At 38.1% G+C, this 118,259-nt stretch overlaps 1 protein-coding gene and 3 pseudogenes across 7 annotated transcripts; 2 read left to right on the top strand and 2 right to left on the bottom strand.

Moving 5' to 3' along the window:
• The first annotated feature begins 8,893 nt into the window (after positions 1 to 8,893).
• On the top strand, positions 8,894 to 110,307 carry RAB27A (RAB27A, member RAS oncogene family). 7 transcript variants are annotated; one of them, XM_077127961.1, is made up of 8 exons: positions 9,273 to 9,404; positions 31,866 to 31,985; positions 39,666 to 39,752; positions 67,748 to 67,922; positions 86,287 to 86,372; positions 87,703 to 87,806; positions 96,853 to 96,976; positions 109,953 to 110,307. In XM_077127961.1, exons 4-8 carry the CDS (start codon positions 67,770 to 67,772, stop codon positions 110,149 to 110,151), a joined length of 666 nt encoding a protein of 221 aa, XP_076984076.1. In that variant the 5' UTR covers positions 9,273 to 9,404; positions 31,866 to 31,985; positions 39,666 to 39,752; positions 67,748 to 67,769; the 3' UTR covers positions 110,152 to 110,307. The 7 variants fall into 7 exon arrangements, with proteins under 7 accessions (XP_076984078.1, XP_076984076.1, XP_076984075.1 ...); XM_077127960.1 differs by having other exon boundaries at positions 39,666 to 39,791; XM_077127962.1 differs by lacking the exon at positions 39,666 to 39,752 and adding an exon at positions 15,136 to 15,198 and having other exon boundaries at positions 9,283 to 9,404.
• LOC143655166 (POU domain, class 5, transcription factor 1 pseudogene) lies at positions 27,115 to 27,718 on the bottom strand (annotated as a pseudogene).
• On the bottom strand, positions 61,138 to 61,569 carry LOC143655465 (NADH dehydrogenase [ubiquinone] iron-sulfur protein 4, mitochondrial pseudogene; annotated as a pseudogene).
• LOC143656142 (proline-rich nuclear receptor coactivator 2-like) lies at positions 64,474 to 67,741 on the top strand (annotated as a pseudogene).
• Positions 110,308 to 118,259: the final 7,952 nt, after the last annotated feature.

Below are 118,259 nucleotides of genomic sequence, written 5' to 3'. Positions count from 1 at the left end.
ACACTGCGAAAGCTATATCGTTATACATTCATCTTCAAGAGACATGGCTATGGGAACATAGGTCTACATTTTCTGGCACTTCCTTCCAGCCTCTCCAATATACCTTAGCTAAAAAGATGATATCTATATAATGCATAAGAATAACCTACAGGATAACCTCGCAACTCTGTTTGAAATCTCTCAGCCACTGACACTTTATTTTGTCTCATTTCTCTCTTATCCCTTTTGGTCAAGAATGTTTTCTCAAACCCTTGATGCTGAGTCCCAGCTCATTCTAGGATTTCTGTCCCATGTTCAGGAAGGTTTACACCCCTGGGAGTCATGTCCCATGTAGAGAAGGGGAGGGCAGTGAGTTTGCTTGTCATATTGGCTGAGAGAGAGAGGCCGTATCTGAGCAACAAAAGAAGTTCTCTGGAAATGAGCCCCCAGGCCTCATCCCTCTATCATTTTCACATTCAGCTTCATTCAGTCTACTAACATTATTGTGCTACAGTTAGGTAGTATTGTGCTATCCATTTCTGAATTTTTATAAATCAGTCCTGTTGCACAATCTGTATCCCTTCAGCTTCAGTTACCCAAAATTTTACCCTATTTCTATCTCTTGATGGCCTCTGTTCTTAACTGAAATTCTCCAAGTTCATTCATTAATGTTAGTTCATATCAGTCAGACCATACAGTATTTGCTGTTTTGTTTCTGGCTAGTCTCACTCAGCATAATGTCCTTAAGGTCCATCCATGTTGTTACATGCTTCATAACTTTATTCTATCTTACAGCTGCATAATATTCCATTGTATGTATATACCACAGGTTGTTTAGCCACTCCTCTGTTGATAGATATTTGGGCTGTTTCCATCTCTTGGCAGTTGTAAATAATGCTGCTATAAACATTGATGTGCAAATGTCTGTTTGTGTCCTTGCCCTCATTTCCTCTGAGTAGATACATCGCAAGGGTATTGCCGGATCATATGGCAGTTCTATACTTAGCCTCCTGAGGAACTGCCAAACTGCCTTCCACAGTGGTTGTACCATTTTACATTCCCACCAACAGTTGATAAGTGTGCCTCTTTCTCTACATTCTCTCCAGCACTTGTCATTTTCTGTTTTATTGATAATGGCCATTCTGGTGGGTGTGAGATGATATCTCAGTGTGGTTTTGATTTGCATTTCCCTAATAGCCAGGGAAACTGAGCATCTTTTCATGTGCCTTTTGGCCATTTGTATTTCCTCTTCTGAGAAGTATCTGTTCATGTCTTTTGCCCATTTTGTAATCGGGTTGTTTGTCTTTTTGTTGTTGCGTTGAACAATCTCTTCATATATTGTGGATACTAGACTTTTATCTGATATATCATTTCTTAATATTGTCTCCCATTGTGTAGGCTGTCTTTTTACTTTCTTGACAAAGTTCTTTGATGCACAAAAGTGTTTAATTCTGAGGAGTTCCCATTTCTTTCTTTCTTCAATGCTCATGCTTTGGGTGTAAGATCTAGGAAACTGCCTCTTAGTATAAAATTTATAACATATTTCCCCACATTTTCTTCTAAAGGTTTTATGGTCTTAGATCTAATGTTTAGGTCTTTAATCCATTTTGAGTTAATTTTTGTATAGGGTGTGAGATATGGATCCTCTTTCATTCTTTTGCATGTGGATATCCAGTTCTCTAGGCACCATTTATTGAAGAGACTGTTTTGTCCCAGGTGAGTTGGCTTGACTGCCTTATCAAAAATCAGTTGTCCATAGATGAGAGGGTCTATATCTAAACACTTTATTCCATTCCATTGGTCAGTATATCTATCTTTATGCCAGTACCATGCTGTTTTGACCACTGTAGCTTTGCAATACGCCTCTAAGTCAGGTAGTATGAGACCTCTGACTTCATTTTTCTTTCTCAGGATATTTTTAGCTATTTGGTGCACCTTGTCCTTCCAGATAAATTTGGTTATTGGTTTTTCTATTTCTGAAAAGTAAGTTTTCGGGATTTTAATTGGTATTGCATTGAATCTGTAAATCAATTTAGGTAGAATTGATACCTTAACTACATTTAGTTTTCCAATCCATGAACATGGTATGCCTTTCCATTTATTTAGGTATTCTGTGATTTCTTTATATAGGTCTTTTGTATCCTTGGTTAAATTTACTCCTAAATATTTTATTCTTTTGGTTGCAATTGTAAATGGAATTTTTTTTCTTGCTTTCCCCCTCAGATTGTTCATTATTAGTGTATAGAAACACTACAGGTTTTTGAGTGTTGATCTTGTAACCTGCCACTTTGCTGTACTCATTTATTAGCTCTAGTAGCTTTGCTGTGGATTTTTCTGGGGTTTCACCATATAGTATCATATCATCTGCAAACAGTGAGAGTTTTACTTTTTCCTTTCCTATTTTGATGCCCTGTATTTCTTTTTCTTGTCAAATTGCTCTGGCTAGAACTTCCAACACAATGTCGAATAACAATGGTGATAGTGGACATCCTTGTCTTGTTTCTGATCTTAGGGGGGCAGTTTTCAGTTTTTCCCGATTGAAGATGATGTTAGCTGTGGGTTTTTCATATATTCCCTTTATCATGTTGAGGAAGTTCCCTTCTATTCCTATCCTTTGAAGTGTTTTCAACAGGAAAGGGTGTTGAATTTTGTCAAATGCCCTTTCTGCATCAATCGAGATGATCATGTGGTTTTTCTGCTTTGATTTGTTGATATGGTGTATTACATTAATTGATTTTCTTACATTGAACCATCCTTGCATACCTGGGATGAATCCTACCTGGTCAGGGTATAAAATTCTTTTAATGTGGTGCTCGATTCAATTTGCAAGAGTTTTGTTGAGGATTTTGCATCTATATTCATTAGAGAAATTGGCCTGTAATTTTCTTTTCTTTCATCCTCTCTCTTCTTTTTGTCAACCTTGCTAAGGGCCCTTCAATCTTATTGATTTTCTCACAGAACCAACTTCTGGTTTTGCAGATTTTCTCAATTGTTTTCATGTTCTCAGTTTCATTTATTTCTGTTCTATTTCCTTTTGAGTGCTTGGGGGTTAGTTTGCTGTTCATTCTCTAGTTCTTCCAAGTGGAGAATTAATTCCTTGATTTTTGCTCTTTCTTCTTTTCTGATATAGGCATTTAGGGCAATAAATTTCCCCTTATCACTGCCTTTACTGCATCCCATAAATTTTGATATGTTGTGTTTTCATTTTCATTTGACTCAAGATATTTACTGATTTCTGTTGTAATTTCTTCCTTGATGAACTGGCTGTTTAAGATTGTGTTGTTGAGCCTCCATATATTTATGAATTTTCTGGCCTTCTGCCTGTTATTGATTTCCAACTTCATTCCTTTATGATCTGAGACAGTGTTTTATAGGATTTTAATCTTTCTCAATTTGAGGATTTGCTTTTTAATCCAGCATATGGTCTGTCCTTGAGAATGATCCATGAGCACTTGAGAAGGAGGTGTAACCTACTGTTGTGGGGTGTAATGTTCTATAAATGTCTGTTAAGTCTAGCTCATTTACTGTATTATTCAAATTCTCTATTTCTTTATTTATCCTCTTTCTAAATGTTCTGTGCTTTGATGAGAGTGGGGAATTGAAGTCTCAACTATTATGTTCGAAGTGTCTATTTCTCTCTTCAGTGTTTGCCTCATGTATTTTGGAGCACTCTGGCTTGGTGGATAAATATTTATGATTATTATGTCTTCTTGTTGAATTGTTCCTTTTATTAATACATAACGTCCTTCTTTGTCTCTTTAATTGTTTTACATTTGAAGTCTAATTTGTTGGATATTAGTATAGCTACTCCTGCTCTTTCCTGATTGTTGGTTGCATGAAATATCTTTTCCCAAACTTTCACTTTCAACCTATGTTTATTCTTGGGTTTAAGATGTGTCTCTTGCAGATAGCATATAGTTGGGTCCTGTTTTTTTTTTTTTTTAATCCATTCTGCCCATCCATGTCTTTTGATTGGGGGGCCAATTAATGTTAATCCATTAACATTTAGTGTTATTACTGTACAGGCAGTACTTTCTTCTACCATTTTGCCTTTTGGATTTTATATGTTATGCCTAATTTTTCTTCTTCTTACCTTTCCTGATAGTCTTCATTTCTATACTCTTCTCCACACCTCTCTCTCCTGTCTTTTCCTATCTGTCTCTAATGCTCCCTCTAGTATTTCTTGCAGAGCCAGTCTCTTGGTCACAAATTCTATCAGTGATTTTTTTTTGTCTGAAAATCTTTTAATTTCCCCCTCATTTTTGAAGGACAGAATTTTTGGTTGGCAGTTTTTCTCTTTTAGTATCTTAAACATATCATTCCACTGTCTTTTCTCCATGTTTCTGCTGAGAAACCCATACATAGTCTTATTGGGCTTCCCTTGTATGTGATGGATTGCTTTTCTCTTAATGCTTTCAAAATTCTCTCTATCTCTTTGACATCTGACATTCTGATTAGTAAGTGTCTTGGAGTATGTCTATTTGGATCTATTCTCTTTGGGTATGCTGCACTTCTTGGATCTGTAATTTTAAGTCTTTCATAAGAGTTGGGAAATTTTCAGTGATGATTTCCTCCATTAGTTTTTCCCCTCCTTTTCCCTTCTCTCCTCCTTCTAGGAGTCCCACAACACATATATTCGTGTGCTTCATGTTGTCATTCAATTCCCTGAATCCCTGCTCATATATTCTCATTCTTTTCTCTATATTTTCTTTTGCTTGTCTGATTTCAGAGGTCCCATCCTTCAGTTCACTAATCCTATCTTCTGCCTCTTTGTATCTAACATTGTAGGTTTCTAATGTTTTTTTTCATCTCTTCTACTTTGCCTTTCATTCCCATAAGTTCTGTGATTTGTTTTCTCAGACTTTCGATTTCTTCTTTTTTTCGATTCCTTGCCTTTATATCCTCTCTCAATTCATGGATTTTGATTTTTAATGAAAATTTTCCATGTCTGTCCAAACATCCTGAATTAATTGTTTCAACTCCTGTATCTCATTTGAATTGTTGGTTTGTTCCTTTGATTGGCCACATCTTCAATTTTCCTAGTATGATTCACCATTTTTTGCTGGTGTCTAGACATTTAATTTCCTTAATTAATTTATTCTGGAGATTGTTTTCACTTTTTTTTACCTACGATTTTCTTGTTGCATGACTTCGTTGTCTATCTGTTCTTTGACATTCAGTTCAGCTTATTCTAGACCTCTAACTTAGGTTTTAACAGATCAGAATTTTTCAGATCTTGTTTCTTGCCCTATCTGTTTAGTGCCTTTTTTTCCCTTAGGAGGTTCTACTTAGGTATTATAGACCCCAGTCAGATTTTCCCAGCCCAGACTGGCCACCTCTCAGGAGGAAAGAGTCACCTCTATCAGTTTTCCCTGAGGGTGAGACCCAGCAGATTGAAAGGCTTTCCTGTGAAACCTCTGGACTCTGCATTTTTCCTATCCTGCCCAGTATGTGACACTTTTCTGTCTGCAGGTCCCACCAGCATAAAGTGATGGAGTGCCTTTAATTTCAGCAGTTTCTCCCTGCTGAGGGCGTGGTTGAGGCAGAGGAGAGTTTATAGGCTGGCTTTAATTGCTTCAGTTTTCCAGACCCGGGGGTCTGAATTCCTTCAGGGAGGGATTCCACCTGAGCTGGCCCCACCCGTTTCCAGGGGAAGGCACAGGCTCCAGGGAATTAACTCCTTTCATCTGATCAGCCACTTTGCTGCTCAGATAAGCTTAATTTTGCCCTGGTCTTGGGCAGTTGGAGCCTGAGAAGCCTTGCAGTTGTATGTAAGGAGCAATCAAGCCAAAGAAACACAGCCACAAAAAAGAACAGTAAAAAAATCCTTTTCAGTACAGGCCCCTGTTCTTCGGGTTTGTCAATCAAGAACTTAAGTTGGTATGCTGCTCTGTGTATCTCCAGGTCCTATGTGTGCCTCCTTTCCTTCAGGACCCAGGCCCTTACAAGTACTTTGTACTGTCTGATCCAAAAAAACCTTTTTTTTTTTTTTCTTTTCTTTTTCTGTCAGCCCTGCCCCCTCTGTGTGGGGGCAAAACCCAGCAACCTCAGCTTTTACTTGAGGTTCAGTTGAGCTGGGGGCCTATTTTTAGTAGTCAGTATTTGTTAATTAATTCCACAATTGGAGCTTGGTTGAGCTCAGCTCCTGCTGTTAGTAAAGTCTCTTTCCTTTCCCCTCTGGGAAGCAGCCTGTGGGGGAGGGGTGCCGGCCACTGTGGTTTGGGGCACTCATGGTTCTGGGGAGGCTCGCAGCCAGTCCAGCTGTTCCAGACTGGGGTATGCTGTGTGTCTGGTCAGTGATGTGGCCCCAGCAGTTGTTCTGTACTGTTCCTGGCTATTTACTAGCTGCTCTGAAGGATGAACTAAATTCCACACCTCACTAAGCTGCCATCTTGGACCTCATTTACTTTTTTTTTTTTTGGATTGGCAGGCACCAGGAAATGAACCCGGGTCTCCCGCATGTCACGTGAGAACTCTGCCTGGTGTTCCACTGTGGCCTGCCCTCATTTATTTTTTCATATAACCATTGGGATTTAAAGAAAATTTTATTTATTTGTTAAACATGACAACATACAAACATAAACATTCTTATCATATGATCATTCCATTCTTGATATATAATAAATAACTCAAAATATCATCACATAATTGTATATTCATCATCATGATCATTTCTTAGAACATTTGCATCAATTCAGAAAAAGAAATAAAAAGGAAACAGAAAAAAATTCATACATATTATACCCCTTACCCCTCCCTTTCATTGATCACTAGCATTTCAATCTACTAAATTTATTTTAACATTTGTCCCCCCTATTATTTATTTTTAATCTGTATATTTTACTCATCTGTTGATAAGGTAGATAAAATAACCACTGGGATTTCGATAGTGATTGTGTCAAATCTGCAGATTGCTTATTGGATATCTTCCCATTTGTTTGAGTCTTGTTTAATTTCTTTGAGAAATGTTTTGTAGTTTTCATTCATAAATCCTTCACTTCTGTGGTTAAATTTATTCCTAGGTATTTCATCCTTTTGGATGCTATTGGTGTAAATAGCAACTAAGAAAACGGGTTCTTAGTTCAAGTCCTGGCTCTGCCACTCATTAGCTGTATGACCTTGGTCAGGTTGCTCAGTCACTACAAGACTCAGTTTACGTATATGTAATACAAGGATGGGAATGGTATCTACTTCATAGGGCAGTTGTGAGAAATAAATGAGAGGATCCATGTAAAGTTCTTATCATATTGTCAGGCTCATAGTATTAAATAATCAATAAATGTTAGCTATTATCATTATCAGTATTCCAGGGAGCTTCATAATACAGCCTCCATTTATTTCTCTTGTTTCTTCTCTGATTGCTTCCTTCCACTCAGTATGTTAGGTTCTCAGACCTTCTTTCAGTTGTTCCAATATCTCATGCTTTCATTCTCCTCTGGGCCATTCCTCCAATCTCTGTTCCTACAATTCACCCTCATCCTTCCACCATATCCCTCCTTCTTAATTTTGACATCATTTTTTTCTGGAATGGCTTAATTATGTGTTACTTATCTGTGTTCCAGTTATACTCTTTCACTTCTCTTATTAGGGCCCTTATCTCAGTACTGGTGTTGGCTGCTTATTATTGGTCTCCTACTCTATGACTACAAGTTCCCTCAGAATAGGGCCAATTTACTTTCCTTGTTCACTTATTGCAGCCCTAATACAGTGTCTGACTTGTTAAATAAATGAATACGCCGTGAATGGGCCACAGGACCACTGTCCATTTTCTGATCCCCTGCCTGATAAACTCCTGTCCATAACCATGTTGGTTATGTGGGGGAGTAAAAATGGGGGTTCCTTTCCCTGTATCAGATTAGCCATTAGCAGTTCCTGCATTGTTGTTTCCCCAGAACTTAGGTGATCGGTGGTTCCCAGAACTGTTCCTGAAGACATAAACATGGGGCTACTTTTCCTTTCTTAACCCCCCAACAGTATGGTGGTCTTTGTGAAACCATCCCTCTGTGATGAATCCCAAGATCACTGCCACTATTTGGCAATTTCATATGGTTTATCCTATACATGATTTTGTAAATTGGACACATATACGAGAAACTGTATTATCATGCAAACTGTCAGTAACTACAGACTGGAAGAATGACGGTGTTAGATAGGAGTGCTGGGGCAGATGGAATTTGTGGTGGAAGTAGACACACGAATAATGAGATGGACAGGCAAAAGAAGCTGGACGAGGACTTCCAACCACTAAGCCACACCTAGATGTGGAATCATTTGGCTCAGAGTTGCTTTGCCTGAGAAACCACAGGGTAGGTCCATAGTCTACTTTTCACATCTCGGGGCTGCGTCCGGGTGAGAACCAGAGGACCTGACTTTGCCTCAGAGCCGCAGAAGGCGCTGCGGCTCACACAGAATGGCTGGCGCTGAGAGAAGAAACCTCTGGGTGGCAGCAAAGGATAGCAGATTCCTCCCGCCAGCTGCCGTTCTTCAAAGAATTCGTCTACTGCGTTCTTAGAAATTCAGAGTGATTTTTATAATCCGAATGAGAACGTGCGAGGAGAGATCTCTTTGGTCATTTCCCCCCAGAATCATATAAATAGTCACTTCCATGAATCCCAGCGCTTTCTCCTCACCTCGGGAAGGCCATGTCCAGGCTAATCCGAGTGAGGAGCTGGGAGCGCCGGATGGACGGTGAACAGAGCCGGATGGACGGTGAACAGAGCCGGACGCCCGGCGCGGATCCGGCCCCCGCAGGCTGGGACAGGGGGCGCCAAGGGCGGGAGCCCCCCCCGGGCCTCGGGAGCCAGGGGCGATGTGCAGCCTTTCAGCGCATCTGGCCACTACGGTGGAGTCACCGATCTGATGCCCTGGGGAACACCTTTGGAAAATGGCTTTGGGGGAGGAGATTTGGCGAGTCAACCAAACCACACCTCGCAGCGCGACGATCCTGGAGCAATTTGTAAATGTCACCCCCGTGTCTCAAAACGAAAACAACCCCTGCCCACCGCTAAGCTTTCGCGCCTTCCAGGAAAGGACAGTGGAGACCTGGCCTGGGAGAAATGAGACACACGGAGCCCTTTGGGACTCACGAGAGAACCCCGAGGTGGGGTCCGTCCCCGGCTCCCTCGGCAGGTACGGCGCGCCCGGGAGCCGCGCGGGAGAAGGGCGCCCGCAAAGCTCCCCACCAGGCGGCCCCGCGGCCCGCACTCCCGTCCCCAGAATAGGGCGGGGGGTGCGCTCTGAGGTGACAGGAGGAAGAGGGAGGTGGAGGGGAAGAGAGGAGGTCCCGCCCCACCTCGCTCTCCTTTACGGGAAGTGATGTGGGGCCAGACGGAAAATACCGCCAACCACCCCCCAAAACGCCGGCCGCGGGTGGAGGCGGCGCGCGGGGAGAGCTCGCAGCGGTGGGAACAGCCAGGCCGAGCCAGGTGAGGGCGGGCAGCTGCCGCAGGCCCGGGGTGCGCCCTCCGGCTCGGGGCGCTTTCAAAGCAGGTGGCAGTTCATCCCGGAGGGCTGGGCAGGCTGCCGGCACGTGGCACTTCGGGCTCTGGGTTGGGGGTGCGTGGCTGCAGCTCGGTTTCTCCCCACCTCTGCGCGCCTGACCCCGCCAGAAAAGTTGCTTTGTGTATCCCAGGCCCTCAGAACAGTGGCCAGCGATGACAGCCACTGGGGCAGCGGGTCAGCCCGGGCGAGGATCACATCCCGCGCAGCCCGAGCTCGGGCGGGGGTCCGAGGTCACCTCGGGATGGGCTCCAGGTGCGAAGGATCCCGTGAGGGAATGAGGAAACTTCACTGGTGGAGAGCACGAAGGTCCTGGATCTCCCAGATCTCTCCATTCCTCTCTTCTTGTTGGCTTCCCTCCTGTTTTGTTTTGTTTCATTTTACTTTTTTTTTTTTTAACCTCTTTACAGTCTTTCTGGTAAGGATCCGGACTGCAAACTAGCTGGAGTGGGGTGGGGATGGAGGTCTCCCTTTTTCTGTCAAACAAAAAACCCCACCAGACAGGAAGCCAGACCCTCGGGCCAGCCGATGTGTTGACAGGTTTTGGTAACTATTGCCAAAGCTTTCTCTTTCCTAATAGATCACCGATTAAGCAGAGTCAGACCTGAAGTGAAGGAAATCTTGTGAGTCCTTGACTTGACTTAGCTTTCACCGTCTTTGGCTCCTGCTGGCCAGTTGGGCCACCTGGTCTCTGAATCTTCTGCCACAGGGTCCTTTTCCTTACCTGATGTTGGCAGACGGTTTTTCCCTAATGGCTGGCTGATCAGTCAGATGTGCTGGTGCGGGATGGGGAGTGAAGTATTATGCCATGTAAGTTTTCACTAATTATAACTAATTTATTTTATTGGTACTCCACTGCTCCTGTTGCTTCTTTCTAGGTCTCCTAAGAGCTTGATTTAGGGAGAAATACTGAAATTAACCTTAACACGTCTGGAAAACAGGGTTTCTGCAGAAGGTTAAAAGTGAAGGAAGGTTGTTAATACAATGCTGAGGTGACAAGATCATTCTTTTCTATATTTCTATGTAGAAATATTTCTTGTATTTCCATATTTTATGTTATGTATCTTTATTCTTTTTTTTTTTTTGCATCTTTCAATTTCTATGGCATGCCTTGGTTTTCAATTTTGATGAAGCCCAGTTTTGCTATTTTTCTTCTTTTGTTGCTTGTGCTTTTGGCAGCATATTTAAGAAACCATTCCCTCTTCCAAGAATTTGAAGATACATAACTATGTTTTTTTCCTAATAGTTGTTATAATTTTAGCTCTTATATTTGGGCCATTGATCCATTGTAAGTTAATTTTTGGATATGGTAGGAGGTAAGAGTTCAACTTCATTGTTTTGCATGTGATGTATAGTTGTTGCAGCACCATTTTGTTGAAAAGGCTTTCTGCATTGAATGGTGTTGTGCCCTTGTAAAAAATCAATTAACTGTAAATGTGAGGGTTTATTTCTGGATTCTTGGTTTTATTCTATTGATCTATATATTTCTGTCTTCATTCCGGTACCATACTGTCTTGATTACTGTAGCTTTGTAGTAAGTTTTGAAATTGGGGAGTGAGTTCCCAACTTTGTTCTTTTTCAGGATTGTTTTATCTATTTTTGGGTCCCTTGAATTGCTATATGAATTTTAGGATCAGCTAGTTAATTTCTGTCATCTTGGCTTTAGAGTAGATGGAGAGGTTTGAAGTGGGCAGCAATCTCTAGGAACCAGACTTGATTTTCTCCTCCTGGAATTCTCTAGTAAATGGCAACTTCATTCCAGCTCTGGCTAAAAATCCTGGAATCATCCTTGATTCTCTTCTTTTTTGTATACCCGACATGTGACCCCGAGAAAATTCCATTGATTCTGCCTTGAGAACACGTCTAGGATATAACTGTTTTTCACCATCTCCACTGCGTTTATCAAGCTCCTCTCATCTCTGTCACCATCTACCTTTTATAGAAGCCTCCTAATTGACCTCCCTGCTTATACCCTCACTACTCTACAGTTTATTCTCAACGTAGCAGCCAAAATGATTCTTTCAAAACTTAAGTCAATCATGTCATTTGCTCCTCTGCTTAAAAGTCTAATGACTTAAGAAACTTTTTATTTTGAAATATTTTCAAACTTACAAGACAGTTGCAAAAAATAATACACAACCTATACGGTAAACTCCAATACACCTCCCACGCAGATACCTATATCCACCAACTTTTAACATTTTCACACATTTGTGTTACCATATCATTCTACCCATCATCTATATCCATCTATCATCTATTTCCTAAACATTTGAATACAGATTGTATATATCGTGCTCCTTGAACACTTAATACTGCCATGTACACATCCTAAGAACAGGTCTCCAATGGCTTTTTATCTCAGAAGAAAAAACAAATTCCTCATTGTTGCCTCCAAAGCCCTTATATTGTGTGTGGCTACCTCTGACTTCATCTATCACTCTTGCCTTTATTTCCTCCGTTCTAGTCACGCTGGCTTCCTTGCTGTTCCAGGATGTGCACCCACCTCAGAACTTTGCACTTGCTGTTCCCTCTGCCTGGAATGTTTCCCCCCTAAATGTATGCTTGGCTTTCTCATTCATTTCATTCAGGTCAATTATCATTTCTTTAGAGAGCCTCATTTTGACCACCCCATCTAAAATACATCCCTTATCTCTCCCATCACTTTCTACCCCCCTTACTGTGCCTTATTTTTCAAGTATTTGAAGTACTAACTGTCATGAAGCACATAGATAGATAGATAGATAGATAGATAGGTAGATAGATAGATAGATAGATAGAGAGAGTAGATTCTGTGTGCCACTGTTAGAACATAAGTTCCATGAGGGCCAGGAATTTGTCATATTCACTGTGGTTTCCCTAGCACTTAGACACATATGTTTTTATTTCTGGCACATATTAAGCACTCAACAAATATGTGTAGAAAAGGGAAAGGAATGCTATTTCTTTGTCACTTGTCATTCTCACTCTAAGAGAGAAAAGGTCACAGATAAACCAACATCTCCTAAATTTCTCTTCTGCTGTCCTCCTTTTTCTCCCAAGATAATGGCCTTACTTTTCTTAGAAAGGGAAAAGTCAAATAAGTAGAAAGGTTAGGGCTTTTTGGTCCTTTCCACGGTGGCAAAGGGAGTGCTCTGCTCTGCAGCCTAGGCAGAATTGGGCAGGTGCATTGGGTACCTGTCTCCAGTATTTGGGGCTCTTGTGCTGAACTTGGGATAGAGTGAAGTGCTTTGGAAATTCATTTCTTGATGAATAATTTGCACTACAGTGAATTAATCTTTCTCTTGCTTCTAACAGAAATTGCCGACTCTGAAGCTCATTTTGGCATTTAATTATACAACTACTTTAGATAGTAAAACAGTTATGTATATGTATCATGCTGGAGGCAGAACATGACTTCAAGTTATTACAATTATTTATTTTTTTTCAAGTTATTTTTTATTCTTTTCTTGCAAGGTATCTTAGACAAAATAAGTGATCAATAAACTCTTGTTGAATGTATTAGTAAGTTAATAGATAGATCTGGATTTATTTTCATCATTAGCCCATGTGCTTAATTTCTCCTGGTCAATAGCTCTAAGTATTTTGTTGTAGTCCACCTCATCCTGCTGTTGATGATAGAACCGTATTGGCTACAGGTGAGTGAAGTTTCCTGCTGCTTTTTCTGCTTGTCCTGTAGAATGTGGTAATTAACTTTCTATGTTTCTTTTAAAATTGAATCTGCCTCCCACTGTTCTTTAGGCTTATATTGGAATATGCCCTATCTTCACTGCAAAATATGAAAAGAAGACAAAACAGGGCTTGAAGGTTAAAAATCAGAGCTCCTAAGAAGCAAAATTTTTGTCATTTTGAAAACAAGATTGGACTCTGAAGAGAGTGATTTTTCTCTTCCACAGCCCTTGCTTTTTATGCCTAGTGTAGGTTTTGCTTGAACCGTATTTATTCTTCTGCTTCTTGGTCTGGAAGTTTGAGTTTATGACCTGGTTTCTCTTAAACTGATTACGATGGGAGCAGCCATGAGCGCTGAGATAGAGGATTTTTAATTAACTTTAAATAGGGCGAGGTGTAGGAGTAGTGAGCATTCAGCTTGCTTGGCTACCTGTCTGGCTGAGTGTACTTGGATGGACACCTCACATCCTTTTTCATGTATGATTGTGGTCCGATAGCACCCATATTTTATTTATTGTCAAGTAAAATTAGCTGCCCAGCTTACTAAAGGAAGTATGACAATTTTATTCCTTCTTTCCTTTTTTTTTTTTTTTCTTTTTGCTTCTGCATGATGTTTCCCTTGGAAGGTCTTCTATTTAGTGCCTCAGCAGCTCTTAGAACCACCCAAGTGTATAAAATCAGATTTTTTACTCTTAAAATTGAACTGTTGTAGTAGGGTTGAAGGGAGGGTTACCAGATTTAGAAATTTTTTTTTAAAAGTTAAATTTGAATTTCAGCTAAACAACAAATAGCTATTAACTATAACTATGTCCTATGCAATGTTTGGGACATTATTTATACTAAGAAAATTATGCCATATTTAAGTCATACTTATACTAGAAAAGTAATTTGTTGTTTTTCTGAAATGCAGATTTGACTTGCATCCTGCATTTTATCTGACAACCCTAGTTGGAGGTCATGTCTAGGCATAGGAAATGCATTGATCTTGCTAATGTCCAAAGGATGAATGAGGTTTGGCTCGTTCTGGTGACTATACATATATCTGTCTTAAGGGAGGAGAGGATTTGTAAACTCAAAGAGTGCGGTGACTAGAAGGAAGTTAGAGAACATTGGTTGTCTGTATAGTGAAGGAAATTCACATGTAGGGAAGTTAATTGCTTCATTAGGGTCACACAGAGTTTGTGACAGGATCAGAAATGGAACTCTGGGTTCCCAGGGTGGCCTGCTGCATGATCTCTCTCCTTAAGACACCATGTATAAGTTGCTTACATTCTGGCATTAATCCTTAGCTCTCTGTTGTCATCCAGTCACGATCACTCCTTTGTCACCACGTTCTTCCTGTCCTCAGAGCCATCATGTGGTCCCCAAAACCATGAGCATGAGACCCCCCTCTTGACTTTCCTCTGAGGGCCACATGACTATTGAGAACCATCATTTGGTGGTATTCTGTGTTCTGGTGCCAGAAAGTCTATAGTTCAATGTGCTTTTATTCCTTTTAAGCTCTTGTTAATGTTTTTGTCCCTTTTGAGTCTTTATTATAAGATGTGTTGATTAAGGTGGAACTTAACCAAAAGTAATTCCATGACAACCAAGTGTTGTCTTATGGAAAACTTGCTTTTCTTGACTGGCCCACTCCCACAAAACTCTTCATCCCTTTGTATTTTCATAGGATAAGTATGGAAGCTATAGATCAAGAAGTATAGGTGGATAGTGACATGGGACTTGCCTTTTAGATTTATGTCTTTTTTAAAATGCTGGGTGGTTTATTATTTTTTAAAAATTATTTGTACCTATTTAAGAAAGTGGAATTGAAAACAAATGGGCTGCATCTAACTGCCGACTGGAATACCATATTTCAGAGCCTCTAATCTTGTTTCTTCATAGCTTTGTTGGTTAATTCATTAAAGCCTCACCAGCTGCCAGGTCAAAGCATAATAATAAAATTGGTTGCCAAGAGACTGAAGGATATGTTTGTTCTTTTTACTGCAGCTCATCTCCCCTGCCCTCAGAGTGTGATCCCACCACATGGGAGGCTGGTCGAGCCCTTTCTGGGTATGACTATATACTTATCTGCTATGTATTTGTATCGTTAAAAACAAAGTCAAGGTCTCAATCTGCTAGTTGAACATATTTTTATTCTTTCTGTCCTAGCCTTTATATGGGGGTTAATGAGACATACAGAAACAGACCATGACCTAAATATTCATTTGAGACACTTCAGAATTTTTAAAAATAATCCACGGTTGTGGTCAGGATTTCTTTGCTTCTTGCTCTGGGTGAGTCATTTTTGTAATGAATCTTACTACTGCAAAGAAACGATCCCAAGAACAAGTGTAGAGGCTTGGCAGCCCTTGAAAAGATAAGGTACTGTCGTTCTGGTCAGATACTGAAGATCAGATGGGGCCAAAATAAGCTGCTGGCTGTCCTTGGCTCAGCGTCTCTTGTTAGGGTCAAGGCTAGGTATCCGCGGTCCCCTCCCATAGGCACAGAGGGCCACAAAGTAGGTTGTGGTAGTTCCTCAGGGAATGACTCACCCTTGGGTTCGTTCTCAAGCTCCTGTGTTTGAATGTGAAAGAATCAATGCAGCTGGGAATCTGTAGACTGGCTTTTAGTCTTAATATTGCAGATAATTAACTATGTGATATTACACCAGTGGTTCTCAATGGGGGTGGTTTTGCCACACACACCCCCCGCCCCGGGGACGTTTAGCAATGGCTGCAGACTTTTTAGCCTCCAGACATCATAACTGGGGCGTTAACCACTGGCATTTAGTGGATAAGGGCAAGGGAAGCTGCTAAACATTCTACAATGCGAAGGACAGCCCCGATAGCAAAGAATGACCTGGCCTAAAATGTCAATACTGCTGCGGTAGAGAAACCCTGCATTAGACAAATCGCAGAATTCTTTGGCCTGCAGTTTCTTGAGTTGTATACTATTTTTGTTCATCAAGTAAGATTTTCTGAGCCAAACTCCATCCCTGCCCTCAGGGATCCCGTGGGAATGAGGTCCTTCTAGAGGTGCCAGGTTGGCCATATGAGAGGAGTGGACTCTGGAGACACTTCCGTAGGAAGTGAGAGCCCGGTCTGCAGTGGCCATCTGCTGTGTGATTCCACATGGGCAGAAGCCTGTCAGAGACCAGAAAACATTTTTACTGAAGGGTTGGCCCCTAAATTCCTCGGCGCCCCTGCTCTCAGTGCCTCTGCATGATTGCACCTGACTCCAGGAGCATTTGTTTCCCAAAGTTCCCATGGGCTACCCTACCTTTGTGCCAAGGGGACCTCTGACACCAGGGTCACCCAAGGAAATGGTAAGACGGGCATTCTCTTCTTCAATACCCCTGTTTCCTGCTTAACTAGCAGCTCTTTTGGAGATTAAAAGTCAACAAAAAACCCCAACCTGAGTCATCAGCCCATTTTTTGCCACCCAGATAAAAGAAACCTTATTTGTTACACTTGCAGAATTGTGTGATTTAAGAGGTGGAAGGGACCTTAGAAACCGTGTAGCCCAGCCTCCCCTCCCTTCTGAGAGGTTTAGAGCGGTGCCCAAGGTCACATGACTAACCGATGGCAGAGAAGCTTCTGAAAAACAAGCCTGCTAATTCCCTTTTGTGTTCTTTTTATGCCCCTGTGCTAATATTTCTTAATTGTAGCCAACTATAAGAGGGGCAATCCAAATTTTGTTATTTGGTTGTTCAAAGGGAGGGACTGTCAGATGGCTCTTTACTAATAAACAGGGTCTCATCCTTGAATCCTTCTGAAATATCACAGGAAGTGAAACAACTATATTATGATTCTCAACTACGTTAAAGCAGTCCGGAAATATCTGAGTGGCTTCTCTGTGCCAGCTGCCAGTTAAAGACACCATCATTTCTCCCCTATGCTGCTGCTTTTCTGTTCCCATTCTTAGCTCCATCCTCACTTTCCCAGCCCCATCCGTACCCCATTCTTCCCACGCCAGTGATCCTTGAAGAGTAGAGATCAGATCGTGTCCCTCTTCTGTTTAAAACTCCCCAATGGCTTCCTGTTGCAGCTGGTATAAGATCCAAATGCCCAACCTCAGTCTATGAAGTTGACCTGATCTGGGTGCTGCTGGCCCCCCTCCCGGCAGCTCATCCCTGTGCCTCTATCCCCCAGCCTCACCTACTTCCTTTCTGTTCCTTGGAAGTGCCAGGCTCATTCCCACCTCAGGGCCTTCGCATTTGCTCTTAAGTCTTCCTCAAGGGTTTTTTTCCCAGATCTTCGTCTGACTAGTACCTTGGCATCATTCAGATTTAATTTCAAATGTCACCCCCTCAAATAGGCCTTCCTTGAGCACCCTAATGAAAGGAGCCTCCAGCCACTCTCTCTTATTGTGTTATTTTATTTTATGTTCATTTGTTTATTGACTGCCTCTTCCTGCTAAAATATACTCTCTGTGAGGGTAGGGATGTTGTTATATATATCATTATATCCTCTGCACCTAGAATAAAGCCTGGCACATGATAGCATGGATCTTCAGTGTTTGTGCCCTCAGACCTTGGGCACTGGGGTGGGGAGGGGGCAGGAAGTGGCAGGAGAAATATGAGTATGGGAAGACGTTGCTTTAGAGAAGTACGGAGAAGTTAATCATGTGTCTCTCATATTCTGGCTGGTTCTGCTCTCTCTGCTGTCTCTTACAGGGTCCCCAGGATATGTTTTGGCTTTGAGTAACTTGCAATCTTTTCCGTTATCTACCCCAAATTGCACAACTTTTCTTATAGCAACTTTGTCCTTGTGTTGGTGGGGTACACGGATGCAAGCAACTTCCTCTAGGGTATAATTAATATCTATGAAGTAGTGAATTACTTCAACTTTTGGGGTAAAAAATGGTGTTTCCTCTGGCGATAAGATCTCTTATGTTTCTCAAACATTTAGTGCAGAGCACTGACATATTTGGGAAATGATGTGCTAATCCATTGGGAGACTGAATGGTTTTGTGCCATTACGAAGGAAAAATGTGAGATGCAATTTAAAAAAAGAATTTCAGGTATGATGCCTGATGCTCTTCTTTATGAGGTAGTGTGCTGATTTCTTTCCATATGTTTTGAAGCAGCTACTGACATAAATACCCCAGGTCCCCACAGTGCGAAGCAGACATGTGTGTATCCAAAGGCCTCTGCCCAGTCTAAAAGTCAGCAAGCTTGAAATATTACATTAAAAAAATATATCTTAGTCCTTATAACAAGTTGTACAGGAAAAGGTTGGAAGGAAATGCACAAAAAGAAACCTTTTAGATTCCTGGGATCTGCTGTGTATAGGGCTAACTATTTTTCAAGTTACCAGTTCGGATTCCAAGATTCCTTTTGCCACTTTATATTAGAGTTGATAATGACAATGTTCACTGACTACAGAAGCTACAGTTACCATTTATTAAGAGTTTACTGTATGTCAGGAATTATACAAACATTCTCTTATTTAATCTGCAACAGCTTTCCAAAGTAGATTTTATCCTTCATTTTACAAATGGTGAAACAGGCTCCAATATATTAAGTAATTTGCCTGGTGCTGAGACTGGGGTTTCCTGGGATGTGGGATTTTCAGTGCTAAAACCAGGACAGTCTCTGGTCAGCTAGGAGGTTTAATGTCACCCAGCTCACTGACCCACAGTTGATAGTAAGTAAGTAAGCCCAAAGGGTTCTGAACCATCAGAATATTTTCATATACTGAAACTTGCTGATTTGCCTCACAGAGACACCTTTAGAACATGTCTTGGTGCTCATTTCTCTCTATTTTCTATATAGTTCCAATAAGCTTAGTTATTTGATTTCCAGGTGCCTTGTCAATTAGAAACTGCATGTTAGGAAGGGTAAAGGGTTGCTTTAGGAAGGTATGGTGAAAGCAGCAGAAAAGAGGATGAAACATAAACTAATAAGACATGAAATCAATATGGTAGTTTGGGACCATTTACTATAGGGGCAAACATACCCTAGTAAAAATGGCTTTTGCTATTGGAGCTAAACATTCTCCTAAGTACTTTATATGTACTACATGACTTAATTCTTACAAAATAATCCTATTATTAACCCTGTTCTACAGATGAAGAACCTGAGGCACAGAGAGGTCAAGAGAATTGCTTAAGGTCGCACAGCCAGTGAGTGGTCAAGTTGAGCTTCAAAGCTAGCCTGTCAGAATAAAGTTTCAGTGGCTGAGAGATTTCAGAGTCAAGAGGTTATCCTGGAGGTTATTCTTATGCATTATGTAGATATCCCTTTTTAGTTTATGGTGCATTGGAGTGTCTGGAGAGACGTACCTGAAACTGTTGCGCTGTGTCCTATTAGTCTTGATTCTTTTATTTATTTATTTATGTATTATTTATGATATATAACCATGTACAAACACAAACATTCTTATCATATGATCATTCTGTTCTTGTTATATAGTCAATAACTCACACTATCATCACATAGTTGTATATTCATCATCATGATCATTTCTTAGAACAGCTGCATCAATTCAGAAAAAGCAATACAAAGAAAACAAAAAAATTCATACAAACCATACCCCTTACCCCTTCCCTTCACTGATCACCAGCATTTCAATCTACTAAATTTATTTTAACATTTGTTCCCCCTATTATTTACTTACTTTTAATCCATATGTTTTACTTGTCCATCGAAAGGTAGACAAAAAGAGCATCAGACACAAGGCTCTAACAACCACACAATCACACTGCGACAGCCGTATCATCATACAATCATCTTCAAGAAGCACGGCCACCGGAGCACAGCTCCACATTTTCAGGCAGTTCCCTCCAGCCTCTCCATTACAACTTAACTGAACAGGTGATATGTATTTAAGTTTCATATGAACAAACCCCAAAGACTTGAAGTAGCTTTGATTCTTAAAGACCATTGTATAATGATACAGTGTGACCATGTGATTGTGAAGACCTTGGGTCTGATGTTCCTTTTATCCAGGGTATGGACAGATGCGCAAAAAAAAAAAAAAAAAAAAAAAATAAGGATAATAAATAAATAAATAATAGGGGAGGATAAAGGATAAAAAATTGGGTAACTTGACATACCAATGCTCAGTGAGAGGGAGGGGTAAGGGGAATGGGATGTACCCGTTTTTTCTTTTTATTTCTTTTTCTGGAGTGATACAAATGTTTAAAAATCATTATGGTGATGAATACACAACTATGGGATGATATTTTGAGCTATTGATTGCATACCATGTATGGATTGTATGTGTGTGAAGATTATCAATAAACAAAACAAAACAAACAAACAAACAAACTAGACTGTCTGTCTCCAGAGCCTAGGTTCTTGACATCCTGCTTCGGTGTCAGTCCTAGGTCCTGAGAACACAGCACTGTAAGTTAATGATGTTTATTGTGATGACTGAAATCATCCAAGGAAAAAAATAGCATGGGCATCACATATTACTATGTATTAATTAATTAAAAAGTATTTATCAGAGTTATAGGTGGACATATAAAGAGTCAAGTCAAGTACTTTCTACAAAGTTTATTACCCCCCCCAAAAAAAGATAGAAAAAAGTAGCCTCCCCTCCCCCAGCTCATTTCCTGCTCCTCAGAGTCATGCATTTTCAATTCTTGCAGCTGGCTGACTCTTTTTTTGGGGGGTGGGGGTGGACAGGGGAGAAGGGATAATGGATATTTAAAATATTTTATTTTTTATTACAGCAGTTGTAGGTTTACAAACATATAAAGCAGATACTATGAGTCCCCATATACAACCTACATCCACAGTTTTACCTATTTTTAACATTTTGCCTTAGTGTTATAAATTTGTTACAACTAATGAACTGCTATTATTGTAATTGTACTATAACTATAGTCCCAAGGTTTGCATTAGGGCTCACTGCGCTGTACAGTCTGTTTTTTTAAAAAAACTTTTATTTTAGAACATATACACAACTTAAAATTTTCCCTTCAAGCCACATTCAATTATATAATTCAGTGCTGATAATTATATTCATTCACAATGTTGTGCTATGGTTCCATCATCCATGGCCAAAACTTTTCCATTATCCCAAACAGAAACTCCATACCATTTAACCATTAACTTCCCATTTCCCTTCCAGACCCAGTTCCTGGTAACCTATATTCTAGTTTCTGACTTTATGAATATGCATATTCTGCTTATCTCATATAATGAGATCATACAGTACTTGTCCTTTGGTGTCTGGCTTATTTCACTCAATATGTCTTCAAGGTTCATCCATGTTGTCACATGCATCAGAACTTCATTCCTTTTACAGTCAAATAATATTCCATCGTATGTATCCCACATTAGGTTTATCCATTTATCTGTCAACGGACACATGGTTGCTTCACCCTTTCGGCAATTGTGATGCCCCTTTGAACACTGGTATGCAAGTACCTGTTCGAGTCCCTGCTTTCAAGTCTTTTGGGCATATCTAAAAGTGGAATTTATTGGTCATATGGTACTTCTATGGTTAACTTTCTGAGAAATTGCCAAACTGTTTTCCACAATGGCTGCACAATTTTATTTTCTCACCAACAATGTATGAGTGTTCCTATTTCTCTACATCCTCTCCAACACTTGTTTTCCATTTTTTAATAATAACATTTGAATGGGTGTGAAATGGTATCATATTGTGGTTCTCATTTTCATTTCCCGGATGGCTAATGACTTTGAGCATCTTTTTATGTGTTAATTGTTCATTTGTACACCTTTGGGAAAATGTCTATTCAAGTCTTTTGCCCATTTTCAAGTTGGGTCATGTGTCTTTTTATTGTTGAATTGTAGAATTCTTTATATATTTTGGATATTAAACCCTTTTCAGACCTCTTTCCAATTATTTTCTCCCATTCTGTAGGTTGTCTTTTTACTTTCTTCATAAAGTCCTTTAATGCACAAAAGTCTTTAATTTTAATGAAGTCCCATTTATCTATTTTTTCTTTTGCTATTTGTGCTTTTGGTATAAAATCTAAGAAACCATTCCATAATACCAGGTCCTTAAGATGTCTGCCTATTTTTCTTTTAGAAGTTTGATAGTTTTATTTCTTATATATAGGTCCTTGATCCATTTTGAGTTAATTTTTATGTAGAGTATGAGGTAGGTGCCCAACTTTAATCTTTTGCTTATGGCTATCCAGTTTTCCCACCACCATTTGTTGAAGAGACCATTTTTCCTCACTGAATGGACTTGACACCTTTATCAAAGACCCATCTTGAATTGGGTGGGTCACATCTCCCTGGAAATAATTTAATCTAAAGTTCCCACCCACAGGTGGGCACAGCTTCATGGAAACAACCTAATCAAGAGATCCCACCCCTACACAATAGGTCTGCCCCCACATGATTGGATTAGAAGAACGTGTTTTTTCTGGGGTTACATAACAGTTTTAAACCAGCACACCATCTTAATCATCTTTAGTCTTCTAATCCATGAGAATGGAATGTTCTTCCATTTATTTAGGTCTTCTTTAACTTCTTTTAGCAGTATTTTATAGTTTTCTGAATACAAGTCTTCTACATCCTTGATTAAATTTATTCCTAGATATTTGATTCTTTTAGTTGCTATTGTGAATACAATTTTTTTCTTGATTTCCTCTTCATATTCTTCATTACTAGTGTATAGAAACACCATTGTTTCCTTTCCCCCATGATTTTTTTTTAACTTTTTAAAAATTATATAATATATATACAAAGCAAAGAAAGAAAAAAGCAATAGTTTACAAAGCACTCCTCAAGAAGTAGTTACAGGACAGATCCCAGAATTTGTCATGGGCTACCATACCATCCTTTCATATTTTTCTTTCTAGCTGCTCCAGAATGTAGGAGGCTAGAAAGAATATATACATATATATATTTATTTATCACAATCTACATTTTTTTTTCATGAAAAATAACATTTATACAAAAGGGATAAATTTCAAAGCACAGCACGACAATTAGTTGTAAAACAGATTTCAGAGTTTGGTATAGGTTACAATTCCACACTTTTAGGTTTTTACTTCTAAGATACTGGAGACTGAAAGAAATATCTATTTAATGATTCAGCATTCACATTCATTTGTTAAAGCCTACCTTCACTATATAACTCCATCATCACCTTTGATCTTTCTATCCCTCTCTTTAGGGGTATTTGGGCTATGGCCATTCTAACTTTTTTCATGTTGGAAGGGGCTGTCAGTAATATGGGGTAGGGAAATGGAACTAGCTGATGTTCTGGAAAGGCTGGGCCCTCTAGGTTTCAGGACTTATCTGGACCAGGAACCCATCTGGAGATTGTAGATCCTAGTGCATGGAACCTTTGTAGAATCTTATATATTGCCCTGGGTGTTCTTTATGATTGGCTGGAATGGTCCGGGTTGGCGGTTTGCAAGTATGATAGGTAGCAAGGTCTAATTGAAGCTTGCATAAGGGTGACTTCCAGAGTAGCCTCTCAACTCTATTTGAACTCTCCCAGCCACTGATACTTTATTAGTTACACTTCTTTTCCCCCTTTTGGTCAGGATGGAATTGATGATCCCATGGGACCAGGGCCAGACTTAACCATGGGGGTCCTCTCCCACACTGCCAGGGAGACTTTCACCCCTGATGTCATGTCCCACATAGGGGGGAGGGCAATGATTTCACTTGCAGAGTTGGGTTTAGAGAAGTGAGCCCATATCTGAGCAACAAAAGAGGTCCTCCAGAGGTAACTCTTAGGCATACCTATAGGTAGGCTAAGCTTCTCTGCTACCTACATAAGGTCCACAAGAGAAAGCCTCAAGATCAAGGGCTTGGTCTATTGATTTGGGTATCCCTAATGTTTGACACAGTATCAGGGGATTCCCTATGGTAAAGTTTAATAGTTCCATAATTTTTCTCCCATTCCTCAAGGGACTTTGCCAATATATTTTGATTATCTGCTTAATACTCTGGGATGTATCCAGGCATTACATTAAGCTGTACAGGATCAAAGGCCCTCATTCTTATTCTGGGCTCCCTGTGTTTCAGTTGTTCAAATGAGCTATCCAGGGAGGTTGAATTAGATTCTGTACTACAGAAAATCTAGGTTCTAGACAAAATAAACCTTTCTTCCTTTGCTATCAAAGAGTATGTGTGGTTCTAAAACAGAAAATGTCTTCCTTACCCCTTTATTCCAAACCACTTTAATCCTGACCTGATTGGCTTTACCCCATCTCCAAATACCAGGCTACAGATATATAAAACAGCCACTTAAAATTCAGAAATAACAATTGTCACTCTGGACTAAATGTGTCTGCTATAAGAGCTTACAATCTAGGCCCCTGTTTTCTTATAAGCATTTTCTAAAGAAGATCTAAAGAATAATTGTTCTTTCATTTCTGGCTTATTTTGCCTCACCAAATGTCCCACAGGTTCATTCGCATCATTGCGTGCCTCATGACTTCTTTCCTTTTTGTAGCAGCACAATATTCAATCATATGTATCCACCACTGTTCACCAATCTACTTCTCAATCAGTGCATCCTTCGGCCACCTGAATTCATTAGGCATCGTGCATAATGCACAAAGTCCACAGTCCATCATCACTCTCAATTTTAGATGAATTCATTGTTCCAAGAGAAAGATAACCAATAAACACACCCTCACCAAACAGGAAATCTAAACTTCCCCTTAACTCTTGTCCCTCTCCCCATTATTTACCTCTGCTGTTGCTGTGGTAGTGCTGATATTTTCCTATTAAACATAGCCCATAGCATGCAGTAGCAGTTTTCTCCCTGTACCCTGGATACTCTTTGTACATGAATCATATCTTTGAAGTAGTTCTTGCATGAACCAATTTATATTTCTAGTGTTGATCAGTGGGACACACAGGTCTACACAATGCCTTTCAAACTTGTTCACCTTCAATATGGTAATATTACTTTATTGTAATATTATATTTGTAGACACACACTAGAGAACCACCTTCACTTCTATCTATTCTCTTACAATGGAGTTCAAGCTCATTAGCTAATGGTTCACCCATCTCTAGCTTCTATGTATCTCTAAGTCTCCTATATTCTGTATTATAAGCCTCTGATTTTACCTTTACCATGGTCATAAAAGAGGAGCGCTACAGTGTCTATCCTTTTGTGTCTGGCTTATTTCACTCAGGATTATGTCCTCAAGGCTCATCTATCTTGTCATGTGTTTCAGGATGTCATTTTTTCTTACTGCTGTATAATATTCCATCGTATGTGCATACCACATTTTGTTAATCCATTGTCTGCTGATAGGCATTTGGATTGCTTCCATCTTTTGACAATTGTGAATAATGCAGCTATGAACATTAGTGTGCAAATGTCTGTTTGTGTCACTCCTTTCAAGTCTTCTGGGTATATACCAAGTAGCGCTATGGCTGGGTCACAGGGTAACTCAATATTTAGTTTCCTATGGAACTGCTAAACTGTCTTCTATAGTGGCTGCACCATTATATAATCCCACTCGCCATGCATAAGTGTCCCAGTTTCTCCACATCCTCTCCAACTTTTGTAGTTTCCTGTTTGTTTAATAGCATCCATTCTTATATGTGTGAGATGGTGTCTCATTGTAGTCTTGATCTGCATTTCCCTTATACCTAATGAAAATGAGCATCTCTTCATGTGCTTTTGAGCCATCTGTATTTGCTCTTCAGAAAAATGTCTGTTCTTATCTTTAGCCCATTTTATAATTGGGTTATTTATTCTTTTGTTGTTCAGTTGTATGGCTTTATGTATATAGGATATCAACCTTTAGCTGATGTGTGCTGTCCAAATATTTTCTCCCATTGAATTGGCTGCCTCTTCACCTTTTTGACAAAGTCTGTTGAGGTGCATTTAATTTTGTTTTTTCATCCCTGGGTGTTTATCCTTGAGGTCTGATACTCCTGGTTTCCCAATGCTTGAGAGCATGGATTCTGGGTAAAGGTCTGGAAACAGATTCAGGAAGTGGAGGAGATGTAAGAATGAACTGAAATAGGGAACAGATAAGATGAATAGAGATAATTAAGATTTCTACCATTAAGGTAAGGTAGGTGGGATCTGCTCAAGTTTCACAAGGGTGGTGGAACTTTTTAAAGCCTTTAGCAGTACCACCAGGCAAGCTACAGCAGATGCTGCCTTGGTCCAGTAAGCATCAACTTTTTTAACCCATGAGCCATAATATTATCAAAATACCATACCAGCCAAAATATTATCAAAATATCACTTTCTATACTTCCTATTAAGATTCCTGAATATTCTTTTACAACCTGCCCATTCAATCCCCTTCTTTCCCTACTGAAAGATACCTATTTAGCAAGTGGGAGCACCAGGACTAAAACGTGGAGATTCGGGGAGTCACTTGGACAGGGCTGACAAAAACCTTAGGTGGAAAAAAATGTACTCTTGCATCAAGGTGAAGTTTCTGGTTGGAGTGATCATCAGATAATAAGCACCCAAAGACGTCTTAGAATAAAGAAGCTGAGGATTGTACAGTGAGGAGGGCAAAAAGCCAGCTCCTAATAGGTAATGGCTGTTGTGGGGCCTGCTTCTGTGGGTGTAAGTATTCAACTCGTCAATTTCCCAGGGTCTCCATGTCTAAGAACCCTCTGCAAATAAGTGGGTTCTAATGCCAGTTCTCCCACTGATATTGTGTGACCTTGAGCAACTAATGTGGCACCTTGATTTCGAAGGACTTGAGTATGAGAGCAGTTAATACCTAGCATTGGATATCCCCATCACCTCCCTTCAGTGACTGGATGAGAATAAACCAAAATCAAGTGTCTATCTACTGCATCCTATGCGTCTTTAAGAACAAAGTGCTGAGAGATGTGGGATTAAAATCAAGAGCATCATTGAATTTCACCTTTCCTCCAATCAGTTTTCCCCAAATTTCCCTGCCCCCACCCGTTGTGTTCCCAATTCCTTCCTTAGCGAATTTAGGACTTAATCTTCAAAGCCCTGGTTAACAACCCCAGGGCCCCATTTCCCCAGCTTCTCCCCTTTCCTCTGCCCCCCCCCCCGCCCCCCGGGAAGGTCAGGCACCTCAGTTTGAAGACGTGGGAGAGCCCAGACTGGCAACCCGAACAGAGGGGGAAAGGTTTCACCCTCGAGAAAGGAACAGAGGAGTACAGAGTAGTGAAGTAAGGAGCCCCATAACCTGTGTTCCGAAATGAAGTCCTGGTGCCAGAGGAAATGGCACGGGTCCCCCTGGGAAAGGAGACCCAGCAGCCTCAAAATCCTCCCATTGGGAATAGTCACTGCTTGATCGCTTGCCCTTCTGGCGCCGGTTACAGAACCTCGCTCGGACCACGTCCTTCTCCAGCCCGAGCCGCTGGGCGATGTGGCTCGTCCGCTGCAGCGTGGGTTGTGGAACATGTTCTCTGGGTTGTCTCTCTCTCGGTTCTCAATACTCCCTCACTTTCTCTTTCTGGTCTGCTGCAGGAGGGTCTCTGTTTTGCATATCTCCTGAAGATTTTCATTGCTGTCTGCTTCCTCCACCCACTTCTGTAGCAGGGGCTGCAGCTTACGCATGTTCTAGAAACTCCCTGGCAGAGCCTCAAACGGTGGATGGTTGTCTGGCCGAACCCCTTCCCAGAGACAACCCCCAGGGTGAGCCCCACACTGGCCTGGGTGCACCCCAGGGTGGTCCTCTTCTGAGAAGCATTTGATTTTGAGGAGTTCCCATTTACGTATTTTTTTCTTTTGTTGCTTGTGCTTTGGGTATAAGTTTAGGAAGCAACCTTCTATTACTAGGTCTTGAAGATGTTTCCCTACATTTTCTTCTAGAAGCTTTGTGGTAGTAGTTCTTATATTTAGGGGTATGATCCACTTTGGGTTAATTTTTGTATAGGGTGTAAGATAGGGGAGTCCTCTTTCATTCTTTTGGCTATTCATATCCAATTCTCCCATGTCCATTTATTGAAAAGACTATTTTGTCCCCGTTCAGTGGCTTTGGGGGCCTTGTCAAAACCAGTTGACCATAGATTTGGTGGTCTATTTCTGCACTCTCGATTCGATTCCATTGGGTAATGCTTCTGTCTTTGTGCCAGTACCATGCTGTTTTGACTACCATGACTTCATAGTAAGTTTTAAAGTCAGGAAGAGTTAATCCTCCCACTTTGTTCTTCTCTTTTTAGGATGCTTTTAGATATTTGGGGTCTCTTTTCCTTCCAGATGAATTTTGTAACTAGCTTTTCCAAGGCTTCAAAGTAGATTGTGAAACACTGTTGATTTTTACATGTTGGGCTTTTATTCCACTATTTGGTAAATTCATTTATTAGCTCTGGTAGTTTTGTTGTGGATTTTTTTAGTATTTTCTGTTTATAGGCTCATATCATCCGAAAATAGTGAAAATTTTACTTCCTCTTCAATTTGAATGTCTTTTATTTCTTTTTCTTGCCTGATTTCTGTGGTTAGAACTTCTAGTACAATGTTGAATAACAAGGTGACAGTGAACGTCCTTGTCTTGTTCCTGATCCTAGAGGGAAAGTTTTCAGTCTTTCACCATTGAGTATGTTAGCTATGGATTTTTATATTTGCCCTTTATCATGTTCAGGCTGTTTCCTTGTACTTTTAGTTTTCTGAGTGTTTTTATCAGAAAGGCGTGCAGAAATTTACAAAATGCCTTTTCTGCATCGATTGTATCCCCCCCCTTTGTTCTATTAATGTGGTTTGTTACTTTAATTGATTTTCTTATGTTGAACTGCTAGCTGACTCTTGGTGATAGTGATATGCCTTGTCTCTAAATGAGATGCTTATATATTTACTATTGATTTCAGTCTTAGGCATTATCTATTGAAACTTTATCGTGGCAGAGGAGAACTGAGTCCTTTCCTTCACCTGCTCCCACTATACATGCATACCATTTCCATCCCCTCCTTCTCTCAGGTTAGATACATCATAATTTTAGTTGGTTTCATGGACTCCTTGTTTTATCTGTAAGCCTTCCCTCCTGGGCTGGACAGATGCCCCAGATAAGACCATTTTAACCCCCTGCCTGTGGGATATGCATAATTACCAGAATTTTGGAAGTTGACTCTTTGGGGTAAGGGTGTCTTGAAATTTGTTACATGATTTCTTGCTGCCTCTCCCTGCCTTCACTGAACTTGGTGTGCACTGAGACCTTCTGGTTCACTTTCTCTAGAGAATAAATCTTCAGCTTCTGCTGGAGCTGGAGAGGGAGCGTCTCCAGGTGAGCACAGGTAGAGCTCGGGATCTAGGGCTCGAACTGCTTTGTAAGCAGACTTGTGCACTTCCATCTGCTTTTAGCACCAACTTGATGCTCCTCAACTTCCACAGGTATTTGTGATTTTGAATCTCAGAGCCTTTTTGGAAATTCTGTGATGAGTTGCTTCCGGGTTTTCCTTACTGCCAGATAAGGAGTCAGCTTTCTTTAGTCTGCTAATTCGTTGCCTCTGTCAGTCCGCTTTTTGGCTTCCAAAATTTTATTTTTTCTGCTCACATTCCCTTTGTTCTTGTAAGTTTATGGCTAAAAGAAACAAAGGTCTCTTTATTGTTGTATTAGTGAGACTTGGGGAGGTAGTAGAAAATATCTATTTGTTCAGTATGCCATCTTTGACTGAAAGTCTGAAACACATTTTAGAATGCTTTCAGAAAGGTTTTGTTTCTTTAAGAGGATGACTGACAGCTCTTGAAGAATGGTATAATCTAAATTTTACTTGATATTCAAAGTGCAGTTCTAGAACTAGGAGCATCGATAGCATCTGGGCATTAGCACTTGTTAGAAATACAGACTCCTAGACCCCCACCAGGAGATTCCTATACATTCTGAAGATTGAAAAGCACTGAGAGAAAACTTGACTCAACTTCTTCCATACTTAGAATAAGTTAACATTAATGAATTCTAATCTGGGATTTCAAAATCTTGGTACATTCCTTATTAAATTATTCTACAGATTCTAGAGGTTGCTGTGAGATAATAAGAGTTTATAAGTTTTCATAAAATGAATCTTTTCTCTCTTCATCAGCCATGTCTGAACTTTTGTGTCCGCGTCAGATGAACCAAGAATTCCATGTCTTTGGGTGGGCCACAGTGCTTCAGCAGATAGAGTTCTCACCTGCTGTGCTGGAGACCTGGGTTCGATTCCTGATGCCTGCCCATGCAAAAAAAAAAAAAAGATTCCATGTCTTTTACCATGAGTGACGTCAGACTGGTTATGTTTGGGCTTTTTTAGTTGCCCATGGTTCTTGAGGTTGGTGATGGGCTTTTATAAATTAGACAAATTGAGATTTCAGTCATGGAATTCAGGGTTTTCAGTGTGAGACGAGGTTTCCCCTGGAGGCGAGGAAAAGGTTGGTTAGTTATCTGCCCAGTGACTTTACTAGGGTGCTCAGTAAGTGATTATGGGATGAATGAATGAAAGATGAATATAATACAATCCCTGCCTCGAAGACATTCACAACTAACAAATAAGACCAAGAAATATATTGGACAATTATCAGACTGAGAAAATAAGTGCTAGGAAAGAATAAGCACAGAGAATGGGCATCTTACTCAGCATTACTGGCAGGAGGAGGAGTTAAAGGGCTAAGTCTCTTGGTGAACAGTGCTTGGTGATTTAGAGCAGCTAAATCAAGTGATTCTGATACACACACCAAAGTGTGTGTATCAGAATCACCTGATGGACTTGTTAAAACACAGCCTGCTGTTCCATCCTCAGAATTTCTGGTTTATTAGAGCTGGGGTGGACCCACCTATGTGCATTTCTAACAAGTTCTGCCAGATGATACTGGTGATGCTGGTCCCGGGGCCACATCTTGAGAACTACATTAGAGAATTACAAATAATTCTAGTGGCTGGACTCCAGAGGAGCACATTAGGAGGCAAGGAATTACTTACAGGTAATGCTGTAAGCAGAGGCCAAAGCCGTAGTGGTTTCATTGTGAAGGAACGATTTACAGTTTTTAAATAGCTAAGTGATGAGTTCCCAAACGTCTTTTGGAAAGGTCACTTTGGGTGCAGTGTGGAGGATAGATCAGAGGTGGGGCTAGATCGGTAGGCCAGAAAACCAAATAAGTAGTTAATCGTAGCCATCCAGATAAGGAATTATAAGAACTTGGAATAAGGATTTGGTGGCCAATTGGCAATGGGAGGGGAAGAGAGGGAGGAGTCTATAAGGACCATCAGATTTCTGGCTTGGTGTCTGTTGGGATTGTGTTATTCAAGATAAGAAGAGAAGTGGGTCTGAACAAGCTTGGGGGAGAAGCATGAAGGAGGTAGGTTGAGTGCAAGGACATGTTGCATTTGAGATGCCAGCAAAACATCTGGTGGGACTCCTTAGTATACAGTTTTATTTATGGGTTTGGAGGCCAGGTACCTGGTAAGTAATCTAGCATCATCCCTTCTGCCACTGCCATTTGATTTCCCATATTGTTTGGAACTGATATTGTATTTGTAAAGAAACAATATTAATATAACCTTTAAGAGCCTTAAGAACATGATACTTTTCCATATGTTTTCTCAAGAAAATAAATGTTCTACTTTTTTATTGGGGAGAAACAGTGAAGTGCTAGGCTTCTAACCCTAGAAGAGGGTTAATGAAACCTTCTGTCTGAAAGGCCAAATAGGATCTTAGTAAGATTGAAAGGAGCAAAATCACTTGACTGGCCTGCAGGGACATATGATGAACAGCTGAGATTAATTAGCTGGGTTGTGGTTTTTCACAGAGATGTCTGATTTTGAAAGTTGGTGAAGTGAACCACTTCTGAAGAGAGTCTTTTGAACTTCTTATCGCTACTAGGTGATTCTGACTTTAACATTTCTGTTTTTCTTAGACAAAGAGTAACTTTTCTTGAAGAGGACATGTTATTGGAAGTTGTCTAATTGTTGAAGTGTTGGGAACTCCAGTTTCTAAAGTTTTAGAAAGACAAGAAACGATTTTTTACCTTGTCAAGGTATGGTTTTACATTTATCTTTCCTTTTTCTTGTAGAGATTTCAAGCTCTGCTATGCCCAATTTTCAGGTTCTTAAATGATGTGGAATTTAATGTAAAATACCACTGCATGTGCTCATATGTTTTTTTAACCAAAGACTTCAAGACATTTGCTAAATTTCTTGGGATTAGTGTGAAAAGTGCATTTTCAATTACCAAAGAGTGGGTATGAATGCTGGCTGCATTCTTCCTTTCTTTTCTGTTCTTTGATAAAGTAAAATCGATTTTTATTCTCAAATAATATATTGAATAAGTTACTAGACTAAGAAATTGAGTTATTCTGAATCTTGCTCATCCTCTAAGGGCTTTATCCGCAAAATGTCTTACTGTTTCAAAAATTCAAACGTACTGGGGTTCCGTTTCTAATATCATTACTAGTTTCAATGGAGGAAAGCTTTATGTATGTATTTTAGTATAAGTTGCATTACTTCTGTGAATTAGATTTGTCTTCAAATTGCTGCTAATTTTGTTGGGTTTGATAAGTGTATTGTGGTTATGGGGGAAAAAGTTCTTATATTTTACAGATTCATGCTGAAGTAGGCAGGGATGAAAAATCTGTTGATGCGTATGATGGAGGGTTCCTTATACAATTTTCTCTTCTTTTGGATATGTTTGAAAAAAATCTCGTAATATGACATTTTAAAGAACTACCTCCAAGTGCATGCAGTAAACATTTAAGCCAGCTGCCTGGTTTTGTTCTGGAAATTGAGCATGTAAAGAAGAATAAGACATGGTCCCTGTCCACTAACCCATTGTTTAATCATATGTGTGGACATTTCTTCATGAGTGTTTACTTATCTCTTTCATTGAGTTGTGGCCAGTGTCATCGTTGGGTGAACCTGGAGACACAATCAGATTTCTGGCACATATATTTGGAGAGGGGCTTCCCTGCCCCCAGACATTCCCCAAGCATAGGGCAAGAGAGTGGAAGGATCCTTAAAGGTCATCTAATCCAAATTCCTCATTTTACAAATGGAGAAACCGAGGCTTAGAAGTACTAGGGTCATTTGGTTGATGGGTATCAGTGCCAAGTCATCCTGCCCGGTGTCCTGGTTTGCACTCCAGTGTGCTGACCAAAACGTAATTTTGCTTTCCTAACTACAAGTTCATTCTTTTCACCCATAAGTGAATCAGAGCCCCATTATCAGAAATCTCTGTGGAAAAAAGAGCCTTGACTAAAACTGACATTCTTTGTCAAGATTTTTGGATGGGAAGTACCCCTTTCCCCACCAAAAAATGTTTTGGGAAATAAGTGCTTTTTCATGAGGCATCTTAGCCATAGAACATCCAAGTTGGATTTGCTACATTCCAAAGAAGTTTACCACTCACCATAGTTGCTTTCTCAGTCTTTTACCACTTTCTCCTTTATCCCTTCCAGACCTAGCTTCAGTGGCCCTGCAGCCTTTAGAATGCAAACAACATTTTCCCTTTTTTTTTTTTTTTTCCCTGCTGCTACTGCTGTCCACCAGACAGGAAACTGGTGGAAAGGGAACGCTGCTGAAGCCGTGCCCTCCAGCAGGATGGCTCCATGGCAACCCGGGCCTCCCACGTTAGCAGGAGCCTCAGGCTGCCTCTGCCACAGTTTCAGCTGCACTTCTGCCTTCTCCAGGTTCTCCGTACCTGAGTACTCAAGGAAGAAATGGTCACGACTTCTGTTTCTATTTTCTTTCTTCATTTAGATAGGGATTAAGATTAAAGCCTCTTGGAATATCTATCCATCATTTGTCCTTATTCCTGTTTTTCTCCCTCCAAACTTGGTTGATTTAGAGCCAGGGCTCAGGATATACCATATGTGATAGCTGATGAGTCATATAAAGCCCATTGAAAACATAAGTGATGATCGGAGGAGCCATCATTCATTTGCACTGTCTCTGCAAGAGGATGCCTTGCTGCTTTCCACTGTACTCCTGGTAGTGCAGCTACATGGCTGAAGTCCTGACCTCTCCCCAGAGCAGATGTCCTGTGGCAGAGCCTGGGTTTCCCAGGGTGGAGGGTGGTGGGCGGGGAGGGCTGGGGATGAAGTGATACATCAGATGGTGGGGGCAGGTTTTAGAGCTGAGCTGGCATTGCTGCTGCTTCTCTGGAGGCAGTAGCCACTTTGCTCAAACACGATATAAATCATCCTTCCAAGAGCTGACAGCATTGATTTTTTTTTTCTTCTTTTGTTCCCCATTCCATACTTTACCAGGCTTCTCTTCTTCCTGATATAATCTGATCACGTATCCTTTAGCTATGGGTTTTAGCATCACCCAGAAAATAGTGAATGGATTCCCTGTTTTCACAAGGAGAAAATGCAGGCTGCTTTCAGCTCCCACTTTTGTTCTGGGGTGATTGAACCAGACTGTGGACTACTGAAGTTTGAAAAGTCTTCTTCCCATTGGCTGTTTGGGATCTTTCTGCTTTTCACTCTAAATGGCCATCTCATCTCTCACCATACAACAGTGATATTAACCCTTACTTTTCTTTATTTCTTTTTTATTAGAGAGGTTGTGGGCTTATAGAGAAGTCATGCATAAAATAACAAGATTTTCCATATACCTCCCTGTTATTAACACCTCTCATTAGCATGGTACATTTGTTACAGTTGATGAAAGCACACTTTTAGAATTCTATTATTAACCACAGTCCATGGCTTATTTTTCTTTTGAGCCTTAGTTCCTGTTTTCCAAATGCCAGTTAAACACAACTCTCCGGATGCCCTTCAGACACCTTTAATTGGTCGTGTCCCTTATGGTGCAACGTGGTAGTTGTCTCTGTAATTAACTGGCTGTGTGACCTGGGGCAAGTTAATTAACCTTCTTTTATTTATTTATTTAAGTTTTTTTTTTTAAATACCAAAAAACGCCAAACAAACTCAAACATTCATAACTTTTGATCATTCCATTCTACATATATAATCGGTAATTCACAATATCATCACATAGTTGCATATTCATCATCATGACCATTTCTTGGAACGTTTGCATCTATTCAGAAAAAGAAATAAAAAGAAAACAGAAAAAAAGTCATACATACCTCACCCCCATGCCTCCCCCTCACCGATCACCAACATTTCACTCTAAATTTATTTCAACATTTGTTCCCCCTATTATTCACCTTTATTCCATATGTTCTACTCATCTGAATTAACCTTCTTTTGCATCAGTTTTCTATTCTATAAATTAGGGACCTTCCTAGGGTTGTTGGGAGGATTACATGGGTTAATAGTTTAAGGGTTTAGAAAAGTACTCACTAGATATTAGTTATAATCTTTTCATCTCTCAGTTGGTGGTAATACTGCTCATTCAATTATCTAGAGTAAAAGTTTTGGTTATCTTTATCTCCTCAGCTAAGAATGGATTTCTACCCCCTAAATATATCTTGAATTGAACCCCTCTTCTTCATCCCTACTATCACTGACTCAGTTCAGACCTTTACCATCTCATCTCATAACCTCCTGATGTCCTGCATATTCCCGGCCTCCATGTGGCCGATGGGGAGAGCTTTCTAAGGCACAAATCAGCTTGGGTTCCTCTCCTACATAAAAGCCTGTGACAGCTTTCTATTACCCAGGTGATGGAGGATGCTAAAAAGTGTGTGTTTTAAGAGTCCTTTTAAACCTAGCTCTCAAATTCTCTCCCTTCTTTTTAGCCTCTGTTCTGGACATGCCCTCCCTCACTGCCGTGCACCTCTTGAGCCACACACATCTGCTGGAAGCTGCCCGAATGCACCTCTTCCTTCTCATAACTTTTTCAAGTGCCATTTCTCCACCTGGCATGTCCTCACCCTTATCCCCATCCTTCTAATCGGCCAGCTCAGGGTGGACGCCCTCCTTAAATGGCCTTAAGCCTGGTGTGTCTTTTGTATGTCAGACAACGTTTATTAAATTTCAACAAAAATCATTTTCACCTTTCCAATTATCATCAGAAGTAATTTTGTTTATAGTTTCTGTTATTTTTTTTAAAGGATTATGGTTATTTGGCATATGAGGTATAGTCCTTTCCCAGATCAACCTGCATGGTATGTAATTTTTGTTCATTCACATTTGCCACTTGTCCCTCTGTGTACCTGAAAACTCACACTCCAATTTCATGCTCATCTTACCTATCCCCTCTGTGAAATTTTCTGATTCTATCCCCATGCAATGTAACTACGTGCAATATAAGTATACACAATGTAATGTGAAATATTTGAAGATTGGTTTGGGGTCAGATCACCTCAAGGGTTTCTTAGGTGTTTATTTTTCATTTGTTCAAGTATTTATGAATGACCCTGAGAACTGCCACCCAGAGAATGGATGAGGAGGAAACAGAATGACTTTGAAAGAGAACTCTTATAGAGTATAAATCAAGAGCAGATGCTAGGAAGATGAGAGAAAAAACTAGAACAAAGGAAAAATAAAGGTAAAAGGCAGACTAAATGTAAAAGTTGATAAATTAACAGATTAAAGGACAAGAATCACAAAATTTTCTTAATGCAGAAATGAAATTTGATTAAACTGACTCCCATTCATGACGGTCATTCTTAGCAAACTAGGAGTAGATGGAGAACTACCTTGATATCTACAGCAAATGTTATTCTTAACAGTGAAATATTAGACTTAAGACAAGATTGCCTGTATCACGATGTCTAGTCAACATTTTTGGAGATTCTAACTATCACATTGACAGGAAATATAAATAAAAGATATAAAGATTAGAAAGAAATAAACAAATCTGAGTTATTTTCAGCTAATATATCTAACAAATTGTTAGAACTGATGTGGTTGAGAAGCAAATATGAGATATATATATATTTAAATGACAAAAATATAAAGTGCCTTTTAATAAGTCTAAAGATGTACAAGATCTTTATAGAAGTAATTTATTGGAAACATTTTAAGGCATTTAAGAAGACATAAATAGATGGAGAGGTACATGTACTTGGATGGGTTGACTTAATATCACGAACATGTCAATCTTCCTGCATTTGATGTATAGATTTAATGCAATGCCAATCGTAATCCTCATAGTAACTTTGAGGAACTTAGATGGGAGTGTGAAAAGTCAGGAATATCCACAGTAAAGACACAGAACTATCCCCTCAGATATGAAATTGTGTTATAAAGTCCTAGTAATTAAAGCACTGTGGCACTGGCCCAGGGATTGTCAAATTGACCAATGGAACAGGATAGAGACCCCTAAAACAGATCTGCATATATGGCAAATCACTGGAAAAAGCATAGTTTTTTTCAATAAATGATGCTATGACAATTGGGTATCATTAAAAAAAAACAAAAAACAAAAAACTAATGAAACTGGATCCTTACATATACCTTAAAAAATTCCCAGTGGATTAAAGGCTTAAATGTGAAAGGTGATACCTTTAGGAAAATAACATAGAGGAATATCTTTATTACTTTAGGTAAAGAAGATTTCTTTAACATGATATAAGGAGAACTAGCAATAAGAGAAAATATTGTTTTATCTTTTACCTTCCGCGAAGGACTTAGTTCTATCCAAGGTGCGATGAAAGAATTGATAGTCTCAGAGAGCGGGAGGCACATGGGGGAGAGCACTCAGGTGGAGTGAAGTCTGGATCCCATCCCTGGTGCTTTTTCTTGCCCTTCATATTTACTTTCATCCATATGCTACCAAGGAATGAGGAGGTGGAGGTGTAATGGAATGAGCTTTGGAGTCAGACAAACATGGGTTTGAACCCTGTCTCTGCCTCTACCATGTAGCTGTGCTTCTTTGAGCATATCAGATTACATTCTGGAGCTTGAGCTTTCTTAGACCCAAAATGGGGGTCCTTCTCCTGTTTCATCAGGCTGGTGAGGATTGAATACACCTCGCTCAGGACCTGCCCACAGGAGGTGCTCGATACGTATGAAGGAGACGAGAGAAACAAGATGGTGTCCTAGGCTGATATCTAGACCGTTTCACTTCTGTCTGTTGGGGAGTGAAGAGGAGGGAACTTGTGGCACAAGCATCCGTGGGGGTGGCATTTTCATCACAATGAAGACCAAATCCACAGTAGCTTCCACCCTAGCTTTGTGATAGTCATGTTTTAAGTCTGTTTCAGGAAATGGCCAGTAACGTTTAAGTGTGTGTGTGTGTTTCTGTTAAAAGAAAAATTCAGTTCATATGAGAAAGAGAGGTAGATAGCGTATTCATGGACCAAAACATCTTATGTGTGCTATCTGGCTGATTTAGGGATTATGATAGAGAGAAAGAAAAACAAAACAATAGTTCATGAGGGAGTCAAGTCCCTTAACTCTCTCTTAAGTAGTCCAGAGGAGTAATAGATTATCCTAGTCAGAAGAAAGAAGCTTAAGATAGTTTTGTGATGAGAACAAAGTAACTAAAATAACTAGTGGATATGGTTTGGTTGAGCTGATTCCCCTCCTCTGAAAACCCGCAGACATTAAGTAATTAGGGAAGCGTTTTGGCATGGTGTTTCTTAACATCAGTGATAAAAGTGGCAGCTATTTCAATGAGAATGAGAGAAGTGGAGAAGGAAGCTGGAGGAAAATGATATTATGCCTGGTTGTTATGTGTTTTCACTAATTTATAATCAGAGGGCTGGTCTGTGTTGATGGGTGAGAGCTAAGTTCTATATCTGAGGAGATGTCCCAAGGCAGGTACTGAGAGGAGAGAGTGCTGTGAAGGCCAAGGAACATCTAGCTGTCTTCCCTGACATTTTCATTTTACTTACTGTTGGATAAAGGACCTTACATCAGAGGAATGCTGCTCGGGAACAAAGTTTAATCAGAACAGCAGGGACTGCCCATTATGTCCCGGGTTTGGCTGAGAGAGACTGCTGTTCTTCTTAGGCTCGCTCACGTTGCGCTAACAGCGTGTTCCTCTTCCGTGGTTTGTACAGTCATGGCCTTCTTTTTAGACCTTTCTCTCTTGGCCACTTTGCCTTTGTCCCAAGGACAGGGATAAACATGAGACCACTGGAGATGGGGAGACTTTCAAACATCTCTCAGAGATGTAGCTTTGCTAACCTCTAAACATTCAACAACCTGTCCCGGTACAACCTTGTCATCTCCACCCACTCCTGCCCAAAACTTACCCATGAAAATCTTGTACTCTTCCCAACTCTCTCTCTTCCCTCATTTCAAGCATCCTGTGTCTGTCTGAACACCATTTTGCTCTCCTAGCCATTCAGGCTTGTTTCTTTGGAGTTTTCTTTATCACCTTCTTTTCCACCCAATATGACATTGTGTTCTACTATTTCTTAATGTCTCTTGGATTCCCTTTATTTCCATTTCTGCCGCCCTAGTCTAGGTTCTCATCTTCAAGGTCCTGGAGAGAGAGAGGTTGTACAAGGGACAGCTGCTATCATGGCCCTATTTAAATATTCGTTGGTTCCAAATAGCCACACATCATCATTTAGATGTCCTTGCTTATGCAGATACTGGCATTTTCTGCTCAAGTGCTTGGAGGACAAATTCCCTTTTTGGTGGGGTGGTGGTGATGGAACTGTGAAACTAAGAGCCTTATTTTCATACAAAATCTGCCTCAGGACATCCGGTTAGGGATTTTTTACTTTCTAACTATACCCGATAGGGGTTTCTGACTTGTGCCTGCTGCCATCTTTGCAGCAGTACCTGGTCCAGGAAGTTTGTGGTGGGAATAGACCACTGGATTTTAAAACCCCTTATTTCATGTTTTAGGAAGCAAGGCCTAGAAAGGGTTGGTGACTTCTTCTGGATCACACACAGACAGCAGCAGAGTGGAAACTAGAACCCTGCACACCACGGGTTAGTCATCCAGCCTTCTTCAGTTTGCCGCACTGCCTTGTAAGCATTCCTTTGAGTGTACAGCCAGTTTGATAATCATTTGTGTATTTGCCTTAGCTCTATGTGACTGTAAAGTAGGCATTTGAAGTAATTACGGGGTTCCTTAATACTTGTTAATTTGAACTCAAACATGCCCTTGTACCAAACATGCTTTCTTTCCTATTCCTCATCATGTAGCTAAATTCTGCCAACCTCTGAAGGTGCTGAGCTCAGGTGCTGGTTCCCGCTTGAAGCCTGGAGCTGCTTGTTCTTTCCTTTCTGACCTACCAAGGAACTACTTGTCCTGTGAAACCACCACCTCACAAGTTCATGGCAGTTTACAGTTTGTAAAATGCATTCACATAAAATATATCCTTTAATCCTCCCAATAATCCTGCTGGATAAATATTCCCATATTGAGGAAACACACTGGGAGAAGCCACGTGACTTGTGATAGGTCACCCATCTAGGAAGTAGCAGAGTTCAGATATTCTGATTTCACATCCATTTTGCTTTTGACATCCCATGTGAGGCAGTCTGTGTGATGTACCAGACATTTTGCTCCCTGATTATATTTTTTAAAATGCATGTGTTTTGCTCCTTACTCTGGCTGCCAACTGCTTGAAGGGAGTGGCTGGGTCAAATTTCTCTTTCATGTCATTTACAGTTGCTAACACAGTGCTGGGCACATAGCAGTTGCTTATTAAATACTGTTGAATTGAATGCAAATAAAATGTCCTTTAATTTAAAAGAGAGTGGCTAATGGTGGAACCCCAGGACACTTTTTGGGTCACTCTTGGATAAAATCATCAGGGAATGGAGTAAACCAGGAGAAAGAAGATGCTGAGGAGGAGAAAGCCAGATGGCAGACACTCTTAACAACTGAGTGACAGCTGTTGTCAGTCCAGTGGTGAGAGGTAGTACAGAAGCAATACACGAGAGGACTCTGTCTTCAGGAAATAAGCACATTTACTGGAGAGATGGGACACACTCATGAGATGTGGGCAGTACAATTGGAGGTAGCATAACACGTATGCAAATTAACAAAGGTAAAGCGTTCAAACATATTGAAAAAACCTCCGTTAAAGAAATATCCATTGTCGGATGTGGTTTGAGGAGAGGCTTTCAGAGTGAGAGTAGAGTAGGTAGAAAAGCATTTTGCTCAGTTTGTGATCATTCTGTTTATTCTTGGGGCCATGAGGAAGGGAACATAAATAAGTGGAGATGTTTCCGTTGAAACAACTTCCCTTTCCTTTTCTCTGCTAGGAAAATCAATACGGCCTCAGCCCTGACCCCTGGTGGTCAGAAGTGGAGGGAACCCAAACAATAACTTGAGCCATCTATGGGCCAAGGTGTGTCTGGATGACCGGACTCCCTGGGTTTTCTGATACTGCCTCATTTCACATATTCTTTTGCATTTTACCATACATCAGCAAAATGCTTCCGAAAATCTCATACTTTGACAACTAAATTGTATTTCCAATTCTGCCTTTTCCCAAAAGAATCACAAAAGCCCACTGGAAGACTGCAAGCCCAGATTTTGGTTCGGAATATCATGCTGCATTTTATCTTTATGTCTGGGCTGCTTATGAGTTCATAAACATTTTGCATCTGTACAAAATGTAGTGCCTCTTCTGCTCTAAGGGATGTGAAAAGTGTCCAATTTCCAAACAGTAGACATCTACACATTTTCTTTTATGAACTTATTTCCTACAGAGAACATAAAAACAAGGCTTTTTAGATAAGAAATAGTAAAATTTTAATATATACTCTTTCTGCTTCAGAAATTTTCACAGTTCAGAACTATGTAATCAGAGCTAAAGGTATGTGTATCTCCACTGCTTACAGGCACCAGTAATTATAGGAAATTATTTCAAAATTTAAAAATGTAATTTCTATGCAGAGTAATTTTCCTTAACATGTTCTGGACAGTAGATTCCGTAATGTAAACACTATTACTTGGGCATTCAAATATGAACTTTAAGGTGATGTCTCATTTCTAGGAAAATCAATTCATACCACTGGGGTCTTGTTAAAAGTTTTGGCTCATTTTCGATGGTGGATAACTGTATAGCAATCGTAATTTTTATGTGATATGCAAATGCATATAGCAAAGTCCTAACTTAAAAACGATACTGTTTTGGTTTGCTAATTGCTGCCAAAATGCAATATACAAGAAATGTGTTGGCTTTTATGATAGGGATTTATTAGCTTGCAAGTTTACAATTCTAAGGCTGTAAATGTCCAGCTCAAGACATCAACAGGATGATACCTGGACTCTGAGGACAGGCTGCTGGCATCTGGGACACCTCTGCCACATGGGAAGTCACAAGGCGATGTCTGCTGATCTGTGGCTCCTGGTTTTCATTGCTTTCAGCTTCTGGTTCCAGTGACTTCCTCTCTGAGCTTCTGTGAGTCCTCTCTTAGCTTCTTCAAGGATTTTCTCTATGAGTGTCTCTTAATTTCATCTTTTAGCTTCTCTGAGCTCTCTGGACTTTTTCTGTCTTTTATCCCCTCAAAATGACTCCATTAAAGGGATTAAGAACCACCTTTAGTGGGGTGGGTCACAATCGAAAGGGCCAATCTACAATAGGTCTGTACCCACAGGAATAGATTAAAAGAACATGGCCTTTTCTGGGGCACATAAAAGTGTCAAACTACCACAGATACCATTTATAACATCTTTTTGTATGGGAAAATTTTTCTTGAGGTCAAAATGTTCAACTTGTAAACTTTTGCAATCAAATTTGTTGGTATATGGAGACTAACATTATGCTTTAAAAAGTATACATGATGATTATGTATAATTAGGAGAGTAATTTAAATGTGTAGCTTATAAAGCTTTTTTCCACTATTTTATAGATGTTCTTCATACACATAGAATCTCACATTATCCTTGTTTTTTAAAGTTAAGTATAAAATTTCTTCAATTTCCTTGTAACACAAACAAAAGTTCTAAAGATGCTTGTCAATATCTTACAACTTGTGGATACTTAAGTTTTCATCTCACATGCTTTTATGCTCCTTGTGTGTCGTATCTTGGCTTGTTCTCTTGCTGATTCATAGTCTCTTTGCTAAGGCAATTTTTAAATTTCAGTTTTAGCAAATCTATATCGAGGTTTCTTTTTCCACTCCTTTTTACACAAGGCTCAATTAATCCTTTCCAAGTTCCTGTCTTGTCCACTCACTTTCGCTACTGTAATCTTGACCTGTGGACTGCAAAAATCTCTCTCTGAGGTGCATTCAGGAGTTTGGTTCTCATAGGTGTCCTTACCCCAGGCTTGGCAGATGACAAGGAACAGCCCTGGGGGACCGAGTTCTAACCTTGAATGCTTGGCTTTCCATCTGTTCACGGCAGAAGAAGGAAACTAGTTGGAGCAAATAGGAACCTTTGAAATTAGATGAGATAAGCAGGGGAGACCAAATGGACCTAATAAATTGTCCTGGTTTAGAAGGTAAAATAATCTCTCTGTTTTTTGATAAAGCAACTGCTCTGGACCTTTTCTAATTAGCTGTTGTTACCACTGGCTCTGACAAGCTTTGCAGTGTTCGTCTCTCCAGCTTGTGTATGCGTGTGTTCGCCTGAATTCTTGGAAAGCTTTTCCTATGATTCCCAGGTTCCTAAACTGCATCTCCTCTTTTTTCACCTGGTCCTCAGTTTCTTGGAATTTGACTTTGATGTGACTTTGTCTACTTAACCCCTGTGGCCTGTACTCCTAAATTGAATCTGTTGCCACGCTCACATTAGGCTGCCTGCTCCATAGAGGACACTGGGGTTTCCTCTGTCCTTTCTTCCCCATTCCCTTTTCAACTTCCTTGGAATTTTCTGAAGTTTCTATGTAGCAATCCTTTCATATAAAAACTCTTCCTGTCATAGCCATTAGCTGGGCTAAGGGTTTCGTGTACAAAATACAATAATGACAATTTCTTCTGAATTCATAGAAAGAAAAACTCAAGTTAGTAGAGAGAATATTAAGTTTTTCTCCTAGCAGTATTTTTAAAAAACTCTGTCCCTGTTTATGCTTTCTGTGCTGTAATGTAGTATAAAGTGGTTACTGATAGTAGCACAAAATAATATATTCTGAATTATTTTAATTTTGGTGTATTAATCTTTCATTGTGTTCTGTAAGGCATAGCTTGAGTTTTGAGTGTCCCCTTTACCTATAGATTCTTGATCTCATGAAGACTAATCAGGGCACATTTTTAGATGGCTTCAATGTGTATATTTAGATATAGGAAAGTATTACCAATGTGACTGGTTACAAATGTCTTTCCAACTGTTCCCTTTACGGTCTCTTTCAAGGATTTGGTTTCCATACCAAGGTTGATCCAACCTCTTAGCTCCATTTTGGCCAGTTTGGCCTGTATTTTCCCAGGACTCTTAAGCGCTAGACCCAAAGCTCTTCCTTTGCCTTGAGGGTCCCAATGAAGGTTGATCCAAAGACTTATTCCTACTATCTCATTTTATTCTCTCAAGCTCTCAGTAACCCCTCATTCTCTTTTGGAGTTCCCCCCAGGGTGACCCAATATGTTTCACATTTCCCCTCCCAAATGAAAAGCGCCTTAAAGTATGGTGGTGGGGGCAACTGAGAAGAAGCGTCTTTAGGTGATGCTGAATTAAAAAATCTAGCAGACATTGCAAGCGCATTGTCGGTCTAAAGCATTTAGGTAGAGAAGTAGTGTTTGTGTGTGAAGCCAAAGAGAAGTGAGATGATTCAGAGCTGGGTTGAAGGTAGAGCTTTCTACATTGGTTTTCCAAAAGGGTACAACGTGGGCCTTTGTTAGGCCCTCAGTAGGTCTGCAGGTCATGAAGTTTCAGTTTCACCTTCATTCCTCTCATCAGAATGGTTTTGCTTTGACCTGTTTTATATTTTGGGGTACTATGTAAGATTTCATTTAAAGAAACTGAAAGAGTTTTATTGCTAAAGCAAGTTTGCAATGAGAGCAGATTTCTGAGGCAACGAAAGGGTTGCTGCAATGACATCACACCGATTTCCTAAGACCCTGTGCAGGAATCCAGAAGACTAGGAAGACGTTGACTTGTGATGGCCAAGAAGCAACCCAAACTCACAAAAGCTCTGTCATGATTATAGAAATCAGACAAGAAGCTGCAAAACATAAAATAAGTTCTGTGATCATCTGTAATAAAATGTTATGATGCAACATATTGCATTCATTCATTCAATTGTTCAGTTGACTGTTATAACAGGATGAAAGCAAACACACATGGAACAGATGTGCCTAAACCTTGCTTGTCATTAACTGAGTGTGGCTTGCTTCCTTAAACAATTTCATAAAAGTGGCTACATATAGGTCTGAATATAAAAACATGAAAATAAGAAAAAAAGACTAGCACAAATTAGTCTTCTTAATGATACATAAGTATTTCAAGCAACTATATGCACTGAAGCCAGAAGTATATAACAGCCAAGTAGCATAAGTGGACAATGTGGAGGTCTCTAAATCTGGTATATGGTTCATTTGACTGTATGCTTTTATTAATTCTAGTTAAAAGTGAGCAATTTTTTTTTTTTTAGTTATCCAAAATTTTTACTGAATGAAAATGAAGGCAATGTGGAAAATAATACAATACTCAAATTTATAAACCTGGTTTAAGTAATACACAAAATAAATTAGAAAGCAGTTTCCATAAAGGAATGAGATATATGTTTAGAGTATTTGGCACTCTTTTTACAATACTCATCAGTTCCTTTATAGTGTCCAATTTTCATCAGAACTCTTAGCATACTAATTTTAGCTATTTAAATTCCTGATCCAATAGTGTTAAAATATCTCTCATGTTGATTCTGGTTCTGCTTCTCATTGTGCCAGAATCACTCCCCTAAGTGGTTTTCTCTGTATGAAGTCTCATTCCAGAAGGCCACAACATAGCTAAAAATAATATCTCAAAATGGTTCTAAAAGTGAGCAATTTGAATGAAAGTTTACAGAACTCTTAAAGTACCTCCATGAATCCGAGGATTACGCAGAACACAATTGAAGGCCACGGATTTAATGCCTTTTTGAATAAGGACTGCAAGGTCTTGTTCTCTTATGGTGCTTTATAATCTTCTTCTTTAAGACATTACTTTTTGCTGATTTTCCAAAGATTGATATGATACAGTTTTTAATATACCTTTCTCAAAAACTAATAGTCAAATAGGTTAAATGTAAGTAGAGAGATATGAGATTGAAAAACACAAGTATGTATGTAATTCTACATCTGAATCAGAGTATACAGATTCTTTTCACACAGTTGTGGAGTATTTATAAAACCTAACTTATCCTAAATTCCCCCCAATTTGACATTATACAGATTACATTCATTGACCACAAGCAATAAAATTAGAAATCATAATAGCAAAGCCAAATATGATCCAACAGTCTGATTTAGAAATTGTCTGATTGGTTGCAAGTATATTGCTGTTCCTCAGTTCTTTTACATAAGTAAACACAAGGCACACCCCATTCTAGAAACAGCTGCTGATGGAAATACAAACAGTCGATTCTTTGACTGCATATTGAATAGGTGGACAAGGAAAGACTTTTTGAGAAGCAATAAGAAGGATATCTGATTAAACCTTAACCATTAGGTGAGTTTCTTTTCTTTCCTTTTGATTCAGCTATTTAAAATATGAGGGGTCCTATTTTTCCACATTTTTGCGAACACTTGTTATTTTCAGATATATTTTAAACAGTAGCCATTCTAGTAGGTGTGAAGTGGTATTTCATTGTGGTTTTGAGTTTCATTTCCCTAACAGCTAAAGATGTTGAATATCTTTTCATGTGCGTATTGCCTCTTTGTATATCTTTTTAGGAGAAACATCTTCTCAAGCCCTTTGTCCATTTTAAAATTGGGTTGTTCATCTTTTTGTTGTTGAGTTGTAAGGGTGTTCTGTGTTTTACAACCTTGGAAATGCTTTTTTCCAGTTTTGAAAGTTGGAAAGTTGAGTGCTGCTTGATGTAACCCTGTCAGTCTTGGCTGCTGTAGCATCACTATCATTCCTAATATTTCTGCCTTTGAGTCTTAGGCTCAGGAGTTTGGTGGCACACTGATGTGGCCAATAGCTCTTTGTTCTTATCCCTTCAGAACTTGTTAATAGGAGAATTCCCTAACCACATGTATTGTTAAACTTGTAATATATCCCACTATCCAGGTAGCTTAAGTCACTCTTCTTTTTCCATTTTTGGAGAATATTTTCACTCCATTTCTTAAGATTTTATAGACTCAATGTCATTTTTTTAAAAAAAGTCAAAATGAAAAACACCAGACTTAAAGCCCTAAAAATTTAGTCCTAAATTTTTGTAATCATAAGAACAGCTCTAATTTATTGATCTCTGTCAAGCATTTTGTTAATTATTTTATGCAGGTAGGAGGGGTGTGCTGCTATTTGAATCTAGGAGACCCTGACTTCAAAGCATACATTTCATCATCTTCCATGTGCTCGCTAAAACAACCCCTGAGTAGAAGGGGACTTTAGATTTTGCACTGCTATTGAATTCTTGGGCAATGCCTGGCATCTTGGCATCATTTAGAAGTACATTTAGCCATAGGTTGGGCATTACATTGCAGGGACATATGATGTGCCCAGTATGGGGCTGCTTTTATGTTATTTGAAATGTTACTCAGCAAGTCAAACAGGCACTCCTACTTTCTACTGTATTGCATATATTTTACAAATGAATATTTTCTGGTGTGCCTCTTTTCTTGTTATCCTCCATCTATAAAACATGAGAAACATCTCACAAGTTGTAAATACTGTAATACCCTGTGTTGTGATGAGTTTTCTTTCCATAAATTCCTGTAAACACTCATATTCTGCTTCTAAAAAAGGCTTGGTCAACAAATAGTGCATCTTGACTAAATGAGTCAATGGTTCCATTAGAAAAAGAAAGTATCTCATTTGAGTCATTGACAGTTGTCTTCTAGAAGAAGACTTTCTACTTTCATGAATTGTTCAGTTCCCTCTTCTTTCCAAACATATGGTTGCTTGTATTATTTCTCACTGGATTACACAGGTCATCCTTTGATGCAATAGTAATATTTCAAAAATAGTGGGTAGAAGGATTGAGACTGCTTATCTTGTCCTTGTACTGACCTTTCTCTTTAATACTCATTAAGATGTTTCTAATGTCTAGAGGAAGCTCTCACAAATGAGGATGGGTTTGGTTGTACTGGAAGCATTTGGAGATGTATATTTAATTCAACAGCATTTGCAGATAATTTTATTTTTTTTCTCTGAATAACTTGCTGTGTTAGAATACTACCATCTGTTAGAAGTTAGTCTTTTCATTTTGTCTAAATGGGGAAAACAAAGTATTCCAGTGTAATGGGCACATTTATAAACATTAACCCACATGATAAGCAAATTTAGATCCTGTCAGTTTCTAGCTATAAAAATCTCCCCTCATTGGTAAGGATGGAGCTATAATATTACCACAAAACACTATTGGTAAGAATGCATTTATGAATCAAAAGTTACAGATGGATATAATGTAGTTACAACTTAATTTGGATTAGGTTTGAATTTGGATGAAAATCAAATACACTTTTCAGTAAGGGGACAAGGGAGTGTCAAATTCCCATTCCCTTCTATTTTATAAGCCATTAAAATTTTCACTTGCTCCTCTTTACCTGAGATCTTTATGCAAATAAAGATCTTTAGTCAAGATGTATTATTTGTTTATAATTTCATCTCTTCCAGCCCTGACCTATTCAGGAATGTAGAAATGTATTTACTCACATCTAGACCAGAAATTGAAAAGACGAAGTTTATGCACACAGAGGGCACAAGCTGTCTTCTACTCTTGTGGAAATGGTGGGCCCCACTGTTGGGCAGTAACACTTCTTGCTTTTGTAGTGAAAGCAGACGTGTTTCACATCAAGGAAGAGGAATTGTGATGGTAGAGGAGTTATGTCTTGGGACTTATTTGGTAAAAGACAAGCTGTCACTACTCATGCTCATTATAAAATGCCTCTTCCATCCTGCTTTACTCTGTGATTTCACTTGCCCTTTTCTACTACCTCCATTTCATGTATCCCCTAGAATGTGTGGTATTGGTTAAAATGGTGTCATTAAAAAAAAAAAAAGTAAAAGAAAAGCCTACTTCTTTTAAAAACATTAAACATAAAATTATTAATACTCTTTTGTATTTCGAAGACAGTCATTGGTATGTAAACACTTTTCTTCAAATGAATCCCTGGATAAGGGATATTAAATTGTATGAAAGGATATGTGGCAATATAGTTCTCAAAAATGCTGATGGCTGATGTTCTGTCCTATTATCTGAAAAGTAATAGTTATGTTCACATGTTCCTATTTTTATATGGAAATCATTTTGGGCAGAGGGAAGTGAAATCCATAGTGTCACGCAGGAACACTAATATGTTCTTAACCATTCTGAAAATGTCAAAACACTTTTCAGGTAAAAAAAATCATTTATTATTCTTTTATCAACTGTAACAAAGGTATCACACTAATACAAGGTGTTAATAATAGGAGGATGTATGGAAATTCTGCATTTTCTGTAGGATTTTTCTGAAAACCTTCAACATCTCTAATAATATAAATTCATATTAAAATATTTACAATACGCCTCATGTTCATCTTCTTAGAACTATCTTTTTATTTTCTATTGAACTTTCTATTTTTATTCCTTTTTCATCTTCACATGTATGCTGGACATGTGGCTTTGTGCACATATCTCCAGACGAAAAGCAATATAGGGATATCTATTTTGATGTCATGTTGTGTTATGGTTATGAGGGAAGTTTAAAATGCTCGTAAGGATTGACATCTTTGAAAACCCAAAGTAGCAGTTGTGGTCTTTAGGGGAACTCAGAGCATGGCTGAAAATGTCAGGTCTAAGGGAGGGAAGGAGTTAGTAAATGAACTTCCCATGCCAAGTATAACTGTGCTGGTTAAGAACGAAGGAACAAGTGAGAGGGCCAGAAGAAGAATCTTTTTAGAGAACCTGAGGTGGTACCAGAGAAATTAATCTTGATTTGAGAAGAAAATACTAAGAAGCTGAGCAAGGATAGAGGGAAATGAAAAGTTTCATGATTCTTCTGCTTACTTTCCATTTTGACCTATTGGAGAGAAAGAGATGATACAACTATCAAGAAGATTTCATTTTTCTGGACTTTTCTATGACCAATAAGAAGCAGACATGCTCCTAATTTATGACTTCTCTTCTTTGGGGAACCAATTGGAAGAGAGGGCTTTTTAATGAAGGGGCTGCAAAGGCAGAAAAACACCCCAACCTTCTAGAGCTCAAGCTTTAGTTGTAAAGCCATTTACCACACAAACTGATGGCCCCACAGAAAATTTTTGACTCAGATAATAACTGTGACTGAGGCTCTTGGCTCTGAAGGAAGGGAGACAGAGAGGAAAAAAAGAAACAAACTTGGCATGTTAGGAAAGGGCAAAAGACTGGAATTCAGCAGACTTGATATGTGGCTTAGCCCATATCTAACTGGCTGGTTGATTGCAGACCATTCACATATCTTCTCTGTGCTTCAGTTTCCTCTTCTGGAAATTAGAGAGTTCAACTAATCAATACTCTCAGCTTTGAAATTGCCAAAACCCACACAAACTCATTGTTATCTTGGAATGCCAAGGTAGATTTTGTGATAGAAAGAGACCCCATTAGTAATTGCATCTAAACTGTATTTCTTTATATATGATTTTTCAGAAGGTTCAGGTACTAGTTGCATTAAGACTGCAAAAAATTACATTAATTTATAAAATTATGCTTTGCTAATAAATAACTTGATAAGGCTATTAATAATAGCATTAATGTTGATGATGCTTTAATTATTGAACACTTAACACAGACCAAACTAGGTGCCCAAAACTTTTTGTGGACTAACTTACTTCATCCTTAAAAAAAAAACAAAAAACTCAGTGAGGTTAGTAATGTTGCTATCCCCATTTTATAGTTGAGAGAATAGAGGCTTAGGTTAAAGGATTAAAGAACTTGCCTCAGTTCACATAAAGTTGAGCAGTTTTAGAACTTGAATCCGAGCCTACACATTAAGAAAACATCACTCTCTGTAGGATGTAAATCTTTTACAGACTTTAAGTCCCCAAATAAAATAAGATAAAATAATAAAATGTAAAATAATAATGTAAAAAAGAATAATGAAATTCTAGTACAGATTGTGGCACATGATAGCTGTTAAGTAAGTTTTATTCCTTACCTTTCTTTCATTCTCTATACTACCTGTGGGTGATAGACAGAAATTTTGGCTCTTAAAAACAGGGTAGATTCATGTCTGTCTGGAATACTTAGAATGATTCTGCCTGATGATAGGGGATCCTATGTTCAGAGTCTATGATTGACTTTAAAGGAAGCTTTATGGAGAAGTTGAGCTTTGGTGTGTATGTGTGAGAAGGAGAAATAGATCTTTCCCCTTTGTTCTTAACTAAGACCACTTTCTTCTACTTTATCCCCTGAAATTTTTACATAAATGATTTCAATTATGTAAAAAGTTCCTTATTAAACTAAGTATCAAGGGGCTTGGGAATCTAATTATAAGCATTAAAAAATATATTTTTTTGAATGAGGAAGATGATTGACTTTCTCTCACCAGGCGGTTATCAGCACATAGTGCATGTTGAGGAAGTGGGTGTTCCTTGCTTTCTATTGTTAATCTGATAAGAATGAGGGTGGAGAGCACTTTGAAAAAATATTTGTATAAGGAGGAGAGATAGAAGTGAACTATGTAAGAAAGTCTTTTGTATGTTCCAAATTGGGGACATTCTAGAAGACATTTCCTTGAGATATTTAGACACTACTTCCTCAAGGACATAGAGAGTTTGAAGATGTAGCCGTAGGAACAAGTGCTCTTTTTATTTATTTTTTTATTGCGTAATATAACATATATACAAAGCAAAGAAAGCAAAAAGCAGTAGTTTTTAAAGCACTCTTCAACAAGTAATTACAGGACAGATCCTAGAGTTTGTCATGGGCTCTCAGATTTTTCCTTCTAGCTGCTCCCTAACATTGGAGGCTAGAAGGAAAAAATGTTTTTTTATTGTCACTTTTTTTCTTTTTTGGTGAAAAATAATACATAAAAAGAAATAAATTTCAAAGCACAGCACAACAATTAGTTGTAGAAAAGATTTCAGACTTGGTGTGGGTTACAATTCCACAATGTTAAGGTTTTAATTCTAGCTGCTCTAAGGGACTGAAGATTAAAAGAAATATCAATATAATATTGATTCAGCAATCATACTCATTTGTTGAACCCTATCTTCTCTGTATAACTCTACCATCACCTTTGATTTTTCTCCCACTCTTTAGGGGCTTTTGGGTTATGCCCATTCTACCTTTTTCATGTAGGAAAAGCTGTCACTAATAAGGGGTCAGGAGATGGAACTAGTTGATGTTCTGGAAAGGCTATCCCCTCTAGGTTTCAGGACTTATCTGGTCCAGGGACCCATCTGGAGGTTGTACATTTCTGGAAAGTTACCTTAGTGCATGGAGCCTTTGTTGAATCTTGTATAATGCCCTAGGTGTTCTTTAGAATTGGCTGGAATGGTTTTGCTTGGGGTTTGGCAAGTTATGATATGATAGCAATGTCTAACTGAAGTTTGTGTAAAAGCAAACTCCAGAGTAGCCTCTTGACTATTTGAACTCTCTCAGCCTCTGATACCTTATTGGAACAAGCGGTCTTAACAGATCCTTATTTTTATTTTATTTTTTGTTTTAGAGGCCAAGATATTGTTCCTCACAGTTCTAGGAAGGAAAGGAGTATTACATATATATGTATACTGTATATGTATATGTAATATATATATTGTATTTTGGAAGCTAGATTGCTAGATGATGTGCCAGGTGCTATTCTAAACTTTATATGTATACCAAACATACAGACACACACACACAAACACACACAATAGCTTAGTGTTCATTATAGCCCTCTGAGGTAGCTGTGATATTATGCTTCATCAAATCTAAAAGGCATTGATGGTCTATAGGCAAAATGGCCAAGTAGGGAGGTGTGGAATTTAGTTAGTCCTCAACAGCAGCTAGTAAATAGCCAGGAACTGTTTGGAACAACTATTTGGGGGATATCCATGGCTGAACACATATCATACACCAGTCTGAAATGAGTGGAAGGGCTGAGATTACGTCATGGAACTGTAAGTAAAACCCCCAACCATGGAGGCTGGCACCCCTACCCCACTGACATGGCAGGCTGTTGGAGACACTTCCTGGTGGGAATAAGAAGCAGACTGTATTAGTAGTAAGGGAAGGTAGCTCAACCAAGCTCCAATTGTGGCTTTAATTTAAAAATTTGGACTGCTGAATACAAGCTCTGAGATTGTTTATCTGGGTTTACAGATAAACCCAGAGAAAGTGGGAAGATCTCTCTGCCTGATGTCTCTCCTGGCAGAGAGGAAATGGGGTTGACAAAGAAAAAAAATCCCACAAAAAATGGAGGGTTTTGCAGTTGGCTGACTCAGAGTACTTGAAAAGACCTGTGTGCCTTTATGGAACTGGGTACGAACTCTGACTCTTGACTGGTGAACCTTGGGGGCTGGGGATTGGCTCTGAAAAGGGATTTTGTTTTATTTTTCCTTTCTTTCTTTCTTTTTAAAGTAAGTTTAAAATTTAAAAATATCCTAAGTGACTTATTAGTGAAAGCCTCATGGTTTTTAATTGTCATCACTGACCCAGGAGTTTGTCTGAGAGACAAAGTAACAAGTCAGGTGAAGGAGATAATTCCTTAAAGCATCTGTCTTCCACAAGAAAAAGGGGACAGGGCTCAGCTCAAGTGGCATCCCTCCTTCAGAAACAGCTTGAACTTGCCTTCCGCTTCAGCCCGTCTCAACCATGCGCATGGCAGGCTGAGAATTAAAGGCAATGCACCACTTTATGCCATTGAAGAAACGGTAGAAGAATGTAGTACCTTTACAGTAATAACATTAAGTGTTAATGGATTAAACTCCCCAGTCTAAAGACATAGACTGGCAGAATGGATTAAAAAACAGATATATGCTATCTATAAGAGACTCACTTTAGACCCAAGGACAAAACAGATTGAAAGTGAAAGGTTCAGAAAAGATATTTCATGCAAGTAACAACTAGAAGAGAGTGGGGGTAGCTATAGTAATATCTGACAAGTTATATTTCAGATGTAAAACAATTAAATGAGACAAAGAAGGACACTATGTATTAACAAAAGGAACAATTCATTGAGAAGACATAACAATCATAAATATTTGTGCACCAAGCCAGAGTGCCCCAAAATACATAAGGCACACACTGACAACACTAAAGGGAGAAGTAGACAAATGTGCAATAATAGTTGTAGATTTCAATACACTGCTTTCATCAATAGATAGAAGATCTAGACAGAGGATCAGTGTGCTGGTTTGAAAGGAAGTATGCCCCCTAGAAAAGCCATATTTTAATCAAAATCCCATTTCATAACGGTAGAATAATCTCTATTCAATACTGTATGTTTGAAACTGTAATTGGATCGTCTCCCTGGATGATGTGATTTAGTCAAGAGTGGTTGTTAAACTGGATTAGGTGACAACATATCTCCACCCATTTGGTTGAATCTTGATTGTTTTACTGGAGTCCTATTAAAGAGGAAACATTCTGGAGAATAAGAGATTCAGAGAGAGCAGAGAATGCTGCAGCACCACGAAGCAGAGTGTTCACCAGCCAGTGAGTGACCTTTGGAGATGAAGAAGGAAAACACCTCCCGGGGAGCTTCATGAAACCGGAAGCCAGGAGAGAAAGCTAGCAGATGACGCCGTGTTCACCATGTGCCCTTCGAATTGAGAGAGAAGCTCTGACTGTGTCTCATTTGAGAGAGAAACCCTAAACTTCATCGGCCTTCTTGAACCAAGGTATCTTTCCCTGGATGGATACCTTTGATTGGACATTTCTATTGACTTGTTCTAATTGGGGCATTTTCTCGGCTTTAGAACTGTAAACTAGCAACTTATTAAATTCCCTTTTTTAAAAACCATTCCATTTCTGGTATATTGCATTCCAGCAGCTAGCAAACTAGAACAATCAGTAAGGAAACAAAGACTTTGAATGATACAATGAATGAACTAGACTTAACAGACATGAGGTATAAAACATTACATCTCAGAACAGCAGGATACACATATATCTCAAGTGCTTATGGCTCATTCTCTAGGATAGACGACATGTTGGGTCACAAAGCAAGTTTCAATAAATGTAAAAAGACTGAAATTATGCAAAACATTTTCTTGGATCATAATGGAATGAAGTTGGAAATCAATAACAGGCACAAGACCAGAATATACACATTTACGAAGGTCAAACAACACATTCTTAACAAGTGTTTCAAGGAAGAAATTACAGGAGAAATCAGGAAATATTTTGAGGCAAATGAAAATGAAAACAGAACATATCAAAATTTATGGAATGGAAGGGGTGAAAGTCTCCCTGGCACCGTGGGTTCAACAATGCCATCCTGATCAAAAGTGGGAAAAGTAGTGCAACAAATAAGGTATCAGTGGCTGAGAGAGTTCAAATAGAGTTGAGAGGCAATTCTGGAGATGTAAGTTCCAATTAGACATCACTACCTAGCATAACTTGCTAACCCCCAAACAAAACCATTCCATCCAATCCTAAAGAACACCTAGGATGTTATATAAGTTTCTACAAAGGTTCCATGCACCAGGTTAACTTTTCAGAAGCTTACAACCTCCAGATGGGTCCCTGGACCAGATAAATCCTGAAATGCAGAGGGGCCAGCCTTTCCAGAACATCAACTATTATATTGATATTTCTTTTAGTCTCTAATACCTTAGAGCAGATAGGAGTAAAAACTAAAATTGTGGAATTGTAAACATACCAAACTCTGAAATCTTTTCTACAACTAATTGTTGTGATGTGCTTTGTCATTTATTGCTTTTTTGTGTACATGTTATTTTTCATAAAAAGAAAAAAAGTTGATTGGGATAATAAACAAACAAACAAAACTTACGGGATGCAGCAAAGGCAGTTCTGAGAAGGACATTTATTACCCTGAATGCCTATATTAAATAATAAGAAACAGCAAAAATCATGGAATTAACTGTACACCTGGAGGAACAAAAGAAAGAACAACATAATAACCCCAAACCAAACAGAAGGAAAGAAATAACAAAGTTAGAGCAGAAATAAATGAAATTGAGAAAATGAAAACTGCAACAGAGTCAACTAAACCAGAAATTATTTTGTTGAGAAACATGGATGGACTCTTAGCTAGGTTGATTAAAAAAAAAAGAGAGAGGATGCAAATAAATAAAATCAGAAATGGGAGAGGGGATATAACAACTCAGGATACAGAAACAAAGGAGATAATGAGAGGATACTATGAGCAACTATATGCTAATAATCTAGACAATGTGGATGAAATGGTCAACTTTAAAAGCATAAACAACCAACATTGACTCAAGAAGAAACAGAAAACCTCAACAAATCAATCACAAGTAAAGAGATTGAATCAGTCATCAAAAAGCTTCCAAAAAAAGAAAAGGCTAGTACCAGATAGTTTCACTTGTGAATTCTACCAAGCATTCAAGAAAGAATTAGTATCAATCCTGCTCAAACTCTTCAAAAAAATTGCAGAGGAGGAAAAGCTACCTAACTCATTCAATGAAACGAACATCACCCTCATATCAAAGCCAGACAAAGATACTACAAGAAAAAAAATTATAGACCAATCTCTTTAATGAATATAGATGCTAAAATTCTCAACAAAATATGCACAAATAAAATCCAGCAGCACATTAAGAGAATTTTACACTATGACCAGGTGGGATTTATTCCAGGGATGCAAGGTTGGCTCAACACAAGAAAATCAATTAATGTAATACACAACATTGATAAAGTAGAAAAATTACATGATCATGTTGATTGGCATTTGACAAAAATTCAACATTCTGTTTTTATGAAAACCCATCAAAGATCAGGAATAGAAGGGAACTTTCTCAACATGATAAAAGGAGTATATGAAAAAGCCACAGCTTTTTCAAACAGCCAGTTTGTGGCATGATACTATATGTCAAAAATACCCAAAAATCTACCTCAAAGCTACTAGAATTAATAAATGAGTACAGCAAAGTGATGGAGTACATGATCAACATGCAAAAATCAGTAGTCCTTATCAATAGTAATGAGAAATCTGAGGAGAAAACTCAAGAAAAATTTCCATTTACAGTAGCAACCAAAAGAATCAACTATTTAGGAACAAATTTAACCAAGGCCACAAAAGACACTTTGGTTTAGTTTGCTAAAGTTGCTGGAATGCAATACACTAGAAATAGACTGGCTTTTATAAAGGGGATTTATTTAATTAAAATTTACAGTCTTTGGAGGAAAGGCAGCTGGCTTTCCTCTGGCTTCTGGGTTCAAACGGCTTTTCCCAGGGCAATTCTTTTCTGCATCTCCAAACTTCTGGGTCTGAGCTGCTGATCTCTCTTCTGGCTTCTCTTAACCCTCCAGCTAATTAAATTAAACATCACTTATTGCATAAGGCACTCCCCTTAGCTGACTGCAGTTATAATTAGCCAAAGATGAATCTCACATGCTAATGATTTAAGTCCTGATTTAACAACACGGCACCATCACCTGGCCAAGTTGATACCTGACCCTAACTACTACACCTATACAGAGAAAACAAAAGAAATTGCTAAGAGGAAACAAAGACCTAAATATATGGAAGAACATATTGTGTTCATAAGTTGGAAGACTAAATATTGTTAAGATGTTGATTCTATACAAATTAATTTATAGATTCAATGCAATACTAATTAAAATCCCAACTGCTTACTTTGCAGAAATAGAAAAACCAATAACCAAATTTATTTGGAAGGGCAGAGTGCCTTGAATAGCTAAAAATATCTTGAGAAAGAGGAACGAGGTGGGAGGTCACACACTACTTGACTTTAAAGCATATTACAAAGCTGCAGTAGTCAAATAGTATGGTACTGGTTTAAAGGTAGATATACTGACCAATGCAATTGAATTGAGTGTTCAGAAAAAGACCCTCTCATATACAGATAATTGATCTTTGATAAGGTGGCCAAGCCATGTCAACTGGGATGAGCTGCTCTTCAATGAATGGCATTTGGAGAACTGGATATTCATATCCGAATAATGAAAGAGAACTCCTATCTCATATCTTATACAAAAATTCATTCAACCTGGAAAAAAACCCCTAAATGTTAGAGCTAAGACCATCAAAATTGTAAAAGAAAATGTAGGGAAGTATCTTACAGATCTTATGATAGGAGGTGATTTCCTATTCCTTACAGTTAAGGTATAGCAATGATAAAAGAAATAGATAAATGGGATCTCCTCAAAATGAAATACTTTCGTGCATCAGAGGACTTTGTTAGGAAAGTTAAAAGGCAGCCTAAACACTAGGAGACAATATTTGGAAGTCACATCAGATTAGGTTTTAATATCCAGTCTATGTGAAGAGATTCTACAACACAAAAACAAAAAGACAAACAACTTAATTTTAAAAAGAGCAAAAGACATGGACTTTACAGAAGAGAAAATGCAAATGGCTCAAAAACATATGAAAAAATGATCAATCATCCTGGTTATTAAGGAAATGCAATCAAAGACACAAGATGTCATCTCACACCTACTAGAATGGCCATCATAAAAGAAAAAATCCAAAAAAACTACAGGTGCTAGAGAAGGTTTAGAGCAAGAGGCACACTTCTTCACTGTTGGTGGGAATGTAGGAATGGTGCAACTTTTCTGGAAGTTGGTGGTTCCTCAGGGAGCGAAGTATAGAACTGCCACATGATCCAGCAATCCCATTACTAAGGATAGATTTGGAGGAACTGAAGGCAAGGACACAAACGTTGTACACCGATGTTTATAGCATCATTATTCACAATTACCAAGAAATGGAAACAGTCCAAATATCCATCAATGGATGAGTGACTAAATGAACTGTGGTATATGCATACAATGGAATATTATGCAGCTGTAAGACAGAAGTAAAGTCATGAAGCATGTAACAACGTGGATGAACCTTGAATGAAATTAGTTAGAAACATGAGGACAAATACCATGTGGTCTTACTAATATAAACTAACATTAATGAGTGATTTTGAGAGTTAAAGTTGAGAAGACAGGTTATTAGGAGATAGAAGGAGGGTAGAGATCAGGGTGTTGATGCTGAAGGATTACAGAATGTTCAATAGGACTGATTGTAAAGATTCAGAAAGGGATGGCGCAGAACAGTTGATGGTAGCACAATATTGTAAATACACTGAATAAAGCTGAGTGTGAGTATGGTTGAGGGAAAAGGGCTGGGGGCATGTTTAACATCAGAAGAAAAGATAGAAGATAAAGACTAGGATGGTATAACTGAGCAATGCCTAGAGTGAACAATGACTATGATTAAATGTACCAATATAAGAATGTTTTTGCATGAGGGAGAGCAGATGAATGTAAGCATTGAAAGTTGTTGATAATGGGATGGTATACAGGGGGAAATACAGTACTGCAAACTAGGATCTATAGTTAACAGTAATGTTAGTAATATGCTTCCACTGAATGTAACAAAGACAATGCAGTAAAGCTAAATGTCAATAAGCAGGTGATATAGGAGAGGGGTATGGGATTCTTTGTGGTAAAAGGCATTGATGGCATATTCTTGATCTTGCTAGAAGATGCTAACAAAGGTTTCCATGCAACATTATTTTCAGTGCCACCTGATCTATAATAATTGCAAGATACCATAGGTTGTAAGATATTGAGTTGTCAGATGCACCCCAATTTTAAAGAAGTTAAAACAAGAAAAACTTAAGCATGTTAAAATTAATAAAATAGGGTAGTAGTCCCATTTTAAGGATTAGGAACCTGAGGCATAAGAGGTTTGATACATTTTCCAACATTACATGACTGGATTCAAACCCAGGTGGTTGGGTTCCTGAATCCATGCCCTTGACCTCTGCTTTCTTTTCTCTCAACAATATGTTGGAATTGAATCCATGCTAGCATGTAGGTAAGCTGAACAAGACCCAATTAGTCATCCCCACTTTGTGGCATCTATGATAGGGTAGCACTGAGATCCTTTTGAGGGTGGAAGTCTATGTGTTATGTACGACCTGCCTCCAGGGCTGAGCTGAGGATTGTTTCACTACTGCAACTAAAATGCTTAACATGTGGGCCATCTGATCCAGGCTTCTGACCTATTTTTAGAAAGATCAGTGCAATGGGAAAGCACTGATGTACTGATTTCCCAACCAGAAATAGACTTGGAGTACTTGTAGGAAATGGTGTGCACAGAATGTTATTAGGGTGCCCCAGATGTCAAATTCTGGTGCTGTGTGTTCTTACTATTTTCCTTCATGCTCTAAAATGCCAACATAAAAACAATTTATATTATTAGATTTCTGTACTTGGGGAGTGGAATATCTTCCTTTTGGAGAACAGACCCCAGAAATGCTACTCAGGACTTGAGTAACAATTAAGAAAATCAAAATAATTTTTTTGAGGATGATTTTACTGCCTTCATCAGTTGTTGAGACTTAACATTAAGTCGTTTCTCACCTGGCCTTGGTAAGTTTTGGTGAGACACTCATATATGGGAATGCTGGATGGGCTTGGGCTGTACTCTGCTATGGACTAGAATAATTTTCTGCTGAAAGATAGACTGATTTTATTAACTCCACACCTTGATTTATTGGGCTGCAAACTCAGATAAGGAGTCTGTCACATCATGATTCTGTCTAAACCTTTATCTCTGTGTTATCATTCTGAAGACCTGCATGCTCCCTGAATCCTTTTATTTCCTTGCAATCTCCTTACTCTTTAGAATGCTATCTCTGTTAACCCAGGCCAACCTGGTCATTGTGACCAATTTAAGACAAATTCTATACAACATCCAAATTTGCTAAACATTTTCCCCAACTGAGATCTCTACTTTGTTGGATCATGGATGAATATTTTGGTGCCATTTGCCTGAGGTAAAATGAGAGGTGGTCTCAACCAAGGATGCCTATGGTCACTCATCCTACCTTTCCCTGTTATTTTTTAAATCATACTCTCCTTTGCTAGTATTCCTTTTTCTTGACTCATTTACTGTATTCCAACATATACAAGGTTTTCGAGTGTGGGAAGAAACTATGCTGTAGTCAAGATAAAGTTGAAGGGCACAGACTTCTACAATTGAGGTAATTTATAAAGTAAAATTTTAAGTTTGTTGGTTCTGTACAATTTTAAAGCACCAAGTAATGCTTTTGGTGGTATTTTATGTTTCTACTCTTGAACTGCTTTGAATATCTGACATCAGTTTGAGACAGTTCAGACTGTTTTGAATCAGTTTATACCAATTCAAGCCAGTAAAATCCATTTTATGTATAACTCGAACTAGTTAGAAGCAGTTTGATAAAATTAGTACTAAAGGTCAGCACCATGTTGGACAAAGGATCAGCTGATGATGTCCAACCCATCAAGGAATTTTCCCACCACTCCCTGGTGTCAGACTCCATCTTCCATTTCTTTGTGTTGTTTACTCCAAACTGCATGTTATTAAGAGCAGGAACAAAGATTCTAACTCTTCTAGTTTTGATATGCTCTTCTGGAACACCTGCTAAAGTTGTAATATCCAATTATTCATTAACTGTGATGAGTTGCGTGTCTTGAATTTGATCCTGTGCTAACCTCCATGAGGAAATGCTCAGCAATCTGGCTGAAACCCTGGAAATGGAAATGGCAGCTAGAGTTGCTGCCCTTCTCCCCTACATCGCTTACTTCAGTGCCACTGATGTTGAAACTACTGCCATCTTGCTGCAGGAATTTGATAAAATTAGAGCAAGTATAATGCAATCAGAAGTGGGTTGAATTGGTTAGCACCAGCTCAATTCAGCAAATATACTATGAACCAATTAAAATTTGCCTTACACTTGTCCAGGTCAGAACTTGTTTCAGCTAGTTAAAACCAGTATAAAGCATTAAAAACGTACCCAAATCATTTTGGTCAGATATAACTGGTTTTAGCCAAAACCAGTTTTAGATTAGTCAGAATTTGTTTTATAGGTAGATCCCATTCCAACTGGTTAGATCCACTCTGAGCTAGAATGATCCAGGAGGAGTCTTTTGAACAAGTATGAATTTGTTAAAATAGATTAAAGTGTTTTGCACAGATGTGAACTGTATTTGAACCTTTCAGAGCTCTTTTAGATCAGTCTTGTGTCTTTTGAAAGGATTGACAGTTGTTTTAACCTGCCAAAAAATGCCAGACTTAGTTTGAAAGTGATCTTTGTTGACTCAGCAAACTACTCTGAGCCAGTTAGAAATCTTTTATGCTAGAAAAATTTATCTTGAGTTGCCTAGTGTTGTTCAAGATCTTCAAAACCAGTCTGATCTGCCCAGAACAGGGAGAAGGAAGGGAGCTAACAATTACCAAGTGTCAAGCATTCTACAAACAGTATCTCATTCAACCCTCAGAATAATAGTGTGAAGTAATGTGCATTATCCTCTTTTAATAGAAGGAAGACCTGGAAATCTGAGGCTCAGAGATTCCGGGTAGTTAGTATGTAGGAAACTTGAGATTCAAAGCTACCTCTATCTTGACTTTAGGGGACCTATATTTCCTTTTATCATTTCATTCCACTGGTTACTTTAAGCCCAGCATGTATTTGTAAAACATTGAGTTATGGACTTAAGCACAGGGTAGAATAAAGGACATTGGACTTGTAGTTAGAGGACCTAGATTCTAGACTGGGCAAGTCAGTAAAACTCTCTGAGTTCTGTTTCTTCTTTCAGAAAACAGTCCAGACAGCAAATGATCCCAGCATTTATTTTCAGATCTAGAAAGCAGATAATTCTCTTAAAGGTACAGACTGAAAAGGGCAAACTATGATTAATATTGATGGTGATATCTACACACTTCAGTCTGCTTTTGGTATATGGTTTGTTAATATTCCCTTTATAATGACTTGGTTTGGGAACAAATTGTTATGAATTACTACTAAAGTGAATAAAATGCATAACTCATGGAGATCTTTTGTGCATTAAATTGTAGATTTACCATTCTAATCCAATTTCATGGATTCCTCATCCATGAAAACTAAACACATTAAAGTGTTCATACAACATTGTTTTACTAAATCTTTGAATTCTACTCAAGTGAGTTTATTGCACAGAATATCGATGCCACAGCTAACATCATTTTCTCCTGTACCTTAAATAATAGAAAAACATAGTTACAGAAATGACCTATTTTTTCAAATAGAATATAAAGAGAAAATGAAGGTAGCCACTGTCTTCTTGCATCATTCTCATTGCAGAATTAGAGTTGCTTTTTTGAGTCCTTATTCAATCTGAGGGAACCTTCTCTCCAAATGATTAAGCATTGTCTGGACATGCTTTTCAATTCTCAGCTCTTATTTCTGAGTAACTAGGAGTCCAGTTAATGCTGTGATATGGTATACTAGAGTATCATATCCATAGATGACCATACCCAAGTGGTTATCATTTGGAGACGAAGTTTATTATATGCCATTAATACCATCCACCTAAACCTGTGAATGCTGAAACTATAACAAAGGAAAGCCATCACCTGTGTCACTCTTTACAGTGTGCAAATAGAATTATGAATGTTTGTAGAGGCTCTGCCCTTATAAACTAACCAGCCCTATCTGAGATGTGAGGTCACAGACCTTTACTAAGGCACTCAGAGGATCTTTTGGCAAATAGGATCTTTTTGTTGAAATAGCTCTTGAGGCTCAGCATTCAGAATTTTTGAGAATAAAGTGAGTCATCAAGTTGAGGAGGGGTTGGGAAGGCAACCTTGAAAACCAATAAATGCCCCAGCCTCAGCCTTTTTTGATTTTTATGGAGCCACAGAAATAATCCTATAGGAAGCGTTAAGCATTAGAGCAAAATTTCTGGACATAGTGCTGAATGAAAATGGGCTAGTGGGAAGAAAATCAGCATCTAATATAGAGCCTCTGACATGTGTGCATGAATAGCTTTGCATATTTGTAGGGGTAGATTGAGTGAGTGGTAATGGGATAGCTGGTTATTTTTAGGAGGGTTTATTGGTATTAGAAATGAGATGACACAAACTACATTTCCAGTTGGGCTGGTATTTTGAGTTTGAATCTGTTGAGAGTATAAAAACAAATCACGAGAAGTGATTTGTTTTCTTAACAAATCATGAAAAGTGCTACTACAAAGGATCAAAAAGAAATTGGGCTCTTGTCTTAGTTCATAATTAGGAGCTAAATTATCAGCATTTCTGGTTAGAATACCAAGGCAAGTGCAGGTGAATGAGCTCTCAGTCCCATGATCTCTGAGCGCTGAGTGGTCAGATATGGAAAGCAGTGATATTTGAGGAAAGTCTGATTTCCCATATAAAAATATTAATTTATTAGTAATATATGTAAGGGAAATGCAAGTCAAATTTTATCTGTGAATTTAATATTGTCTATGAAGGAACTCTTTAATAATATGTGAACATGAGTCGGATTAATGGAATTGCCGAGATCTCTAAGTAAGAAAGAAACAAGAGAGTCAAGAATCCAGCAGTAGGAGACTTTGGAGAAGGAATAGAAATTGAAACCTGACTGGCCGTAGAGGCAAAAAGGGGTGGTCAGATTGGTGGATGCTGGGGTATTCAGCAAGTAGTTGGTTGGTACTGTCAGGCTTTGCTTGTTCCTTGCCTTTCTCTCTCTGGAAGGGGAGTGAGGCTTCATCATCGAATAGGATCCGCTGCTGTCACAGTTAAAGCTTGAAGTTGGTAAGGCTTCTCTCAAACTTGTGTGCTGAGGAAACTCGGAGGTTGGCCTCAGTTCCTAGGCCGAACTCAGCAGATCAACCCATGAAAACTTCTGTATTCAGCCAAAGGAAGGATCTGTCAGAAAGCAACACCTATTATCCTGGGCTTGGCAGCAAGGAAGAGGACTGGTAGTAGAAATCCTACAATCTGAAAAGCAGACTGCAAGATGACAAATAACCTGAAGATGGGTGGTGGAGAGAGGTATAATATTCCAGTTCCCCAATCTAGAAATGTTAGTAGATAGGACACCAAGGACCAGAATTCCCAGATGAAGATTGTTCATCAGAAAAAAGAAAGAGAACGTAGTTATAACTCATCAGCAACTGCGTGGCAGGCCATGCAAAATGGGCATTTTCCGAATAATCAAAATTGGAATTCCAGCTTACTTTTTAAATCTCAAACTAGCCAGAACAATGCTGGAGCCGAATTTAGTGAGCCACTATCACCAAGTGTTCTTCCTAAACCACCAAGCTACTGGGTTCCTGTTTCCTTGAATCCTTCTGATAAGGAAACTATGACATTTCAACATAAAACCTTACTTAAAATGCAGGTATAAAATAAGAAAGTACTAATGCTTAAATTAGGCATCACATTTGAGACTAGTTGTTAATTGGTCTGAAACATTCATGTATTTTATCTTTATTTGTATAAAACTGCTAATGTAGAAAATATGATTAGACTTCATCTCACTTGTTTTGTGTGTTGTGGGCACTATGAGGTAATGGTACTATCAGTGCAACTTAAAATAACTCTATTGTAGAATTCTCACCTGCCATTCCAGAGACCTGGGTTCGATTTCCTGTGCCTGCCCATGTAAAAAGAAAAAACAAACTATATTATTGATTGCATTTGGTGGTGTTCTTCATTGAATAACAAGTGAAACCATTCATGTTTAGATTTGGAGAATGACAAAGGAATCTTTTTCTGCTGCTTGATGGGGGAATTATCATTCATGGGTCAGTAGATTTACTTGTTGAAAGCTAGTGAATCAGATTTCAGACATCTAGCTAAGACACACAAGGATTGAGAATTAGTAAAATATTTGAAAGCTTAATGTCCTACAAACACCTGAGCAAGTAATATGCCAATGGCTTGATGCACTGCCAAGAGAAATGATGAATTTTCCTTAATGAGTAGTTACGTACATTGTAATAAGTTCTACAGTGGTTCACGTGGAAAGGGCACTTAGGAGCTTACTAGATTGGGGTGCACGACACCTGGAAGGCCCTGTTCTCACATGCAGTGAGTAGGTGTCTGCCAATAAATGCTCCCAAAGCAATTTTCATAGAAATAGTATTTGATGGTACTGAGTAGCTTTCAAAATGCATTTTCTGTATTCTAGCACTGTACAAACTATTGACAGTGGTCTGGCCTCAAATCATCCTTGTGGAGGGTGACATTAAGTAGGAAATTGTATAATGTGAGTTTTATGTACCTAGGGAAGAAAGAGCCCTATAAATACATGTAATAAACTTGTAGCATATGTAAAATTTTGTTGGTGTTTATGCAACAGAAATAGAGTATTTTAGTATGAATTTGCTGAATGTAAGACCATGGACTTTTTAATACTATAGCCTAATTTTATTTATTATTTTTATTATTTTATTATTTATTTTTTGCATGGGCAGGCACCAGGGATCAAACCCGGGTCTCCAGCACAGCAGGTGAGAACTCTACCTGCTGAGCCACTGTGGCCCGCCTTATATCCTAATTTTAAAGGTTCAGATTAATTTGCTTTTAAAGTTTGCCCTTGTGCTAAAGTGCCAGTATAACTGGCTTGGTTTTAAACTATTTTTCAAGGTAAACCCTAGTGTAAGAAGTTTTATATTGTAATTGAAAAGATTTAAGCTGCCAAAACACTTGTTTTTTAGAGATGTGAAATGCAGTACAGGACTGTTTTTTTTTCCTCACCCTTAAAATGTCCCTCCAACTTTTTTTTTTTTGGTTTTTTTTTTTCTGCATGGGCAGGCACCGAGAAGTGAACTTGGGTTTCTGGCATGGCAGGCTAGAACTCTGTCTGCCAAGCCACCGTAGCCCTCCCTCCAACTTTTTAAGATCCATTTGACTTTGACCAATTGTTCTAGTTTGCTAGCTACCGGAATGCAACACACCAGAGACGGATTGGCTTTTAATAAAAGGGGATTTATTTTGTTGGTTCTTCAGAGGAAAGGCAGCTAACTTTCCACTGAGGTTCTTTCTTACGTGGAAGGCACAGGATGGTCTCTGCTGGTCTTCTCTCCAGGCCCCTGGGTTCCAACAACTTTCCCCAGGGTGACTTCTTTCTGCATCTCCAAAGGCCTGGGCTGAGCTGCGAGTGCTGTAATGAGGAATGCCGAGCTGCTTAGGCTGTGCTACATTGTGTTCTCTCATTTAAGCACCAGCCAGTTAAGTCAAAACGTCACTCATTGCAGCAGACACGCCTCCTAGTTGACTGCAGATGTAATTAGCAACAGATGAGGTTCACGTACCATTGACTTATGTCCGCAGCAATAAGACTAGGTATGCTCACCTGGCCAAGATGACAACTGAATCTAACTAACACACCAATTTTTGTAACCTATGATACTGCTATAGTTTATTGTATAATGCCAGTGTATTTTCTTTTCTGTCATAAATGTAACCCAGGGGACCACTTACACAAAACAGTAACGTGTTTAACTATTCTTAAGTATAAATGTTAACAACTGTTAACCCAATAGTGAGGAAAAAAAACAAATGCATGGGTTAGATTGAAAATGCTTGTAAATGCCCTATTTTCTAATTTTGCAACTTTCTGAAAGCAGAATGGCTAAGCTGTATTTCTCCAAATTCAGATGAAATAGTTTACTTCACGTCTAACACTGATCTCCTAAAGACAAGTTTATGTAGTACTTAATTACTTAATATATCTATATGAATTTGGAGCATGCAATTACAAATACCACCCCCCCCAAAAAGTAATTATTTACTTTTTATTTGTTAATTATTTACTATTTAGTACCATCTCATCTAGAAGATTATTAGGTCCTTGGCAGTGTGAATGATATCTAACCTCTGCTCTTCACAAATTTCCTAGGTTTATAGGTGTTTCATAGAAGTACTCGGTTGAACTAGATATGAAGGTAAGTCACTTTATTCATGGGAAGCGCTAATATTTTCTAATGGATTCTAACAACTGTACATTTGTTTATATTTTGCAGCTGAATCGCTGAACTCTTCATCATGTCTAATGGAGACTATGATTACCTCATCAAGTTTTTGGCTTTGGGAGACTCTGGAGTGGGGAAGACCAGTGTCCTTTACCAGTATACGGATGGTAAATTTAACTCCAAATTTATCACCACAGTAGGCATTGATTTCAGGGAAAAGAGAGTGGTAAGTACTATATCCTTCTACATAAACACATACGTTTGGGTAAACATTATTTTGTAGGAATTAGGAAGACAGGTTGGAATCTAAAATTAAAGGGTACGTGTGAAAGTATATCATATTTATTCTGGGCAATGTGATTTAAAAAGCTGTGCTGAGGCCCGCTCCCGGCAGCCGTACCGCAGACGAGCCCGCGCCCGCGCCGCGCCGCGCCGCTCAGATTATTTCAGTGGAGATGTGACTTACCCCATACAAGATGGGCCTTAATCCTTTTATTGGAGTCTTTACAAGAGGATAAAACACATGCAGAAGCAGAGAGATGAATCCCAGAGAGCCCAGAGAAACCCCAGAGAAGTTGGGAGACAAGGACACAGCCAAAGAAACTGAGAGGAATCCACTGAAGCCAAGAAGCTGAAAGCACTGAAAGGTTAATTGTGAAGAAGACTTATTGTGAAGGTTAATGATAAAAAATTCACACTTCCGGAGAAGATGGCGGCTTAGTAAGACGCGCGGGTCTTAGTTCCTCCTCCAGAAAAGCAACTAAAGAAACAGAAACAATACGAAACAGCTCCCGGAGTCACGACAGAGACCAAAAAGACAGCGTACCCCATTCTGGAACAGCTGAACGGGCAGGGAGAATCTGCTGCGGTGAGCTACCCGAGGGGCGGCGTTTTCCCGGCTGGGGCGGCTGGCGACTGGGGTCCCCTCCACGCACGTGGCTCCCCGGTCTGACTGGGAACGTTGGATAGCGGGGCCCTCCCGTCACGCTTGGCGTTTCGGGCCAGCTGGGCAATTAGGACCGGCACTCTCCCAAGCCGCAGCGGCCAGCGACCCCCACCTCCACGCGCGGTTTCCCGGGCCAACTCCCGTGCAGACAGACGAGCGCCACGAGCGCCACCTACTGGGCAGGAAAAGAAAAACAGAGCCCAGAGATTTCACAGAAAAAGCTTTCAACCAGCTGGGTCCCACACCCAGGGAAATCTGATCAAATGCCCAGACACCAGCAGAAAATAATGGATGACGCTCGGAAAATTGAAGATATGGCCCAGTCAAAGGAACAAACCAATAGTTCAAATGAGATACAGGAGCTGAGACAACTAATGCTGAATATACGAACAGAAATGGAAAACTTCTTCAAAAACCAAATCAATAAATTGAGGGAGGACATGAAGAAGACATGGGCTGAACAAAAAGAAGAAATAGAAAATCTGAAAAAACAAATCACAGAACTTATGGGAGTGAAGGACAAAGAAGAAAAAATGGAAAAAACAATGGATACCTACAATGGTAGATCTAAAGAGACAGAAGCTACAATTAGTGAACTGGAGGATGGAACATCTGAATTCCAAAAAGAAACAGAAACTATAGGGAAAAGAATGGGAAAACTTGAGCAGGGGATCAGGGAACTGAATGACAATATGAAGCGCACAAATATACGTGTTGTGGGTGTCCCAGAAGGAGAAGAGAAGGGAAAAGGAGGAGAAAAACTAATGGAAGAAATTATCACTGAAAATTTCCCAACTCTTATGAAAGACCTAAATTTACAGATCCAAGAAGTGCAGCGCACCCCAAAGAGAATAGACCCAAATAGGCGTTCTCCAAGACACTTACTAGTTAGAATGTCAGAGGTCAAAGAGAAAGAGAGGATCTTGAAAGCAGCAAGAGAAAAACAATCTGTCACATACAAGGGAAACCCAATAAGACTATGTGTAGATTTCTCAGCAGAAACCATGGAAGCTAGAAGACAGTGGGATGATATATTTAAATTACTAAAAGAGAAAAACTGCCAACCAAGACTCCTATATCCAGCAAAATTGTCCTTCAAAAATGAAGGAGAAATTAAAACATTTATAGACAAAAAGTCACTGAGAGAATTTGTGACCAAGAGACCAGCTCTGCAAGAAATACTAAAGGGAGCACTAGAGTCAGATACGAAAAGACAGAAGAGAGAGGTATGGAGTAAAGTGTAGAAAGAAGGAAAATCAGATATGATATATATAATACAAAAGCCAAAATGGTAGAGGAAAATATTATCCTAACAGTAATAACACTAAAAGTTAATGGACTGAATTTCCCAATCAAAAGACATAGAATGGCAGAATGGATTACGACCCAGCAATACCACTGCTGGGTATCTACTCAAAGGACTTAAGGGCAAAGACACAGACGGACATTTGCACACCAGTGTTTATAGCAGCATTATCTACAATTGCAAAGAGATGGAAACAGCCAAAATGTTCATCAACAGACGAGTGGCTAAACAAACTGTGGCGTATACCTACGATGGAATATTATGCAGCTTTAAGACAGACTAAACTTATGAAGCATGTAATAACATGGATGGACCTAGAGAACATTATGCTGAGTGAGTCTAGCCCAAAACTAAAGGACAAATACTGTAAGGTCCCACTGATGTGAACCGACATTCGAGAATCAGCTTGGAATATATCATTGGTAACAGAGACCAGCAGGAGTTAGAAACAGGGTAAGATAATGGGTAATTGGAGCTGAAGGGATACAGACTGTGCAACAGGACTAGATACAAAAACTCAAAAATGGACAGCACAATAATACCTAAGTGTAATGTAACTATGTTGGAACACTGAATGAAGCTGCACCTGAAATATGGTTTTTTTTTTGTTTGTGTGTTTGTATCTTTTGTTTTTGTTTTTTTCTTTTTCCTTTATATATATATATATATTATTAGTATTATTATTTTAATTCTCTTCTCTATATTAACATTCTATATTTTTTTCTGCTGTTTTGCTAGTTCTTTTCCTAAATCGATGCAAATGTACTAAGAAATGATGATCATACATCTATGTGATGATACTAAGAATTACTGAGTGCATTTGTAGAATGGAATGATTTCTAAATGTTGTGTTAATTTCTTTTCTTTTTTTTGATTAATAAAAAAATTAAAAAAAAAAAAAACTGTGCTGAAAGGACACAACATGGAATTAAGCAAAGCACAAGTGAAGAGCGCTATTAAATTTTTCATTTGGTACTTTAATGGTTTGAAATTGTATGTACCCCACAAAAGTATGTTCTTAATCTATTCCCCTGGGTGTGTACCCATAATAAGTAGGATCTTTTGGTAAATAGGATTTTTCGTTGTTGTTGTTCTTTATCAATGTGACATAAAAGTTTGAAAGTAAATGGAGGAGTTAACATGATTTTTAAAAGACAATTTGCTTTAAAGTGAGTAGGCATTGTCTAAAACAGTAAGGAAGGAGAAGGTCAACATACATATCAATAAGTATATTGTTCTGATAAGACATAGAATCTTTATCATCTGGGCAGATTACCCAGATGGTTAGAAACCTTTTATACCTTCTCACTAAGAGCAAACAAATAATCCAAGAAAACATTGTCATTTTAATAGACTGAAAACTAAATTGTTCTTTTGCATGAAGATACCTCTGATAAAAAGACTATTAAAAATCTTATAAAACTATAAAATCTTATCCAACCTTAACCACAATCAATAAAATTCACTTACAACAAGACTTCTTCTACAACTATCTATATCCATCCAATTTGTCCTACACATTCCTGTTTCTCATTCTGCAACAATCTGTTATTTTACTTTAGGTGTAAAAGTACGCTCTTTTTCCTTAACAAAACACTTCCTACATACTTTACATATTTAAATTACCAAAGAAGATCTTGAAATCAATCTTCAAACCAACATCCTACAGAATGCAATTCTTCTTTTTTTTCTTTTCTGTGAAAAAAAAACATATACAAAAAACAATTAACTTCAAAGCACATCACACCAATTAGTTATAGAACAGATTTCAGAGTTTAGTATGGGTTACCAATTAGTTATAGAACAGATTTCAGAGTTTAGTATGGGTTACAATTCCACAATTTTAGGTTTTTACTTCTAGTTGCTTTAAGATATTGGGGACTAAAAGACGTATCAGTGTAATGATTCAGCAATCGTACTTGTTTGTGAAACCCAACCTTCTCCGTATAACTCCCTGGCAATGTGGGACATAACTCATGGGATGAGCCAGGACCTGGCATCATGGGATTGAGAAAGCCTTCTTGATCAAAAGGCGGAAGAGAGAAATGAGACAAAATAAAGTTTCAGGGACTGAAAGATTTCAAACAGAGCTGAGAGGTTATCCTGGAGGTTATTCTTACACATTATGTAGATGATCCTTTTTAGTTTAGAACATATTGGAGTGGCTGTTCAGAAGTACCTGAAACTGTTGAGCTGTGTTCCAGTAGCCTTGATTCTTGAAGACGATTGTATAAAGACATAACTTTTACAACATGATTGTGAAAATCTTGTTTCTGATGCTCCTTTTATCCATGGTATAAACAGATGAGTAAAAGAAAAGAAAGAATAAAAAATAGATAAATCATCAGGGGAAATAAAGGGTAAAAGTTGGGTAGAATGAAATAGTGTGGATCAATGAGAGGGAGGGGTATGGGGTATGGGATGTATGAGTCTATTTTTTTACTTTTTATGGAGTGATGCAAATGTTCTAAAAAATGATCATGGTGAAAGAATACACAACTATGTGATGATCACATAATATGGCTGAACAGTACATGCGTGGATATTTCTCAATGAAAGTATAAAAAATAAACCTAAAAAAAAAAGCCCAACTTATTTATATTTGTAGTGTTGGACACATGGGTCTATATAACCCCTCTCAATCATGTTCACCTTCAGTATGGTAATATTACTTATAGGCTCACTAGCAAACCATCTTCACTTCTATCTTTTTCTTACATAAGAGTTCAACCTCATTAGCTAACCATTCACCCATCTCAGCTTCCATGTAAACTCTAGGTCCCCTAATTCTGTATTATAAGCCTCTGATTTTATCCCTACTATGATCATAAAAGTGGAATCATACAGTGTCTATCCTTTTATGTCTGGCTTATTTCACACAGCATTGTGCTCAAGGCTGATCCATCTACTCATGTGCTTCAGGATGTCATTTCATCTTACACTGCATAATATTCCATTGTATGTATGTAACACATTTTGTTAATCACCTCATCTATTGATGGGTACTTGGGTTGTTTCCATCTTTTGGCAATTGTGAATATGCAGCTATGAGTATAGATATGCAAATATCTGTTGTGTCACTGCAGTCAGCTTTTCTGGGTGTGTACCAAGTAGTGGTATTGCTGGGTCATAGGACAATTCAGTGTTTAGTTTCCTAAGGAAACTGTCTTTTACAGCGACTGTATCCTTATACATTTCCATCAGCAGTGCATAAGTGTCCCAATTTGTCCATATCCTCTCCAACATTTGCAGTTTCCTGTGTGTTTGATAGCAGCCATTATAGGTGTGAGGTGGTATCTCATTGTAGTCCTGATCTGCATTTCATTATAGCTAATGAAAATGAGCATCTCTTCATATGTTTTTTAACCACCTGTATTTGCTCTTCAGAAAAATGCCTATCCATATCTTTAGCCCATTTTATAATTGGGTTGTTTGTTCTTTTGTTGTTGAATTGTATGATTTCTTTATGTATATAGGATATCAAATTTTATCTGATGTGTGATTTCCAAACATTTTCTTCCATTAAGTTGGCAGCTTTTCTTCACCTTTTTGACAAAGTCTTTTGAGATACAGAAGCATTTGATTTTGGAGTTCCCATTTGTCTATTTTTTTCTTTTGTTGCTTGTGCTTTGATTATAAAGTTTAGGAAGCTACCTCCTATTACCAGGTCTTGAAGATGTTTCCCTACATTTTCTTCTAGAAGCTTTATGGTACTAGTTCTTATATTTAGGTGTTTGATCCACTTAGAGTTAATTTTTGTATGGGGTGTAAGGTAGGGGTCCTCTTTCTGTTTGATAAACAGTTCTCTCATGCCCATTTATTGAAAAGAATATTTTGTCCCAGTTCAGTGGATTTGGGGGTCCTGTTGAAGATCAGTTGACCAGAGATTTGGTGGTCTATTTATGTCCTCTGAATTCACTTCCATTGGTCTTTGTGCTAGTACCATGCTGTTTTGTCCACTGTGGCTTTATGATAAATTTTAAAATCAAGAAATGTTTATCTTCTCACTTCATTCTATTTTTTTAGGATGCTTTTAGCTATTCAGGGTTTCTTTCCCTTCCAGATGAATTTGATAACTAGGTTTTCCAAGTCTTCAAAGGAGGTTGTTGGAATTTTGGTTCATACTGTGTTGAATCTGTAGATCAACTTGGGTAGAATTAACATCTTAACTATGTTTAATCTTCCTATCCATAAGCAGGGAATGTCTTTCCACATATTTATATCTTCCTTGATTTCTTTTATCAATGTTATGTAGTTTTCTGTGGACAAGTCCTTTACGTACCTAGTTAAATTCATTCCTAGATACTTGATTCTTTTAGTTGCTATTTTGAATGGATTTTTTCCCTTAATTGACTCCTCAGTTGGTCACTGCTTATGTATAGAATATTACTGATTTTTGCACATTAATGTTATATCCCACCACCTTTCTGAATTTATTAGCTTAAGTAACTTTGTTGTAGATTTCTCAGGATTTTCCAAGTATAGTATCATGCCATCTGCAAATAATAAAAGTTTTACTTCTTCCTTTTCAATTTGGATGCCTTTTCCTTCTTTTCCTGCCTAATTGCTGTAGCTAAAACTTCTAGTACAATGTTGAATAATAGCGGTGACAATAGGCCTCCTTGTCTCATTCCCGATCTTAGGGGGAAAGCTTTCAGTTTCTCTCCTTTGACTGTGATGCTGGCTGTGGGTCTGTCATATATGCTGTTTATCATATTGAGGAAGTTACCTTTGATTCCTACCTTTTGAAGTGTTTTTATTAGAAAAGGACATTGAATTTTTTCAAATACTTTTTCAGCATCAATCAAGATGATCATGTGATTTTTTTCCCCTTTTCATTTGTTAATGAGCAATATTACATTAATTGATTTTCTTATGTTGAGATATCCTTGCATTCCTGGTATAAGCCCCACTTGGTTGTGGTGTATAATTACTATACACCACATATATATACACCACAAATATAATCTGCTGTTGAATTTGATTTGTTAGTGTTTTGTTGAAAATGTTTGCATCCATGTTCATTAGGGAGATTGGCCTGTAGTTTTCATTTTTTGTAGCATCTTTACCTGGTTTTAGTATTAAAGTGATGTTGACGTCATAAAATGAGTTAGGTAGTATTCCTTTTTCCTCGATTTTTTGGGAAAAGATTGAGCAGAATTTGTGTTAGTTCTTTTTGGAACGTTTGATAAAATTCTCCTGTGAAGCCATCTGGCCCTGGGCTTTTCTTTGTAGGAACATTTTCTTTTGTATTTATTAATTTTTTAATTAAAAAAATAAAACAACAAACACAAACATTCTTAACATATAACCATTTAGTTCTACATATATAATCAGTAATTCACAATATTATCACTTAGTTGCATATTCATCATCATGACCATTTCTTAGAACATTTGTATCAATTCGGAAAAAGAAATAAAAATAAAACAGAAAAAATTCATACATACCATACCCCTTACCCCTCCTTTTCATTGATCACTAGCATTTCAATTGTAGGAATATTTTTCATGACTGATTGAATCTCTTTACTTGTGATAGGTTTGTAGATCTTCTAGTTCTGCTTCAGTCAGTGTAGCTTGTTCATGTGTTTCTAGGAATTTGTCCATTTCATCTAAGTTGTCTAGTTTGTTGGCATATAGTTGTTCATAGTATCCTCTTCTGATTTTTTTTTTTAATTTCTTCAGGGTCTATGGTAATGATCCCCCTTTCATTTCTGGTTTTGTTTGCATCCTCTCTCTTTTTTTTCTTTGTCAACCTTGCTAGTGTCTATCGATTTTATTGATTTTTCTCAAAGAACCAACTTTTGGTTTAATTGATTTATTTCTGTTGTTCTTTTGTTCTCCCATTCTCCTAACTCTGCTTCAATCTTTGTTATTTCACTTCTGTTTGCTTTGGGGTTACTTTGCTGTTCTTTTTCAAGTTCCTTCAGGTGAGCAATTAAGTCCTAAATTTTTGCTCTTTCTTCTTTTTTTAATATAGGCATTTAGGGCAATAAATTTCCCTCTCAGCACAGCCTTTGCTGCATCCCATAAGTTCTGATATGTTGTATTCTCATTTTCTTTCATCTCTAGATAACTACTTATTTCTCTAGCAATTTCTGCTTTGACCCACTGGTGGTTTAAGAGTGTTATTTAATCTCCATATATTTGTTTAAGTTCTCATCCTTTGATGGTTATTGATTTTGAACTTTGTTCCATTGTGATCAGAGAATAATTTCAATGTTCTTAAATTTATGAAGACCTGTTTAGTGTCCCAGGATATGATCTATCCTGGAGAGTGTTCCATGAGCACTGGAGGAAAATGTATATCCTGGTATTTTGGAATGTAATGACTTATATATGTTTGTTAGGCCTAATTCATTTATCAAATTGTTTAAGTTCCCTATTTCCTTGCTGATCCTTTGTATAGTTGTTCTGGACAGTGATGTATTGAAGTCTCCTACTATTATAGCTGAAATGTCTATTGCTCCCTTCAGTTTTGCTGATGTTTGTCTCATGTACTTTGGGGTTCCTTTATTGGGAGCTTAAACATTTATGATTGTTATTTCTTCCTGGTGAATTGTCCCTTTTATTAATATACAGTGTCCTTCTTTGTCTCTTTTGATGTCATTACATTTAAAATCTACTTTGTCTGAAATTAGTATAGCTACTCCTGCTTTCTTTTGGTTATAGCTTGCATGCAGCATCTTTTTCCATCTTTTACTTTCAATCAATTTGTATCCTTGTGTCTAAGATGAGTCTTTTGTAAGCACATATAGCTGGATTATGTTTCTTAACCCCATTCCTCCAGTCTGTATCTTTTTTTAAATTACTTAATTTTTTATTCAATATACAAACACATTCTCACCATATGATCATTTCATTCTTGTTACATAATCAATAACTCACAATATCATCACATAGTTGTATATTTATCATCATGATCATTTCTTAGAACATTTACATCAATTCAGAAGAAGAAATAAAAAGAAAACAGAAAAAAATTCATACATACCATACCTGTTACCCCTCTCTTTCATTGATCGCTAGCATTTCAATCTGCTAAATTTATTTTAACATTTGTTACCCCTGTTATTTATTTGTTTTTAATCTATATGTTTACTTGTCTGTTGATAAGGTAGATAAAAGGAGCATCAAACACAAGGTTTTCACAATCACACAGTCACATTGTGAAATCTATATCACTATACAATCATCTTCAAGAAACATGGCTACTGGAACACAGCTCTACATTTTCAGGCAGTTCCCTCCACCCTCTCCATTATGCTTTAACCAAAAAGGTGATAGCTACATATAGCTACATATATGTGTAAGAATAACCTCCAGGATAACCTCTCGACTCTGTTTGGTATCTCTCAGCCATTGATACTTTATTTTGTCTCATTTTGCTCTTTCCCCTTTTGGTCGAGAAGGTTTTCTCAATCCCTGGATGCTGAGTCCAGCTTGATCTAGATTTCTGTCCCACCTTGCCAGGAAGGTCCACACCCCTGGGAGTCATGTCCCATGTAGAGAGGGGGAGGGCAGTGAGTTTGCTTGTCGTATTGGCTGAGTGGAGAGGCCACATCTGAGCAACAAAAGAGGTTCTCTGGGTGTATTCTTAGGCCTAATTTTAAGTAAGCTTAGCCTGTCCTTTGCGGGGTTAAGTTTCATATGAACAAACCCTCAGATTGAGGGCTCAGCCTACTTCTTTGGTTGTCCCCACTGCTTGTGAGAGTCTCAAGAATTCTCCACTTGGGAAAGTTGAGTTTTCCCTCTTTCTCACCATTTCCCCAAGGGGGATTTGCAAATACCTTTTTATTCCCTGTTCAGATTACTCTGGGATTTATCAGGGCATCACTCTGGACAAATCTACAAAATCTCATGCCCAGTCTGTATCTTTTAATTGGTAAGTTTAGTCCGTTAACGTTCAAAGTTATTACTCTAAAGGTGTTTCTTGACTCCACCATCTTAACCTTTGGACTTTATTTATCAGATCTGTATATCCTTTTCCCCCTTTATCTTTCTATCCTTTAAGTTACCCTTTCTGGTACTCTTCAATTTGTGCCCTCCTCCAAACCTCCCTCTCCTGTTTTTTTTTTTTCAGCTGGCAGAACTTCTTTTAGTATTTCTTGTAGGGCTGGTCTCTTGTTGACAAATTCTTTTAGCATTTATTTGTCTGTGAAAATTTTAATCTATCTCAGTTTTTAAAAAAAATTTATTTATTAATTAAAAAAATAAAGAAACAAAATAAAACAACATACATAATCAGCAATTCACAATATCATCACTTAATTGCATATTCATCATTTCTTAGAACATTTGCATTATTCAGAAAAAGAAATAAAAAGACAATAGAAAAAGAAATAAAATGAACACAGGAAAGAAAAAAAAAAGATTATACCTATCATACCCCTTACCCCTTGCTTTCATTGATCACTAGCATTTCAAACTAAATTTATTTTAGCATTTGTTCCCCCTATTATTTATTTTTATTCCATATGTTCTACTCCTTTGTTTGACAAGGTAGATATCTCAGTTTTGAAGGAAAATTTGGCTGGATACAGAATTCTTGGCTGAAAGTCTTCCTCTTTCAGGATCTTAATACCACTGCCTTCTTGCCTCCATAGTGCCAGTTGAGTAGTCTGAACTCAATCTTATGCAATTTCTCCAGTATGTAGTAGGTTATTTTTCTCTTACTGCTTTCAGGATTTTCTTCTTCACTTTGACATTTGACAGGCTGATTAATAGTGTCTTGGGTTGGCCTATTTGGATTTATTCTACTTGGAGTTCATTGGACTTCTTTAATTTGCATATATCTGCCCTTTTTAAGGGTTAGGAACTTTTTCCCTATTATATCCTCAACTAATCTTCCTAGCCCTTTACTCTTCTCTTCTCCTTCTGGGACACCAATGATTCTTATATTTGACTATTTTGTTTTGTCCATAATTTTCCTGAGATCAAATACAAATTTTTCCATCTTTTTTGCCACTTGCTGTTTTAAGTGTTTGAAATCAGTGGTTCTGTCCTCTAATTTACTTATTCTTTTTTTGCCTCTTCAAATCTGCTATTCTGTGCCTCAAGTATGTTTTTTATTTTGTCTACAGCATCTTTAATCTCTGTGATATCTGCTATTTTTCTTTTTATTCTTTCAAATTCCTCTTTATGCCCTTCTAATGTCTTCTTGATCTCCTTTATGTCATTAGCTATCCCATTTATTTTGTTTAGTAGATTTATATGAACATTGTTGTTTAGTTGTTCCAATGTCTGGTCTTCTCTGGTGTTTTAATTTAGTTGTTAGGCTAGGCTATATCTGTCTGCATCATGATATGCTTAATGATCTTCTGCTGTCTTCATGGCATGTAAATATTTTGACTGGTTTACTCTGGAAGTTGATTTCCTTCAGTCATCTAAAGCTTTGTATTTGTGGGTTGGATGTGGAGAAGTATGCAGGGTGCTCAGTGGGGCACAACAGTGTGGTGATATGTTGCAGCACAGGTATGGGTGCAGGTTGGGGATGTTACACTGTTGCCTTTGAACATGGGTGCCCAGCAGTGGGGAGGATGTGGTTGTGCGGGTGCATGGGTCTGGGGTGTGGGGCCCTGGTGTGCACTGGTCTAGGGTGCAGGGTCCTTTGTGCTCATGCACAGAGCTCAGGGCAGCAGGTTGGCATTGCACCTGTATGGACTGGTGGTAGATGTGGCCCGGAGTTTGCCCAGAGCTAGGGGTGTGACTGAGGGCCATGTGCATGTACAAATCAGGTAGTGCCATAAATTGAGGTATGCGTGCACAGAGTTCACAGCAGGGGCAGGGGGAGTATAGATGTAGTTGCATAACTGTATGGGCTGGGAGCAGATGTAGCCTGAGTATGGAGATAAGCATCTGCAGCCTTTATCTGCTTGTGACCACTTTTTAGTCCCCATCACCAGTCTCCCCATCCATGCACTCTTAAGAGCTCCGGGCTTCCACATTAAGCTGTTTGTATAAGCTGGACAGTCTCCAGTACTCTGCCTCTCAATTCCTCAGCTTTTGCAACCAGGGCCTCCCTATGTGGTGCAGAAGACTCTCCCAGGTCACTTATACCCTGGAATTACTGTCTCAGTCACCTCCCCCCCCCCATCCCTTCTCTAGCTGTTCCTTGGAGCAGGGATGAACTCAACTTATCCTATTCTGCCATGTTCCGCTATATTACCCATTTTTTATTTTTGTGTATTGAATGTGTTGGCGTTCAACTTCATTCATTTACATTGTATATCTAGCTGTGCCAGGATCACTTGTTGAAAAGGCTATTATTTTCCTATTGAATTTCTTGATACCCTTATTGAAAATAAATTGACCATAAATGTAAGGGTTTATTTCAGGACTCTCTGTTCTATTCCATTTTCTACATGTCTTTCCTTTTACCAGTACTATACTTTTTTACTTACTGTAGCTTTGTAGTACATTTTGAAATTGGAAAGTATAAGTCTCCTCCAACTTGTTTTTCTTTTTCAAGATCACCATTTTAGTTTGCTAGGCTGCCAAAAACAGATACCTTGAAATGGGTTGGCTTTAAACACTGGAAATTCATTAGCTTACAGTTGAGGTTGTGATAATGTCCAAATCAAGTCATCATCAGGGTGATGCTTTCTTTTCAACAACTGGCTGCTGGCAATCCTTGTTCCTGTGTCACATGGCAAACATGGTCTGCTGTTCTCTCCTTTCCCTTCTGGATTTTGTTGATTTCAGCTTCTTGCTTCTTTGGCTTGCACATGTGCTCTCTTTTCTCCCTCCTTCCCTCCCTCCCTTGACCTCCTCCTCCCCTTCTCCCTCTGTCCCTTCATCCAGTCCAGTAAGAGGATTAAGACCCACCCTGGGCCACACCTTAACTGAATAACCTCATCAAAAGGTCCTACTTACAATCGTTTCACACTTACAGGAATGGATTAACTTTAAGGACTTGCTTTTCTGGGGTACAGACAGTTTAAATCACCACAATTAGCTTGGCTGTTTTGGGCCTCTTACAATTTCATGTGAATTTTCATATCAGCTTGTCAATTCCTTCAGAGAAACCAGCTATGACTCTGACAGGACTGCATGGAATTTGCAGAACACTTTGAGAATCTACAACATTGCCATCTTAACAATATTAGGACTTCTAATTCGTGAACAAGGGGTGTTTTCCCATTTATTTAAATCTTATTTCTTTCAAAATATTTTATATTTTTCAGAGTGTAAGCTTGCATTTGTTTAGTTACCTTTATTTCTAATTATTGTATTCTTTTTAATGTTATTGTAAATGAAATTTGGTTAAATTCATTTCTGAGTAGTTCATTGCTAGTGAGTTGAAACACAATTGACTTTGTGTTTTGATCTTTTATATTGTAACCTTGCTGAACTTTTAAATTATTTCTAGTACTTTTTAAAAAAAATATTTGTGGATTCGTTAGGATTTTCTATATACGAGATCATGTCTTCTGTGAGTAGATATAGTTTTGCATCTTCTATCTAATTTGGATATCAGTTAGGAGGTTCTTGGCAAGAACCTCCAAATAATGTTGAGTAGAAGTATTGAGAGTGTCTTGTCCCAGGTCTTAGGGAAACAACATTTGGACTTCACCATTAAATATAATGCAAGTTAATAATGGGATAACCACATGGAAAAATAATGAAATGTGACCCTGCCATACAGTGTACAAAATATTTATATGTAATGCAAGCTGTGAGTTATTTGTAATGTCCTTTATTAGGTTAAGAAAGTTCCTTTCTATTCCTAGTTGAGTGTTTTTGCATTGAAAAGGTTTTGAATTTTGTCAGATGCTTATTCCACATTTATTGAGATGATGATGTGCTTTAGTCGTTTATTCAGTTAATGTGGTGGATTATGTTTGTTGATTTTTACATGTTAAACCAACCTTGCTATTCATGGGATTAATTCCTTTTAGTCATAATGTATGACCTTTTTAATAAATTGCTGGATTCTAGTTGTAGTATTTGTTAAGGATTTTTGTGTTTATATTCAGAAGGGATATTCGTTTGTAGATTTTTTTTTTCTTCTTGTAATGTCTTTGTCTGGTTTTGACAACAGGATAGTATTGGCCTCATAGAATGAGCTAGGAAATATCTACATCTTGAAGGATTGGGGAAGGTTAATTCTTTAAACATTTTTTAATTCACCAGTGAGCACATCTGGATCCCAGTTTTCTTTGTGGGAATTTTTTTTTTTATTGTTAATCACTTTACTTTCTCTAGAGCTATTCAGATTTTCTGTTTTTTGTTGAATTAGTTTCAGTAGTTTGTGTCTTCAAATTCATCACCTAGGATACATTTCTAGGTTATTTAATCTGGTGATGTACAGCTGTTCAGAACTTTTATAAGCTTTCTGTTTCCACTATGTTCGTGTTGTGTCTTCTTTCATTTCTGGTTTTAATAATTTTAGTTTTCTTTCTTGGTCAGTCTAGCTAAAGGCTTATCAGTTTTGTTGATCTTTTTAAAGAGCCAACTTTGGTTTTGTTAATTTTCTATGTTTTTCTATTCTCTATTTCATTTATTTCTACTCTATATTTATTTTTTCCTTCCTTCTCTTTGCTTTAGATTTAGTTTACCCTTCTTGTTCTAGTTTATTAAGGTGGAAATTTAGGTTATTTATTTGAGATATTTTTAATATAGGCATTTACAGCTATGGATTTCCCTTTGAACACTGGTTTAGCTTCATTTCATAGGTTTTGGTATGTTGTGTTTTTGTTTTCATTCATCTCAAAGTATGCTCTAGTTTCCCTTGTGATTTCTTCTTGAACTGTTGGTTATTGAAAAGTGTGTTGTATAATTTCTACATAATTTTGAATTTCCAAATTTCTTTCTGGTCTTAATTTCTAATTTTACTCCATTATTGTTGGAGAACATTATTTGTATGATTTCAATCCTTCATCTCTATTAGGCTTATTTTATGGCTCAACATATGGTCTATCCTTGAAGATGTTTCATGTGTACTTGAGAAAAATGTGTATTCTGCTGATATTGGGTAGAGTGTTCTAAGATGCTGGTAAGTCTAGTTGATTTACAATGTTGTTCAAATCTTCTGTTTCCTTGTTTATCCTGTGCCTGCTTAACCTATCCATTATTGAAAGCGGGGTATTGAAGTCTCCAGCTATTGTGAATTGTCTATTTCTCCCCTTCAGTACTGTCAGATTATGCTTCATATATTTTGAGACTCTGTTGTTAGGTGCCTCTATGTGTATAATAGTTATATTTCCTTGATGGATTTGCCCTTTTATCGTTATAAAATGCCCTTCCTTTTCCCTAATAATAATTTTTGTCTTTAAGTCTATTCTATTTGATTTTAATATAGCTCCTTCAATTCTCTTTCGGTTATTGTTTTCATGGCATATCTTTTCCCATCCTTTTACTTTCAACCTATTTGTGTATTTAAACTAAAATATGTCCTTGTAGACAGTACATAGTTGGGTCACTTAAAAATATCCATTCTACCAATTTCTGCCTTTTATTTGCATTTTTTATATTTAATGCAATTACTGATAGGGTAGAATCTACAGCTGTGGTTTTTCTACTTGTTTTCTATATGGCTTATGTCCTCTTTGCTTCTCTATTCCTCCATTACAGCCCATTTTGTGTTAAATAGATATATTTTCTAGTTTGCCATTTTAGTTTTTTGTCATTCCTTTGACTATATTTTTGAGTTATTTTCTTAGTGCTCTCAATTTAATTTAGAACAATTTTGTTCAGATTAATACTAACTTAACTTCAATAATATACAAGAACTTTGCTTCTATACAGCTCCATTCCATCTCCCAACTTTGTGTCATACAAATTGTGTCATTAAATACTGTGTGCTCATCTATACAAATTCATAATGATTGTTTTATGCAGTTGTATTTTAAGCAGATAGAAGAAAAGAGTTACAAACAAAAATACATTTACACTATCTTTTCTGGGGGTGGGCGTGCATGGTCTGGGAACATTTATACTGTCTTTTACATATCACTATGTAGTTATCTTTACTGGTACTCTTTATTCTTAATGTGGATTTGAGTCACAGACTTTTGTGCTTTCATTTTAGTCTGAAGGACTCTTTTTTGTGTTTCTTGTAGGGCAGGCCTTCTAGCTACTAATTTTCACCATTTTAAAATCCTGGGAATGGCTTAATTTTGCCTTCTCTTTTTTAAACAATATTTTGCTGGATATAGAATTTGTAGAAGTTGTAGTTGTAGTCTTTGTTTTCTTTCAGCCTTTTGACTACCTTTAACTAAACTGCCTTTGGCCTCCATGGTTTCTGATGAGAAATCAGTTATTAATCTGCCTCATGTGTATATTCTGAATTGCTTTTTGCTTGCTGCTTTCATGATTCTTTCTTTGTTTTAGCTTTCAATGGTTTGATTATGATGTTTCTAAGTATGGATCTCTTAGAGTTTATCCTATTTGGAATTTATTGAATTTCTTGGATATGCAGATCAATGTTTTTCATCAAACTTGGGAGGTTTTTGTCATTATTTCTTCAAATATTCCTCCCATTTCTCTCCCCCCTCTCTTTTCAGGACTATTTTATAAGTATGTTGATATGTGGTGACTCAAAGGCCTCTGAGACCCTGTTCAGTTTTCTTCATTCTTCTGTCTTTCCATTCCTCAGGCTGGATACTCTGAATTGACCAATCTTAAAGTTTGCTGATTATTTCTTTTGCAAGTTCAAATCTGCTGTTGAGTACTTCAGCTTATTTAGCATTTCAGTTATTGTAGTTTTTAACACCAGAATTTTTATTTGTTTCTTTTTTTGGTAATTTCCATCTATTTACTGATATTGTCTATTTGATGAGACATTGTCCTAATACTTTCCTTGAATTCTTCAGATATGGTTTCCTTTAGTTCTTTGAACATATTTATAATAACTGATTAAGCTCTTTGAATAGTTACTTCAACATATGGGCTTTCCTTGGGACAGTTTCTACTGACTGATTTTTCCCCTGTGTTTAGGCCATACTTTCCTGTTTCTTTGCATGGCTCATAAATGTTGTTGAGAACTGGCATTTTAAATAGTATAATATGAAAACTTTGGAGATCAGATGATTCCTCCCCTCTCCTATGGTTTGTTATTTTTGCTATTTATTGTTTTTATCATCACTGCTGATTTACTTGGTTAATGACTTTCCTGGATTAATTCTGGAAAGTCTATGTTCTTTGGTGTGCATGGCTACTAAAGCCTCTTGTCACAGAAGTTAGTGGCCAGCAAATGAATGGATAAAGATTTTCTTAAATGCCTTGAGCCAGTCTATCTCCCAGCTTTTTTCCAAGCAGCTCTGTTTGTTTGTCAGAGCATGTATTCAATGCTTTAAGAAGCAGTTTACAGCTCTGCCTTAGTCCTCACTTCTTGCTTGAGAAGAGCCTTCAGGATAGCTAGAGGTGAGAATGTAGGGGCTTCTCAGGTCTTTCCTGAGCGTGTTTAGAGCCCCGCACATGTCATGGCCTTCCAGGCTCCCAGAAATACTTTGGAGCCTTTCAAAGCTCCCTATAAACATCTCATTTCCCACTTAAAAAAAATTTTTTTTTTTTTGGTCAGCCTCTTCTTTTTTTTTAGCCCTAACTAGTGTTACTGCCTCAGGTGGCTATGTGTTAAACGGTTGCAACTGATTATTTTCAGTGGATGCCCTGGAGCTAGAGCTGTTCTCATGGTCAAATAAAGACAAGCTTTGAGAATGGAACTTTTCAGAGAGCTTCCAAATAGCTCAATTACTGACAGTTCTCTGAGAATTGGAGTGTTGCATAGCGCCAAACCTGTTCTGCCTCCTACTGTGGCTGCAGCACTGATGTTTTTCACAGCTGCCATAGTTGTGTGGTTGTGATTTTCAAAACTCCTGCAGAGCTGGGGAAAGGGGAACTGGAATTAGGGCAAGTTAAAATACCATAAAACTCACTGTTCTTACTGACATTCAGTTGTTTTTCTTTAAAAAACATTCTCTGGAATTTTGCAAACCTTTTGCTGAATTTTCAGAGTTCTGAAAAAGTTGATTTTGACAATTTTTGCTAGTGTTATCATTGTTTTTGTGAAGTGGGATTTTCAAATATCCTTAGTCTGCTGTTCTGATTCTTGTAACATTGTTTTAAGGGCACTTTTTAGAGTTGGGCAGGGAAATGCCATAGATAGGTAGTATTTCCTGAAACTAGTGGCCCAAGGGAACTTTGAAGAAAGCTGAGCTGATAATGGTAATAATTATACAATTATTCAGAATAAAATACAAACAAGGTTGTATTCTAGATGGGATTCTCTTTAGAAGTTTAGATTTTTAAGGTATTTGCACTGAATAGAAAGGTGAGAAGAATTGATCCATCTCAGAAGTTCTCTTTTGTTTTGTTTTTTACTTTGTTCTTTTAGGTGTACAGAGCCAATGGCCCAGACGGAGCTGTTGGCAGAGGCCAGAGGATCCACCTGCAGTTATGGGACACGGCCGGGCAGGAGAGGTATGCTCCTTACCAGAGGAAAGGGAAAAACAGCCTTGCTCTTTGCGTGTGACCTGGGCAGGGAAAACTCAGCTGAGTAGTTAATTTGCACCTGAATAAGACATGCTGTCATATTAACAGGAAATTTGTCAGTCTGAGATGATAATGGTATCTTTATTTCATATGAGGCCAAAGAGAAAAATGAATGCCTTCTTGGTTGTGGACTTTTCTTTCTTTTAAAGTTATACATTCTGCTATATTGTCTCCTATTTCCTATTTCCTCAACCACAAATAAAGCTGCAAAATTATGTGCATTGCTCTTAACTGATTTTTAAAACCCAGTAGAAAATCTGGTTGGAATAAATTTATCTGGGCAGAGGTTGCTTGACCAAAATAAACCACATGAAATCTTGATATCATAGTTGTTTTCAGTTAGCTAATGCTTCTGATTTCTCTCACAGCTTGAAGGATTTTGTTCAATTTCTAACTTTTTTTAAGGGAAACCTAAAATTTATACAGTAGTATAGAGAATAATATAATGAATCCCACATATTCATGACCTAGTTTCTAGAATTATTAAGTCATGGCTAGTCTTATTTCATGTATACCACTCACCACTTCTCACCCCCAGATTATTTTGAAGCACATTCCAGACATCATATTATTTCATTCTTAATATATCAGTATATAACTCTAAAATGTAAGGATTCTTTTTGTAAAAATGTTTAAAAATATTTCAGAAAAATCTAATATACCTGATAAGATGAAAAATTCATAGCAATATTTTTTTCCTTGAAGCTTATGAATTTCAGTTTCAGGATGTGCTCAGCATATAGGTGAAGATAGAGGAAACTATTGAAGGAAGAGGGAGGGGAGAAAGCAGGATAAAGCCCTGGAAGAGAGAGAGTACCAAGAAAGCATAAGGTCTGAGTCAATGCTATTCTCACTTTAAAGGCAAAGAAATGAATATCAGAGATAAGAGATTTCTGGAGGGACTGAAATTAAAAGGTCATGGAACACATTGTAATGTCAAGTTAAGCTTTCACTGGACGAGGAAAATGTACACAGCAACCGCCACTGCGCTTGGCCTACTTAACTCATGATGACAATAAATTCCTGGCTGTGATGAAGGGATCATGAGCTAGATGTTGTCATCCCTGTCCTGCTGGGTTTTCAAATCACATGGTCTCTTAACACATACACTTAGATAAGTGATAAGTAACGGTTCTATAAACTTTTGGAATATATCAGCCAATTTGCTATTTGTAGAAGTTTGAAGGCATTGTCGCTACCTTTATATTTCAGGATTGGGGCTGTAGCCTAAGTGACCAACTTGCTTTTATGTTCCTAGATTTCGTAGCTTGACAACCGCATTCTTCAGAGATGCTATGGGGTTTCTTCTGCTTTTTGATCTGACAAATGAGCAAAGTTTCCTCAACGTCAGAAACTGGATAAGTAAGTGTTACGGTTCTCCTGCCTCCTGCCCCCCAATTTCCTTGCAATGAAAAGTCCTTTTACATTTTACTTCTCTTGTAAATTGTTTTAGAGGCGCTCCTAGTGCAAGTGTTGTTTAAAGGAGCAGAGTTGAAATACTCTGCTTTTCTTAGCAATGATAAATTTGAATTGTTGAGTACTTACCATGCTCCAGGCACATGGTAGCATGTAATCTCTTCTTTCTAGTTTGGCATTTTTTTTCACTTGTTTGTATTCACAAGTGTATATTTATACATCCCTTTACTTTTCTTTCTTTCTTCTTTTTTATATGCTGTGTGGTAGAGGGTCACATTTCATTCTTTTTGCATGTCAGTATTCCCATTTTTGCAGCACAATTTGTTGATTTGTGGGGGGTAGGGTGGGGGTGGGGAAGGAATTGAACCCAGGTCTCCAGCATGGCAGGCGAGAATTCTACCACTGAACTACCCTTACATCCCTGCTGCATGTAAATCTCTTAATCCATCCTTTCCATAGAGAGGACTCTATTATCTTCTTTTTATAGGTAAGTAAATAGAATCCTAGAGAAGTTATATCTCTAAGTGTCTGCTTGTCAATAGCATGCTATCAATTCTTATCCCATCTCCAGAGATATTTAAAACATATATTATATAGACATAGATACCCTTTACAGACTTCATAGAGAATAACCTTGGCTGCATGTCTCTTCTGTGGTTAGAGACCCTTCCCTCTGCTTTATGAAGAACCCTCTCTTGGGAAACTCTAGAACTCAATGGCACAGTGGTCCCTAGCATGCTATCCATCAGCCTTCATGGTGCCTCTTTGGAGAAATGGTAACCTCTCAAATAATTGGTTGATAGTCATTTAAAATCCTGCCGCTTGACCATATACCAGCTTTCAAATGTACATTTTCTTCCTTGGGCTGCCTGTATTAATATAATTGCAGAGAATCTATTGGAGAAGGCTGTGATGTTAAATTCTTAACATCCAAATCTTTAAACTTAACACATTTATTTAAAAATATCTACTTCTTAAAAATTGCTTGGTATTTTGGAATTATGAAAGGGTAATTGGCTATGGTTTTGATTGTAGAGAAATCTATTTCTAGATGAATTTTTAATTAAGTAATTTATACAGTGGATTGTGGTTGTAGAAGCATTTTTACATACTTTGTGTCTGATCTTTGCAACCACTCTGTGAGGAGATTAGAGTAGGTGGTATATTCTTATTTCAGGACAAGAACACTGTGCCTTAAAGTGTAGTCAACTTAACCAACGAAGGAAGCCAACAAGTAGAAGGGGCTTTTGGCTTTCAGTTTAGTAGCCTTTTATGTCTTTTCTCAATTAACTTGGCTACTAAGAGGTGAAGAACTATTTAATACTTTAAATGCAAGTACCCCAAATTTAATTAAGCTTGCTAGGCTTCACTTTGTTAAATGACTGACTCAGTTGTACCTCTCATTATTTCCCTTACAGATGAATGGTTGTGGCTATTTCTAGTACCTTATCCTCAGCCCTTGCTTATCATCCACTCTCTTGCATCATCAGTACAAGTTCTGGGACGTTTACAAGTCAAACACTTTATAAGGATTACCAGTAGGGACGTGCTCATAGAATCTTCACATTGAAAGATAATCAACATACCTATTTTCCCCCACAGAAACATTACATAAATCTTGCCCACTTGGGCTGTGCAGCTAGTTAGATAAAGACAAATTTATGTGTACGTATCTTATATTGTTATCCTTAAAGAGTAGAAGAATCCTTATTGTCTAGTTAAGTAAACAAACCTTATACACATTGAAGATTTCATATCTTCAGTCAAAAGTGTGTTTCCCTTTCTATAAATCTTAATTAGGAAAAAAAATGTATTAATTATCTATACATTTTATTTTTTCTCTGACTGCCAACATTTTGAGCATTTTAGGGGATCATTCATTTCTCCTTTTTTTTTGGTCAAAATAATAGTGTTTTTTTTTTTTTCTTAAATAAATGATGCATGCTAGAATAGAGGTAGTGTTACATCAGTGGAGAGCTGACTCTTCAGCCCCTGTGTGCCCCAGAACAGGAGAGCAGGTCTCTACTCTCCCTTTGCTTCTCCAGAGCTGCCTCGTGGCTCCTTCATTCTTGACTCCATATTTTCTTGGGAGGCGGGATAAGAATCCAAAGATGAGCCCAGCTCACTCCAGGAGACGGAACTACAAGCCAAGTCCTCTGGACCTACATCTGAAATCTGAAATGAATTGGCTGGACTGGTATTCACTCAGCAGTTCTCCTGGAATTCAGATGAGTCAGCGAATACTAGTGGCAGCCTATTTTGTAAGGAAACTTTAAAGCAACCTAAATTGCTAATGTTTTCTTCTATGGCCTCACATTGATGGTACAAGAGCGAATCTGTAGATTATTTGGGTAGAATTGACATCTTACAGATTTATATAGTCTTCCAAACCATGTACGTGGAATGACTCTCCATTTATTTAGGTCTTCTTTGATTTCTTTTAGCAATGTTTTGTAGTTATCTATGTACAGGTTGTGCTGGTCTGAAAGGTTCATGTACTCTACGGAAGCCATGTTTTAATCCTTATCCAATCTAGTGGGAGCAATCTTTTTTTTTAAATCCCTATTCAAAAATGTAGGTTGGAAAACTGAATAGATTATTTCCACAGAGATGTGATTCACCCAATTGTGAGTATTAACCTTTGATTAGAGGGAGATGTGACTCTACCCATTCCAGGTGGATCTTGATTAGTTTACTGGAATCCTGTAAAAGAGGAAACATTTTTGAAAAAGAACCTCAGAGCCACGGGAACCACAGAGCCCATGCAGCCAGAGACCACTGGGGATGAAGAAGGAAAATGTCCCCAGGGGAGCTTCATGAAAGAAAGAAGCCCGGAGAGAAAGCTAGCAGCCATCTATTGTTTACCATGTGCCTTTCCAGCTGAGCGAGAAACCCTGAACTTCATTGGCCTATCCTGAATTAAGGTAACCTCTTGTTGGTGCCTTAATTTGGACATTTTTATAGACTAGCTTTAATTGGGACATTTTCATGGACTCAGAACTATAAACTTGCAACTTAATAAATTTCCCCCTTTTAAAAGCCATTCCATTTCTGGTATATCACATTCTGGCAGCTAGCAAACTAGAACAAGATCCTTTACATCCTTGGTTAAATTTATTCCTGGATAATTGATTCTTTTAGTTGCTATTGTAAATGAACTTTTTTCCTGATTTCCTCCTCAGATTGCTCATTACTAGTGTATAGAAACACTTGATTTTCGCATATTGATCTCAAATCCCACCACTTTGCTGAACCTGTTTATTAGCTCTAGTAACTTTGCTGTGGATTTTTTGGGACTTTCTAAATATAGGATAGTGTCATCTGCAAATAGTGAAAATTTGCCTGTGCAAATATAGATGTGAATATAGACATGAAAATATACACAGAGATCAAGGCAGAAAACAGTATTTTCCTGATTCTTCAGCAAAATGTCAGAGCAAGATGTCAGAGGTGACCCTGACATTTAAATTAAGCTGCAGCTAACACGTCCTTTCATGTCCAAATCATGCTGAAATTTGCACGTCTATTATCCTTTCAGTTTTGCCAGCGTTTGCCTCATGTATTTTTTGGTGTCCTGGTTAGGTGCATGTTCTAGTTTGCCAGCTGCCAGAATGCAATATACCAGAAACAGAATGGCTTTTAAAAGGGGGAATTCATTAAGTTGCAAGTTTACACTTCTAAGTCCAGAAAATGTACCATTTAAAGCAAATCTATAAAAATGTCCAAATTAAGGCACCAACAAGAGGTTACCTTCACTCAAGAAAGGCCGACGAAGTTCAGGGTTTCCAACTGGAAAGGCACATGGCAAACATGGTGACATCTGCTAGCTTTCTCTCCAGGCTTCTTGTTTCATGGAGCTCCCCCAGGGATGTTTTCTTTTTTCATCTCTAAAGGTCTCTGGCTGCATGGGCTCTCATGGTTTCTGTGGCTCTCCTGCTTTCTCCAAAATGTTTCCTCTTTTAAAGGATTCCAGCAAACTACTTAAGACCCACCTGGAATAGGTGGAGTCACAGCTCCCTCTCATCAAAGGTTAATACCCACAACTGGGCATATCACATCTCCATGGAGATAGTCTAATCAGGTTTCCAACCTACATTGCTGAATAGGGATTAAAAGAAATGGCCGCCTCCATGAAATGATCAGGATTAAAACATGGCTTTCCTAGGGTGCATAATCCTTTCAAACCAGCATAGTGCACAGACATTTATAATGTCATTTCTTCTTGGTGGATTGCCCCTTTCATTAATATATAATATTCTTTTTTTTTCACTTTTTTTTTTTTTTTTTTTTGCATGGGCAGGCTCTGGGAATCGAACCTGGGTCTCTGGCATGGCAGGCAAGAACTCTGCCACTGAGCCACCATTGCACCACCCTATAATGCCCTTCTTTGTCTCCTTTAACAGTTTTGCATTTAAAGTCTATTTTGTCCAATATAAGTGTAGCTACCCCCACTCTTTTCTGGTTACTGTTGGCATGGAATATCTTTTTCAATCTGTTTGTGTCCTTGGGTCTAAGATAATTCTCTTGTAGGCAATGTATAGATGGATCATACATATATTTTTAAATCCATTCTGCCATTCTGTATCTTTTGATTTGGTTGTTTAATCCATTAACATTCAATGTTATTACTGTAAAGGCAGTACTTCGACCATTTTATCCCCTGATTTTTAAGTTATAACTTATTTTTGCCTCTCTTTTTACCCGTTATCTTCCCGATAATCTTCATTTCTATGATTTCCTTCACGCCTCTCACTCTTATCTTTTCAGCCTGTACAACTCCCTGTGGTATTTCTTGATGAACTCTCTCAGTTTCTGTTTATCTGTTAATATTATAAACTCTCCCTCATTCCTGATGGACAGTTTTGCCTGATAAAGGAGTTGTGACTGGCAGTTTTTCTCCTTCAGTGTCCTAAATGTATCATACTTCTTGCCACCATGGTTTCTGATGAGAAATTGGAACTTACTCTTATTGAGGCTCCCTTGTATGTGATGAATAACTTTTGCTGCTTTCAGAATTCTCTCTTTATCTTTGGCATTTGACATTCTGATTAGTATGTGTTTTGGAGTAGGTCTATTAGAATTTTTTCTGTTTGGAGTATGTTGTGCTTCTTGAACACATACCTTTATGCATTTCATAAGAGTTGAAAAATTTTCAGACATTATTTCGTCAGTTATTCTTTCTGTCCCTTCTCCCTTCTCTCCTCCTTCTAGGACACCCAACACATGTATATTTTGTGCTTTGTACTGTCATTCAATTCCCTGAGACCCTGCTCCATCTTTTCCCATTCTTTTCTCTACATGTTCTTTTGTCTGTAAGATTGTGGATGTCATATCCTCTAGTTCACTGATAGGTTTTTCTGCCTGTTCAAATCTGCCATTGTGTGCCCCTAGTGTGTTTTAAATCTCTTCTGTTGTACCTTTCATTCCCATAAACTCTGTTATTTTTTTTTTTACATGTTTTCAAATGCTTCTTTATACCCACCCAGTATCTTCTTAAAATGCTTTATCTCATTTACCATAGTGTCTTTTATCTTCTTGAATTGATTTAGGAGATGTGTTTGAACATCATTGATTAGTTGTTTGGACATCATTGATTAGTTCTTTCACTTGAAGTTTTAATTTGTTCCTTTGACTGGGCCATATCTCCCTGTTGCTTAGCATGGCTTGTAATTTTTTGCTGGTGTTTTGGCCTCTGATTTTCTTGATGAATTTACTCTGGAGGTCACTTTTTCCCTCTTGCCTAGGGTCTTCTTGTTGATTGGATTTGTGCTAAATCTCTTCTTTGAACTTGGTCCAACTTATTTTGTACATTTGAATAGCTTGTATTTAACTGATCAGATTTTTAAAATTCTAATTTATCTGTTTCTTGCCTTGGATATATGGTACAATTTTTGGGATTGTACTATTTGTGCCATTGTTTCATCCCCAGTAGAAAGCTTCTTTGCCTGTGTTCCTCCTCCCATTTTTTTTTTCTTTGCTTCTCTATATTTTGAACACTCCTTTCATTTTTTTTTTTTTTTTTGCTGCAGGATTTAGATCCAAGACAAAGGCCTCTTTTCCTGCCCCATCATTTTTTTTTTTTTTTAGCTGCTTTTAACTGAAGGGCTAATTCTAGGAGGAGGGTTCCACCTGAGATGACTTTCCCAAGTTAGTTTTTCCCAGTTAAAATAGCCCCAGGGACCCGCCAAGGGGGTACAGATTAGTCCCAAAGTGTCCTAGGGGGCAGAGACTGGAAAGACACCACTCTTCTGTTTGATCCCTGAATTTGTGCTTTCCTGGCTTGCTCAGCAGGTGATGCTCTTCAGCCAACTGTACTCCACAGTCCTAACATGGCACTGTGCCTTTAATTCTCAGCCAACTCCAGCCCTACCAGGGGCATGGTTGAGACAGAGGCTGCAGGCTGCTTTTTGCCTGGGGTGGGTTGAAAAGGTTGCTCAGCTGCCAAACCCTGTGATCTGATTTGAATTCTCTAATCGAAAGCCGCAAAGTATAGTGAGATGTGTACCCAGCCCCCCTTTCTTGGGGATGAACTACCCTTCAGCAAACTGTTTCCCACCTCCCCAAGAGGGAACTCTGTCTCAAATTTAGTCCTGCTTCCTTCTCTGCCAGGAGTGGGAATGAAAGAGGCTGCTGGTTGCTTTCTGTCCTGAGTGGGTTGAAGCTGTACCTGTCCTTGGAGCTGAAACCCAGAAGTTTGTATTTGTTAATCAAAAGCTGCAGTCAGTGCCTGGTCATGGCCACCCTCTCCTCCACCGGCCCCTCTTCTTGGGGAAGAGGATTCTATTTCTAGCCAGGGAGTGGCTCCCAAGGAGACCTGCCACTCCAGTGGGGGCTGGGCATGGTGTAGAGAGATCTACTCACAGATCTTCACCACAGTCTATCAGTCTTTTCCTTCCGCTCTTCCCTGGATGGTAAAAGGTGTTCTTTTGGTCTCTGTGTTTCATACAGCGCCTGGCTATTTACTATCTTTCCTGGAGGATGAACTGAGTTCTGGAGCTCCCGATTCCACCATCTTGGCTTGCTGACCTCTGTGCCTCTACATTTCATTCCTTTCATTGCCTTGTTTGGAAAATCCTCCCCACATCCACCCCCAGATTTAAAAACTGATTAGAACGCCACTTATTTTATAAAACCTGGCAAACAATAACCACTATAAAGCTATCTATGATAACCTTAGTTTGATTAGATTTTGTTCCTCCTCTTAATTCCTGTTACATTTTGCACTACTTATGGGATTCTTACCATAATACTGCCTGGCCTCGTGATTATTTTTGTATGTGCCTTTTCTCCTTAGTGAGATTTTAAGAATCATCTACTAATTTATATGTATGTATGTGTGTGTATATTTATATATAGTACTCACACTTTTTTGAAAAATTAGGAATGAAAATAAAGGAAAAAAAAGTTACCAATAATCACACCACTGTTAATCATTACCACTGGTAATATTTACATACACTTCTAAGTGCTTTACTATATTAACCTAGTGATTCTCAAACTTGAGTATGCATCAGAATCACCCAGAGGGTTTACTAAAACACAGCTTACTGGGCCCTACTCCTAGAGTTTCTTATTTAGTAAATCTGGGATGGGACCTGAGAATTTGCATTTTTAACAAACTGCCATCAACAAGTGATGCAGATCCTGCTGGTCCGTGGGCCTTCCCTGGAGAATCACTGGAATAATTCATTTAATTCTGACCTAAACGCTATGAAGTAGGTGCTATCATTAAGGCCATTTACATATGGGGAAACTGAGGCACAGAGAAGTTAAATAACTTCCTCAGGGTCACACAGCAGTAAATGGCAGATATAACCGCACGATATAACCCCAGGCGCACTGGATTTGGAGTCCAGACTCCTTGATGCTGGAGTCCGGAGACACCTAGGAGGCCAAAAAAGTTTTTTATAGGAGAAGTAACAATGAAGCAAAGTCTGGAAGGAAAGGTCTGGAAATAGCACTTATTACAGCCCAGAAGAAAGATCATGGCTTTGCTTGGAAACAGTAGACAATTTGGTGTGGTTTATATAGATCTTATTACTGCAGTTGCCCTTTAAGGGCAAAGGACAGTGCCCTAACATTCTAAGCAAAGTATTGTCAATGCTCAGGAATTGCTAGTCAACTTAACTTTCTCTTAATAAAATACCCTCATAATGAGGAACTAAAATGTCAACTTTTTCCCTGGCCAGCCAAGATTAAAAAAAAAAAAAAATTAGGCCAGAAACTTTGGGTATGTCTTATGGAAAAAGTTTGGGCTGTTTTAATTTCAGTATGGAACTTGATGAGCAAGAAATAAGACTTTATTTTCCTTCTTTGGAAGATTAAATGATTTAGCTTAGTCAACTATTGGTTTGATTCACTTTTTAAAGTTACGCCTATTTAAGGTTATGAGATAAAAATAAATAAAAATTGTGGAATAAGAATTATAGTCCTGATTTCTCCTGGTTCTGTTGACAGAATCATACACTATTTATTCTGGGTCCTTCTCATTTAATCCTGTATTTTGTTTGTTTTAAATGATTTGTTTGTGCCTTAAGAAAATAGAAAAATGTGAAAAGCATTTCAGATAGAAATTGATTAGTTTATATAAAGATAATTCTCTTACAGATATCATTGCTGTGGAGAGAAGAATGAACAGCAGAGCTTTAAGGTTGGCAGTAAGCACTAGGAAATCCTCCAAGTTTCTTTTCAAGTGACTTAAAAAAAAAGAAAGAACATGTTATGCATGTATGTACTTTTGGAGGGTTAGCACATTCTCCTGTTACTCTCTGAACTGACTAAGCTGGAATATGTGATGCGGGGCATTATATATCTACCACTTCCATTCAATTTTACAGATAAGGTTATTAATGCTTTGAAAGCACTATTGTATCAGTTCCATCTGTATATCTATTCACCGTTTTCAAAGCACTTATGCATAGATTCTCCATTGATGATCATAAACTTAGCTTATTATTTACCAATAATAAATTTTATCTGCTTATTTTGATAGGCCAACTACAAATGCATGCATATTGTGAAAACCCGGATATAGTGTTATGTGGAAATAAGAGTGATCTGGAAGAGCAGAGGGTAGTAAAAGAAGAGGAAGCTAGAGCACTTGCAGAGAAATACGGGTGAGTATATTTGTGGAGAAATCTAGGGAAAGCATTTCTAACATACCCATTGCCACATGGATGGGGAAGGAAAAAGTAAGACAAAAAACTCAGATGTATACCTTGGGCCAAATCCTGCACTTACTTTGCCTGTAAATATTATTTGATAGTGGAAGCCATATAGCGTGAGGACCTTTGTTCAGTCTGTGAGGCCCATATTATCTTGGGGCTTGCAGAAAGAAAGCTTCAAGGCCAAATGCCTATTTAAAGTCTTCTTTTCAAAATGCAAACAGGAGATCCTTGGATGAGGCAGTGTCGCTTGAGCAGAGAAATGTCAAAGCCAGCGTGTGCTATTGTGGAGAGCTCCACCGTACAAGAAGGCTGGATTGGGTGACTGAGGTGTCAGCTTTGAAAATTGTGTGCTTGGAGAGGGTTGTAAGGCTCTCCTGGGGCTCGGGCTATGTTCTTGTGATGAAGAGTCAGCAAAATACTGTTTTCTGCCTTGAGCTCTGGGCATAGGAACATAGTAGCTTTAGCAGCATGATATGGACATGAAAGGAGATGTTAGCTGCAGCTTAATTTAAATGTCAGGAGCACCCCTACAAAGAAATACTTTTCTTTCTACCTCTAATACAATGAGGACATAACTGTATATGTATTAATTACCCTTAGTATAAGTAGGAGACAGCAAGTGCAGTTGGAAAGAAGGATCGGAGAGGAGAGAGAAATGGTGTGATGTGATATGAAGGAGGCGGTTACCTAGCAGGTGGCCTTGGTTGTTAGGCAGAATCCAAGGAGACGAGGGGAGGGCTATTCCCTTTTCATTTTGTAACCATTGCTTTGCTCTTCCTTGAGCTGACGGCTGTCCAAGGATAAGGGTTTACCCTGTGAAGGGCCTGGAAGGATCATTGCCAGGTGGGGAGAAGCCAGATTTTGGAGGGCTTTGGATGGATACCAGGCTAGAGAGATTAGACTTGATCCCCTGGGGGACAGAGTTGCTGAAATCCTTTGTGCATGGAGGGATGTTATGAATGCTTTTCTAGATTTGTTGGGGATTGTGGTGTGAATTGAAGGGAGGAAAGACCAGAGAAAGGAAGATTCCAGTGACCCACGAGGTGGGTATGAACTGGATTTTTGGAAAAAGAAAAGGAAGGGAAAATATATAGAAGAGCTAAGATGGACAGAACAGGATTTAAAAATCTTTCTCAATTCTCGCACACCTGGGGTATTCCTGTCACCTAAACTGGTTTACTCTGGCAAGGATTTGCAATTGGATGTGGAAGTTTTCAACCTAGGGTTGGCAACTTAATTCTGGCTGTAAGTTAGGAAGTTATGGGACACTTAAAAAATATATCTATATCCAGGTGTAGTTCTCATGTCTTCTTCTGACATAACTGGTTTGGGTTTGTGTATCAGGCAAGGGTTACCTATGTATAAACTGATCTGTTACAGGGACTGGACCTTTGACAAATGTGGGAGCTGGTTAGGCTATTTCTGTAAAGGTGGGTTGTCTTTGCATCTAATGCTGAAGGATGAAATCCACAGGGCAGTCAGGGAGGGAAGCTGGATATAAAGTGAAGGAGAGAAGGAACAAGCTGGGAGCCAGAGCATAAGCGGGAGCCCATCAAGACGGTCTGAAATCATTATTGGTTCTTGTGGCTGCTGACCTTGACAGTTCAGGTGCCCTGCAGAAGCCAGGGCCCTTCATCACAGAGCTAAACATACACCTCCCATCCAGGAGTGGGAGGCGCTGAAGGGAGACCCAGAGGGAGGTGGAGCCCTTGCAGGTCTGGCCTTATGCCACTGAGGTGAACCACCAGATAAGCAACAAGTACAAGAGCTACAAAATGGCCGCTGCTTCACTTCCACCCTCCAAATCTTCCCCATAATCTTCTTTGTGGCCCATCCTAGCCAGAAAAGAAATTCTAGGAAATGCAGTTCAGCTTAGCCAAGCTGATGCATATGGACCCAAAGCCACCATAGGTGTGGGGGCCCCTGCACTGGTATTTTTTGTTCAGCTTGCCAGGTGATTTTGACGTGCTCTGGCTGAGAACCACCGACTTCGATGATTCTGATACAGAGTTTGACAAAGCCCCACTGGTGATTCTGATATGCCCTCCTCCTCCCTTAGAGGCACTGGCATAATGTTGTAGGAAGGAAAGAGGCAGAAATCTAATACAACAGAGAATGCTGAAGTGTTGAAGCTGGGAGGTATGTTGCAAGAGGGTAAGGAGGAAGTAAGTAATAAAGTAATTGAAACTGTGGGCTTAGACTGTATTTGCAGAAGTGTGTCCTTAAAGGCAAAAGAAAAAAAAAAAAAGGCAGCTAGGGGAGTTAGCTAGATCAAACAAGTATACTCGCAAGTATCGGGAGAGTCAAGATTGATGAGATTGACTCCTCCTCCCTTTGGGCTTTTCCGTAGCCTTCTTTAGTATCAGAGACCCCTACATTGCCTTCTGTCATGTAGGAAATCCTGGAATGCAGGGGCTGACTTTCATCTGTGCCCATCCAGCCCACAGTGTCTGCAGAGTAGTTCAGAGGGAGGGGCCCGATCTACGGTTTTGGAGTTGAGTTAAAGTGAGAGGAGAAGGAATTAGCAGATAAGAGTAACTGAAATTGTTGGAGAAGCAAAGCAGTGGGTGGGAACATGAACTGCCTTAGTATTTAGAAGGTGTAAAGTATAGTTCTGTAGGCTCTTTGGCGGCTTCAGAGGGAAAATAATGAAATAAATTGGTTTGTACACATTTCGCAAATTTGAACTATAAAGGTCAACGATTATTTCCGTAGATATCTTGTTTCATTCTTAATTGTCACATTCTCATTTGTTGCACATACACTAAAAGGACTGTGTTGGTGAGTTCATCTGTGTGCTCACAACCAGAAAATAGGGTGCGGTTTATTGTATATTTTCATGTCCAGTATAGGTTGTCTGCTAAATTTGCATTTTTTGGTTGCTAAATTATGCTGCCTTCGATCTTTAATTCATAAAAATGGATCATTAGTTCAAAGGTGGTTTACTGAAATACACATTTAGAGATGAAAATGGTAACGTGAAAGACTATGATTCCAAAATTCTGCAAACCTAAACAAGATGAAGTTGCAGTGCAAACATGGAACATATCTGTGTGTGTGCTGGAACAAGTAAATCTGAAAATGAGGACTTTACTCAAACAGCCGAAAATAGAAACCATGAAGAGGATGCATAATAATGAATATCAGAAAATTGTTGCATGAAGCTCTTAGGTCACTTTCCACCAAAACACAGTGATCTCTGCCAATTGAGTTTTTCCAGAAGTGCAAAAGAATGCTTTCCAGGGTGTTATATTGAATAATATTGTAAATAATGCCAGAAAAGAGACCAAAACAGAGGCTTGTTCAGACTTGCAGTCCTTGTGGCCAAACTCTTACTTTGGACTGTTGCTGAGGTACTTAAAATATATATATATAGCTTTCAATGTCAGGGATAAATATATTAGAAGAGAAAGCAGAATCCAGTGTTAGCAACATTCTTCTCTTAGATGACACTATTGGAGTTTTTTTATTGCTGGTCCCAATCCCAGAGTTTCTGTTTAGGTAGGTCTCTGGTAGAGCCCAGAAATTTAAATTTCTAACTAGTTCTCAGATGCCACTACTGGTTCAGGAGGCATCTGAGACCTCTTGGAATAGATGCAAATTACTAGGAGGTGTGTATACTAGCAGATATTTTCATTGAAAGTATGATTGGGCAAAATTTATGCAAGGAATATGAACCAGTTGTCTACATGTGCCATTCATGGGTGAGGGAAATATCCTCAATGACTTACTACTGGGAAATCCATGCTAAAGAGAGGAGGAGATTTTGTTTGTTTGTTTCTTGCACTGTTAATTACATCAGCTGTGCTATGCACTGGGTCAGGAACTGGGATTGGTACTGAGGGGACAACAGCCCCCGGTGGGCAGGTGAGAACTTTACTCTGTGAACTCTGTGAGTGAAAGTGGTTATATCTAAATGCCCTCCCACACTCAGTTTTACTCACAGAGGAAAGGTGATGGTTATAAGCCTTGTGTTCTTGAGTCAAAGTTGAGGGAAATAGAGAAAATTGTGAATACAATCCAAGCATGGCAACTGAATGGACATATTTCGTATGCTGTGTAAAGAAATGGACAACACATGTTAAGAATCTTCTTTTGCCCACTGAAGGCTTCTGGCTGTTGATGAGGGAACTTCACAAGTTACTGAAGGATGAGTTAAAAAATATTTATTTTAACTTTTTAAAAAACGGTATACTATAGAAAGTTTCAAACATATACAAAAGGAAAGAAGATAATATACTGAGCCCTCATGTGTCGCATCATTCTGTATCAATGACGATTGCTTTATCTTTTTTTTTAAGCTTTATTTTTTTAAACTTTTTTATTGTATAGTATGACATATATACAAAGGAAAAAAAAAGTAATAGTTTTTAAAGCATTCTCCAACAAGTAGTTACAGGACAGATCCCAGAGTTTGTCATGGGCTACCATATGATCCTCTCAGATTTTTCCTTCTAGCTGCTTACTTTTGATATTAATATCAGTATAGACCATTTCTGGGACTTCAAATTGCTTAGCTCAGTAGAACGCTCATATCTTATCTAGTCTGAAGTAGATAAAATGTGGTACAAATAGCTTGATCTCTAATAGTTTGATTCTTTGCAAGCTTGATGACAGTCTTCCCTTATTTGAGAAATAAATTGATATGTATTATTGAATATGCTTTTAAACCACCACAAATAAGTTGTAACCAAACATCCAAGACTGATTTCCAGAGCCCAATGCAACCCAACAGATCTAGAGTTCATCTGCTACAGTGTCCCATGTTGAAACTGTTACCATTCCTGTCCTTTCCTGTAAATGCTTGTTCATTTAGCATCTGATATTTAACATCCAATGGAAAGTAGTCTTTAGTGAGAAATTTCTCTATAGTTTCTGAATCCACATGTAAAGCTAAATATCCAGAGCCATTTGACAAAACCATCGGACACACACTAGCTGTCATTCTCGGCAACCTCTAACTGGGATTTAGGATCATCTCATTTTTTGGAAATAAATAATAGAAAAGAAACCAGCTGGATATAGAACCTGACTGATAGCATGAACAGGCTATAGGTACCTTTGTGAAGATCTGGGAGTAGTAACACGGCTCCTCTCATTGATTTGTAGCTGTTTATTATTTTGTTCATTCAATTTTTACATTTTGAAATTTGTGATGAATCTATTCTTCAAAAACATACCAAAACTGGTGTTCTGCATGTGCTCCAAATACTCATTAGATGGTCATTTACAGACTGATAACACAATTAGCTGCATAGAATTTTTAATACATTTGACAATACCACTTCCTGGTAATGCTACATTAGCACCACCATGTGGCGAGAGGGAACAAAACATCTTTCTATACTTAGGACCAGCGATAAGTCTCAAGTCCAAGTTAAGATTCTTAAATTTGGCCTAATAAGTCTGTGGAAAAGCAGACTTTTTTTTTTTTTTTTTTAGAGAAGGAAAAATTAGTTTTTAACTTATGTTTATTGAATACTTGCTAGGTGCTAGGCTTGTGATAAACTCTTTGTATTTTACCTCATTTCCTCCTGATCACGAGCCCATGAGCCTCTATTATCCCTTTACAGCCATACAGGTGCAGGTGGGAGATGGGTAGTTTGGCTCTTGAATTCAGAATCCTACTGACTATACTTTATTCCCTCATTTACCCTCGCCTCCCTCCCCAGTGTTTGGGATATTTATACATTGCTATTAAAAATGCATAAAATGTTTAATAAAGGGCAGACAGACCACGGTGGTTCAGCAGGTAGAGTTCCCGCCTGCCATGCCGGAGACCAGGATTTGATTCTCAGTGCCTGCCCATGCAAAAAAAAAAAAAAAAAAGAAAAAGAAAAAATAAGTTTAATAAAAGTGTTCGGATAGACGAGCCCAAATTCCTGTTTTTTTTTTTTTTTTTTTTTTACTTTTGCATGGGCAGGCACCAGGAATCGTGCCTGGGTCTATGGCATGGCAGGTGAGGACTCTGCCTGCTGAGCCACCATGGCCTGCCCCCAAATTATTTTTAAAAGTGAGATCAGGATGATATGAACCTAAAAATATTTCTAACCTCATCCACTAGACTTCCTATACCAACTCCCAAATGTTAAGTAAAATGCACATTTTTGCCTCCGAGGCATCATTTCCTTAAGTAAGAAAAGCCTTAATTCAGTCCTCTCTGTGGATTCCTTGTAGTTCGCTTTTCCTCTGGCAGCTCAGAGAGCTGGAGATGGGAGTGAACGCTACTGTGACATTCGTTTACTCTAGTAGAAAAAAAATTGTATTGACCAATTGTTCAGAAAACTCTGAGTGAATAGTCTAAAGAACGTAAGGCTGTTAACCTGATTCCTAGTTATATAACTTTGAGGTCACAAATGCCAGGAAAATATCCTTTTAATTGAAAGAAGTTTGTTACCTGATTTGGGATTTATACATCTAAACTATATTTTATTAATATTGGACATCTTTTAATATGAGTGACTAAGGATATATAACCCAATTGCTGTGCTCTGAAATTCTGCCAATTAAATATTTAGGTTAATGAAACTGGACAATAGCTCAAAGCTCTATAGAGGTCAATTATTTATACCTTAATATTACTGAATAAAGCAAGGTCACTTTTCCTCCAGCATTTAGGGAAGATGGCTTGGGAAATGAGGAGTTTGATGAGTAGTGAAGGGAGGCAAATGCTTTGGGTTATAAACCACTTTGGCTTGGACGGTCTGAGTGAGCTGTTCCTGATGGAGAAAGCATGGTGTTAGATTTAGGCCGGTACTGTAGATGTACAGATCAGCTACATCCTGGATTAAAATGACTTTTGTAGGCTGGTCTGGGAATTTAATGTTTATAATGTTGCTAAGAGCTTTGGAGGTGACTTCCCATGATCCAATGACATTGTTTCTTTGGAATTATGTGTTCTAAGTTTTAAACAATAAAATTACAAACTTTTTAACCTATCCCATTTCTGTGTTAGAAATAAAAAAAAAAAAAACGTTCATCAAATGCTTATTATCTGCCAGGTTCCGATCTAAGAACTTTGAATATTAACTCATTCAATCCTTATAAGAATATTCTGACATCTTATTTTATAAATGAAGCACCTGATTTGCAGGGAGTAATGGCTTGTCAGGGTTACTTGATGGTAGGAAGGAGAGCTAGGACTTGAACCCAGGCAGCCTGGCTCCAGAGGCTATGACTCTTAACCACTGCGCCATGTATAACTTCCATGTACATGTATGTATGAATATCTATATTTACATATGGCTATATCTGTATCTGAAAATCACCTGTTATATACTTACAGTGTTCAAAGTACTTTCAGCTATATTGCATTATTTATGCCTCAGAAATGACTGTGAGGTAGTTTTTAGGATCTGAGAGGGGAAAAAATTATGGAGAGTAGAAATAGCTTAATAGAAATTAAGTTGAGGAATTCAATGACACTGAGGATACTAGAGTTGGAAAGATATTTATAATTGACTTAGAGGGGTATTCCTTTAGTTAAATATACCTTGCCATGTCTTAGTATTTACAAGAAACTGTATTGCTCAACTTCTTTATTTATTTATTTATTTATGGCATGGGCAGGCACTGGGAAGCGAACCCGGGTCTCCAGTATGGCAGGCGAGAATTCTGCCACTGAGCCACCGTCGCACCGCCCTCAACTAATTTTTTTATATTTCCGATTTCAGCCCATTACCCTTGGGGGGGGGTATGTATGTGATTTTTTTTTCATTTGCATTGCCATGAAGTAATATGTTTCTAACTGGTGTTAGAATGACAAGCCGTATCCTTGAATATAAGAATTGTTTTGCAGACACCAAACAATTCTTCATGGGTGTAAAGGAGAAAGATCATAATTATGGAAATCCAAATATTTAAAATTTTGAGATGTTGCAATCCTAAATTCGAGTCCTATAACAATGAAGACAGGACTTAACAATGAATTCAGGACTTAACTCAATAGCTGATACATCATAGATATTCGATAAATATTGAATCCAACCATAAAAAGATGCCCTCTTGACACTTGGTAACCAGATATTATATGTTACCAGAGGACAAAAAGATGCATTGTCTTCATTATGTGGATAAGGTGACAGATTAAGATGGGGGGAACAGATTGATAGCAATTAAAGATAACAGGCAGGAGGTTTAAAAATTGCTGTGATCATGAAACTTGCCCATAGACCCTTCTCTCCTTAAGATTTCTTAGAGTCATCATACATAAGGGTAACCAAACATGGCATGGGAGAATTAGTGGAGCAACAGGGTACCACAGAACTCGCAGATGAATAGATAATTGCCCAAATGGAGTGACAGTTCCTAAACCAGTGTTTAATAGCTGCACTAAAACAGGAGAGAATTGCAGCGATTCAATTGCAAGGTATGTCAGCTCCTATAGAATTGTTCAGATAATAATACAGCATTGTGAGGAATTGTAATAGAGAGTCAGCCTTACATCCCTATGTATGCTGTATCCCTTACACATGCTTTTTGGTGATATCAGAAGTTGAATAGTTTCAAAAGATTTGTGGAAGCACTAAGAAGTTTTAAAAATAATTTATAAAGGCTTTCATGTGGAAACTGCTGCTAGCCAAGAAATGACGAGTGACAGAAATTTGAAATCAGACTCATTGATGTACAATGTTAATGTGTTATGAGAATACAGGAAAACAAAGAAGTTCTTCAAGAAACATAATATTGGACGATTTTAAATCACCTAAAAATATAATGAATACTTAATTCAATTACAGAACTGCCTGAGGTGCTAAAACAACTCTCTTTAGCAGTTTTTACATCTAAGAGTATTTTGGCCAGCTTCCTTACAAAATGGTGGAAATAAACAGTTTGGGGAAATGTATGGCTTTATTAAGAAGTAGGAAGAATTTGAAGGTGATTAATTAATCCTGCTGCCAAGACTAACTTATATATATAAGGGTGACCATCACAAGAAGACTGATGTCACAGGAACATGTAAAAAAAAAGCAGCCTTATGATTTTGAAGCAATACACATATATCACAGGTCCTTGTGTTTGCCTAGATAACAAAACAAACACAAACTTAAGACTGAGGTTCATGAGGAACATTTGATGTTGTAGAATTCAGAGTGCCTTCAAGTGTACGGTTTAGGAATACAGCCTGTCGTTGACAAGTGACAAAGCCTTTGCTGAACACAGCCAGTGACCTCTGATTTCTCCTGAATGTCAGCTTCTTCTTTTTTCTTTCCTGTGTAGAAAATAAGAGATTTTCTATTTTGGAACTCTTCATGAAAAATATATCTATACATTTGGAACCACTAGAGCCCATGGTTCAGCTAGGATTACACTGGAATCGTCTAGCTGTGAATTCAAATCCTGGCTCCACTACTTTCTAGCACTGTGAAATTGGGCAAGTTTCTTCATCTTTTTCAGCCTCCAGGAATGGGAAGAGTATATACCTGGTTAATGGAATCAGCTATATAAGATTGAGCAGCTCAAGAAATAATTATTTTTCTTCTTTTTAAATGAATAATATTACAAATCAGCTTGTTCCAATCCAGGCAAACCAGGTCACTGTAAAGAAAACACAAAAGAAATCTATGGTGCAAAAAAGAAAAATCAAGCAAACAAACAAACAAAAAACCCATGACAATAGTGACAATATAGTCTAGGAAATTCATTTAATATTTTCATGTTGCAAAGGTTGAATTCAGTGAATTTTCTCCTTTTAGTTATAAGTTTTAGAAATCAGTATCTCTTAGTTAAACATTTAGAGGACATTTCCCATTCTGTTTAGCAGGGACTTATATGATATATGACTACTTATATGAGCAAATAGAAAGGGCCAGTTTCACCTTTTTCTTATTTATTAGCTGAGTGACATTGGTCATATCACTGAATTTCTCTGAGCCTTCCTCCCCACAGGCCTGTTTAAAGAAATTCTTTTTTAACGTGAAGTTGAAGCCCCCTTTACACTCTTCCCTGGCCCCATTCTCCCTAGCTCCTCAGAGTCCACAGCGTTTCCTTCCTTTAACAGTTGTCGTTGGTTGCCTGGACAACATCTGTGCCCTAGCTCTTTCCTTTCTTCAGAGACTTCCGATTTTCTTTAAGCATATTCTCTGCTTCGAGAAGATTTGCTATTCAGGGGAGAAAGATGCCAGGCCCAGCCCCAATCCTGGGTCAGCTGACTGGTTTAGGCCGGTTTTGGTGGTACCATTAGATATGGGCATGTGATACAACTTTGGCCAATGAGACAAGAAGACGTCTCCGAGAAACTTCTGGAAAGGGCTGCCTCTCTCCTGGGAGAGCAAAACATGAAGAAGGAGTTGTTTCTTCCTCTGAACTCAGTGTGCTGGGCAGTGCTGCCTGGCACTAGCAGTCGTGGTCAGGGAGAGAGCTAATGGGGGGCAGAGCTGACACCCCAGCTGCAGAACAGAAAGGCAGTGTGAATCTTTGGTTATATTGTTGAGCAAGTGAATTAATCAACACTGAAATCTTCCTACTTCTGGACTTGTTATGCAAGATACATTCTCACTTGTGTTGTAAGCCATTTTATTTCGAGTCCGAATTTTCTGTTACTTGAAGGTAAAGGCATTCTAAATTATATACTTCTAGTCCAGGAATTTGTACTTCTACTACATATGTATGTTCCCATAGAGAATATATGATTATTTTATGTGTTCTTTATTTTACCTAAGTGATCCCCTATCATACAACTTGTTTTTTAATACATTTAATTTTTGATATTTTTGTTATGCTGATGCATTGTAAGCATTTTGTTATATGAATATAGAACCATTTACTTATCTACTTGCTTTTTTTACCTTAGGATCCACTGTTTGGATTGTACAGTTCTATGTGTTTTGTTTTGCTTTTTTAAATTTTTATTCTAGGAATAGACATACAAACTAAAATTTCCCCTTTTAACCACATTCAAATATATAATTCAGTGCTGTTAATTACATTCACACTGTTGTGCTACCATCACTACCATCCATTACCAAAACTTTTGCATCACCCCAAATAGAAACTCTGTGCAATTTATACATTAGCTCCTCATTCCCTGCCCCCCCCCACCCCGGCCCCTGTTAACTTGTATCCTAGATTCAGACTCTATGAATTTGTTTATTCTAGTTATCTCATATTGGTGTTCTTGATTTACCAGAAACTGGGGAGCCTGATCCCTTCAGGCTCAAGTTGGGGGTAACTTGGAGACCATGCATCCCATTTCCCTTCATTTAAGAAACAGTGCAGCTGAGAAGAAAGAACAGTCTTGGGGTCAGGCAGATCTGGGGTGTGGGATTCTGGGCAAGTTGCTGAACTTTGGATCTGTTTGCTCCTTTGTCAGACAGAGATGAAGAATGTGGCCTTATGGGGCTGTTGTGAGAGGTGTGTAAGACTATTGACGGACAACTGTTGTTTCCTCCTTGTGGACTGAAATTCTACTTGCTTTTTGAGGGACATTTAGGCTAAGTTTTGCATTATTAGAAACAGTGCTACAGTAAGTACTTCTGTTTGCCTGACTTCACATGCATGTGAATGAGAGTTTCTCTATGGCTGCATTGTCTACTACAATAGCCACGAGCCCCATGTGGCTACTTAAACTTAACGATAAAAATGAACTAAATTAAACATTAAGTTCCTCATATACTGAGCTGTATGTGGCTAGTGGCTACTGTATCAGAATTTACAGATGTAGAATTTTTCCATCATCACAGAAAGTTCTATCGGACAGCACTGCTCTAAGACAGTGCTTCTCAAGTTTTTACAGCACGGCACACATGGAAAATGTAATAATTACTGGAATCACTGGATAAGGCTGCTCAAGGTTGGAGGAAAAACTAACTCAGCGACTGTGGCTGCCCTATGTCCTATTGCGCTGCCCAAAGGCTGAGGGATTGAGAATATCTCAGATTACCTATAACCTGCTCATCATACATCAGGATTTTGTGGCTCTGTTATTAGACTGTATACCTAAAGTCGTGTTGCTGGGTCATAGTGCATGCACATTTTCAACTTCACCAGATATTGCCACATTGCTTTCTAAAGTTGTTGTTCCTGTTTGTAGTTGCCCCAGTGGTAAAGGTAAGTTCCTCTTTTTCTACATCCTTGGCAATACTTAGTACTGCAAGATTTTTGTATTTTTGCTGATCTGATGGGTATGAAGTGACGTGCTATCATTATAACTTGCATATCTGGATTTTTGGTGAGGTTGGACATTTTTTCATAAATGTAATTTCTTTTTGAGATTTTCCTGTTCGTATACTTTGTCTATTTTTTTATTATCTTGTTTGCTTTTTTCCTTATTTGTAGAAATTCTTTATATTTTATGGATGTCAATGATTTGTCAGTTATATGGAACACAACCATTTCTTTTGGTCTGTGGCTCATTGCTGAACTTTATGATATGTATTCTGGTACCGTAATTTCAAATATTAATATCATACAGCTTATCAAAATTTTCCTTTGTGGTTGGAACTTTAGTCCCTACTTTAAGAAACCTGTCTTTATCATGAGCCATTAAGATAGTCTCCTATATTTTCTTCTAAAAGTTATCAAGTTTTGCTTTTCATGTGGAGGCATTTAAACTGTAGATCAAGGATCAAGTTTTATATTCTTAAACTAAAGACATTTTACTAGCCTCATAATTCTATGATGTTAGTAAAATACATATTACAAGAATCTTCATTTGCCCATAGTTTCATGCTCTCTTATAAGAAAAAGAGTGAGGGTTGATCTTCTAAAGGATCTAAAATTTCCAGAAGTTTTATATCTCCATTAAGAGTGCAGTATGAATTGTTTTATTTTATTGTCTTTTTACTTTTTAACGTACCCTGTGGTGGTAAAGTGTTTTTATCTTCCGGTATATTTATACTCTCCTTATTTTCTAAGATGAATTACCAAGGGCACAGGTCACGGTCCTTTCTTCACATGTTATTACTAAATTATCTCTGTCTTCCAGAATCCCGTACTTTGAAACTAGTGCTGCCAATGGGACGAACATAAGCCAGGCAATCGAGATGCTTCTGGACCTGATAATGAAGCGAATGGAGCGGTGTGTGGACAAGTCCTGGATTCCTGAAGGAGTCGTGCGGTCCAATGGTTACACCTCTACAGATCAGTTAAATGAAGAAAAGGAGAGGGGGGCATGTGGCTGCTGAAAGTGCAGTGAGCTACACAGCAATTCAATGGCCCGTGTCTGTAATCTTCTCTATGGTTGATACATGGCATAGTGAGTTGTTAACTGGCACTGTGTATGAACTGCTTCTCACCATCCTTACTGGAGCTATCAATAAAGCATCTACTTTTAAGATTAATTTCTTGCAGCTTTGTAAATATTTCTTTAAGATTCAGTCAGAGAGATAAGGGAAATATTTCACAGAGCCAAGAGTGCCTTTTGAAACCTTTGCCCATGGCAGATAATCATACACTGCAGAAGAGTGCATTTATTATATAGAATGACTGAGGTTACTGCCACCTCCCTTAGTGCAGATAGGCCCAGAGTCTCACATTCAAGATCTTAGATGCAATTATAAAATTCGCACAGTCTTGAAACCAAATTTTCGGGAAAAAAACCCCTACTTTTACCATACATAACTTCTAAAATGCCATCTAAACCATTTGAAAGTTAAACAAGAATACACACGAGTTCACTGTTTTTTGAGTGTTAATTTTAAGTAAGTATTTCCTTTAAATGGGTATGGGACAAATTATGGCCAAATCTATAGACCTGTATAAACTGGGATAACCAGTTGTACACTCACTGTGATCCTTTTGTTGGTGGGAAAGGGATTGGGAGCAGGGGCGCAGGGGTGGCTTAATGTGTGAGCAACTGAAGTGGGGCTTCTAGCTCCCTATTATATTTCCATTACTCGGAAGGATTGGATGGAGGCTCAGGGGAAGTAGATTTTATGACTTCAGTTCACCATGGTCCATCCATTTATACTTGGCCTATGGGCTGGCCACATCTGAACCTAGCTGGTGCTTATGCTGAAGCTATTTGTGATAAGCAGAAATTAAGCTTCTTTTTCTTCATATTTATAATGTTAGTCTGGTATCCTTAGACTGCAGTTTTCAATTAGCTTGTAAACTACTAATCTTCTGTTTTCACCACCAGGCTCTGGATTGTTGATATTTGCAATTTGTTTTATTTTTACATTGATGAAATTGAAGGAATTAGTTTTTAGTTACATAAAATGTCTGTTTGCTATTTAGTGGAAGACAGACTTTGTATTTAAGTAGTCATATTTGTACTCTAATTTGATGTAAGACAAAGTAAGTGTTTTACAGCCTGTTTTTTCTTTGAGATCATGTACATGTTAGGTCTTGCCAAGACTATGTAATTCTACTGCATTGCCAAAGTGTCTTTATACCAAATTAAAGGTGGTTTTAAAATATACTTCATGGTAGTTGCTTATAACATCCAAAGGTATTTCATTTAGGGGAATAGTCTTATTTATTAAAGTGGCTTAAATAAAATATAATTTCCAGAGAGCTTTATGGCTGTTTGGGAAGAACCATCACTTTTATAATTTAAATGAAGAATAAAAAGAATGTAAACAAAGAATAAGAAGAATATATTTTATGGTGATAAATGTATGGCAAAACTGTAATTAGAAAAATACAAGCGTGATGGAAAATAGTATGTTTATATGATATCTTTCAAATAGCTTTTTACTGAATACCTGTCATGGTTTTTTGCCACTCCCCTCCCACCTACCCCGTAACAAACTTAACTCTGGTTACTGAGATTTTAGGTATTTCTATCCTTGGAATGGGGGCTTCTTTGAAATTTTAAAGAAGTCATTGAGTCCTATGCATCTGAATTGTGTAATCTAATAAGAAAAAGATTCAGACCTTTCAAGATCAGGTTCATAATCACACGTCAGTGCCTTCTAAGGTTTCTGTAAGACCTCATTGGAGTAAATCACATTTTTACAGCTATGTATCAGGACACATTTTATACGTTCTGTTTGTGTAGTTAAAAAAATAAGACAATATTCTCATGTTTCAGTTTTCATGAGCCAAAAGGGTAATGAACTGAAGATTCCATTGGCCTTAAACATATCACACAATTGAATGTATATATGATACAGCACACACACAGAAACCACCTTTAGTTATTGAAACAAATATCTTGTACTCTCTGTGGATGTCATTTACTTAAATTTGATATTGAAATACCATATTTTTTTGTGTCAACATATTTTCCTATTTGCACGCCTGTGTAAAAGTGATGTGTATCTTCAGTGAAACTTGTGCCAATTGAGCTTATAATAAAAAGCAGTCTAGTCTATCCAGTTTGTGTGTAAATGTGACTTTATTTCTCATCACAATGAAGTTTCAAAATAGAGATCGTATTAGTCCTTGGAAGGAAAATGTTAATTCTTTGAAAGGAAACCAAATTTAGGGACACAAATTGCATTAACTGCTAGGTGAGGGGTCAGCCAAGAAAATGCTTTCTCCAACATCTTTTGGAGAAAGTAACTGAAATATATTATCATCATATTTATTTGAGCATTTACAGTGCAGGAAGTATTATACTAGGCAATCTTAGATGAACAAACTAATGACGATAAAAGCCTGAACTAAAATTCGGGCTGGACTTGAAGGGATGGATGCAAGAGACATTGGGAAGCGGGTAGTTGAATAAGAAAGGAATATGTGGAGAGATATCCTTTCTTACTTTATTTCCTACCTCTGTCTACCACATTTCAGTTCAATTTGTTGGATGTCAAATAAATGTTTCTCTCCCCTTCCTCCTGTATTCCATTAAAACAACCAGAAACAAAAGTCTAAAGATTAGTTACCCATTCAAAGAAAAGTGAGGCACTGAGTATAGGCTCAAAAGAACAAATTGCAGATGCAGTTTTAGGATATGGGATTAAAAACACAGATAAGGGATGTAGCCTCTGACAGACATCCATGTCTGCTAAAAGGACATGGAGGTAAAAGAGAGAGCTGGTGCTTAGTGGAGATGAGAATAGCAAAATGGCAGAAGAAAGTTCTGTATTATCACTAGTGATTTTAAATATAAATGGACTAAATTCTCCAGGTGAAAGGCAGAGAATGGAAGAATGGATTGAAAAGTATGACCCAACTATATGCTGTGTATGAGAGACTAACCTTAAAGTCAAAGATATAAGTAGGTTGAGGATGAAAGGATGGAAAGAAAATATACCATACAAGTTGTAATCAAAAGAGAACTGGATTTATCTCAAAGACAGAAAGGTTACACGTACCCTATGGGAAAGTTTCTTTGATTGTGGAAGAATGGTATTTTGCAAAACTTTTTTTTCCAAGTAAAAAATTTTTACAACACTTGGTCTCTTAAATGTTGTGAACTTTATGATGCAAAATCCAACATAGAAATGTCTTTGATTCATGTATATGCTACAAGCACCACACAATGGGTCCTTAAATTCTTAAAATCTATAGGCACTTTCTTCTCTCATAATGTGTATAGTTCTAATTCCAGCCATATTCTGGTAATGAGGTTGTTTAGATGCTAAAGAATAGATTTTTAAAATCAAGAATGTTTTAACCTTCTACATTTCATTCTCTAAGTCTGACTGAAATAAAACATTTTGGTAAATAACTGACCTAAAATATTTACTTTTTAGCAAACTATTTAAAGGGAAATTTATCTAACATTGAAAGTTAACTCTAAGTGTTAATCATTAGCTTGATGCATATTAAGCCATAGCTTTTAGAAAGCATTCTGCAGGGCGGGCCATGGTGACTCAGTGGCAGAATTCTTACCTCCTATGCCGGAGACCTGGGTTCGATTCCCGGTGCTTGCCCGTGTTAAAAAAAAAAAGGCATTCTACACTGGTATTAAAATAAGCCATCGATGCCAATCCACCCTTTCTATTCATGGCTAAATATTTAAAGGTTATTTATAACTTCTTTAATGAATTGTTTCTTAAACAATGAGATTGTATCCTAGAAAAGTAGAAGTTATTTTTAACTGAAACAACACAACTGTAAAAGTTTTATGGATACGCATATGAATAATAAGGGGGTGAGCTTGAATCCTCACTGATTAGTGGATAATTCAGAACAGAGGCCTGATTTTGAAAGATCAGCTAAAAGCCTAGATTTGTTCTTTAGTAAATTTTGATCAACTGTCTGTATTTACCAGTCAAACTCTGCTATTCTCTCAACTCATCCCCCCTAAAAAACCAAACCAGACAAAAAGTACATACATCACATGCACACAAAAGAGCTCCCATTTCCAGCAGCAATTCAAGTGAAGCTTTCTGTGCTAGATATTCCCCCCAGAGACAACATTATTGTCGGATTATTATGTTTTTCTTATCACCATGTAATTTAAAGGAATAATGTCATTAAATAATTTTTCAAGTTCATGAATTTAAAAAAAAGAACTGGGGTGGCTGTACTAATATCCTATAGAATAGACTTTAAGTTAAAAACAGCTACTAGGGACAAAGAAGGTCGTTATGTACTGATAAAGGAGACAATTCAACAGGAAGATGTAACAATTATAAATATATATGCACCTACAAGCAGGGCCCCAAAATATATGAAGAAAATACTGACAGATTTGAAGGGAGAAACTGATGGTTCTACATTAATAGTAGGAGACTTTAACGTACCATTCACAATAATGGATAGAACATCTCGTCTGAAGATCAATAAGAAAAAATAGGACTTGAACGATACACTAAACCAACTAGACCTAACACATCATTAGGTCATGATTAAGGGCATATATGGAAAACCCAAAGTTAACGTCCTACTTAATATTAGGGTGAAAGCTTTCCCTATGAGATCACGACCAAGACAAGATGCCCATTGTCTGGGAGATAATATTTGGAAATGACATATCAGATAAAGGTCTAGTATCCAGAATTTATAAAGAGATTGTTCAACTCAACAACAAAAAGACAGCCAACCCAATTACAAAATGGGAAAAAGACTTGAACAGACACCTACCAGAAGAGGAAATACAAATGGCCAAAAGGCACATGAAGAGATGCTCAATGTCCCTGGCCATTAGAGAAATGCAAATCAAAACCAAAATGAGATATCATCTCACACCCACCAGAATGGCCATTATCAACAAAACAGAAAATGACAAGTGCTGGAGAGGATGCGGTGAAAGAGGCACACTTATCCACTGTTGGTGGGAATGTCAAATGGTGCAACCACTGTGGAAGGCAGTTTGGCGGTTCCTCAAAAAGCTGAATATAGAATTGCCATACGACCCAGCAATACCATTGCTGGGTATCTACTCAAAGGACTTAAGGGCAAAGACACAAACGGACATTTGCACACCAATGTTTATAGCAGCATTATTTACAATTGCAAAGAGATGGAAACAGCCAAAATGTCCATCAACAGAATGGCTAAACAAACTGTGGTATATACATATGATGGAATATTATGCAGCTTTAAGACAGGATAAACTTATGAAGCATGTAATAACATGGATGGACCTAGAGAACATTATGCTGAGTGAGTCCAGCCCAAAACTAAAGGACAAATACTGTATGGTCCCACTGATGTGAACGGACATTCGAGAATAAACTTGGAATATGTCATTGGTAACAGAGTCCAGCAGGAGTTAGAAACAGGACTAGATACAAAAACTCAAAAATGGACAGCACAATAATACCTAAGTGTAAAGTAATCATGTTAAAACACTGAATGAAGCTGCATCTGAGCTATAGGTTTTTTTTGTTTTGTTTTGTTTGTTTGTTTGTTTTTTACTATTATTATTACTTTTATTTCTTTTCTCTATATTAACATTCTATATCTTTTTCTGTTGTGTTGCTAGTTCTTCTAAACCGATGCAAATGTACTAAGAAACGATGATCATGCATCTATGTGATGATGTTAAGAATTACTGATTGCATATGTAGAATGGTATGATTTCTAAATGTTGGGTTAATTTCTTTTTTTCCGTTAATTAATAAAAAAAAAAAAAGATGCCCATTGTCACCGCTGTTATTCAACTGGAAGTTCTTGCCAGAGCAATTGGGTCAGAAAAAGAAATAAAAGGCATCTGTTTTAGTTTGTTAATGCTGCTGGAAATACAATATACAAGAAATGAGTTGGCTTTTATAAAGTGAATTCATTAACTTACACATTTACAATTCTAAGGCCATAAAAATGTTCAAATTCAGAGAAAGATACCTTGACTCAAGAAAGGGCCAATGATGTTCAGAGTTTTTCTGTCAGTTGGGAAGGCATGACCTCCTGGCTTCCTATTTCAAATGGCTTGCCCGCGGGCGTTTTCTTTCTGCTTCTCCAAAGGTCTCTCGTCTGTGTCAGTGCTGAAGTTTTTTCCAAAAATAATTCTCTCTTAAATACCTCCAGTAAGGAACCCACCTTGAATGGGTGGAGACATCTCCATAAAAACCACCTAATCAAAAGGCCCCATCGATTGAGTGGGTCACATCACCATGGAAACAACTTAATAAAAAAAGATCCCATCCTTCAATATGAAATCGGGATTAAAGAACATGGTTTTTCTGGGGAACACAACACTTTCAAACAAGCACAGCATCCAAACTGGAAGGGAAGAAGTAAAACTTTCTCTATTTACAGATGATATGATCCTATATTTAGAAAATCCTGAAAAATCCACAACAAATCTCCTAGCGCTAATAAATGACTTCAGCAAAGTGACAGGGTACAAGATCAACACCCAAAAATTGGTAGTGTTTTTACACACAAAGAACAATCAGAAGAAGAAATCTAGGAAAATAAAAACTCCATTCACAATAGTAACTAAAGGAATAAAATATTTAGGCATAGATCTAACCAAAGATGTGAAGACAGGCACACAGAAAACTACAAAACATTGCTAAAAGAAATCATAGAAGACCTGAATATTCCACATTTATGGATTAGAAAACTAATATTGTAAAGCTATCAATATTACCTATTTTAGTCTGTTAGAGCTGCCAGAATGCAGTATACCAGTAACAGAATGGCTTTTAAAAAGGGAATTTATTAAGCTATAAGTTTACAGTTCTAAGTTCAAAATTAAGGCACCAACAAGTGGTTATCTTCACTTAAGAAAGGCTGATATCATCTGGAACACCGCTGCCACCTAGGAAGTCATGTGGCTGGCATCTGTTGGGGTCACTAGCTTCTGGACAAATCTCTCAGTCAGGAAGGCACATGATGACATTTGCTGGTTTTCTCTCCTCCTTTCATAAGACTTCCCAAGGGGCATTTTTCTTCTATATTTCCAAAGATCCCTGGCTGTGTGGCCTCTGTTGGCCCTAAAGCTTTTTCCAAAACAGTTCCCTCTTGAATGGGTGGAGATATATCTCCATGGAAATCAACTAATCGAAAGTGACCACTCACAACTGGATGGGTCACAATTCCATAGAAACAATAAAAAAAGAGCCCACCCAGCAAAATTGAATGAGGATTAAAGGACATGGCTTTTCTGGGGTACATGACAGTTTCAAACTGGCATAGTACCCAAAGCAATTTATAAATTCAGTGCAATCCCAATCAAAAGTCCAGCAACCTTTGCAGAAAGAAAAAAGCCAATCATCAAATTTACATGGAAGGGTAAGGGGGCCCAAATAGCTAAAGTCATCTTGAAAAAGAAGAATTAAGTGCAGGACTTACACTCTTGATCTTAAAACTTATTATAAAGCCACAGTAATTAAAACAGCATGTTACTGGCACAAGGACAGATATATAGATGAATGGAATTGAATCGAGTGTTTAAAAAACAACCCCTACATTTATGGCTGACTGATTTTGGTAAGATGGCAAAGACTATACCAGTTGGAAAGAATAGTCTTTTCAATGCTGCTGGGAAAACTAGATCTCCATTTGCAAAGAAAAAAGGAGGACCCCGACCTTGCACCATACACAAGAATAAACTCAAAATGAATCAAAAACCTAAATATAAGACTGAGAACTATCAAACCCCTGGAAGAAAATGTAGAGAAGCATCTTCAGGACTTCGTGTTAGGCAGTGGTTTCTTAACGAAATATTTACTGAATGCCTTTTATGTGGCAGGAACTGTTCCAGGTACTGGGAATAGAGCTGTAAACAGAACAGACAAAAATCCCTGCTCTCATGGAACTCATGCATTGTAGTGAGGGAAGACAGCAACAGCGAGAGGCAGAGAAGGTGAATAGGTTGTTTCATTAGTGTAACAAGGAGGAGAGAGGGGAGACAGGCACCGCACACAAATATACGTGTTTGTCTATGCACAGAAAATCTCAGGTGATAAGGAAACTGACTGCCGTTGGGGAGGACTAGACGTCT

Source organism: Tamandua tetradactyla, chromosome 14 (genome assembly GCF_023851605.1).
Source record: "Tamandua tetradactyla isolate mTamTet1 chromosome 14, mTamTet1.pri, whole genome shotgun sequence".
In the NCBI taxonomy this organism is placed as follows: domain Eukaryota; kingdom Metazoa; phylum Chordata; class Mammalia; order Pilosa; family Myrmecophagidae; genus Tamandua; species Tamandua tetradactyla.
This window is presented reverse-complemented; position numbering and strand designations above follow the sequence as displayed.

Bases quoted from the DNA above. Each gene is read 5' to 3' on its own strand.
- RAB27A (XM_077127963.1), top strand. From the start codon at position 67,770: ATGTCTAATGGAGACTATGATTACCTCATCAAGTTTTTGGCTTTGGGA. The intron at 86,373-87,702 runs GTATGCTCCTTA...TTATGTTCCTAG, and splicing joins GACACGGCCGGGCAGGAGAG to ATTTCGTAGCTTGACAACCG. The intron at 96,977-109,952 runs GTGAGTATATTT...TCTGTCTTCCAG, and splicing joins GCACTTGCAGAGAAATACGG to AATCCCGTACTTTGAAACTA.